The sequence below is a fragment of the Cibotium barometz genome, chromosome 16, assembly GCF_041138505.1.
Source record: "Cibotium barometz isolate CiBa-2024 chromosome 16, ASM4113850v1, whole genome shotgun sequence".
Taxonomy (NCBI): domain Eukaryota; kingdom Viridiplantae; phylum Streptophyta; class Polypodiopsida; order Cyatheales; family Cibotiaceae; genus Cibotium; species Cibotium barometz.
The window spans coordinates 4,749,251-4,872,024 of NC_141061.1; the positions used below are offsets into that span (position 1 = coordinate 4,749,251).

Here is a 122,774-nt window from a genome sequence, read left to right on the forward strand (position 1 = left end):
GCGCAGAGGCGGGGGGAGGGGGGGAGGAGGCTGGAGGGGGGGGTTTGGAGGACAGCCGCCAGTGAAAAAACACGCCCCCCCCATAAAAATTTTGTTTAGAAGCTTTACAATAAAATCTTAATTAAGCTTTTTTTAAGCTTTAAAAAATTAATATATTTGAAATAGATTTCTTTTTTCCTTTTCAAGAAATTTTCAAATGGAAAGAAGCTTGGAAAAGGGAAAAATATATTATTTCTCTGAAAATTTTATTCTTTCTTCTGGAAAGTTTTTTCCTTGAACCTTTTGGCTTTCCGCATTCTTGGGAAATCTTTTGACCTTTCGAATTCTGGAAAATCTTTTGGCCTTCCGAATTCTAGAAAATCTTTTGGCCTTCCGAATTCCAAAAAATCTTTTGACCTTTCGAATTCTGGAAACTTTTGACCTTTCATATTCCCATTTTTTTTATCTTTTCATTTTCCTGAAACTGTTGGCTTTCCGTATTCCGGGAAAACCATTGGAATTCCGAAAAAAAAATTTGATCGTTCGTATTCTAAATGCGTTCGAGGTAAATTAAAATTTTCAAAAAAAAATTCTAAAAATTAGTGAAAAATTAGACAAAGGATATTTAAATTTTTTGGAATATTTGGGATTGGTGATTGGCATGTGTTATGTCCATTCAGGCACTCGTGACCATTCAAATTCTTTTAAAAATCTATTTTTGGCCTAGAAAATTAAGAAATCCATTAAAATTTTTAAAATTTTCATTGGATTTGAGAATTGTTGGGCGAAATTGAAAATTTTGTGGATGATGGGATTCTCATGAGAAATTAAAAATATTCTAGAAATTATTTTTAGAGATCGTAAAAATTAGTTATTTTTAAATATCAATGGTATTTTGGTAAAATTATTTGCTAAACATTTTCTGGAAAATTATAAGTTTGGAGTGCCATAAGATGGGTTTTGGTGGTTTTCAAAATTAACATATTTTGAGGCCCTAGAAAATTAGGAAAATTAGGAAAAAATCATGGTAATTCTTTTTCTCGAGAATTCTTATTTTCGAGGGATATTTGGTATTATAGTACGTTTTTTATGTACTCACTCTAAACAAATGTGGGTTATTCACATATTATTAATGCGACATGCCTTGTGTTAATACTTTACTCATTTGGATTAATTCTAGACGATGTTTTCATGATTTTTAGCTAATATCTAGCCACGAAATGCTAATTGAAGCATTATGTGCAGTTGTTTCTAGTGAATTAATTTGCTAGAACTTTTGGTCAAGAGGGGTCAAGAGAAAGGTGAAGAAAAGTTTAATCCAAATTCATAGAGAACTCATTTACCATGGCTCATATTGACTTCTCGATCAATGACAATGTCGATGACATGAGTGATCATCCCAACTCTAGAAGGGAAGATCTTAAGTTCCATGAAGAAGAAGAGGAGGCGGTAGCAAAGAGCGAATTTTTGGAGGTGACACAACGTCTTGAGGCTACAATAACAAAGTGCCATGATGAGATGGAATCACTTAAGGTGCAGATTCTAACTCTGCAGAAAGCTCTTCTAGCCACCTCATCTACAGCTACCAAAGTAGTTGCTCCGTCTTTTGCACCAAAGGTGTATGGAGGAGAGAAGAAGGAGAAGACACAAGAATGTGTGGATGCTTGGCTTAACAAGTGGAATACACACTTTGCTTTTCACGCTTTCAATGATATGCATAAACTGCAAATGGCACAGGGTTTATTAAAGGGGAAAGCTTTGACTTGGTGGAAGGATCTAAAAGAAGATTCTATTCCCACTACTTGGCTAGGATTTGAAGTTGCATTCAAGAAGGAATTTGTCCAACCAGAGGATGAATTCAAAGTCAAGTTGGTTAAAAATAGCACGACTAATCAGTCATCTTTTGATAACTATGTGCAAAAGTTTAGGCAGTTGGATGCTAAAGCCAAGTCTAATGATCATACTTTGTGTGGCATTTTCATCAATGGTTTATCTCGTGATTATCAATACGAGGTGAAGAAGTGCAAAGTTAAAACAGCTGAGGACGCTATTTAGGCTGCTTAGGTTTTTCATAAGACAATGGTTGGCGCCAATTCATCAAAACCAGCATCAAGTGAAAAGAAACCCACGTTCACTTATTCAAACATTGGACAAAAAAGGAAATTGGTTTTCACACCAAAACCAAAAAATGGTGACAATGCCAGCAAAAAACCAAAGTTTGTGAGTAAGGAAAAACTCACATGCTTTAAGTGTAAAGAGAAAGAGCATACAAAGAAATTTTGTCCTTCGAATGAAGCTACAACAACTTCAGCGCCTGGTCAAAAGGCAGCACCAAAAAAGTTTATTCCAAAGAAATCTGTACACATTATAGAACTTCAAGGTAAATTCTCTGAAGTCAATGTTTCGCATCTTGAAGGAACTCAATGTTCAGATTGTACTTTCAGTAAAGACGTTTATGGTCCAAACAAATTATTTCGTGTTTATGGATCAGTGAAAGGACATCAGGTTCATATTTTGTTTGATCTTGGTAGTACTCACAATTTTATTGACAATATTGTGGTACAGAAGATGAAGCTGGAAACCATGCAGAATGATCACATGTACAAGGTCAGGATGGCTGGAGGACAAGTCCAATTTTGGGACAAGAAGGTGTCAAAACTACCATTAGAAATCCAATTGTACTCAGATAGCCTTGATTTCCATGTCATGAGCTTGGGTCATGTGGATATAATTTTGATGTCTTTCCATCACAATGGAAGCCTTGTAATTCTTAAATGAAACATTATTGTACCCAAGGAAACTTTTATCCAATGAGCTAGAATTGATGGAAGATATTTTTAACTATGAACTTTTCTAGTTGGCCAGTGTCTTCATGTATTCATTTTGATGCAAACACTGTTTCTTTAGATGTTTGGGAAAGTTAAGTGTTAAGTTTCATTAAAAGTGAATTTCAGGATGTATTTCCTGATGAATTGCCTCATGGATTACCTCCTAAACGAGAGGTGGACCATAAAATAGAGCTAGTACCACGGGCAGAACCTATTAGTATTCCTCCGTAGTATCGGCTTAGCCAATCTGAGGAGGATGAGGTAGCCAAACAACTAGCTGAACATTTGAGGATGGGTCAAATTAGACCAAGTAAGTCTCCTTGGGGTGCACCAGTTCTCTTGTGGTTAAGAAAAAGGATCAAGGTACCTGGAGGATGTGTATTGATGATAAACGTCTTAACAAGGTTACAATTAAAAATAAATTCCATTACCTAGATCAGATGATCTTATTGATAGGTTGCATGGAGCTAAGTATTTTCCAAAGCTTGACTTGCGAACCAGTTATCATCAGATCCATATAGCAAAGGAAGATGTTCCTAAAACTGCTTTTAGGACAAGATTTGGCCATTATGAATTTTTAGTGTTACCTTTTGATCTCACTAATGCACTAGCAACTTTCCTACAGATGATGAATGATATATTTCGAGATCTATTAGGAAAATGTGTGGTAGTTTTCTTAGATGATATTTTGATATACAGCAAAACTTTGGATGAGAATGAGAGTCATCTTAAAGAGGTTCTAGGAAGGCTCAGGAAGAAAAAACTATATTGTAAATTATCTAAGTGTGATTTCTTAAAAAGGAATTGTTATACTTAGGACATAAGATCTCTCAGGATGTCTTGAGTATAGATTTGGATCGGATCCAAGAGGTTTTGAAATGACCAGTTCCGCGTACGATCAAACAGCTAAGATCTTTCTTAAAGACATCCAATCATCTCAAAGACTTTGAGAATGAGGATTACTATAAATCCGCATCTTGAAGAAGGTATAATGGTACCAATGCCAATTAACAACAAGTCCTTTACCATTGAGGCTAATTACATGTTCTAGCACTTACATAAGTAAATAGCTAAATTTTGAGATAATAATGTGGGGGCATGAATGTATGATATATCTTCAAATTAATGATAATTTGGTGAGCTTGTGGTGGTGTATAGGAAGGAGGATGCTGATTTGGTCATCACATGTAAGTAAGGTGGTCTAACAAAGCATTTTTTTAAATGCCAAACTTCTTACATGTTTGTGTATCTAATTATGTATATGTATATTCATATTAGATGTACCTAATTGAATGTTGCTTTAATTTGAGACTCATCTCAGTTCTAGAAGCAGGTCATCATATAATATTTAAAGATTCCTCCCTCTATCTCAGACACACACATGTGTGCGTGCACACATTCACTATTATTAGCTTACTTCCTCAATTTATTTATCTTACTCACACACAAACACACACACATATACATTTAGATATTCTCTCTCTCAGTAATATGCATTAACAGGGAATACACAAACTTATACCAGAGTCTTTTGAAAGCTTTCATTAGGAAGCAAGACATGTTGGCTATTGTTCATGACCCCAATTACAAGGGATTTCATGATGTTTTGAGGAAAGAAATCATTAAGGACATTGAGCGGATTTTGATTGAAAATGATATTCAAAGTGCTTGTGATGAAGCAAGTATACGTCGCAAGAGCTATGAGTCCATCCATGCCATCACAAAGGAGGCTCTTCACAAGTGAGGGATTAAGATCCACTTTCTTCCACCTCCGTACAAAGTTGCATTGGCAAAGAAGACAAACAATGCACATGTAAGATCACTTTTCAATGACTATTTCCATGTAGAGGGAGCAAAAGTATTGAAGGACAAATCAAAGGGTGCTATCAAAGTAGATTACGATGCCTTCAACAACATTTTTGTGGATTTAAAGAGACTTCAGCAAAAAGCAATAATCAGATTTTATAAAGTCTCTCATGAAGGTGAGTATGATTTAAACTCTCTTATTCATGGTGAAAAATCAAATAACATGTATATCTAATCATGTGTTGCTTCATGATTCTAGAGTCTATGGAAGTGGTCTCTTTCATATTGAGACTAGATAAGTGCCAAATTGTCAAAGGGTGTAGATTGGAAAGAATAGGACTTATACTCATGAATAAGGCAATGGCACATGCAAAGGACAAGGTGCCTTCTTTCAGTCTGAAAAAGATAAGGTGCCTTCTTATAGTGTTCAATCTGAAAAAGACAATTGGTTGGTTAGGAGCTTTTGAGGTGCCAAAGGAGAACCATGAAATGCTAGATTAGATGCGTCAAAGATGTCCTTGGATTGTTGAAGTCATCAAGCAACAAATAAATGGTGAACAACTTGAAGTTCTAGGTGTGGGTACCTTTGTAGTGGATTGGCATTTAGGAGGAGATTTGAAAACAATCAAATGTATGCTTGGTTGTGACACAAGTGCTACCTCTTTACTTCCTTGCCCTCTATGTATGAAGAAATCAAAGTAAAAGTGCAATAAGGAAGATGAGTTGTGATGTATTGATGGAGTCATGTCATGCAACTTGGAAGCACTGCCATACAGGGATGCCAAGGATCCTACATGGAATCCCATTATTTCATTCCCATGTGAAAAAATTCACTTCTGCATATTACATGTGCCATGATGAGAATATTTTAATAAGTTGCACAAATTTCACATTGACTTTGCATTTACTATGAAACCAGCCACTCGATCCATGGAAGCCATTTCCAAAGTGGAGGATCTACTCAACTCTCTTCTAGGGGTGCATGGAGGCCACGCCAAAATAGTGAAAGATGCAAAGATGTCTGGAGATAATCACATTGTGGTACAACAAGTATCAATGAGTGGAGCAAAGTCTAGGTGACTTTTTCATAACATGTTAGGGAAAAACTCCAAAGAAAGATGGGAGTTGTGGAAAGAGTTATGCAAGTGTACTACTGACTATGACAAGGATGCAAGTCTTCGTAATAATAAACATACAAAGGTTTGGGCTTGTTTTCACAAGATGGTGTCAATCATGCTGTTAAGTACTACCAGCACTGAACAACGAGCATATTCAAGACAACAATCATCGAGTTTACTCAACTCGTCAAATTGACATTTGGGGGGAAACATCAATCACCCATTAAATGGTACATTTTTTTTATTATCAAGTTGTTACAATCTATATATATATATTTATAATCACTCATGCAATTGCTTATTTCCAGCACATTATCAAGTTGTTACAATCTATATATATATTTATAATCACTCATGCAATTGCTTGTTTCTAGCATATTGTTTATGCTCATGATCATATTACTTAGAAAAGTATGGTTCCCTCAACATGTGGAGTACCCAAGGGATGGAGAAGTCACATTATAGGGCAAAGGGAATCTATTTCAAGAACACTCGTCACTCACGGTGGAGGGGTGACACGAACAAATTACCCTCATTGAAATGTTTGATTGGTTTTTTTTATGCACATTAAGTAGAAGCTTATTGAAGGAGAAATCAAAGGCATCTCAAATTGCAAAAGCAATCCAACTCCACATGAAGGAGACCAATAAGGCTAAATGGAACCAAAGCAGTGGGCCAACACACCATGTTGCATGGCATGCTACAATGGTTAGAAAGGGTGAATTTTGGGCGAGACAACTATGGCCTCATTTTTGTCATTTCACTTTCACTCTCCTGACTTTTTCACCCATGGCTTGAACTAAGAATATTGCAGGTAGAATACCTCCTCGTCTTGTCAATGCTGCTACTGGTACTAGAAAGCATCCTCGCAATCTCGATAGCATAGAATCGTCAACAACTAACAGCGACATATCAGGAGTGGGATCAGGGTCCTCCACCATGGGAAGGACAAAATATTCCACCTCCACGAGGGCAACATGCTAGGAAGAGCCTCCCTACCAATATGGATCCCCTTCCAACACGAGAGGAATTTCAACAACAAGCAGGAAAAGGACAAGAAGGCTCTACAAGTGAGGGGAGTGTGCCTTGTGTTTTATATTTACAAGCACCTCCACCTTAGTAGGTGTAGTAGAACCTCCACCACAACCTCGTCGTGTGGCCTCCCCAAGGGACCTAACTGGAAGAAGGCTCCTCGTCCTCCAAGGCCTCAGAACCCAAATGTGCCTGCACGTGCACCAAAGAGGAGGAGGAAATATGGAGTCAAGGCGCTAGAAGAGTTATGCAGATTTCAAAAATATATGGACCTTCTTATTCCCAAGGCACTTTTCACACATCTTGTAAGAGAAATGCTATATAGGTGACTCTCAAGACTATCGTGTGCAAAGCCTTGCCTTGGGAGCTTCACAAGAAGCTGAAGCTTTTTTAATGACCTTTTTTGAGGATGTAAACCTTTGTGCTATCCACACCAAGAGGGTTACTATAATGACGAAGGATCTTAAATTAGCTAGACTTTTGCATCGTCTCAAGACTTTTAATCAGCAGTGGTGCTATGTAAGATTTTATCTTTATCAACAGTAAAAAGCTCAAGTTTTTTTTCTTATCTCATTTTAAGCTTGTATAATCATGGATTTTTGTTTTGGGACACATTTTGAAATATATAAGTTTGAAATATATTTTATTAATGTACCATGTGCAAAATTGAACTAGACTGCACCAATTTTCTCATAACAAGTTATAAAAAACATAAGTGTAATTTTTTGTAAATTATTTTAGAGAGTTTAGAGATTTACAAAATTGTTATTCAATTGAATTGTAAAATTGAATTCTGAATTTGTCACAAAATTTTTTAGAAAAACAAGTAATTTTTTTCAAAGAATCTGAAACCATTTTTTTTAAGTCTCTATAGGCCTTTCAACTAGCTTGGCTAGGTAGCCCTAGGTCACCCCATGCTGGCCTAGGGCCTTCTGGGTCCATCCAGCCCCCCGAGGCCTAGGGGAGGGCTTGGAAGGCCTAGATAGACTTGAAAAAAATGTTTCAGATTGTTTAATTTTTTTGGAATTGATTCCAAAAATAATTGTAAAAAATTAGTAAATTAGTACAAACTCAACTACAAAATTGAGCTCACTCCATTTAACTTCTGCAAATTTATAATCAATTGCATAGTTAAAAATTCACTTCATGTAAAATTCAACTACAAAAATTAAAATTGGCCCTGGCATAGACTTCAAAAAACAAGTTTTTTTTTATTACCAAAAAAGGGGGATTACATGAGAGGCATTACAATTTACATCCCATTTTTTTCCAGTCTTTTGATTGCTTCTTTTAAGGCCTTGCGCCTTCTCTTGTGCCTAACATGATGGAATCTACAATACACTCGGCATCTCTCTCTCCTACACCTTTGGCAATGGCTGTTGACAAGGACCTTAGGACCGTAGCCTCCCGGTTGCAAAAACGCCCGACTTGCTGATGAGGATAATTTTCTCCACATTCTTGGAGACGCTAGACAAGCACAACATGTTAGATAAGGCCTTGGAGACGCTAGACAAGCACAACACTTTAGATATGTCCTTGAGAGCAAAAAGTTAGAATCCTCCCATAGGGCTAAAAGCATTGTGGACAACCACAATCTCTTTAGTTGGAATATGGCCCATGTAATGGGCCAATGTTGAATTAGTTCCAAAGGGATCCCTTGTGCCACCCTTACGATGTGCCCAAGCATCCAACTCCATGACATGCTGCATACAAACCACATTTTAGTAATCAATCATGCCATGAATAGGAGTAAAAAACTAGGGATTATTAACTTACCGAGTGTAATTCATCAGATGCTATCACATCTGGCTACTCAATGTTAATTAAGGACTTGTGCTCCTCCAATTGTTGAGGAGGCAAATGCACCAAGCTAGCTTGTACTTCTTTAAATTCCTCCTCGGGCACCTAACCCTACTCAGCCTTTTGTATTTGCCCTTGAACAAATTGGACACTCTCTAATACCATACCATCAATTGGTACAAGTTGCTTCATCATGTATTGAGAGGTTTTGTTTATCAAGTGAACAATCTAGCCCAATGGCAAGGAGAGACAAGCACTCATGTTGCTTTACTTTAAACATTTTTTCTAAGTCCTTCAAGAAGAGAAACTCCTCCCATCTACCACTACAGAGCTAAGCGTACTTAGTGCTAACTTGAGCATATCTGGTGCTACCCCTATCTCATCTGCCAGGTGCATACACAGCCGCCATTCCTCCCTCCGTTGATGACCCTTCTCCACTGGCTCATGAGGTTGTACCTTCAACTTTTTCTACCTCTTCGTGTTCTCCAAGAAGAACCAAGGCCAAATCTTGTTTTGCCACGTGATCAAGGAGCTCGAGCTTTGGATCTACCTCCTTGCCCTTAATAAATCGGCTAGGGCAACATTACCGACCTCAACCTCATCATCAGACTCTTGTTCATTCAACATGAGAATGAATGTTGAGATCCATGACAAAAAGTTACTGCCGATAATTCCCTCACTAAGGGAAGCCATTTCCTGAGTGGAGAACACCTTGAAGTGCCCATCTTCTTGCACGGCTTGTTGGTACCTACCAATATCTTAGGATAGTTTACATCGATTTTGTTGATGTAGCATAGAAGCTTGCAAGGGACCTAGAGAGTGTTACTATCAGGGATGATCACAGCAAAGGGATTCACGTATGTTTCCATAAACTCCAAGGTCTCCTTGTAGTCCTGTTTGGCAAGGAGGATAGTTGCTTCGAAGTCAATGGTGCGAGAGAAAATGTGAAATAGCTCTTACTGTTGGCCAGCCCACTCAGTCCTCTCTAGGAATGCAAGAAAGTTCTCATACGCCATGGAATGATCCATTAGGATCACAATGAGAGTGCAAGCCAAGCTGTAGGGAATGTATGCTAGCAAAGTGTGCATGAGTGCTAGTGATACAAATGACAAAAATGATGGAGGTTTCTTATTTATAGAAAAAATTAGGCTTTAGAATCAAAAATTTCACACCGACCGCCCAAATACTTTATTAAGCGTAGTCATTTTAATTCCAATACTTAATCCAAGTAATATATTTAATCAAATGTATCCAAATAATAATTTTGTACAAACTTATCCAAATTGAACTTATTTCGATCATTCAAGCTTGATCCAAATAGTCCATGCCATTCATTACTACATATTGACCAACAAGGGAAAAGTTGGATTACAAAACGAAAAAATTACAATGACATTACCCAATTACACTCCTAATTACAATTCCATACCCCCGTCCCTCCAAGAATCACAAACCATGAAAGACTTCTCCATACGTCTCCCAATCTACACAAACACATGAAAATATATCATCAAAACATGGATGGTTAAGAAAAATCAACTCAAAAATTAATGAGGAAAATGCTAATATCTTTCAACGTTCTATCTTGAAGCTTGCATCTTGTACTTCCTCAAATCCCATGATTAGTAGGTGTTCTCGAATGTCTGCTAAGCTCCATTGTTTGCTATACTCACTCATTTCATGCTGTGATTAATTTGCTCTGATCTCTCATACATTTGGTCCTTTCGTCCTTTTGCCCTCATAGTGGATACCATTGTGGTCATGTGATGGTGTTGATTCACCCATAGAACTACCGGTCAAACTACCCCTTGAGGGGTGCACTACTAAAACCCTATGTATCACGTGCGTTCAAGAGATATTAAAAAAATCCCTTACCTATGAATTTTTCATGAATAAAATGATCCCTCTTCTTAATTGACTTATAGGTTTTTTTCCAAATTTGATTTAAAAAACCCTGTCTATAAATGTATTTTTATAAATTTACCTTAAAATTTTGAATTTAAACCCCCTTCATTTGAATTCACGTGTTATACTTACATATTTTTAGGTGAATCCCCTGCTGAGAACTACCCAATGGAACCATTGACATTGTCAACACTATGTATGATGAAATCCAGTACAAGAGCTCAGTGTGAGGCTCTAAAGGAGCAGAGAGGGCTATTGTCCCATGATAATGAAGAGGGTGGAGAAGGCCACAATCCAAGACATATGGTAGGATGTTGTCCCGAAGAAATGAGCAGAGAGGGCTGACGTCCCAATGTCGAGGTAGAGGAGCAGAGAGGGCTGTTGTCCTAGTGAGTGATGAATGAGGGGCAGAGAGGGGCATGATCCTGAGGTAGTAGATGCTGAAGTAAACCTGTTGGAAAGCTCTACTGTATTAGAGAGGGCTGCTATCCTATGTGCTATGGAAAATGTTGATATCCTGTAGGCGAAAAGCTACTACAGATCAGCACTTGAGAAATGATGATGTACTATAGACACGATACTATAGAATAGCTTCGTAGTAACGCTAAGGTGCTGTAGACAATGGCTATTGCAGGACTGAGGTTATAGGAAGAAACTCAAATTGAAGAGAATGCTCAACCTATAGATGTGAAAACACCAACAGCATGCAAAATGGTAAAGATGCGCTGCCTCCTGAAGAAGCATCGGGCTACAGTAAGTCTCGGATGTGTGTTCTAGTTAAAGTTAGTAGTGTTGAGTTTCTTATATATGTTGTAGGGCTACTGGTTGGTCGAGTTAAGTTGTCGGCCAGTAGAAAGATAAATAAAATGCCAAAATGCCCTTTTGGGCTAGATAAAATGGCCGGTTAAGGCATGTTTTCATACACCACCTCTCAGGCCAAATTGAGTAAGAGACGGATTATCATCATTTGAGCAATAGGTGCAAAGGTCTCGTCGAATTCAATGCCTTCTTTTTGGCTAAAACCTTGCACCACAAGCCGGGCTTTGTAGTTGTTGTCCAAGGTACCATCGGCTTTAAATTTGGTGCGAAAGATCCATTTGGTTCCAGTGACCTTCTTATGACGAGGGCGATCCACAAGGGACCACGTGCCATTACAATACATTTTTTTCAAGTTCTTGTTTCATAGCCTATATACAAGCTGGTTGTTGGGATAGCATCTTTCCATTATGATTGCTCATCATGTGCCACATAGTCTACGGAGAAAAGAGAGGCAAATGAGGCACAAGGAGTGAGCCTGGTGGACCAATTAGGACCATCCAAAGGGGTATCATGGGGAAGTATGCTAGAATCACACATGGCTTGTTGGTACCAGCAGGGTAAAGGGTCCCTGGGGGTGGCTATTGGGAGGAGGAAGGCTCTTCAAGAGGCAAAGTAATAGGTGACTGATTGGGTTCATGTGGCACAGTCGGAGATTGTTGTTCGGATGGTATGGGCAATGGAAGGCGAAGTAAATCCCACTCATTAAAGACAATGTCTCATGAACGAAGACTTTGTTCAATCTTGGATCAAAATTTTTGTAAGCCTTTGATTCAGAAGAGTAGCCCACAAAAATGAGCAACTCACTCCTTGGCTCAAGCTTGCCCCCCCTCGTGTCATTTAGAGTGTGTGTACACACAACACCCAAAGACACGAAAAATGGGAAACAATCGGTTTTGCACCTGGCGAGGGTACTCCTCCATAAGGTGGAATATAAGGTTGGGCATTTGGCATAGGTGGAATATCTGGCTGAGGGGCACAAATCCTTGAGTGGGCACATAAGCATGAAAAGCAATAGTGCCAGAGATGGGTTGGTAAACAACCTAATACTCCAGGATGCAGGGTGGCACCACAGTGCCAGAAGGCATAGCACTGATATATACCTGTGTTGCATAAAACCCATACACAGGACCCAATGGGGGTGCAACCAGTAATGGTTGCATGCCAACACTAGTAAGAAAAGACATGGGTTGGGTTGGAGGGTTTTGTGCTTGAGGTTGAGCAATATTCCAAAACACATTCGGAGCAGGGACAGAAGGTGAACAAGAAGAGAAAACAATGTTTCCTCCTTGAACACCAGAAATTTGGGAGTGAGTTATACTCCTAGACCCTCCTCTATTTGGGTTCACATAATTCCAGGGATCGAGGGTAGTTGATGGTACCATACATTGAACCTGTGCTACAGAAGAAGACACCCAGGTAGAATTAGGAACATAAGTATTCAAAGGCACATACGAACCTGACGCGGTCACCGACAGGGTTGATGATGGTGGATCTCCGAATGACCAAGGAGGAACTTGTCCTTCCTAAGAAAAATTCCCATACCGAAGTCTAGGCTGTCAGCTAGATTGAGTAGTAGGACTCTCCAAATGAGACTGGATACCTAGGTCCAGTACTGGCACACTGGTTGTAGGCATGTATCCTTCTCTAGAAGTGAAGTCTGATAAGCTCAAAGAAGAAAGATGAGATGCCAAGGTTTTAGAGGGTGAGTAGGTGTAAATGGGTTGGTTATCTCCCAATAAAAGAACTCGAAGGGGGCTCTCCAGTGAATAAGAAGTCCCATCCTCTGTGTGATCTATATATGAATAAGGAGAATCAACATCTGGTAAGAAAGGCTGGTCCTCTAGAATCATGGGTAAATGATCCATGACATGTGCTCTCAAGGTCTTCAATCCTTTTGCTCACGATACCTCTGATACCATGTGAGGGCAAAAGGACAAAAGGACCAAATGTATGAGAGATGAGAGAAAATCAACACACCATGAAATGAGTGAGTATATATATGATGAAATCTAATACAAGATCTTAGTGTGAGGCTCTGAAGGAGAAGAGAGGGTTGTTGTCCCATAATAATGCAGAGAGGAAGGAGAAGGCCACAATCCAAGGTAGATGGTAGGCTGTTGTCCCAAAGAAATGAGTATATGTGTTAAGAAGAGTTTCCAAAGAGGATTTTATTTAACTCAATAACTTAAGAGATTTGAATTTAAAAAAAAATTGTAGCTATAAGATCTCTTTTCTGACTCATGGCATTTTGTCTCTTGAGCTACAAATTGACTAGGATCCTACCTGATATCTCCTCTCATGGCATAGCACATATCTTTCTCAAATACCACATACTAGACACATCAAGCTCAATGGGATGCAAGGCCTCCTATCCATACACTAGTTGGAATGCAGTATACCCTGTAAATTAACTAGGCTTAGCATCCTACCTGTTATCTCCTCTCCTCCTGGTATAGCACACTCCTCTCCTCCTGGTATAGCACATATCTTTCTCAAATACCACATACTAAACACATCAAGCTCAATGGGATGCAAGGCCTCCTATCCATACACTATTTGGAATGCAGTATACCCTATAACCTGTTTGTAAGTACACTTGTAGGCCCAAAGTGCACCATCCAATGCCTTATCCCAATGCTTAGGATTTCCCTTAACAAGTTTAGTGATAAGCTTGTATACAATACCATTAACTTTCTCCACTAGCCCATTGCTTTGAGGATAATAGCGAGTCACATGATGCCTAATATTGAGGGTTTTTAATGCCCCATCCAACTCTTCCCCAACAAATCCAAGACAATTGTCATATACAATCTCCAAAGGAGCACCAAACCTTCAACAAATATAAGTGTAGATAAACTTGTGGACAGCCTTACATGTGATCCTTGTATTAGACATAGCTTCAGCCCATTGTCATGTAATCCACTCCAAGCAGTATATATACTTTTCCATTTTGAGTCCTAGGTAATAACCCTATAGCATCTCTTCCCCATTTCTCAAAGTTCCCATAGCTGTAATAGGTTGTCTTGGTCCATATATAAGTCTTCTATCTCCTGCAACCTGATAAGCATGACAATATTTACACCAATGCTACACATCAACATGCATACTAGGCCAAATATATCCAATTTGTAGAATTTTCTTCATTGTGAGATTATGAGAAAAATGAGCACCACATACAACATCATGCACACCCTTGATAATCTTGGGAATTTCAGCATTGTTGGGCACTCTTCTCTCAGGATCAAATCTGAACTCTGTTTATACAAAATGTCTCCCAAAACCAAACATAGGACAGGGTTTTCTTTGCCAACCTGTATCTTTCCATTTTTGAGCAACCAACTGGATATTCACTAGATTGCACTTACACAACAATGTTCTGAAGCTTTTCCATGCCTTGATACCTAGGCTCTTGAAGAGGCACTTTGGACAGAACACATATATCTCTAGTACCAGCCTGCTCCATTGATTGCTTGGCTAATGCATCAAACTCTTAATTTTCAGCTCTTGGAATATGCGCCAACTGAACTTCTTCAAATGAGTTAAACAAGGTTTTTACTCTCTTGACAAGTTGTTTCAAATTGTCATACTTACATGACCAAATGCCCAATACTTGCTTCACCAATAATAATGCATCCCCTTTGACAATTAGCCCTAAATTAGCCTCTAAATTCCCTATTTTTGCACTCTTCTAGGGCTAAAATCATAATTGTATACTCAGCACTATTATTGCTACTCGCATCCTTCAACACTACTTGTTTCTTGCATGCTAATACACCTCTTGGATCATACAGAAGATAACCTCCACCCGCCATTTGTGTCCCTCTCCTGTAGGCTCCATCAAGGAACAAAGTATATGCATTTTCCAAAGCCTCAAGGGGTTTCCAAGATGAAATCTATTGGGATCTTTTTTAGATTTGATAAGTCTTTTCTCTGAAGTTTTATAGGTTAACATATCAGCAAGAGATGCCGTAGTACTATCTAGGTATACTCATAGCCTTGTAATTCCAAGAACCACTTGGCAATTTTAGCACTTGATTGCATATGTTGATGAATCAAAGTGAATATTGGTTCCACAGTGATGATAACAAAGGGCCTTAAAAGCAAATAAGACTTGAATTTTCTAATGGCAAAAATCAGAGCCAAGTATATTTGTTCAACTTGGGTGTAGTTCTTTCCTCCTTCCGTCATAACTCTAGAAGCAAAGTAGATAGACCTCAACATATATGACATTTTTCCTTTTACAACCCCTGAGTCCAATCTAATGGCATAATAGTGGGCAACTAAGACAACACATGCTTGCATTCTTTAAAAGTATCCTCAACCTCCTCATTCCAGTGAAATTCAACCATGTGACTAAGTCTTTGCAAAGGATGCAATAACTCAGCAAACTTATGAATGAAGAAATCAACTATTTTCCCATGGTGGTTAGTGATGGCAAATCCAACAACACTCTTACTTTGGATGGATCCACACTGATACCTTCCTTTGACAACTTGTGACCCAACAAAATAACCTCCTTTTTCAGCTATGTAACATTTGTCTGGATTCAGTTGTCCCTTAAGTTCTTCTAGCCTCCTGCGTCCTTCTTCCACCTTTGAACAACGAAGCAAAGTTGAGCTACAAATGCAAAATTCATCAAAAAAAACTCGTATATTGTTACCAAAGAAGGGCTAAAACACCATGTTAGCATATTTTTGAAAGGTTGGCGGCACAACACTGGTAAGCCCAAAACGCATAACTTTGTATGCAAAGCACCCCCATGGAGTGATAAATGTAGTCTTCAGCTAGTCCTTTGGAGCTATGCTAATTTGGAAATAACCTGAGTGGCCATCACATATGGTATACCTTTCATAACCTACAACCTCATTTATAATCTCATCTTGGAATGGCAAAGGGTAGTGATCCCTTTTGGTAGCTACATTCAGAGGCTTGTAGTATACACAAATTCTCCACTTTCCATTCTTTCTGGGAACCATCACCACTAGAGATACCCACTCACTCTCTTCTACTTGTTGGTATATGAAACCTACTTCCAATAGTCTGGTCACCTGCTTTCATAAAACATCTTGTTGAATCACACCAAGTCTCCTATGTTTCTATGCTACTGGCTTCACATTGGGCTTCAATTCTATGTGATGCTGGACAATTTTCACTCCCCTAATCTGTGTATATTTAGTAATGAACAAATTTAAAAATTGAGACAGCATTTCCACATTTTGATCCCTTTCATTGATTTAAATCCTTAGCAATCATCTTATCCAGCAAGGCTTTGTACTCCTCATTTCTGTCCATGCTGAAAATCCAGGGCAACCTGTTTTGCTAAAAACAAACTCACTCCCATGACCTCCAAATCTGTTTCTTCTTCACTTTCAACATACCACTCACTCTCCCCCTATGACCCTGATTCATAGTCATACTTTTCTTTTGTCTCATCTAAATCATCCAACTCACTATACTACACTTGATCCTTCAAATCATACACAACCCTATGCTCTGTCAAAATTATGAGGACAAGAGGAAATGTGACACAACAACCAACACATCTAATTGAATGAACAAGTTAAAACTAAATCAGCACTGTTTATATTTCTGGAAACAGATGAGATACAAGAGTGATAAATTTTGACTCTACTCTGTGGATGAGCTAATCCCAAAAACCCTAATCCTAGTATCGACAATTCATATAGTGTAGTGAGTGTCAGCTCAGGCTACACTCAGCAGGTGGCTTCAGCTCACCATCTTGTTCACTTAAGTTCACTGTATTCACTTTACCATTAGGAGCTGCATACACTTCACCATTAGAAATTGCATACAAAATAGGCTTTTATAATAATGATCTAGGATGAGAAATTCGCTCACTGATAGTAGACGTGTTGTGCTTCATCTCTGCTCTGCCGATGTAATCAAGTAGGTGTGACCAAAATTTTACAGCTAAATCGTAGTTAGGTCAGCTATGCAAAATTATCATTGAGATGATGGTGATGGCGACCTGCAGTTCCTCCTTTGATGTAGGGATCAATTTCTACCAAATAGGCGATGCATTTGCAAAGCTTAGGAAACTTTAGAATGGTGTGAATCTTGAATCTTTTATAACACCCTCCCTCAAGATCAACATCTCTGAACCTTTATTTAGACAGGTGACTATAGATTGATTCAGTGAGCTGATTCAGTTAGCTGTCTCAGATAGCTGATTCAGTCAGCTGATTCAATCAATTGATTCAAAAAATTGACTCTAAAAGACTCCATCCATAGATAGGAAGATGACTCTAGTAGAAAGCAGCTTATTTAGTCAGCTGATTCAATTAGCGGATTCAGTCAGCTAACTTAGACCTGCAAAATGAAAATTTTTAAAATCTAAAACATGTTTATTTTGTGGAAGACTATTGAGCCTTCCCTTTCTCCAAGCATGGAGCAACTGTGGACCCTTCCCTTACTCTTAAAACACCTTCCTTTAAGGGAAGCTCCATCATGCCAAAGCATGCTCTATGCTTGAAAAAGAGCTCTTTGCCTAGGGCTTTAGTGAAGATGTCTGCAAAATTCTCTTTGGTATCGCAATGTTGCAACACTATGTCTCCAAACTGTACCTTTTCCTTGATGAAATGTTCTCTAACTTCAATATGCTTAGTCCTTTGATGCATGACTGGATTCTTAGCTAAGGCTTCAATTGATATGTTATCAAAAAGAATAGGAGTAGGCCCATCAGCTCCATAAATACCAAGTTCTTACAAGCATCTTTTTAGCCAAATAGCTTCACAACTTAAGGTGGTTAAAGCCTTGTATATTCAGCCTCTATAGAGGAAAGGCTGACTGTATTTTACTTCTTAGAACACCATGAAATGGCTACTGCAACAAGAAAGAATGCATTTCCACTGATGCTTCTTCTATCCATCAGCAGACAGGCTACATAGTCAGCATTCATTGAAGCCATGCAGACTTAGTGTGTCACCTACATATAAGATACCCCAATGTTGAGTGCCTTTCAAGTATTTGAGCACTCTTTTGGTTGCAGTCCAATGAAACAGCTTGAGGTTCTACATAAATTGAGCAAGAGTATTGACTGCAAAATAGAGGTCAAACCTAGTGATAGTTAAGTAGATGAGAGAACCAATGAGTTGCCTATATAAGAAGTATCAAAAGGATGACTTGTTTCATCCTTTGTCAGCTTCAGAGTGGATTCCATTAGTGTAGACACTAGCTTGCAGGTCTCCATAGCAAACTTCTATTCTGTAGATACTTTTGCTGAGAAATAAAGATACCACCTAATGTGGTTCTAGCGACTTCAATCCCAAGGATATGGTGTAGGTATCCAAGATCTTTCATTTTAAACTTGACTGAGAGGTTGGATTTGATAGTTGTAAACATGGCTTCATGGCTTCTTGTCAAAATCAGATTATCAACATACAGAAGAACAAGAACAATGTCCTTCCCTTTCACCACGTAGTAGAGGTATAATCTGCATTACTCTTCTGGAAACCTTGAGCTTTAAGATTCTCATCAATTCTTCCATACTAGGCTCTTGGAGCTTATTTCATACTATACATGCTCCTCTGCAGCTTGAAAACAAGATGCTCTGTTCTTGGCATAACCTGCAGGCTGCTGCATGTAGACTTCTTCCTCAAGTTGGCCATTGAGGAAGGCATTGTTGACATCCATTTGTGAATCTTGAATCTTTTAACATGCTCATCCTTTTTCAAGACAAGATGACCTTTAAACCAATCTTGTATAGCTCCCACTACACGCAACCAAGGTCTACCTAGAGTAAGTGCATAGCCATCCCCCACCCCCCTTGATGGGGTCATAACATAGAAATTCATTTTCCTTTTAATTCCACACACATCCACTTCTACTTGCCTGATCACACCTAAACACTTAGCCTTGTTGTTGTTCACCATCTTTGCCTTGTTGTAGGGAATCTCATGGATCTTCAACCCTACTTCTACTTGCCTGATCACACCTAAACACATAGCCTTGTTGTTGTTCACCATCTTTGCCTTGATGTAGGGAATCTCATGGATCTTCAAACCTACTTAAACATAAGAATCTCAAACATAAATGTGCCCCTCCATCCACTAAAGTATTGGGTACAATCTTGCCTTTAACGGCATAATCTACAATAGGAGCCACATCTTCATCCACAGGAGCAACATTTACCTCAACCATAGGTTGAGGATTTGACTTATGAGACCTGACACTTACACACCTGGAAAATTCCTTCCTTAAGGCTAGCACCATTGCAAGTAGTTGAGGCAAGGAGATATAAGGCTAGCACCATTGCGAGTAGTTAAGGCAAGGAGATATTAGGCTTAAATTGTTGGAGATCCTGCTTGAAATTATATGGTTCTTCTCCCAATGGAAGACTCCTGAAATTAATTTTCCTTCTCCTCCTTGCTATTGGTCTCCCTTCACTTTGTTTGCTTTTCCTCCTAGCACCCTATGATGGTCCAGCTTCATCCATCAGCTCTTTCCCTTTTTTCCTAGTCCTTTTATGGTGCTTGTGGAACAACCTGTGGATAAGTAGGGAAGGCTTGGCCATGCTCCATTCTAGGCCAAGGGAAATTGTACATACCATGCCCTAGGTCCCCACAATTCCAACACTGCAAATTAGGGATCCTTCCTCTACCTCTTTCCATATCTGCTACTCCTCTACCCCTACCTACTCCCCCTACTTCTCTGTGCCCTTCCTCTCTCACTCTTCTTCCCTGAGCCAAGTTAGTGGAAATATTTTGCATATTCTCATTCAACCTATCAACCACCTCTGGAGTAATTACTTGAATTACTTGGGGATGACCTCCTTGCATAACTTGCTCTTCCTTGCCCTCTATCTCTAGTTCTCCCCTTTTTGTTGCTGATGATCCTTCATCCTCCAATGCCCCTTGCATGTACTTCTTTAGTGTCTACTATTGCAAGAACATTATTGGATGTACATCTAAGTGAGATCACATATAGTAGCTCTACCAATATCACCTACATTATTAAGAAGAAGATCTTGGTATTCTAAAAACATGCATCAATGGTTTGGTCTTAAAGATTGTAAGCCCTTGCTACACTATTAGAGAAAGGTGCTAGGCTATAGTCCATTTGATGCATCACCTTATTAGGCTATTAGGTGCCTCATCTATCTAGGTAATTTTTGCTTTCACCTTGATGATTTATGTATTTCATGGCTCAATAAGCAACAGTCAAAAGTGGTCACTTCAAGATATGAAGCTGAGTACAAGGTAGCTTTTACAGCAGCTTTGGAGTGTGTATGGCTTAGACACTTTTTGGTGGATCTTGGTGTTGGATAGCGATCCCCCACCTCTATCTTTACTAATATCCAAAGTTCATTAGATGCTCACACAAAGAACATTGAGTTGCATTATCATTATGTCAAGGAGAAGCTCACTGGTGCTGGAGAATAAGCTTGGTTTATGTCTCTACACATGACAATGTGGCAGATATTTCCACAAGAGAAGTTTGAAGCTTTTTGTAAATCTTTGGGCTTATTTACATTTAGGGATTGATCAGCCACATGACTCTATACATGTTTACATCTATTAGCCATTTATATGGTAGTGGTGTGTGGATGTAGGCTAATAAGGGGCACTTTTTTCCTCTTTAGGAGTCCCCCCCCCCCCCCGCGAGCATATGTACACACTCTTATGAGTGTGTGTAAGTGACCTTATCATGTCACTTCACTTGTACTTCACTCATTCTCATCAATCTACTTTGAGTATTGCCCTTTTATCTTTCTCTCCTAATTTCTTGTTGCATCTATGTGTGTGTTACTACCTTCATTTCCACTTTAACACTCTTTGTTTTGGACTATATGCATGTAGATTATATGCTTTCAGTTAGTGAAGCTATTAAAGCACAAATTATGTTAATCATTGAGAAATAAGATTGAATGTGATTTTCAAGTATAAATAATCTTAAAATCACTTTTTAAAAGTTTCTCTATGATTTAAGTTCCTTTTTAATAGCAATGCTAATAGCAATATTCTAGAGATATATCGCTTTCTACATACAACCTTCAAATTTTCATACTCCTTTTAGTTTATATACACATGAGAGGGTTATATAGAATGCATGCATGCATAAAATATTTACGGTTTATTAGCATTTAGAGAGAGGCGTGTTAATGATCTTTTCAATTTATGTTTATACTTAAAAAAGATAATAATTATTTATCTAAAAAATGTATATATTACGTATTTCATATTGCACTTTGAAAGCTTGTGATATGAGTCTCTAAGAAATGGGTGGTTTTTTGCATCCATTTCTCTCTTCTCACAATATTTTTATTTAGTACGTCCAATTTATTCATGTATGATTATTGTGAAAACAAGTCACTCATGCCATAAATATAAAATGTTAGGCAATGTGGCAATTCTAAACATTACTAGAGAAATAACTCAAGTATTTTACATTTTTATGAGGAAAAGTGGGACATTTTTGTGCATTAATGTAATAGTTCTCAATGATTTGACTTGAGAAGAAGACTAGGAGTGTTTATGTATAGAATGTTGATGAAGGTTCTCTCTCTCTCTCTCTCTCTCTCTCTCTCTTTGTGTGTGCGTGCGCGTAAAAGAAAGGTGGTCTACATAATAACCAAAAAAAAGGACACTAAAAAATGAGATGCTAAAAACCCATTTCTTAAGTACATTGCTCAATTGGCTCTTCAAAAAGTTTAAGGTTGTGTAAATGTGGCCTTTTCTTTACCTTTATAAATTTGAGATGTCCACAATCATGGTCCATGATGCATTTGATGTTACAATTTATAAGAGAGGTTGAAGAGTCTTCCACTTTATGATGAAGATAAGAAGGAACCAACATAAAAGTTATATTTTAACTTACAAGGGGGCCCCATTTGAAGATCTACCATGTATAATGTGGCCACTTTTTGACAAAATAATGTGCATGCGTACATAACTACCAAAAGTAGTGACAAAAATATATTAAGAATGAATAAGACCACTAAAAACTTTGACATGATGGAAAAAGACTTAAAAGAATTTCAACTTAACCATATGTTTAGCTATTGTAGGCTTTGTGAGTCTAAATGTAGAAGTTCTAAGAACCATGTAATTTTGGTAGGTAAGGATGATATGATGGCACCAAAAGCATACAATCAAGCCAGCATGAGCCACATGGGCGCCAACTTGTATTGTGTGGTTTAACATAGTCGTAGTGTGATGTATGACTTATATGGAGTATGAGGCCTTTTTATGGTTTATGAGTATATAGAATTATGTCACACATACCTTTAAACTCATTCTTGATAAACTTAATGGAGCTTGTCGTTTCTTGCTTTTGTTGGACTGATTTTTCTTACCATTACTAGTAGAAGCTATATTTCTAGCCTTTATGCCGAGCTATATCGATAGGTGCTTCTTGTTGTGAAGTGTCAAACATTGTTCACCCTATTGCTAGTAGAAGCTATATTCCTAGCCTTTATGCCGAGCTATATCGATAGGCAATTCTTGTTGTGAAGTGTCAAACATTGTTCACCCTATTGGTAAGTGTCAGACATTGTTCATCCTATTGGTAATAGTGGCATAGTTGCTTTCAGGCAAAGCTGTTCATACCACGTAAAAGTTGATGCGTTTGCTAGAATGAGGAGCACAGCTTATCTTCTCATGGAAGTTAAGGTTGTTTGACACATTATGGTCACCTAGGTGCCTACCACCATCACAGTGTCAGGGTGGCTGCCCATGCTTTCTTTCACCATCCTTGTGGGGTTGAGAAATGGTTTGTTTTATACAATTCCATGCCTCCTTATTTGTGGGTGGAGATTTGCAAAAGAGGGCTCTCTTTGTGTGATTGCTGACGTGGGAAAGTTTGGAGGGGGGGCACTTTGCACACGTGCGGAATTCTGGTCTAAGGGCTACCACAAAGTACGTGTGGGGGGGCCTTTGGGCACGTGAAAGGGGATGGGGGCTTTTGAAAAGTGGGAGCAAAACTTTATAAAGGCACTTTAAGGGAAAAGGACACACAAAAGAGGCCAAAATTTCAGTGGGAAACAAAGAAGCCCGCCACCAAGAAGAAGAAGAAAAGAGCAAACATTCAGGGTGGGGAGGGGGGGATGACGGGTGGCTAGCAGTGATTGGCTAGCCAATAGTAGACGACACGTGGCAGGCAATGGGGGGATCAAATACCAACTGAAGATTCTATGCAAATAGTGGGCAAAGACCCGATTGTTAAATTAAACAAATAGAAATTGTCCCCCCCTATCCTTCCTCCCCCTTGGCTTTCTTTCTATTTCTATTCATCTCCTTCTTGCTTGTAGTTCTTCTTGTTCATGCTCTAATTCCTCTTCATGCTTCAATAACAACAGAGTTTTCTTCAATCTCTCCATTGCCATTGATGTCATCTCTTCACAACCTTCTTCTCCCATTCAATGTCATTACTATTGCCCCTCCATTGCATTTCCCCATTAAGCCTTCATCTCCACCTCAATGCATATCATCTGGTTTTCTCCATCCCGCCCTAGTTTTGCTTGTTTATGAAGCTTCACAGTCTTTGATTGGTTTGTCTTCCTCTTATTGAAGGTCTGCTGTTGAAATTTTTTATCTTGTAAAGTCTCAAAACTCTTGTAATGGATCTTTCATCAAGCTCCTTAAAAAGGCGAGCTGATGGTGGACCAGACCCTGCAATCATGCTTTTTGGCAAGAGAATTCAAGGCCCATCCACAGCCGATGCAGCTGAGATTAAGGTAGGTTACCTGCAATGATGTTCAATATTGAGACCCTAATAATATTCTAATGATGAGAAGTCTAATTACTGCGCTCTGTGCTAGAAATGGTGCGTTAAGGATGTGTGCTTGGGTTCAACCTTACTTTCGCTTAACTGCTTGGTTTACTGCTAATTTATTGTCACTAATGGACACTTGTTTAATTGTTTCTTAATTTCATCATAATTTGCTTAATGGGTGACTTGATTTCACCCTGATTGTTTTTATGAATGCTCAATTGTTCATCTGATCTGTTATTAGGAGTTCTAAAATTTCACTGCTATGAAGCTGGCTCTTGACATTAGTCGGTTGCTCTTAAGTTCTTCAAATTAGGGGTTCTTGATGTTCACTACGTAATCCGAGTCACTAATCGGGATAGTGATTTCAAGCCAATTTTGCAAGTGATTTATGGGCTAATTATCTTATTATGAACTGGTTTTTCTTAATACGGGCTAATTTCTCCAAATGGGCTTTTGATTTCACTCTCATTATGTCTTAATCTGCTTTTGTAGGAAGAGTTATCACCTCGAGGGGTGGATGAGGGAGGGGTCTCATTTGTAACCAGCTCTGATGAAGAAGAGGACCTCAGCAACAATCAAAATGCGGGAACAAATGAAGACGAAATCAAGCCAGGCAGAGAGGCAGAAGCACTGGGTTCACAAACAGGTGAGCGGAAAGCAGAGGCAGCAGAGAAGCTGGTGCGGTGCCCACGCTGCAGTAGCGCAGACACAAAGTTCTGCTATTTCAACAATTACAACGTGAATCAGCCTCGCCATTTCTGCAAGCACTGCCAGCGCTACTGGACAGCAGGGGGCACCCTCAGAAATGTCCCTGTGGGCGCCGGAAAGCGGAAATGCAAACACTCTGTCAGGCAAGCTTTCCCATCACTAGCACACGACCACAGCACCAACCTCCGGTCCTTTCTGCGCAGTGTTAACACCAACCTTGACCTCGTTGCAGAAGCCCGACCATCTCCGCAGAGTGGGTTCTCTACAGAAATTAAGGATCCTCTTCCTAGCTGCCTGCAATTAGAGCCTGCTGAATTGGGTATCCTTAATCCGAATCCGCAAAGTGGGTTCTCTGGTTTCGACGAAATTATGGCGGATCCGCACAGGGGGTTCTCTGGATTAGGCGAAATCAATCCCAATTCGCCAAGTGAGTTCTCTAGATTAGGCGAAATTAACGCTAATCTGCAAAGTACTTTTGGATTAGGTAAAATGAATGTCGATCTTCAAAGTGGGTTCCCTGGATTGGGCGAAATCAACCCCAATGTGCAAAGTGGGTTTCCTGTTTTAGGTGGAATTAAGGCCAATCTGCAAAGTGGATTAGGCAAAATTATGGCTAATCAGCAAAGTGGCTTCTCTAGTTCAGGCCAAAATAAGGCAAATCTGGAAAGTGGATTAGTCCAGAGTAAGGCAAATCTGCACATTGGGCGCCCTGAATCAAACGCACTCAAGCCAAATTCACGCGGTGGAGGCAATGGATCAAGCGAAATGAAGGACTATTTGCAAGGGCCGAGTGAAATTAAACCAGGCGGTTGCTCTGGCTTAAGTGAAATCAAGGCTCATTTGACAGGTGAGGGAAATGGAATAAGCAAAGACAAGTGTTTCCACAGCGATGAGCCACACCTCTCTCTATGCAATTCCTCAGCAATCGCCCCTGTGAATAACACAGAGGGGGGTTTCAACACGGAGGGAGGGAGCGGTCATGAAGCGTATGAGAGCTGGTGCAGTGGGCACGTTTTGCCTGTTTTGGGGGGGCTATGGCCTTGTTTCTACAACATGTATTGGGCTACTGGGAAGCCACAACAAGCGTTAATGGCGTGGCCGCATGGTGCACCTGTGCTGACCCCTCAAGGGTGGGGTTTGTCATGTGTTGGAGCCATGGCGCCGCCCATCTCCGCCACCGCCACCGCCACTATGGCTACTGCTGCTGCCCCTCCTCCTCCTCCTCCTCCTCCTCCTCCTCCTCTGTTGGGAAAAAATGTAGATGTCACTACCCCTCACCGCCCAACATGAGAGCAATATTGAAGAGCTTGATGGTACTCTTTGCAACTCCAAGAGCTCAAAAGTTGAGCCTTCCAAGAGCAAGAGCTCCTCCAACTTGACAATCTAACATGGATGAAGAAACCACCCACACCTTTGCATACCCCCCCATGTATATGTATTATATGGAGTTGTAAATATAGCTTTCCCAAATCACAATTAGATTAGAGGCCTTTCCTCATGCTTGCCTTGGCTTCTAGTTATACATCATGGAGAGAGTACCAAAGACTCGTAAAATACAACTTTGGCAAATCAAGATCACAGGTTTTCCTCATGTTTTGCCATGGCTTGTAGTATACCTACTCATACATTTTGTAGTTCTAAAGACAAAATACAACTTTTGCAAATCATAATGCGATTAGAGGTTTTCCTCATGTTTTTGCAATGGCTTGCAACATACCTACTCATACACTCTGGAGTTCTTGCAACAACAATATGTATGGCTTTATAGTACATACATAGGATTTCTTGGGTTTCTTGAGACACTAGGCTAAATTTTTCACTACTAAGATCTTGAATGTAACTCACTTTACTCAATATCCCTTAATAGTTTGTATTAGGCGTAATCAAAAATGAAACTAAGTGTAGAAATGAAAATCCTCAAAGTATGCCTCTATCAATCAATCACATTAACGAGACAAGGCAATATATTACACAACAATAATTCATGTATCCTTGCCTTTTTGTTGGCGTGCCTTTGTGTCTTCCTTTGAAGCACTATATTCTACATCAATTCATGGAATGTGAGCCTAACCGAACATGACATGAGCCTAGCCTGAAACCCAACATAATCCAAGTGGTAATTGTGCCTACTATTGCACTGGGAAGTTAACACCTCCTCTTGAAGACTTGTAAGGTCTCACCTACCCATGTCTCGAAAAGATTTTCACGTCAAAAATTATGTACTTACACCAATTTTTAAGAAAAATTCTTAGCATACTTATTGCTAATCATAATTGCACCAACCTTGTCAAGGGCACGAGGCCACTTGGAAGTGAGCCTAGCTCACAAGGCTTGCATGAACTCAACCAGATGTATCATGAGCCTACCTAGACATGATGTGCGCCTACATAAACGTAATGAAACAACCCCTTCCCATATGGATTGTACACGTCAATGTGACCTCTATAATATTCTCAATGAATGAAGGTTGATTTATTTGGCTATGGCCGGTTTATTGGATATGTCCTAGGGTAATAGTGGATGCAGTAGATTTTCATTGCCATTGAGGACTCTATCAGGCATTGAGTAATGTCTATTTGATATTGAGTCTGACTTCTCTTGTGATTTTCTAAGAACCCCTTCCAAAATTAGGATAGATCAACTTGTCTTTGTTCCTCCAACAAATTGAACTCATTTAGTTTATCATGAGGAAATGATCCCTTACGCTTAACTCCTCTAGGCATTGTTTTGGCCAAGGATTTCAAACTACCTGGCAATAGTTGTAGACAATCCCACAAGTAAAGCCTCTGGATTTTAGGCTTGTTACTTTTGTAGATTTTTATTTGGTACATGTGATGTTCCCTAATAATAGGTTTCACTATCCAATTATCATTCGTTATACTGAATGCTTCAATATAGCAAGATGCCACAAATCGGGAAACATTGTGGGAATAAATGTTTTTTGTGCCATTTAACTTGGCAAAGTACATTAACCCTTTGATGAAATTGTTTAACATGAGAGTGCTTCTTTCCTAGAAGGTCTTAGAATAGTACAAGCTTCCAATGAAGTAGATCACAGTATCATATTTTACTCCCATATATAGTATCTTCTACTTGAGCTTGTATGTTTATACATAATGATGTATGTGGTCCCATGAGGACACTATATCTCTACTTTGTGGCTTTTATTAATGACTACTCCAAGTACACCTCGGTGTATCTGTTGAAGGAAAAGTGAGAGTTGGCACCCTTTGTATAGATCGCCAAGGGGGTGGGGAGGGGGGGGAGGGAGGGAGGGAGAGGGAGGGAGTATATATCAAAGGAGTTTCATGTATATATGGCTAAAAGAGACATAAAACATCGATGTAGAGTACCTTATACACCTCAGCAAAATGGTGTTGGGGTTGAGAGAGGAAGAACAAATCTCTCATGGAGATGGCATGTTGCATGGTTAAAGGCTAGGATTTGCCTTCGTTAGAGGTAGTTATTTGTGCTACTTATGTGCTAAGCAGATGCCCCACCAAGGCCTTGCAGACAATTACCCCTTATGGAGATGGCATGTTGCATGGTTAAAGGCTAGGATTTGCCTCATGTTTTTTGGTTAGAGATAGTTATGTGCTAAACAGATGCCCACCAATTACCCCTTATAAAGCTAGAATGGCATGAAGCCCTATGTGGCTCATTTGTATGTTTTCGGTTGTCTTTCTTATACTCTTGTGCCTGAGCACAACAATGCAATTAGCTAGACAATAAGGTAATAAAACGTATTTTTGTGGGATATAGTTCATAATGCAAAGGGTATTAGACTTTACTATCTGGCCACAAAGTGGATTTTAGAGATGTCTTTGTTGAGAAGTTCATCCCATGCTTTTACATTTAAAAAATAGCAAAATGTATGCTCACAAAAGATCTTTGATATACTCCTATCTTTGTACAATGTCGAGAGCAGCCATATGTGGAACAAATCAATGTTCAAAAAGGTTTTGCAAATCAAACCATAATGGCTAAAAATCAGCTCAAGTATCATCCTACATATCAACCTATTGATGATGAGGCAATTATGAATGAGGAAAGGGTAACCATACAGGCGTCTAAGTGCTAAGGGTATTGCAAAATGGCTAGTGCATGCATTGCGGGGGGGAAAGCAAATTAGCTACTCCTTTACCTAGCAGGGCACATGCAGGTTCTCATTGCATCTTATTCTTTTGTGGATCATGCTCTCATTGCCAATAAATTCAATAAAGAGAAACATGTTTCCTTTAAGGAAACATAGGAAAATGATCATTGGGATGTAGGCCATGCAAGATGAGTACAACTCAATCCTCAAAAATGACACTTGGTATCTAACATATTTGACTTAGGATAAAAATGCCATTGGTATACAAAGTGGTTTTATAAGCTTAAGCATAAAGTTGTGTTAGCCTAGTTAGCCTAGAAGTCACTGGTGTGAACAACAGCCTTACACATAGGCACATTTTACCCTATGCTGGCAACGGTCTTTTCCTCGTGGGTGGTGAATACACTCTTTTATGTTAGCCACATTAGCCCTAGGGATAGTGCTTCTATTAGTACTCTTGTATTCCACTCATTTCTTATCGTTATCATCGAGTACTTTCCAACATTGAGCTTGATCTCTCTCGCTCTCTGAGCTTGTATGTCACTATGTGTGAGTGTGTACAACGTCTTCTCCCTCATCCAACATTGGTATTAGAGCTAAGGTTTACAGCCTCAATTTCAATGTCTTAGTTTTGGTGCGCGCACTTGACTGTCAGCAGTTGCCATCGACATTTGTGCCTCCTCCTGCCTCGATTTCCTACCATTGGCCTTGTCATTCTCCTCCTTGACATGGTTTCCTATTGGCTTTTCAAAGCTAATTCTAGAGCTTGGTTGCAAAGCCATTAGCTCCTTGCCATTAGTCTCTTAAGTGGTGAAACTTTGTGTACATTGCTGGTGTTTTACATCTACGCTGCCATACATCCATTCATCTTCGCCCCACCACAAGCCTGGGTAAGCTCTTGCACTTCTCACTTTACATAAATCTAGGGTTTCTACCTACTCTATACATTGGTCAACTTTTTCGCTACCGTACATTATGGCCAACCATTAACATTAGCACTACACTCAACACAACCTTTCGACATTGGATTTCGATTTTCGATATTCGCCAAGTTTTTCTATTTCAGCTGCTGCTGTTGATGTTGTTGTCCGAGTATTAGCATGTTTCTATTTCCGCTGTTGCTGCTGTTGATGTTGTTGTCTGAGTATTAGCATTTCTTTTGGCATTGGACTTCTGTGTCGTCGATTATGCTTGGTTAGCCATTAAGCTGCATCCATCAGCTTGGCCTGGTCTCAGCAAATTAGCCTTTGTCTTTTCTCAGTCATCACAGCACTTACACATTCAGTATTCCACTTTAGCCTCCTCAATTGTACTCAATTATTGATCAACCATTTAGTTGCTTCCGTCGATTTTACCCCGTCACAGCAACTAAACCTTCGACTTTGAGCTCACACCATCCAAATTCCTCATCCCCATCAATTGTATCAATTGGCTTTGCCCAGTCAACTGTTTAGCATTTGCCTTTCCCCATTCAACCATTCTACTTCAGGCATTCTGCACTAAAGCATTTGACTTCAACATTTAGCTATTCAACCATTTTGGCTTCAGCTTTGAGCATTCCGTGCTAGGCTTCATTCAGCCATTCGGCCATTTGGCTTCAGGCTCTTCACTTATAGCCCTCAACTTCAACCTTCAACATTCGATGCTCGGCTTTCCGCTTTCAACATTCGGCTAGGCTTTTCGCAGTCAACTTTCAACACTTGGCTTCTACATTCAACTTTCAGCCCCATCAATGTTCAGCATTTGATTGTGGCCTCTATGTCAATAGCTTAGAAATCAGCTTCTTTCAGTGCTCAACGTTCAACATTCAGCTTTCAGTCATCACCAGCATTTTACAGCTTCTGCACACCAATAGACATCTTTCAGTCCTTCAGCTATTCAGCATTCAACTCTTGGCAGGGTTTATCCATCAGTAGCACCTTTTTGCTTGGGCACCCTGCTTTTTGCATTCGTATTTTAGATGTCAGCCTTCGTCATTTGGTATTTGACTTTCAACTTCCGTCAGTTGATTCAGCTAGTCAATTCATCGGCATTTGGCTTTCAGCTTCCATTTGTTGATTTAGTCAACCAATTCAGTGTCCATCCACCGTCACACGATTCAAAATATGTATGTTAGCTGCATCACCTTCCGACCTTTTAATATGCTGATGACATGTCAGCTTTGGATCTGTTGACACGTCAACTTTGAAAATGCTAATGACACGTCAGCTTCTAACATGCTAACCTATTGATGCCACGTCAGCTTCCAACCTACTGACTTGCTGATGCTATGTTAGCTTCTGACTTGCTAACTCCATGTCAGTACATTTTGACCTCAAGATTCCGCAACCGATGCTGCCTCTACAACTTCCCACCTACAGATTACTGATTTGGTTATGTGTTTCTCATCTTGGTCACCCTAACTTTACCTCTCTTATGCAGTTACAACGTCAGCTTATGGTCTAGGAGTTGCCACCTATATAGCTCCCACACAAGCTCCTGACATTGCAGACCAATTATATAGGGGGGAATACTTGTCACATGTAGGATTATTAGTTGTTGGTTCATCTGATGCAGAATTTCATAATGCTACTATGCCTGACGTTGATCCTGGAGATGATCCGTACTCTGAATCTGGATTGTCATTTGGTGCTATGCCTGACATTGATCTTGGTGATGCTCTGTCCTCAACTGATTATGCTTTATAGTAGTTGTTGTACACAAAATTATCTCTATGCCTTTTGCATTTGAGGGGGGACACATGATGTGTATTGTTGGTCTCCTACGATCACTTATGCACTTGACCTCTCAGTTGTGCTCTATCTTGGAGACATACCTATTTACAGTGATGTTTACTTTTGCTGAGATGTGTTACCTATGGTGAACCAGCTCCTTGTTTGAGTTGCCTCACCTTTGCAGCTCATTGACATGGATGCTAATGGAGGTAGACTATTGCATTATTTTATTTGGTTTCCTTGTCACTATGCATTATTCTGGGTTTCTTTACATCAATTTGTGTGGGATTATGCATCCTTTTTGCGTTGCCATGCTGAGAGGTTGCTTTATACTCTCATGGTCTGGTTGGATATATGCCTTCTTATCCCCACTTGTCAGATTTATTCTATGAACCCACTCCATTGTTGATTCCACCTTGTTGGCTTGTCCATTGACACACGTTATTTTCAAATGTATTGGCATTCAGCAGACATTAACATCTTATCTCTTGCTATTGTTCATAGTGCTCACATTATATGTTTCTTACTGACTCAACTAAGCTTGTTTTGGCTCTGAATCAATCCTCTACTGCTACTTCCATTCAATTAGATGTATTAGCCCAACTTTCCCATATTTCTCTAAATGCCATGGGGGGGGGAGGGGAGGGGGGGAGGGAGGGAGGGAGAGGGAGGGAGTATATATCAAAGGAGTTTCATGTATATATGGCTAAAAGAGACATAAAACATCGATGTAGAGTACCTTATACACCTTAGGAAAATGGTGTTGGGGTTGAGAGAGGAAGAACAAATCTCTCATGGAGATGGCATGTTGCATGGTTAAAGGCTAGGATTTGCCTTGGTTAGAGGTAGTTATTTGTGCTACTTATGTGCTAAACAGATGCCCCACCAAGGCCTTGCAGACAATTACCCCTTATGGAGATGGCATGTTGCATGGTTAAAGGCTAGGATTTGCCTCATGTTTTTTGGTTAGAGATAGTTATGTGCTAAACAAATGCCCACCAATTACCCCTTATAAAGCTAGAATGGCATGAAGCCCTATGTGGCTCATTTGTATGTTTTCGGTTGTCTTTCTTATACTCTTGTGCCTGAGCACAACAATGGGGGGATTTTTTTGCATGATTTTTTTGCCAAGATTTTTGGAGCAATGAACAAGGAGTCCGAGCTTTGCAAAGGACCATGAAGTTACTATGAGCTTTGTAAAGGACCAAGAACTTACTTGCATATAAATAACAAGCTTTGAAAGATCAACAATATAAATTTCAGTCTTTTAAAGATCTAGTCCATAAAAATATTAATTACAAAGTCTTTTGATCCACATCATACTTATTGATATAATTACATATATATATATACCTATCTAAATTCATGCACCGCATACATATACACATACAAAATATACATATACATACATACATGCAAGAGCTACCTACATACTAACATATATACATACATACATACATACATACTTTCTTACTTACTTAAATATAAAAAACAATCCTTTAAAGATAAAAAATGTATATATCGATCTTTAAAGTTCCAAACCATGAAAATCTCGATTACAAAGTCTTTTGATCCACATCATACTTATTGATATAATTATATATATACATATATCTACCTAAATTCATACACCTCGTACATATACATATACATACATACATACAAGAGCTACCTACACATAGCACTAACATATATACATACATTACATACATACTTTCTTACTTACTTAAATATATAACACAGTCTTTTAAAGATCAAAAATGTATATTGTTGAAATATACAAGTGAATAGGGTTTGTGCAGGAACAAGCCCTTGGTTAAAGGCTGTAAAAGAGAATCTGTAAATGTGAGAGAACCTGTGAAAAGCTGAGAAGAATCTACTGGGAGAGAATAAAGGGTAGCATGAGAAGATTTAGGAAGTGTGGAGATATTCTGGGAGATATTCTGGGAAAAGTGAAGAGGTGGAGAGAATGAAGCAAAAGAGGTGGAGATATTCTGGGAGAGGTGGAGTGAATCAAGGAGAAATCAATGAGATTTGATGCTTGGATGTAAACTCTATAAATTGAGGCATTGGCCTAATGAGAATTTGCTGGTTTTTGATTATCCATGCCTACATTAAGCTATTTGTTAATTACTCACTAATCATATCTTAATTATTTACTAATCACTTTATTAATGATATTGATTCTAGCATTTTATCCACCATAGCTCATCACATTGCTTTAATTTCAACATGGTATCAGAGCCATGCCTAGAATCCATCATGTTTATGAGCCCATTATCTAATTAATTAGGATAAGTAGATAATTAGAAATTAATCAAATTTTTAGTTATTTTTCAACTCACATCTATACCCGCAGCTGGTGGAGGAGCTCCCTCTCCTTGCACACATCAAATTAGCCCAAACCCTTCTAGCCCAACATAGCTATCTCATTGCTACTCAAGCTCATCAAATCAGCGCAGCAAACCGCCGACGGGTTCAGGAGAAATCGCGTTTTTCCAAGGCACCTTTTTCTGAGTGAAAAATGAGATCTTCTCTTCCACACATCAAATGGGTCTAATTCCTCTTAGCCCCGGGGGTTTTCGCATGCTCTACAAGCTGGTGAAGACAGAATTCAATTTGATCAAGTCTACAATGAGATCCAAGCTCTTCATCAAATCTGCAACAAGTGACTTTGGTAAAACAGAGATTAAGCATTCAATGTTTGGTCAAATCTTGTGTTTCTTGGCTTAATCCTCTACTAGACTCATTGCTATTGATGGCTTTGAAAGCATTTGAGCTCATTTGAAGTGTAAGGCCCCAGAATTGGACTCCCCACATACTCTGTTTTTTGCACACAAAATAGTGGATTAATTTATTAATCAATAATTAATCAATGCTAATCACTATATTTGGTGCAATTGAGGGTTAAAATTAACCATTAGGTATCTAATATATAGATCCCTATAACTTCAGATTGCAATTCGGAGTTGGTTTGATACTCCAATCATTCCGTACAAATTGGTTACCCTTGATTTAATGTAATTTCTGGTGATTTTATGCTGATAAATTTGTTGTAATCATCTCTTAAACACCAGATTGAGTTGTAAAAGGATAGACACTGCCCTTGAATCTTGAAATTGGATCAAGAGGTAAGACCCCCTTCACATCATCATGAGTACAATACAAGAAATAGCCAAATTTAATGGGGAGCAGTTTTACACATGGCAGACAAAAACCATGTATTTGCTCATGAGGAAAAATCTGTGGGGGCTAGTTGAGGGAAGAGATGAATGCCTAGAAGTGAGAGGGGAAAATGAGTGGAAGATCAGGAATGAAAAAGCATTGGGACTTATTGCACTCAGTTTAAATGATGAAATCATTCATCACATCACAGGGATACAATGGGCAAAAGATGCATGGGATGAACTCAATAAATTATTTGGCACACAAGCTAAAAATTCAAAGATAAATCTGTTAATGCAATTCTACAAATTGGATATGAAGGAAAGTGAACCTTTAATCACACGCTTGAATAGATATAAAAGCATTAAGCAACAGCTGGCAACTATTGGCAAAAAGGTAGAAGATGATGAGGCACTAGCAGTGCTTCTGAAGAGTGTGGACAAAGGTGAATATGAAAACATTGTAGCAACACTAAAGAATGTACCTGAATTGAAGCTACACGAAAAAAAGCCTAGCCAGCATAGGGTAAAATGTGCCTGTGTGTAAGGCTGTTCACACCAGTGACTTCTAGGCTAACTAGGCTAACACAACTTTATGCTTAAGCTTATAAAACCACTTTGTATACCAATGGCATTTTTATCCTAAGTCAAATATGTTAGATACCAAGTGTCATTTTTGAGGATTGAGTTGTAATCTTGCATGGCCTGCATGGCCATGCAAGATTGAGTTGTAATCTTGATTGAGTTGTAATCTTGCATGGCCTGCATCCAAATGATCATTTTCCTATGTTTCCTTAAAGGAAACATGTTTCTCTTTATTGAATTTATTGGCAATGAGAGCAGGATCCACAAAAGAATAAGATGCAATGAGAACCTACATGTGCCGTGCGAGGTAAAGGAGTAGCTAATGCTTTCCCCCCGCAATGCATGCACTAGCCATTTTGCAATACCCTTAGCACTTAGACGCCTGTATGGTCACCCTTTCCTCATTCATAATTGCCTCATCATCAATAGGTTGATATGTAGGATGATACTTGAGCTGATTTTTAGCCATTATGGTTTGATTTGCAAAACCTTTTTGAACATTGATTTGTTCCACATATGGCTGCTCTCGACATAAAACTCCTTTGATATATACTGCCTCCCTCTCCCTCCCTCCCTCCCCCCCCCATGGCATTTAGAACAATATGGGAAAGTTGGGCTACTATATCTAATTGAATGGAAGTAGCAGTAGAGGATTGATTCAGAGCCAAAACAAGCTTAGCTGAGTCCGCAAGAAAAACATATAATGTGAGCACTATGAACAATAGCAAGATATAAGATGTCAATGTCTGCTAAATGCCAATACATTTGAAAATAACGTGTGTCAATGGACAAGCCAAAAAGGTGGAATCAACAATAGAGTGGGTTAATAGAATAAATCTGACAAGTGGGGACAAGAAGGCATATATCCAACTAGACCATGAGAGTATAAAGCAACCTCTCAGCATGGCAACGCAAAAAGGATGCATAATCCCACACAAATTGATGTAAAGAAACCCTGAATAATGCATAGTGACAAGGAAACCAAGTAAAATAATGCAATAGTCTGACTCCATTAGCATCCATGTCAATGAGCTGCAAAGTGAGGCAACTCAAACAAGGAGCTGGTTCACCATAGGTAATACATCTCAGCAAAAGTAAACATCACTGTAAATAGGTATGTCTCCAAGACAGAGCACAACTAAGAGGTCAAGTGCATAAGTGATCGTAGGAGACCAATAATACACATCATGTGTCCCCCCTCAAATGCAAAAGGCATAGAGATAATTTTGTGTACAACAACTACTATAAAGCATAATCAGTTGAGGACAGAGCATCACCAAGATCAATGTCAAGCATAGCACCAAATGAGCTAAGATATAGATTTTGAATCATGTGACGAGGATGGATGGACACTGAATTGGTTGACTAAATCAACTAATGGAATCTGAAAGCCAAATGTCGATGAATTGACTAGCTGAATCAACTGACGGAAGTTGAAGGTCAAATGCCAAATGACGAAGGCTAACATCTGAAATCCAAATGCCGAAAGGCGAGAGATTTGTTCTTCCTCTCTCAACCCTAACACCATTTGGTGAGGTGTATAAGGTACTCTACATTGATGTTTTATGTCTCTTTTAGCCATATATAAATGAAACTCCTTTGATATATACTCTCTCCCTCTCCCTCCCTCCCTCTCCCTCCCTCCCTCCCCCCCATGGCATTTAGAGCACTATGGGAAAGTTGGGCTATTACATCTAATTGAATGAAAGTAGCAGTAGAGGATTGATTCAGAGCCAAAACAAGCTTAGCTGAGTCAGTAAGAAACATATAATGTGAGCATTGTGAACAATAGCAAGAGATAAGATGTCAATGTCTGCTAAATGCCAATACATTTGAAAATAACGTGTGTCAATGGATAATACAACAAGGTGGAATCAATAATGGAGTGGGTTAATAGAATAAATCTGACAACTGGGGACAAGAAGGCATATATCCAACCAGACCATGAGAGTATAAAGCAACCTCTCAGCATGGCAACGCAAAAAGGATGCATAATCCCACACAAATTGATGTAAAGAAACCCTGAATAATGCATAGTGACAAGGAAACCAAGTAAAATAATGTAATAGTCTGACTCCATTAGCATCCATGTCAATGAGCTGCAAAGTGAGGCAACTCAAACAAGGAGCTGGTTCACCATAGGTAATACATCTCAGCAAAAGTAAACATCACTGTAAATAGGTATGTCTCCAAGACAGAGCACAACTGAGAGGTCAACTGCATAAGTGATCGTAGTAGGAGACCAACAATACACATCATGTGTCCCCCCTCAAATGCAAAAGGCATAGAGATAATTTTGTGTACAACAACTACTATAAAGCATAATCAGTTGAGGACAGGGCATCACCAAGATCAATGTCAGGCATAGTACCAAATGACAATCCTAATTCAGAGTACAGATCATCTCCAGGATCAACGCCAGGCATAGTAGCATTATGCAATTCTACATCAGATGAACCAACAACTAACAATCCTACATGTGACAAGTATTCCCCCTGTATAATCGGTCCGCAATGTCAGGAGCTTGTGTGGGAGCTATATAGGTGGCAACCCCTGGACCATAAGCTGACGTTGTAATTGCATAAGAGAGGTAAAGTTAGGGTGACCAAGATGAGAAACACATAACCAAATCAGTAATCTGTAGGTGGGAAGTTGTAGAGGAGGCAGAATCGATTGCAGAATCTTGAGGTCAAAATGTACTGACATGGAGTTAGCAAGTCAGAAGCTAACATAGCATCAGCAAGTCAGCAGGTTGGAAGCTGACGTGGCATCAATAGGTTAGCATGTTAGAAGCTGACGTGTCATTAGCATTTTCAAAGTTGACGTGTCAACAGATCCAAAGCTGACATGTCATCAGCATATTCGAAGGACGGAAGGTGATGCAGCTAACATACAAATTTTGAATCGTGTGACGAGGATGGATGGACACAGAATTGGTTGACTAAATCAACTAATGGAAGCTGAAAGCCAAATGACGATGAATTGACTAGCTGAATCAACTGACGGAAGTTGAAAGTCAAATGCCAAATGACGAAGGCTGACATCTGAAATCCGAATACTAAAAGCAGGGTGCCCAAGCAGAAAGGTGCTGTTGATGGATAAACCCTGCCAAGAGTTAAATGCTGAATAGGTGAAGGACTGAAAGCTATCTATTGGTGAGAAGCTGCAATCAAATGTAGAATGCTGGTGGCTGAAAGCTGAATGTTGAATGTTGAGCACTGAAAAAAGCTGATTTCTAAGCTATTGACGTAGAGGACACAATCAAATGCTGAACATTGATGGGGCTGAAAGTTGAATGTAGAAGCCAAGTGTTGAAAGTTGACTGCGAAAAGCCTAGCTGAATGTTGAAAGCGGAAAGCCGAGCATCGAATGTTGAAGGTTGAAGCTGAGGGCTATAAGTGAAAAGCCTGAAGCCAAATGCATTGGCCTTGTCATTCTCCTCCTTGACATGGTCACCTATTGGCTTTTCAAAGCTGATTCTAGAGCTTGGTTGCAAAGCCATTAGCTCCTTGCCATTAGTTTCTTAAGTGGTGAAACTTGGTGTACATTGCTGGTGTTTTACATCTACGCTGCCATACATCCATTCATCTTTGCCACCATAAGCCTGGGTAAGCTCTTGCACTTCTCACTTTACATAAATCTAGGGTTTCTACCTACTCGATACATTGGCCATCTTTTTCGCTACCGTACATTATGGCCAACCATTAACATTAGCACTACACTCAGCACAAGCTTTCGGCATTGGATTTCGACATTCGCCAAGCTTTTCTATTTCTGCTACTCTTGATGTTGTTGTCTGAGTATTAGCATTTCTTTTGGCATTGGACTTCTGTGTCGTCGATTATGCTTGGTTGGTCATTAAGCTGCATCTGTCAGCTTGGCCTAGTCTCACCAAATTAGCCTTTGTCTTTTCTCAGTCATCATAGCACTTACACATTCAGTAGTCCACTTTAGCCTCCTCAATTGTACTCAATTATTGATCAATAATTGTACTCAATTATTGATCAACCATTCATTTGCTTCCGTCGATTTTACCCCGTCACTCACAGCAAATAAACCTTCGACTTTAAGCTCACAGCATCCAAATTCCTCGTCCCCATCAGTTGTATCAATTGGCTTTGCCCAGTCAACTATTTAGCATTTGCCTTTCCTCATTCAACCATTCTACTTCAGGCATTCTGCATTAAAGCATTTGACTTCAACATTTAGCTATTCAACCATTTTGGCTTCAACTTTGAGCATTCCTGCTTGGCTTCATTCAGCCATTCGGCCATTTGGCTTTAGGGTTTCTCACTTATAGCCCTCAGCTTCAACCTTCAACATTCGATGCTCGGCTTTCCGCTTTCAACATTCGGCTAGGCTTTTCGCAGTCAACTTTCAACACTTGGCTTCCACATTCAACTTTCAGCCCCATCAATGTTCAGCATTTGATTGTGGCCTCTACGTCAATAGCTTAGCAATCAGCTTCTTTCAGTGCTCAACGTTCAACATTCAGCTTTCAGCCCCACGAGCATTCTACATTTGATTGCAGCTTCTGCACCAATAGACAGCTTTCAGTCCTTCAGCTATTCCGCATTCAACTCTTGGCAGGGTTTATCCATCAGCAGCACCTTTCTGCTTTGGGCACCCTGCTTTCAGCATTCAGATTTCAGATGTCAGCCTTCGTCATTTGGCATTTGACTTTCGATTTCCGTCAGTTGATTCGGCTAGTCAATTCATCGGCATTTGGCTTGCAGCTTCCATTAGTTGATTTAGTCAACCAATTCAGTGTCCATCCACCGTCACACGATTCAAAATCTGTATGTTACCTGCATCACCTTCCGACCTTCGAATATGCTGATGACATGTCAGCTTTGGATCTGTTGACATGTCAACTTTAAAAATGCTAATGACACGTCAGCTTCTAACATGCTAACCTATTGATGCCACGTCAGCTTCCAACCTGCTGACTTGCTGATGCTATGTTAGCTTCTGACTTGCTAACTTCATGTCAGTACATTTTGACCTCAAGATTCTGCAACCGCTTCTGCCTCTACAACTTCCCACCTATAGATTACTGATTTGGTTATGTGTTTCTCATCTTGGTCACCCTAACTTTACCTCTCTTATGCAGTTACAACGTCAGCTTATGGTCCAGGATTTGCCACCTATATAGCTCCCACACAAGCTCCTGACATTGCGGACCGATTATACAGGGGGGAATACTTGTCACATGTAGGATTGTTAGTTGTTGGTTCATATGATGCAGAATTGCATAATGCTACTATGCTTGACGTTGATCCTGGAGATGATCCGTACTTTGAGTCTGGATTGTCATTTGGTGCTATGCCTGACATTGATCTTGGTGATGCTCTGTCCTCAACAACTGATTATGCTTTATAGTAGTTGTTGTACACAAAATTATCTCTATGCCTTTTGCATTTGAGGGGGGACACATGATGTGTATTGTTGGTCTCCTACGATCACTTATGCACTCGACCTCTCAGTTGTGCTCTTTCTTGGAGACATACCTATTTACAATGATGTTTACTTTTGCTAAGATGTATTACCTATGGTGAACCAGCTCGTTGTTTGAGTTGCCTCACTTTGCAGCTCATTGACATGGATGCTAATGGAGTCAGACTATTGCATTATTTTACTTGGTTTCCTTGTCACTGCATTATTCAGGGTTTCTTTACATCAATTTGTGTGGGATTATGCATCCTTTTTGCGTTGCCATGCTGAGAGGTTGCTTTATACTCTCATGGTCTGGTTGGATATATGCCTTCTTGTCCCCACTTGTCAGATTTATTCTATTAACCCACTCCATTGTTGATTCCACCTTGTTGGCTTGTCCATTGACACACGTTATTTTCAGATGTATTGGCATTCAGCAGACATTGACATCTTATCTCTTGCTATTGTTCACACAGTGCTCACATTATATGTTTCTTGCTGACTCAGCTAAGCTTGTTTTGGCTTGCAATCAATCCTATGCTGCTACTTCCATTCAATTAGATGTAGTAGCCCAACTTTCCCATATTGCTCTAAATGCCTGGGGGGGGAGGGGGAGGGAGGGAGGGGAGGGAGGGGAGGGGAGGGAGGGAGGGAGGGAGGGAGAGGCAGGGAGTATATATCAAAGGAGTTTCATGTAGAGACATAAAACATCAATGTAGAGTACCTTATACGCCTCAGTAAAATGGTGTTGGGGTTTTTTCCCCATGTGAACACACTCGTGTGTTAGCCACATCAGCCCTAGGGCTAGGGCTTCTATTAGTACTCTTTATTCCACTCATTTCTATCATCAAGTATTTTCCAACAACGAGCTTCATCTCTCTCACTCTCTGAGGTTGTCTATCATTGTGTGTGCATGTGTGTCTGTGTCTGTGTGAGTGTGCAGAGCATCTTCTCCCTCATCCAACAAGATGATGGTAAGGTTGATCACTATAAGGCAAGGCTTTTTTCAAAGGGTTATGCTCAAGAGAAGGGCATAGATTATGATGAGACCTTTGCACCCACACATGTACATCAATTTTTATCACTAGGCGTGCCTTCTTGAATGGTGACTTACTTGAGGAGGTTTATGTATCTCAAGCTCATGCTTTTGTTGAGAAGGGGCAGGAACCTAAAGTATGCAGGTTAAGAAAAGCTTTATAAGGCCTTAAGCAAGTTTTGAGATCAAGGTATGAGAAGATAAATGCATACTTAGTTGTAAATGGTTTTTGCAACAGCCGAATTGAGAGTACTCTCTATGTAAATAGGAGTAAAGATTTCTTTTTTATCATCGTTTTATATGTTGATGACATGCTACTCACAGGCTCTAACGAGGAGAATATTTTAGCCTTCAAGACTGAATTACATGTCATCTCAAATCTATCATTTGAGATGACAGATTTGGACTCGGTGTATTATTATTTGGGCGTATAATTTATGCGGCATGATGGTATTATGATATTGCAGTCAAAGTACAAAAAGGCTACTTACACGGTTTGGTCTTGAATAATGTAAGCTTGTTGCTATGCCAATAGAGACAGGTGCTAGGCTTAGTGTCTAAGATGCAGGTGAACCATTTGATACATCAGTGTGTCATCTACCTATTTAATACAAGGTCAAATATTTAGCTTAGGGTCTCCCAGTTGTTGTGCAGGTTTATGCACAGTCTCGAAAGTAAGAATTGGTAAGCTACCAAAAGAGTCTTCATATACTTATGTGGCACTTAGTCCCTTGGCTTATTCTATGCTAAGAGGGGGTGATGTTCAAATGTATGCTTTCAGTGATTCTGATTACGCTGGGTGTTATGGCATGCGATTGTCGACTAGTGGCTTGGTGATTCATGTATATCGTGGCTCAACAAGAAGTAGCCGACATTGGGCACTTCGAGGTGTGAAGCTGAGTACATGGTAGCTTTTACAGCAGCAATTGTGGGAGTGTGTATAGATCAAACGCGCATTTTGGCAGATCTTGGTGTCGCACAACAGTCCCCCACCTCCATCTACACTAGGAGCCAGAGTGTATTAGCCATTGTGAGGAACCCAGTGTTTCATGCTTGCACAAAAAGGACATTGAGGTACATTATTATTATGCCAAAGAGAGTCTAATTACAGGAGAGATTAGCATGGCTTATATCTCTACACATGACAATGAGGCTCATTAGGCCAGGGAGAGGCTCATTGCAAGAGAGATTGGCATGGCTTATGTCTCTACACATGACAATGTGGCAAATATATTCACGACGAAGGCTCTCTCACAAGAGAACTTCAAAGCTTTTCTAAATCTTTGGGCCTATTTCCATTTGGGGATTGATCAGCCACATGATCCTTGTACATGTTCACATCATCACTTAAGGGCTTTGTTGCTATTTATATGTGATGTGTGGACGTAGGCTAATAATGTATTGGGGTACTTTTTCCCTCCTTCTGAGGTTTTTTTCCCCGAACATATGTACGCACTCATAAGAGTGTGTGTAAGTGGCCCTATCATGTCACTTTACTTGTACTTCACTCATACTCATCAATCTACTTTGAGTGTTATGCTTTTATATATCTTTACTTGCTTGTTGATGCATCTATGTGTTGTTGTATCTATGTGTGTGTTACTATATTAGTCTCCACTCCAACATAGTGATGGTGATATTCATGAGGTGAAGATGCTCTGCAAGAGAAAATTCAAAATAAAGGATTTGTTTGAGCTCCGCGATACTTCTTGGATATAGAGGTAATGAGATCACATGATGGGGGTTTAGCTATTATAGTGGCGCTATGCTTTGGACATGAGTCCAGGTATTGGATGACAGGTTATAAGCCAATATAGATCACATGATAGGGTTTAGCTATTATAGAGGCACTATGCTTTGGACATGCTATGTCCAAGTGTCGATGACAGGTTTTAAACCAATATCAATGCCATTGGAGTAGCACACAAAAGTGGCTATAGATACCAATGATCTTTGGGAGGACCCTAATATGTACAAGCCCATTGAAGGGAGTTTCTTTACATGATGGTGAGTCAGTTTATGTAGGCCCCAAGGAAGCCACACTTAGATGTGGCTAGGAGGATACTTAGGTATATAAAGTCCACAGTACATTGTGGACTTTTCTATGAGGCTAGAGTACAGATACATGTGCATAGGATACTTAGGTCCATAAAGTCCATCGTACATTAATGAACTTATTTGTTGAGGCTAGGATATAGGTAAACGTACAGGGATACACATAGAAATTGAGTTGGTAGTGTCTCAAATAGGTGATCTACTAGCGACTTTATGTTGTCTTTGGGGAGTGTGGTTACTAGTTGGAGCAATATGCTTTGTCGAGTACAAAGGCTGCTAAGTACAAGAGTACTACTATGGTGACATGTGAGGTAGCTTGGTTGTAGAAGCTACTTGCATATATGGGTGAGCCCATGGATATGGCAATTGTTCTCATTTAATGTGACAATATGAGTAACATACAGTTGGCTAACTAGTAACCCAGTGTATTATTCTAGGAAGAAGCATTACCATTTTGTGAGAGATTAGAACCGGGACAAGGTTCTAATAAGTGAGGGGACAAGGTTCTAATAGGTAATGTCGATTTGGTTTATATCAGCACGAAGGTATTGGGTACTATAAAGAAGGTTCTATTACAAGGAAGAAGGTTCTAGAAGGTGATGTGCATTTGGTTTATGTCGGCACAGAGGATCAGGTGCTTGATATCTTCACGAAGGCATTGATGAGTACTATAGGTAAGCTTTGCAAGTTTAGACACTTACTGAACTTATAATTGGGGAAGCTTATTGTTCGGGGGCTGCTTCCAAGCGCTGAGCCTTAAAAGGAGCTTCTTTTTCAGCGACGACTGCAGGCTAGGGCTCCCCCAGCAATGACAAGCCATTGTTGACCAACCAAAAACTGGATGAGTGCAATTAGGTAAAAACAGATCTTGAACCTGGTTTTGGAGCGAGATAGGAGCTACGACTGACGACTTCGCCTGCGAGCTCCGCCTCTGCCCCCCCCCGCTACTTCTCGCCGTCGCGCCCCCCTCTCCCCCCCGCCAGTCCCCCGCTTTCTCCTCCGTCCTCTCTCCCACCTCCTTCATTGCGCCCTTCCTCGCCATCTCTCCCCCGCCTTCTGCCTCGCATCCTCCCCCGCCATCGCTCCCCCGCCTCCTTCCTCGTTTCCTCCCCCGCCTTCTTTCCCCCCCGTCTTCTCCTCCTCCGCCTCCTTCCACGCTGCCTCCCCCGCCATTCCCCCCCCGCTTGCTTCCTTCCCCCGCCTCTCTACCCCCCTCGCCTCCTTCTCCTCCGCCTCTCTTCTCTCCCCCGCCACCTCTCCCCCCTCCGCCTTCTCCCTCTCCTCCCCTTCCGTCTCGCCCCTCCCCCCACCGCTAGCTCCCCCCCGCCTCAGCTCCCCCCTCCCCCCCCGCCCCGCCCCCGCTATCCTGTAGCCCTCCGCCTCTCCTTTTCCTCGCAGGGCTGTGTCCCTCCCGTTGGTGACCCCGGTTTTTGGCCTTTTCCCTCTGGAGGACTCCATGGAAGCCGCTCCGACTACCCCTGCCGATTTCGGTCTCCGTCTAGAGTTCACAGCTGAAGATCTTCAGTTGTTTGTTTCCACAGTATCCGCTCTTGAGGCCTCCTCCTTGGTCTGCAAGATAGTGGGTAGCCGTCCGATGCGGAGAGAGCTTCGCGACCTTCTGCAAGGCAGCCTTGTTGGCGTGCCCGCCAAGATCGTCAGCGTAGATTTTTTGGGACGTGGCTACTACCAGGTGGATTTCGAGTCCCCCCAGGCAGCTCAGATGGTGCTGGCTCGGAGCCCCATTGCCCTCCGCTCATCCCGGGCGTTCTTGGCGCGATGGACTCATGGTTTCGACCCCGCTTCTGACCCGCTAGCAGGCGCGACAGGTTTCCCCGTCACTATCTGCTTTCCTGGACTCCGTAGGGAGTACTTGCCCCTCTTGTCATCCATTGGCAAGGCGTTCGGGCAGGTGGTGGAGACGCCTCAGACAGCGGCTTCAGTGATTGCTCGGGCAGCAGGACTCCCGGCCATTCGTGTTGTGGTTCCGTCTCACCGGAGTCCTTCCCGAAGACGATCCTCCTCCCTTGTCTTTCTGGAGGACATCTGATACAGCGCGTGGAGTATTCGGGCCTCCCCGGCCAGTGTTACACATGTCGGGAGATGGGCCATCTCGCACGCGCCTGTCCCCGCAAGGGGGTTCATCCTTCACGCTATGCCGCCTCTGGACCCCCTGCAGGAGACCCGAGGGGTGGCCATCCACCTCAGAGACCGGACATCCCTGGCTCGCCACAGCAGGCGCCATCATCTGACGAGCAGGCCCCGGCGGAGGATGCCGCGCAGACCCAGGAGGCTGGCGGATAGCAGGAGGTTCGCCGGCGGAAACGCCCGGCCCGCAGGGACCGTCGCAGACGCCAGCAGGCAGCACAGGCTGGCGGACAGGCGACTCCGGCTGGCGTACAGGCACCTACCCGCACTTATGCTCCAGTCAGGGATAGGCGGCCAGCAGGTCCCACCCCGATGGATGAGGATTCAGACTCAGTGCCCGTTGAGGCCGCTGGTGGAGCCTCCCACGTGGAGACCCCGCTCCCGCCTCCCCCCGCGGGGGGGCCCGCCCCCTCCTTGGAGCAGATTCCTGAGGATCCCGGGCCGCACTCTGCGACCCCCGGCTCCCCTTCCCCTCACCCGGAGAGCACTCCTTCCACCCCCCCCCTCTCCCCCCCCAGCCCCCCCCTCCCGCCTCCCCCGGCGGCCCTCCCTGACACCTATCCTCTGGCAGATGCCTCTCCATCCTCTCCTCGCTCTCCCCCCTCCTCGCCGCGAGCCCCCATCCCTCCCTCGGCCTCTCCAGGATACTTCGCCAGACCACCCACTGCCCCGGGGCAGCGCAGCGGGGTAGGCCAGAGTTCAGTCCAGCGGCTGTTCCACCGCCACTCCGGGCCGGTGGAGATGGTGATCCTAGCTTCGCCCGCCACAGAGTTCTCTCTAGCCTCCCCTGGGGGACCCCCGCGAGTGATGGGGCTACCAGTGGATTATGGTTTTTTCAGGTGCCTCCAGCTGGATGCTGGCCCGTTCGAGACACTGGTCGCGCCCTTGCGAGTTTGCGTGGTGTGCCATCCCTCTCGTTCTCCTTCAGTGGTGAGCAGCATGGTGGCCTTCTCCTTTCCTCTCAGTGTTGCCCCAGACACAGCATGGGATTGCAACTCTGTAGAGGAAGTTCTGCGTGATCAGATACTGGAGTTTTCTCACCACTTCAGTGACGTGGGGCTCACGGACCTATTGCAGACCTGATTACACTCAGCCCGCATGAGCTTGTTTGGTATAGGAGATTGGCGGGCGGATCCGGTCCACACCTCAGTGGAGGCGGTGCTACTGATTCTCCTCCATGCCGCCCCGAGGGTGCAGCCTACCTTTAGATACATATATGCAGAGGATTGGTCTCACGCCTATGCCCTGGACAGGGCGAAGGCGGAGTGGGGCTGGACACAGAGACAAGTCACCCTCTTTTTGGAGAGACTCCGCACCCGGACAGACAGTGACTATTCTCCCTCCAAGCCGGCGCCCAAGACTCACAGAGTGGAGGGCAGATCATCCGGGCCGGCTGAGAGGGGTGAGCCAGTGGCGGCTGCTTCACTTGCCATAGCTCATCCATGAGGATCCTCTCATGGAACATCCAGGGTCTCGGTGGACATCGCTGCTACATTGGTCGGGGCAGACTTCGCCAAGAGATCCAGAGGGCTCTCGTTGGAGGACCCATAGATATCCTTTTCATCCAGGAGCACCACCTTTCTGCCGGGCGTACCCGCACCTGCGGGAAGATCTTGCCAGGCAGGAGTCACACTTTTTGGTCACCGGCATATGGCTCCCAGGGGAACAAGGGAGGAGTATGCATCTCAGTCAGCGAGCAGCTTCTATCCGAGGTTGTGGACTCTAGCACTCTGGTCCAGGGTCGAGCACAGTGGATCATCCTTCGGGTTGGGGAAGACCGCAATGGCTTCCTCAACTTCTACGCCCCTAATGGGGCGACCGGGAGAGCCGAGTTCTGGAGCACCATTAGGCAGTCCCTCCCCTTGGCAGACCACTGGTGCCTAGGAGGGGATTGCAACATGCTGGAGGATGCAGAGGACAAGATGAGGGGCAGCCAGGAGACCATTCATGGGCCGGAGCTCGCTGCCTGGGAGGAACTAGTGCTGCAGGTGAGGCCAGGATCCGTGGACTCTCCCGAAGTTTGGCAGGTTGCAGGCGAGTCTATCTTTCTCGCGCTCGGATAGACGGGCCACAGGAGTTAACCTTTCCCGCATCGACAGGTTTTACATTGATGAGTGGGCTTGTGATAGAGGTGGCACTATGGGCATACTTGCAGGCTCCTCGTTTTCAGACCACTTTCCAGTGCTTCTCCAGATCGAGGACCCTACGAGAGGAGAGCGGGGCCAGAGCGTCCGGATTCCAGATTGTCTCGTAGAGGAGCCCGAGATTGCGATCAGAGTTGAGCAGGTCTAGCAGGAGCTGCAGTTCAGGAGAGGATCGGCAGCCAGCGATCTTGCCAGTGGCTTGCAGGAGATCAGTCGGATGCTCAGACAGGCTGCCTTGGACCGTCTGGAGGCCTTCAGAGAGCAGGAGAGGAGCCTACGGAGGAGTCTAGCGTCCCTCCAGAGACTCCAGAATAGGGATCCTACGAGCCCTTGGATCTCAGAGCAGATGGAGTCAGCTCGCACTGAGATCAGATCCATCGAGGAGAGGAGGGTGGAGTTCCGATTCCATGCTCGGGCTTCTTTTTGGACACATGCTGGAGACAGAGTGACTCGAGATTTCTTTGAGGCGACAGGGCCTCGCTTCAGACGAGAGGGTCTCAGGCGTCTTCGGCAGGCTGATGGCCAGGTTGTGGTGGATCCCCCCAGGGTTCGGGCGATAGCCACAGATTTTTACAGGGATCTTCTCTCTGCTGAGCCAGCAGATGACAGGGTGAGAGAGGCTCGGGAGGCAGTCTGGAGCTTCACGAGACCGGTTGTGCCGGCCCATTTGCAGCACTCCCTTCTCTCCCCCTTCTCGGATACGGAACTGGAGGAGGCTCTTCAGGCATTACCTCGGGGCAAATGCCCAAGAGAGGACGGTCTCTCAGTGGCTTTCTTCCAGAGGTACTGGGGCCTCTTACATAGGGGCTTCAGATTGGCATTCCAGGAGATTATGGAGTCGGGAGTCATGCCGGACAGCATGGCAGAGGGGTTGATTCACTTGATCCCCAAAGGAGGAGATAGACTGGAGATTAGACAGTGGAGACCGATCACCTTGCTAGGCACAGCCTACAAGGTCCTAGCTAAGGCGATCAGCAGGCGGCTTCAGCCTCACCTTCCGGACATCATCCACTCCACGCAGACAGGCTTCATCCAGGATAGGAGCATTCTGGATAACATTTTCTCTTTCTGGGAGGCTACGGCTTTGGCTAGATTTCGGCAGGAGGATCTGGCAGTGCTCCTTCTCGACTTCGAGAAGGCATATGATCGGGTGGACTGGGCCTTCTTGGAAGGCACTATGGAGAGGATGGGCTTCCCCCCTCAGTGGATCCGTGGGGTCTCTGCACTCTACACATCGACTCATAGCCAGCTGCTGATACAGGGCGTGCGCGGAGAGAGGTTCCAGCTCTCGCGCTCGGTGCGGCAGGGGTGCCCCTTGGCGCCCTTTCTTTTTCTTTTTGTGGCGGAGGCCATGAGCACTTTTTTGACGGCACAGGATACGGGTTTGCCGGGCCTCCAGCTTCCCATCCGCACCTCGGAGAAGCTCCTAGACTCGGAGTTTGCGGATGACACTGCTGTCTATCTTCAGGGAGGTGAGGAGAACCTCCGCCGCTTCGCCTCCGCCATGGATAGGTTTTGCAGAGCTTCGGACGCTTTGATCAACTGGCACAAGTCGTGTGGGTTGTGGGTCAGTTCTATGCCCCCCCCGACTTGGAGGCCAGTTGATGGTTTTCAGTGGCTGCCCCCCGGCACTACAGTGCGTTATTTGGGATGCTATGTGGGCATTGACATATCTCCGGAGTAGCAGATAGCCCCCCTTCTTCTGAGCATTCGGAAGAAGCTTCTGTATTGGAGTACCGCTCGTTTATCTCTGGCTGGCCGAGTAGTTATGGCCAACCAGGTTCTGCTTGCTATCATGTGGTACATCACTTCTTGCTGGGCCTTCTCTCGGGCATGCATTGGCCAGGTGCAGAGGCTCATCAGGAACTTTCTTTGGTCCGGTGGCGACGGGCGGCCCGCCAGGGCCAAGGTGGCATGGGCTGTGATCACTCAGCCGAGGGAGAGAGGCGGCCTGGGCATTGTTGATCCTATTTGCCAAAGCCGAGCTTTGCTTGGCAAGTTGGTAGTTCGTGGCCTCCTGCCAGGCGCTGAGCCGTGGAAGGAGTTTCTTGTTTCCAGGATGCTCAGCCGCACTCCTTCTCTTAGCGGCCCCTGGACCCCAGCATCAGGTGGATCTTTACAGAGCAGCGATCCAGAGGAGTGGGCCTTGGCTTCGAGGAGTGCTTTGCAGCTAGCCTTCTGAGGGCCTGGGCGCATCTGAGGCCCTCACTCTTCCAGACTCCCCCGGGCACCGATGAGGAGCGCCTGAGGCAGCCATTGATCTGGAACCCCTTGATTCGACTTCCCAGTGGCCATATGGTTGGATCGCGGTCTCACGTGTCGTGGGGCCCGTTGAGCTCCGGCCCAGCCCAGTCCCTAGACGACTGGATATGTTTTCAGCAGCTGCCTCTAGAGGCTCAGGAGAGGAGACTCAGTGGGATGAGGGGCAGAGAGTTGATGAGACAGGACATTGAGGCAGCCATCCCCCGGGAGTGGCGGACCCCAGTACAGGACCCTCCACCTCCACAAAGGATGGGTGTCTTTACTCGGCATGAGATCCTTCTAGCGGTCTGCGGCACAGCGGAGAGAGTCGCCCCACTCACTTTCGAGGTGGGAGAGGGTGGCCAGCTTCAGAGGACACGACTAGATTTGGATGGGCTCCAGGGTTGTATTATTCAGAGGGTGCGGGTGGTCGGCTTTCATCAGAGACAGTGGCATGTAGACCCCTCACCGGCCTCGATAGGGGAGGACTGTTCTTGGAGATTATGGGCTTGGGACAGCAGGCCTCTTATTCGCCTTCAGTGGGATCCAGGTGAGAGGTTTTGGCGAGATCCCTACTCGGCCCCTACCAGCCCAAGCATCCCCTTTTTTCAGTATACAGCGAAGCTGGGGCGACGGATTCAGAGGCACAGGATAGCGAGCACCCCGGCGGCGGCCGAGCATTGGCGGCAACAGGGGCTCTCCCCTGCCTTTCTTAGGGACTTCTGGCAGCGCCTTTGGGCCAGCTTCCGGCCCCGGAAGGTGACGCTTTTTCTCTGGCTCACAGCGCATAGAGGACTGGCTGTGGGGCCTTGGCTAGCTTTTGGCAGACACCCAGCGTCCTGCCCTCTGTGCGGCCATGCACAGGAATCGCAGCGACACTGCTTATGGGATTGCCCACAGGCACAGCAGGTCTGGCAGCGCGCTCTCAGGATGGTTTTTGCAGGCTCACCAGGTGAGATGCTGGTGACGTGGGGTGCGGTGGCTTGGGCCACGGACAGCGGCCCGGCCCTTGGATATGAGGACGTCCCTGGCAGTGCGACCATCCAAGTCTCTGACAGGGCGATGGCGGTGGTTCCGACGCCAGACTTCTCTTCGGCGGCCCCTCAGGAGGGGGTCGGGCACAGATGGGAGGTGATCAACAGCATGACGGCTTGGCACATATGGAGAGCCCGATGCAGGGAGGCCATTGACCGCCAGGCGACTCCACCGGCGGAGGTCATACAGGCCCTCTGGGTGGACATCATTCACACCTTGAGAGGACACTGGGGGAAACTCCAGGGCGACTCGGATCGCATGCGAGGGCGCCGCAAGGCTTTCCTCCGCACTTGGCAGCCTGGCCCTTTCCTCACCGCGAGGGGCGAGGATGTCACTTGGCACTATAGGCCTCCAGTTTGGCTTTTCTCACCTCCCACATGTACTACTAGGTAGCCCCCCCCAGAGAGCGGCCAGCCCCACGGGGGTGGAGCTCAGGTGTTCACTGTGTTTTTCTATCCCTCCTTGCGAGGTGAGCTTTGTAGCCTTATGGCGTTTTCTCATTAACTAATAGAAGGATCGTTTTTCCGGGGAAAAGAAAAAGTTTAGACACTTACTTCGAGTGCAATGTATAGAGTTGAGCTCGAGGGGGAGTGTTGAGATATCAAGCTCAACTAGTGCCGACATAGATAGCACCTCTGCACTTATGCCACTAGCATAGTTGGTGACATTATGTTTGATATACCACCAAAGTGGTTAACAAGCTGTATGATAGCTACTTTGGTTACTAGAGTTATGGCAAGGCGTTTATATTCACAACTATTTTCTTTCCAGAAATACAAGAATGGTTTCACTCACTCCCAAAACTAGCTGCACGGTTTCTTGACGAGGGGGGGTTTTCATTAATTATGGGTGCAATCCGTTAGGGACTATATATTTATTTCTTCACAACATTTGCGAACATTGTTTCAATAATTATACCAACTATGCTTAACTGTAAATTAACTATCTATTACTTGAAAAGGTGACCATTCCCTCCTGAAAAACACATTACGACAACATTGTTGCAAGTGTGCTGCGCACCAAGCTCTTGCATGTTCTCCCTCCTTGGTTAGCAAAAGTTTTGACTCTTGTACAGTCCACTCTAATCTGAGGCGGGGTGAGGGCGAGGGCGAGGGCGAGGGCGAGGGCGAGGGTCAAACCAGAATTACCAATGAGACCAAGAACATACAATCAGACCATCAAGATCTGAAACAGGGGAGTAATACAGAAAAGGGAACAGCACTAACAGAAAAAGTCCTTCTGGTCAGTTTGTGAGACTACACGGTCAAGAGATGCATCACTTAAAGACTCAGGGTGAGAGAGAGAGAGAGAGAGAGTACATCCTTAACCATGAGCATGATGCATTCTTAAAGGATTGCTCAGACGTGCACTTTTAAAGAACACAATGAGGCAAAGAGAAGATCAAGTCTGTTACTTTCAGAAATCATCCTCCCACATTTACTGAGTCACGACCCAATTCTTTGGGGCAAAAATAGAAGGTTTCCAGCAAACCTCCAAGAGACTGAAATACAAACAAGGGGGACATCACAGATTTTAAACTGTAGCTGCTCCTATCAGGAAAAGGAGGCTTCTAGTCCACTTCACTTCAAGTGTTAATCGCAATCATGTGTTGATGCATAACCAAACAACAATCTTAATAAATAGTCTTGCATATGTACACAGAGAACATGATAGCAGAAAAGCTACGTGTTCCCTGCATATTTGAACAGCCCCCTGGCTTGGACATACAAACGGGGGCTCAAAAGAATGGATCGTGGATGTTGTACACGCACCTCCCTCCTAACTTTCAAGAAGGGCATTTGCTTTACACTAAGACCGCAATTTCTTGCCTAGGCTCAATAGAACCTGGATGAGAATTCCTTCAATTAGCCTTCTTATTTGACAGCCAAGTTCAGTATAAGTTACTCAAACCATTTTGTGCCGCTGTGACCTTCCTACCTGCAGGCCCAATGCCTGCAAATTGGGTTCTGGGTTGCATAACACCTTCAGACAGCATAGGCTCTCTTTTGCCATCGTTTTCAGGTGTTCCTGTTGTAATCCTCCTTGTGTAAGAATACATGGGAACTCCATTATGAGAAGTGTGCACAACACCATTTCTGGCCTGCCGTCGCGGATCATAACCGTCCTTCAATGCACCGTTATTCAAAGGCAAACCAGGACCTACTACTTTGCCTGGCTTTGCAGGTATACCTAAACAAGCAAATGAAAAGACAATCAGAAAATCAGACAATACCAAGACAACCAAAGTAAAGAAAAGAGAATAGGCATATAAAAAAGAAAAAAATTGATGACAAAATATAGTGTATACCAGAAAATCCGAGATTGCCCAAAATTCATCAAAACACCAAAGAAAAATTGGTGGAAAAAAATACAGTTGCAAATTTTTCATCTGCGTGACTTCACCTGTAAGAGCCCTTTCATTGACTTGTAAAGGAGATCTATAGGTACTCACGGGTACAGTCCTGTCAGACATCTTCTCTGTACCTCTTACATAGTTGACAGTGTCCTCCCATACATCCAATATATGGTCTTTTGCCGGTACCGATGCTAGTTTCTCTTGTGATTTGGACGATGCATTGGAGTGATAGAGACAAGGCCTGCAAGAGTAAAGAGTATTTAATCTCTCTCTCTCTCTCTCTTTCTCTCTCTCTCTCTCTCTCTCTACATAAATACACGTCTATATATGGGTATGTGAATACACACACATATATATATACCCCTACGTAGGGACCAATAGAGGGAATGCATAAAACATGGCCTATGGGACCAATAGAGGGAATGCATATGCTTTAGAAAGGCAATGCATATGCTTTAGAAACTGCAATGGTTATCCTTGGAATAAGGCAGTGGGTCTCGAGGAACAAGTTCGTGATGCACATACTGAATCTACACAATAGCTGCCATCATCATTTGAAATGTGTATACATGAATTCCTTTGGGGATTATGTTCTTGGATGGAGGTTGAAATGATTCAAAAGACATTTATCACAAATTTCTTTAAAAGTCAAAACAACTAACTCCCTACTCACTTAATCTCCTTAAAATAGGGCTTGGAATACAAAGGCTGGTTGAGTACATAATCAAGCTCCACCATGCGCCCTGAGATGTGTACATACGAGCTGTTTGATGAGTTACTTCAGCCATCATGTTCCGAAGTCTCTAGCACTAGTTCTATGATCTATCATGTAGTGTGGCATTCTACTACCTCTTTCTCACTTTCTCAAAGGGAACTTTTGTGTAATGGGCTTATCTGTTAGAGTATTGTTTACACTTGGATCCATTTTGTCTTTCCCATATGGTATTGCCAGTGGAGAAATGCTTTATTGACAGCAGGCATTTCCAGGGATAACTAAAGAAATGTAGGGCATCCCATCCAGCAAATCCAAGCTTATCTCCTTTCTTGGACTCCATAAGCTTCATAGAAGAAGGATGAAGATATTCAAGCAGATCCTCTTCTTCCAACATAGGCATCTTCTGCTTGCCCCTATTGCCAGACACAGCGTCATCCACCTTTGCCATTGTCCACTGCATCCAGAGGGCATCCTCATATTTGCCCCAACCATAGGGCTCTTTGCATGGCATTCACTGTGTGGATCTCACAGGCAGGGTCCAAACGAATACGGGCCGCCTCATAAGGATGAAGATAAACAGGAACCTCAAAATTTATATAGAACCTTGTGCATTTTGTACCGCATACGGTATGCATGCAGTGCGCAAAGTACTGTATGCATCACGAGGTTGAGTACAAGTACACAGCTACGATGTCGAGTGGCTGATCTACAGTTGGTTAATGTGGCACTACATTGTCCTGTGGTCACTAACAATGGTCACTTTTGGGGCCATGGTGTTGTGGACAGCCCATGGGCACCCAGACCAAAAAGGGGAATGTGCACAGTGGGTGCACGTCTAAAAGAGAAATGGGAGTCGGGACCTTGGAAAAGTGTCCCATTCCCAGCCAAACTTAGCCCACCAAAGACTATTTATAGGACTATTTGGGGCTGTCTTGGAGCTTCTTCCAGCCATAGCCAAGAGATCTTGAGCAATTTCTACCTCAGCCCCAAGCAAGAGTTGTACTCTCAGCCAACGAGCAGCCTGGGGAGGAAAACACTCATGCGCAAGGCAGCCAGAAGGCGCCAGCAGCATCAAGCATGGACGTACATCCATAGGCAACCTGTAGGCCCCTAAACACAGCTCATACACGGCAACTAGGTGATGCTCAATGGAAAGAGATGAATCCCTTTCCATTGCGCTGACCAATTTTGGTTTTTATCACAAGGGTTATTTGTGTGGTTGGTTTACAGGCTCCAGGGAGCACAGCCCCAGTACCAGAGTGGCTCCCATCCCTCAAAGGGTGGTGTTTATAGGCTCCGGGGAGCACAGCCCAAGTACTGGAGTGGTTGGTTTAGTAGCCTTCCAGGAAGCCCCCGAAAGAGCATCCCACACCTCTAGTAGATGGTCTTATTGCGTTCGGAATGGAGCGCTCCCACTAAGAGTAACCAAGAAGAGCAAACTGAGGAGCCAGTGTGTCCCGTATCTCTACAAGCCTCTACCCCGAGTGTTCCCCCTTCCATGGATACCTACATTGCTATGATGTAATCTATGGTACAGTCCACACTTCAATCCCTACTTCCAGTATGGCAACCCAACCCCATCACTGATCAAGATCCAGAGGCGATACGGCACAAACATTGTTCATTCATGGCATTTCCTATTTTGCTGTTGTTCAATGATCTGACCAAGAAAGGGTCATGCTCGCCACCGCTATGCACCTCCAGAAAGATACAAGCATAGGGTGTTATGACTGGCTAGGCCATCACACCGATCCAATGATTGGTGTGGTGGCATGTGAGTGAGCTAGGTTTGTGGAGGACCTCACGACTCGGTTCTTGCCACCGCAATACTTTGCACATCTTGGAGATGAGTTTTGGGGCCTACCGCAAGCGTCCAACCTGTCCTTGCGTATGCAAATCAGGTCACCCAGTGGTATGTCCGGTGTCTTCATCCAAAGACCTTGGCAGATGATGTTCAACTAGTGCGCAACTGCCCCCTGGAGATGAAGTATAACCATGGTAAGCCCAAGCAAGACCAGCCTTCCAACCCCAAGTCTACTTCCAGCGGAAGCAACAAGCAACACGGGCAAGGTAGCAAACCCCACAGGCAACGCTCCTCCCATACCTCCACCCAACCCTCTGGCACCAGTGGTGCCAAAACTTCAAGGACTCAGCCATAGTTGACCCTGGATCAGAGAGCCAATCAGGGCACTCTAGGAGGGAGATTGTCCCCTAGGGAGGTCGATAGGAACAGCAGTGCTTCTTCTATCATACCATGGGGCATCCCAAGCATCAATATCCTAATCGGCAGCCTATTCCCACGAGTACGCCTGCCTCTACGGCTTTAGTGGTCATCACAATCCTCTGGCTCAGTCTTTCCCAACAGCCCCATTTGTGGGAATTATCAAAGCTAAGCAAGAAGAGGTTTCCGACATATGGCATGCAATTCCAAAGGATATGAACCTCTAAATGGCCGCCTACCCTATGGCTTTAGTGATTATTCAAGATCCTCCAACTCAACCTTCCCCACCAGCCCCATTTCTAGGAAATCATTAATCGAGAGCTCAAAGCTAAGCAGGAGGGGGTTTGTAAAGTCCCCCTTGACCTGGCCCTGGACCTACTTGACAAGAAACCACGGAGGAGCCAGCCTCAAGGCTTACCTCCCAGCCAGAGTCATCAAGACTCTCCCCCGAGTTGGAGGCCATAGCTACATCCTTGGAGAAGCTCCCCCACAGTAAGACCTGGCATCCCATACCACCAGGCCACACCCTACACGTGTCGTCACGGCGGTGAACATTCCCGATGGGCCATGCTTAACGATGTCAAACCAAATGATCGTAATAACTTATGAGCCTAGGTTCCACTTATATAGGCCACTTGGCTTTATAATTATGCCTCCACTTATAAGTCTCTTCCCACGTTGGGGACATCTCCCCACTAGGCACCCCACGTCTGACCCCTAGCCTCACCCCGCGCCAGTGTGCACCTGTCTAGGAAGAAACATATTGTCTCGTGCACGCCTATGCCATGGCTAATCCTCATCATGAACAGCCTTAATCCATGATTAATCCATCGGCTAGGATCATCTTCATCAGTATCAACAGTAGCATCATCAACATCATTACCATCATCCTCAGCATCAGCCATAGCAGCACGTCATCATCAGCAGCAGCACATCACAATCATCAGCCACAACATCACCATCATCATCATCATCATCATCATCATCACCACCATGAAAGGGGATGTGAAACTCGCCGCAGTTGCATAACAAACTATTCATTGTGCTAATCTCACTTAGCCAACTTTAATCACTGCTGAATTTTGAAGCAAACTGCTCAGAATTTTCAGCAATCATTGAGAGAGAGAGAGAGAGAGAGAGAAGAATGGAAGAGAGAAAGCCAACATAACAAATACCCAGAATGGCCGGGCTCCTTCACAGGAATATAGATTATTCCTCCAGGATTTTTACAAAGTGTATTGGCTGATTAAATTCAGCATGGTATCACCATCAAACAAGATTGAAAACAAATGATTTGGAATCTCCTAATTTGTACGTGATGGCTTAACATACATGCCACGAGTTGGAAAAACTCACCCGTCTGTGTGCCACCCCAATGGCCTTCCAATGGGTCACACAATCGGTTGTCTTCTCGTGTTTTGGACGCACACAAGAGTGTAGTCCTTTGAAGAAGAAATCAGCTAGCTTTTCTTCAACACTTTTTCACATACACTTGGGGAGCACCTCCGCTACGAAGTGATGATCTTCTCTTTGCAAAAGAATCTCCACACTTGTTGATAGAGTAGCTTTAGCCTCCTTGTCTTCTTGCTCTCAAGCTCTAAGTGTTGTTTCTCTCTCACACAAAAATGATTATGAACCAATACATCATTAAGCTCTCAGACGTGAAGGTCAGTTAAAGTAGGAGGTCAAAGTCAGTAGAAGTCCAAGGAGGAAGGATGACAAATCAAGTTAAGCAGGAGGGGAAGTCACGTACACGCCCGTGCCATGGCCAATCCTCAATGTGAACAGCCTTAATCCTTGATTAATCCATCAATTAGGACAGCATTTAGGTCATCTTCATTAGTATCAGCAGTAGCATCATCAACATCATTACCATCATCCTTAGCATCAGCATCAGCCATAGGTGCACATCATCATCAGCAGCACATCATCATCATCATCAGCCACAGCATCACCATCATCATCACCATGAAAGGGGATGGGACCCTGTCAGCTGCCAGGAGACTGCTGTCAGCAGCCAGCAGAAGGTCCTATACAGACGGCAGCCAAGCTCTAGAAGGAAAGGCACAGTGTGTGGGCAGCATGGCAGTAAGCACAGTTTTCAAGGAGATTTTTCCTATTTATTTCAAGTTCACAGCAGGACAACAGCCTTATGGACCGGCCGACTGGCTCCCTTTCTCACATATATAAGCACAAGGCATAATTCAGCATTCAACCAAGTTCATTCAGTCATTTCATCATTGTAGCAAGTCTAGCTATCAGTAGAAATTATGTAAGGGACAGAGGTCGGGCCCAAGCATGTACAGACAACCATGTCACCTTTTTGTACCATATTAAATTACTATAAGTAAATATGTCATCAAGGAATACCACGACAAACTTTCCCACATATGGACGAAGTAAATCATTCATCATCTACTACAAAATAGCTGGAAGACGAGGAGTTACCCTCTATACGGAAGGAATGGGAGGCACAAACACATTTATGGGATCGTGTTAATGCCCGCGTATGTTCTTTCATCTTCCTAAATTGCACACCACAGGTGATCAATCACATAAAGCATATGACGCTAGCCAGGGGGATTTGGCAACATCTGGCTTCTCTATACAACAGGGTATCACCCATGAAGAGGAACTCCTTGGAAGTTCATGTCAAATCCCCAACGGATCTCCTCCTCGAACGCTCCCCGTTTGAGACTCGAAACCTGCAAACAAACCAAACAAACAAGAAGGGGGTGCAGGCCTGACTCACCACCCAACCATGACAGCCGTGGGCAAGCCCACAATCTTGGCTGTCCCCACCGAGCCACGAGCTGAGCTAACTAGGTTGACGTACCGACCAATCTCCACCTCGCGACATGCCATACCGCCACGAAGCTACCCTCGCGGGCCTCAAGATTGCTGCCGGCCTCGGCTGCGTAAAGCAGGTGCACGTCTGCACTAGATCTAGGCTCTAGACCATAGAGCTCTCACAAATCACGCGAGACTCTATATGACTAATGACTAACCTTGGCCACCCTTTTATAGGCTCTTGGCCGGTCATCGGACGTCCACACTTGGGTGCCCGCCCGTCCATACTTGGATGCCCGCCCGTTAGTCTATCCCTAACTAAGCTCGCCAATCAGCCTGCCTAGCTCCAAGCTTCCCCAAACCTCGAAGCTAGTCTTGCGTGCGTGTAGCACACGGTAGATACACACTATACACATGACATGAAGGAGCTAAAGAAGCTCAGCTGAAACAGTTAGGGTTTCATGTGGGAGACACACACAGAGAAGAAGAGAGAGAGAGAGAGAGAGAGAGAGAGATGTGGGGATAAGTCAACTCACAAAGTATGTGTGTGTGACTCCCCTATCACACATGTATATTTGCTCTAGTGCACATAGTGCACTTAGTACCATTAATGTACTAAGTGTACTATGTACTATAAAACTTATGGGCTTGTACACACTAAGGGTGGGCATAATGCCTTTACCCCAACAACCTCCCACTTAAAGGCAATGTGCCCTTAAGTGAAGGAAAAGAAAAAATCAGCATGTACATGATAATATACAAGGCCATATCAAGGCTGAAACTGGCCTCATCCAATGCCCATCAAGTGTCTGCAATGAGCAAACCGCTCTGGAGGCAAACTCTTTGTCAACAGATCAGCCGGGTTGTCATCCGTATGAATCTTGACAAGCTGAATCAGCTTGTCCTCTATCACCTCTCTGATGAAGTGATACTTCACATCCACATGCTTCGTCTTTGCATAAAAGACAGGGTTCTTTGCCAACTGGATGGCACTCTGACTGTCACAATGCAACAATGGAATATCCCCTGTATAACCCAAATCAACCACTAACCGAGATAGCCATAATGCCTCCTTGCAAGCCTCTGTGGCTGCAATATACTCGGCCTCTGTAGTAGATAAGGCAATGCACTTCTGCATCCTGGATATCCATGACACAGCACCTCCTGTGAATGTAAACACATAACCGGTAGTAGACTTCCGGTTATCTGGATGACTGGCATAATCCGAATCCGTGTAACCATGCACTAATGCATCCTGTTTGCCAAAGCAGATGCACATATCCTGTGTGCCCTTCAGGTATCTCATGACACCTTTCACTGCTTCCCAATGCTTCTTGCCAGGGTTGGCCATGTATCTAATAACCACTCCCACTGCAAATGCAATGTCCGGCCTGGTAGCAACCATGGCATACATGAGACTGCCACAAGCTGAAGCATACGGAATCTTGGCCATATCAGCCCTGTCACTATCCGACTGTGGGCTGTCCATAGCACTGAGTTTCACATATGGACGCAAAGGAGTACTAGTCTTCTTCCCCCCCTCCATATTGAACCTCTGCAAAACTTTGCCAATGTATTCCTTCTGAGACAAATACAACACATGCTCATTTCTGTCCCGAAGTATCCGCATATCCAAAATGTGATTTGCATCACCCAAATCCTTCATATCAAAGGTCTGATGCAGCCTCTTCTTCAAGGCATCCATCTCTTTACGAGATTTCCCGGCAATCAACATATCATCAACATACAAGATGAGGATCAATAGACTGCCATCCAAAGCTTTCTTGGTGTATAAGCAGTGATCTATGTCACTCCTCCTGAAATCTTGGGATTTCATGAATGTATCAAATTTATGATACCATTCCCTTGGTGCCTGTTGTTGGGTGTTGGACTCACACACTCACACACACAAACCTGCACATTAGGGTTAGGTGCAGGGTAGAGAAGCTCACACACAGAAATGAGAGAGAGAGAGAGAGAGCCAAAAGTGTGGTATCCACAAAATGCAAGTCAACCCTTGCATGTGTGCCACATCCATATAATATACTACAAAATATTATATGTGTCCTTTCACACTTGATGTCCAAGGGGAAAAACCACATGGGAAAAAGTGCCCTTGGTTAAGCCCTGTTCACACATAGCACTACTATAAGTGAGCATATGCCTACAAATCCCCCCTGTAGTGGAAGTGTGAACCTGTACAAGGGTAGCAGATCACTCTCTGTATGAGAGTAAGCCCAAAGCTTTGCGGAAAGCTTCAAACTTTTCTCGAGGTAAAGCCTTTGTGAATAGATCTGCAACATTATCCTGTGTAGGGCAATAAGATAAACTGATCTCCCCTGCATGTAGCCTCTCTCTGACATAGTGATAATGAATCTCTATGTGCTTGGTACGTGCATGAAATACTGGATTTCGTGCCACGGCCATAGCACTCTGGCTATCAGTGAGAATGGTGGTGGGTGTCTGCTGACACTCACGAAGATCAGCCAATAGTCTCCTCAACCATACACAATCTACTGTAGCTGTAAAGACTGCCATGTACTCAGCTTCACAAGTAGATGTAGCAACAGTGGGTTGCTTTTTACTCAACCAAGATATGCATGAGCTGCCAAGAAAAAAACAATTCCCACTGGTGGATTGCCTGGTATCGTAATCACCAGCCCAATCTGAATCACTGTATGCATAAAGCTGCAAGCTGCCCCCCTGGGATAGAACAAACCAAGATCCAGGGTACCCTTAAGATAACGAAAAATGCGTTTGACTGCTTGCCAATGCTTTGTGCCTGGGCTGTGCATGAATTTGCTCAACAAAGACACCCCAAAAGATATGTCTGGCCTCGTGTTACACAAGTAAATGAGGCATCCCACTGCCTGGCTATAAAGGCCGGCCTCAAAAGGCTCTCCAATATCATGCATAGTAAGCCTTACACCTGGTTCTACCGAAGTAGAAATGGGCTTACATTCATCCATGTGAAACCTTTTTAGCAAACTTTTTATGTACTTAGTTTGCTGCATAACAATGCCATCATCTGTATGCATAAACTGTATGCCGAGATAGTAGTGTAAAGGCCCCAAATCTGACATATCAAATTCAGCTTTCAAATCAGCTTTGAAATCTGAAATTTGTGCTTTGCTTGTACCTGTAATGAGCATGTCATCTACATACAAGATGACTATGAGAATATCGGCATTGGTTTTCTTCACATATAATGTGCTTTCAGCTGGACTATTCTCATAACCTTGGCTGGTTAGATGAGCATGTATCTTATTATACGAAGCTCTTGGAGCTTGCTTTAACCCATACAATGCTTTGTGCAACCTGCATACTTTATGTTCCTCACCAGGAACTACAAAACCAATGGGCTGATTTACATATACTTCCTCCTGTAAATCCCCATTTAAGAATGCAGTTTTGATATCCAACTGATGCACTTTCCATCCTTTATGGGCAGCCAATGCAATCACTGATCTTATTGTGGTCATTCTCGAAGTAGGAGCAAAAGTCTCTTCATAATCTATTCCCTTTTTCTGGGAGTAGCCTTTAGCCACAAGTCTTGCTTTGTACCTGTCAATAGTACCATCAGACTTTCTTTTGACTTTGTACACCCACTTTGTGCCAATTACATGCTTGCCTTTAGGCAATTCCACAAGATCCCATGTATTATTCTTCATGATAGAAGAAATTTCAGCTTGCATAGCTTGCAACCAATGCTCATTCTCATGTGCTTCTTCATAAGAAGAAGGCTCTTCTGAATCAAAGAGACCACCCATTGCGAATGCAGACTCCCCAAGATGTACATTCAAGGCATGGCTGGAACTAGCCCTTGTTCTACCTGTGAGTGGAGCTGCAAGTTTGCTTTCTTGCAAAGTTTTCAGCAACCATCTTGGCACTGACTTGGCTGTGTCTATGGCTGTTTGCTCTTCCCTGACAAGATCTTCCACTTCTTCCACAGAAGGGGGCTGAATGGCTGGCTGTTCCACATGTTCTACATGTGGATTTTCTTGTGTAGGGGCTGGCTGATCTGAATCCCCCCTAATTGCAATGGGTAAAAGTCCATCAAACATGTCCTGTATGCCTGTATCATTGCTTTTATACAAGCTGATTATGTTCTGTTCTGAATTTTCAGCAAATACCACATCTCTACTCACAAAAATCCTTCGTGTAGTTGGATTATAAAGACGGTATCCTTTGCTTTCATTGCTGTAGCCCACAAAAATGCATCTAATTGCTTTGTCATCAAGCTTTGTTCGGAGTTGTTCTGGCACATGTGCATATGCCAAACACCCAAATGTACACATATAATCCACTGTTGGCTTTCGGCTATACCAAGCCTCAAATGGTGTTATGGTTTTCAAAGCTTTTGTTGGACACCTGTTTAACACATGAGTTGCACACATTATAGCTTCCATCCAAAATTTGTGAGACAACTTTTGTGCTTTCACCATGCATCGTGCCATCTCCATGAGAGATCTATTTTTCCTCTCAGCTACACCATTCTGCTGCGGTGTATAAGGCACAGTACATTGGTGTTTGATGCCCTTTTGAAGCATATAATCCTTGAATGCATTTGACATGTATTCTCCACCTCTATCTGAGCGGAGTGTTTGGACTTTACATGCACACATATTTTCAGCCATTGCTACAAAGTGTCGAAAGCATGTAAACACATCTTCTTTTGCTTTCAAAGGGTAAGCCCAAGCAAACCTGGAGTAGTCATCAATGAATGTGACGAAGTAAAGATGCCCCCCTATGGATGGTGTCCGCATTGGACCACATACATCACTATGTATGAGCTGTAATTTACTTTCAGCTCTAACAGCTCCATCTTTGGGGAATGGTTTCCGATGGATCTTTCCCAAAATACACCCCTCACATACATGTCTTGGCGGAGACTCAAGAGGCGGCATATTATCAACCATATGATGCTTCTGCAAAAGCATCAAACTCTGAAAATTTACATGCCCAAAACGAGCATGCCATAGCTCTGCATCATGCATAGCAGGAGTGTGGGCAGCCACTGTATTTGCATCATAAGTGCGCTTGTCATAGCTGTCCAGCTTATACAAGCCTTTGTATCGTGTTCCAGAAGTGACTATTTCATAACCCTTTGATGGGTCTTTTACCAAACACTTCCCATCTTCAAATTCAACCTTTAAACCTTGGTCGTTTATGGCTGAGACGGAGAGCAGATTTTTCTTTATCCCTGGAACATACAATACATTTTTCATACATATATTGACACCATTGGCTGCAATAAGTATGACATTACCAATTCCCTTTACTGGATATGTGGTATGATCTGCACATGATACAATGCGGCCATTTGAAGCATAAACCAAGTGCTGCAATAAGTATGACATTACCAATTCCCTTTACTGGATATGTGGTATGATCTGCACATGATACAGTGCGGCCATTTGAAGCATAAACCAAGTGCTGAAATACATCTTTGCATGAAGTGATGTGGCTCGAAGCACCACTATCAAAATACCATGATGCATTCTGTCTGTCAGATGCAATGCAAGACATATCAGTGTCCGAAGCACCTGGTGTGTCACTAGTGCATGTGACCAAAAAAGTGTACTCTTCCTGGATTACATTAGCTGATTGCTGTGCTTTGTCATCCGAAGAGTCTGCTACTGCATTGCCTGCTTCTTTCTTTTTCTCTTTTGCAATCCTTTTCCTACATTCACTGATGTAGTGTCCAGGCTTATGGCAGTAGTGACATTTGCCCTTCTTTTTGGGCTTGTTTGTATCCCCTCTGTCAGACTTTTCACCACTAGAAGAGGGCTGTCCATGACCAGCCTTGCTAGACTGTTGTCCCCCATGCTTAAAGCTCTTTGCTTTACCCTTATCCTTGGCTGTAAATGCCTTTTCTCCACCACGGTTGCTCGATATGTTTGCTCTTGTTTGCTCTTCCTGCAAGAGTAAACCCACGAGCTCTTCAAAAGTGACGGGATCACCACCTCCTCTCATTGAGAGGTTGAGAGAGGTGTGAAAACCCAAGTAGGAAGGCGGTAAAGAATGAAGAGTGTTGGTGACCATCTGTCTGTCTAGGATAACCTCATCAATGTTGAGCAATTGTTCCTGCAAATCTTTCACTTTGGTGAGATGATCTGCCATGGAGTCACCCTCATCCATAGAAAGAAGATCCAATTGCCTCTTCAAGTAGGCAACTCTTGCCTCATTGCGTACCTGATACATTGCTTCCAATGTGTCCCATGCAAGCTTCGATGTCTTGCATGAACGAATGTGCGGAATAATAGTCCTTTTCACTGAAAGGGCTATCAATGACATGGCCTGTGCATCTCTAGAGTCCCATCTTTTCTGCTCTTGTGTGGGAGCAGGATCTACATCAGGAGCTCTTTGAGCACCTCCCCTTTGAGGCGTGGCTGGCTGAATGGTATGTGGGCGTGTGTCATCACCACACACGATGCCCCAAAGCCCTTTGGCTACCAGCAAATTACGGATCATAAAACTCCAGAGGGAGTAGTTAGATCCATCCAGCTTGTCCTCCTGGGTGAGCACACCAAATACATCTGTAGCATTATGTGCCATGTCAACAAAATATATCTGCAAGCAAACCAAGCACCAATGTGCACTGCCAGGCAACCAAATGTCCTGTGCAAATGTATGCCTGCAAACCAAAGCAAGTGTAAACCTGCACCAAATTGTCCAATTACACTCAATGTGTATACATACGCCACAAATCGCAGCTGTAATGCCCAATTACATGCTCCAATCAGAAAATCCCCAATTTTTATGCACTCCAATCGCTTCAATGTGCATCTAATTGGCCAATTTTCACAAAAGCCCCAAATTTCTGCAAATGTAAGAGCTCCAATTTGCCAATTTTGACCTCAATTTTGAAAACCCCCAAATTTCTGCAAATAAGAGAGGTTCAATTTGCTGATTTTGACCTCAATTTCAAAAACCCCCAAATTTGCCTTAATCCTGTACCACCTGCAAGCTTACAAATCTTCCTGGCAAAATCTGCCTGCAAACCAAATGTTTATTGAAACAAAGGTACCTGGGCAGCAATGTTGCACAGCCGGGGAGACGTTGCAGGTGGAGATTCAAGGCTGCTACGTGTACCTGTCAGCAAGGTGGAGGTGGAACCGTGCAGGTGTCGAGGAGAGCTGAAGTGGTCGAGGTTTTGTAGAGCATGGGCGTTGAGCAGTCGAACAAGTGGGAGGTGTGCAGGTGTCGTGCGAGCAGAACGGCGGAAGCAGCACGGAGCTTAGGCGTCGGTAGAGCAGGCGCTGAAGGTGACGGCGCCCAGCTGGAGGTGTCGAGCGAGCAAACACCCGCCTGCAGCACGTGAAGGCTGGTGCGAACAGCAGAGGCGACTGGAGTCTTTACGCGCTAGGCGCTCGCGCCGGGCAGGAACAGCGACGCGAACAGCATACCGGCAGGCGAAGGCGGGCGGTCAAAGCAAGGCGAGCACTGGTGCGTGGAGCGAAGAGGCGACGACGTGGGCGGCGGTTCAAGACAGAGCACAGTCGGCCTGAACGGAGACGGGCAGGAGCGACGGAGTCGTCTGCCGGCGGCTGCTTCGACGGAGCGCAGGGCGACGACTGTGACGGAGACGGGACGTCCGGTGGTTGATCTGCAGGCGTCGACGGAACGGAGGGGCGACGGGCCTGTGCTGACCGTCGACTGACGGGACTACGGCGGCTATTGACGGCGGCTGTAGCGCTGACGGAGCTGGGCGGCGCTGGTGTGGGTCGCCGGCTTCAGGGCGGTGCCGCCCGCGAGGCTGGGCGGAGGTGGTGGGCTCCCCACTAGTGCCGCCCGAAACTGGTGGCCGGACGACTGAGCTCCGACGGACGGAAACACAGCGGCGACGGAATCCGACGGACGGAAAAACGCACGCGACGGAATTTTGCAGCCTGCGGACAAAATTTCACAGAAATTTTTCCAGCAGCAGTTTTCCAAGGCCAGCTCCCAGCTCCCTGCTCTGATACCAAATGTTGGGTGTTGGACTCACACACTCACACACACAAACCTGCACATTAGGGTTAGGTGCAGGGTAGAGAAGCTCACACACAGAAATGAGAGAGAGAGAGAGAGAGAGAGCCAAAAGTGTGGTATCCACAAAATGCAAGTCAACCCTTGCATGTGTGCCACATCCATATAATATAGAACTACAAAATATTATGTGTCCTTTCACACTTGATGTCCAAGGGGAAAAACCACATGGGAAAAAGTGCCCTTGGTTAAGCCCTGTTCACACATAGCACTACTATAAGTGAGCATATGCCTACACCTGTTTGAGCCCATAAAGACTCCTTTTCAGCTTGCATACAAGCTTCTCCTTTCCATTCACTGCATAACCCTCTGGCTGTTGCATATATATCTCCTCATGGAGATCACCGTGAAGAAAAGCAGTCTTCACATCCATCTGAATCAAATCCAGATCATCATGAGCAACCAAAGCTAATACAGCTCTAAGTGTGGTCATTTTGACCACTGGAGAGAAGATCTCATCAAAGTCCACACCATATTCCTGCTTGAAGCCCTTAGCCACTAACCTGGCTTTGTATCTTGGCTTTGCATCAGGTGCAACTTTGACTTGTAAACCCACTTGCATGGCAAAACCTTCTTGCCTGTAGGCAAATGCACCAACTCCCATGTTCCATTTTTGTGCAGAGAATCCATCTCTGACTTCATAGCACGCTCCCAAAGAGCCTTGTCTACCCTCTGTAAAGCCTCCTTATAACAAGAGGGCTCCCCACAGTCAGTGAGCATCAAGTAGTCAACCCCTGGAACAAACCTGTCAAGGGGTCTGGAGGGTCTTGTGGACCCCCGTACCCAATGATCATCATTTGCAGGTTGCTGTCCAGCCTGCATATCACCTATTGGTGGCTCCTGTTCCATGCCATAAGGTTGAAAGATCATGCCCGGTATCTCCTCTAACTATGGGATATCCATAGGGATATCTTTTGCCATCTCTGGCTGTCCATTTGGACCATTTTCAGCACCATTTAAGGGCTGGTTTTGTTGCTGTAATGGCTGATTTACAGCCCTTGGTTGTTGTCCATGATGTCCATCATCATCAAAGATGACTCTGCCAGGCTCCTGTTGCCTTGCAGGCTCCTTATACATGCATGTTTCATCAAAAATGACATCATTGCTGCGTATAATCTTTCTATTCACTGGATCCCAAAGTCTATACCCCATTTCACCTCTGTCACCATATCCTAGAAATATGCATTTGTGAGACTTAGGATCAAGTTTGGTGCGTATTTCCCTGCGTATGTGCACGTACGCAACGCAACCAAACACTCTCAAGTGCTTGTAGGACGGAGGCTTCCCTGTTCATACTTCCTCTGGCACTTTCCCACCAAGCCTCATGTTAGGTGACCTGTTTATAAGATGAACCGCTGTCATAACAGCTTCAACCCAAAAACCATGAGGTAACGCAGCATGTGACAACATAGAATGGACCTTCTCCTGAATGGTCCTGTTCATCCTCTCTGCTGTCCCGTTTTGTGGAGGATCATAAGGAGCAGAGAGCTCCCTCTCGATGCCTTTAGCATCACAAAAGTCCTGAAACTGTTTGGACATATACTCTCCACCATTGTCGGAACGCAAAGCCTTCAATGTTTTGCCAGTTTGATTCTCAACATGAGCAACAAACTTCTCAAACACTAAGAATGTATCACTCTTCAAACGAAGAGGATAAACCCACACCTTGCGTGTGGCATCATCAATAAAAGACAAAATATTTTGCCCCTCCCAAAGAAAGCTGAGGCATCTCACATACATCTGTATGCACAAGCTCTAACTGAGCATCTTTCTGTCCAAGAGCTTTCTTGTGGGGGCACTGGAGTTGCCTGCCATATATACAATGCTCACAAAACTGAAAACTTGAGAATTTAGAGAAGGCAAGTAACCAAAATGAGACAATTGCTCCATTCCTTTGACACTCATGTGTCCCAACCGGCTATGCCACATAGAGATTTCCGGCAGCTCGGTTGCATTTACATTAGCATGGTGACAAACACCAGCATGCATGAAGTAAAGAGTGTCCACCTTAGAGCCTCTGGCAACAACCAGTGAGCCCTTACTAATCTTCCACTTTCCACTACCAAATGTGGTAACATAACCAGTATCATCAAGCTGTCTAGTAGAAAGCAGGTTCTTCTTGATCTCAGGCACATGCCTGCCATCATGGAGCATAAGCTGTGAGCCATCTGAAAACACAAGCCTCACATCACCTCTGCCAAGAATCTGGCATGCATGGTTGTCACCCAAATAAACTACTCCTTCATTGCCAGCAGTATACCTGACAAACAAGTCTCTGCAACCTGTGACATGAAAGGAGGCACCTGAATCAATGATCCATGAGTGCATACCATGACCATCTCCTGCATGGAGTGAATGGGCATCAAGTGAAGACATGAATAGGACTTCATCCTCACTGTCACCTGCATGTGACACATTGACTTCTTCAATCTTGACTCCATTTTTGCCCTTTGGCTTTGCATCTTTGGCTTCATCTTTGTCTTTGTCTTTGCCTTTGCCCTTTTCCTTTTGATCATTCTTCCATTTGTAGCATTGCTTTTTGAAATGTCCCTTCTTGCCACAATAATGGCATTCCAAGTCCTTTTTGGAGCGGGACTTGCTCCTTCCCCGTTCTTGGCTTTTACCCCTTTGCTGGGATCTCCCACGTGCATTCATTGCATTGGACTTTCCAACAGAGTTGTTCTTCCTGTTCATCTCCTCTTGAAGGAGAGCACCCTCCACATCTGCATATGACAGCAAAGCATTTGAATTGCTAGTGGCTGTCCTGAATGTGTCCCAACTCTCTGGCAAAGTGCATAAGAGAAAGGTGGCTTTGAACTCATCGTCCATTGCCAACTTTTGATTGATGACCTGGCTGACAACACCATTAAACTCATTTAGATGGGCTGTCATAGACGCCCCTTCCTTCATTTGAAGACCTATGAGTTTCTTCAACCAATACACTTTGCTTGAGGCACTTTGCTGGGCATACAAGTCCTGCAATCTTTGCCACATTCCCCAAGCTGTCTTCTCTTCACGTATGCTGAAAAGTAAAGAGTCTGACACAGACAACATGATGGTGGATCTTGCCAGCTCATCCATATCTTCCCATTCTTCAGCAGTAAGAGAAGCGGGCATTACACCCCTTTCTTTGATGGGCTTGTACTGCTTCTTCTGGAGCAACACATTATAGCACTGGGTTTGCCAAATGTCATAATTATGTGAGCCTTCAAGCTTCTTGATGTGAAGCAATGAAGAGCTCTCACCTATGGTTGCCATAGCAATATGCAACCTTTGACACAGTCAATGCCTGACTCCCTGCAAGATGTGCAAACACTGCACCAAAGCACACAAAGTGCTCACAGTTGTTCTCCCAAAGTTTATCTCCCACTGCGGAAGCACGAATGCAACTCTCCTCCCACTGAATGTGATAAAATCACCAAAATCTGGTTGCTGCAGATTTATGACAGCACCTTAGATGTGCTCTGTTCCCCTTCCAAAATACTGTACAACAGTACTAAGTGCTCACCAATGATGTACCAAATCTGTACCGACAAGTACAGCAGCTGAAAAATGAGCCTTTTCCTCACTCAAATCAATGTACAGCCATGCCAAAACTTGTACAAAGTTGTACCAAATCTGTACCAGCAAGTACAGTAGCAATAAATGCTCTCCTGGCTGTCCAAATGAGTGAAAATCAGACCTTGACAGTCTCCACCATTGCATACAACAGTCCCGGACAGAAATTGGGCAAAAGCCCCTTGACTGCAAGTGGATTACTGAGGGTTCAAGGCATAAAAGTCTTCCCTGCTGCTTTGCCAAGCTCAACAAGCACAAAATCTTGAAAAGCCCCTTGATTCAAGATCAATTTTTGATCATGAATGGTACATTAATGCACATGAAGGCATCTAGAGTCTTCACAATGCTTCCCCCTGGCCACATATACATCCAATACATAAAAGCCCCTTGATTTACTGGCACATTGAGTGCTTGACAGGCATCAACACATTGCCCAAAGCATCAAATGCCAGTGCCTGCATGCAAATCAACCCAATTGGCACAAAAGCCCTTTGATTTGCACTCCAATTTCCTGCAATTTAGCCCCGAATGTGAGATTGCTCACATCATACAGCATGTATGAATGCCCAATGGCACAATTACATCAAAAGCCCCAAATGTTAACACCCAATTTCCTGCCAATTGACCCGGAATGTGACCAATGTCACCCAATGTTGCCAATTGTGCTCAAATCTGAGCCATAAGGACCTGTACCTGCTCAATTAATGATAATGGACATGCAAATCCCAAAATTGAAGCAAATACCTCTGAAATTTTTGATTTCTTGCGATTTGCAGACTGAATTTCTTGATTTCTGTTGCAGGAAGAGGGGCGTCGTATTTGCTGACTCGTGTGCTGATGTTGCTGCTGTGCAGGTACGGATGCTGCTGTGTGCTGTACGGCTGTTGAAGGGAGCTGCTGCTGGACTTGGTGCTGCGAGCTGAGAGCTGCTGCTGTGCAGGCACGGATGATGCTGTGTGCTATACGACTGTTGAAGGGAGCTGCTGCTGGACTTGGTGCTACGAGCTGAGAGCTGCTGCTGTGCAGGCTGGGAGCTGGCTGCGCTATGATGCTGCTGCTGCGCTGTGGTGCGCCTGGCTGAGCAGCAGCTGTTGGCTGCCTGGTTGGGCAGCAGCAGCTGAGCAGCCCACGCTGTGGTTGGGCACGCCTGGCTCAGCTGCGTGGTCTATTGGCTGCCTACGCTGGGCAGCCAGGGCAGTACGACCAGCAATAGACAGGGCTCTTCGACCAGCTAAGTAAGACCAGCAGGCGCACAATAGACAGTGCGACCAACAGCAGGGTGATCACGTGCAGATGGTACGGCCAGTAGGAAGCGACCAGTAGAGTGATCAACAGGGGACTGTGAGAAGAGGGAGGTGATCAAGCTCTGATACCAGTTGAAGGAGCTAAAGAAGCTCAGCTGAAACAGTTAGGGTTTCATGTGGGAGACAGACACACACAGAGAAGAAGGGAGAGAGAGAGAGAGAGAGAGAGAGAGAGAGAGAGAGGTGGGGATAAGTCAACTCACAAAGTATGAGTGTGTGACTCCCCTATCACACATGTATATTTGCTCTAGTGCACATGGTGCACTTAGTACTTTTAATGTACTAAATGTACTATGTACTATAAAACTTATAGGCTTGTACACACTATAAGGGTGGGCATAATGCCTTTACCCCAACATGACATACTCCCCTTCCTCTAAGAGCTCACTCCTGAGCTCACTAAAAAGCCATGGTAATCTCTCTGAAGAGTAGTCATTGTCTCCCATGTAGTGTCCTCCTCAACACGATCCTTCCACTTGATCTTGTATTCCGTGATAAGCGTATTACGCAATCTTCTTTCACGAAATCCAAGAATCCTTTCAGGTTCGTGTGGAACAAATATCATGTCCTCAACATCTATGATTTCTTGAGGAGTAACTAACTGGTCTGTTCCACCCAGTACTTCCTTAAGTCTACTGACATGAAATACAGGATGAACTTTCACATGAGAAGGCAAATCCAATTCAGATGCAACTGAACCAATCCTTCGTGTAATACAAAATGGTCCATAGTATCTAGGGCGGGAACAAGCCCCATCCCCTTTTAGGAATTTATTCAGGAACAATCTGTCTCACCAATTGGCCGACCATTTGGTCCATCTCCAGTTTTTGTGTCTCGTTCACTTGAGGCCAGGCCGGTGTCTCATGTGAAGAGGCCAGTATTTTACTGACACAAACTGGTGCCACCCGTGTGTTAGCAGGATGGTGTCATATGGACGGGAGCCAGATCAGTGCCACCCGTGTATGACCTGGACCCATGGGACTGTCACGCCATGGAAGAGCCAGTATTCGTGCCGTGTTTTGCCTATGGGACTGTCACACCATAGGGAGACTCGTGCCTGGAACTGTGTCTTACCTATGGGACTGTCACTCCATAGGAAGACCAGGTTTTTATGTTTTATGTCGTGCCAGTTTTGTGCCGACAGATATTTTGTACTTGTTTCATGAACGGGAGATATATCCATGTTACTATTTGCACATGCACACATATTTTGCATGTTTGAAAACTGTTTTCGCATGACATGTATTTGTGTGTTTGCCTGCTTGGCGTGTTACTTACTGAGCGGGGACGCCTGCCAGTGAGTCGTGAAGTCTGCTCTGTATTCTGACGAGTTTTGGTGCATGTGAACAGGTGGTAAGTATGTTGCACATGTTGTTTTTATTATTTTATCTCTAACCTCTTATTTTATAAGGTTAGGTGTTCACATTTATTTAAAAGTGGGCACCCCCTTTGGGCACCCACTTAGGGGCCAAGGTGGGGAGCCCCACTTTAAGTGAGTGTGGGGGTGGGCATGGGCACCTACCCAAACTCCCCACCCACATGCAAACGTGGGTATCACAAAGTTAAACTCCACTTTTATTTTATTAAAAAAGGGCTCCCTCCTTCAAGCGTAGAAATCATCATCGCCTCTATCTGGCGTTTATTCACCAACCAGCAACCATCTCTCCCTCTGGCGCATGCTCTTCATGAAGGCGACTGCTGCAGTGCCCTCTGCTGCTGGCTGCGCCTGCCTCTCTACAGGTGGCTGAGCATTGTTGCAGGCGGCTGTTTACTCCACGCTTCTCTCTCTTGCAGGCAGCTGTCACCTCCACAAGGCTGCACTGCTGTGGCAGCTCTCACAGGCGGCTACTGACAGGCTGCCCTATCTGCCCTTTCACATGCTCCTACAGGCGGCAGCTTATTGGCAGTAGGCGCTGCCTGTTTTCTCTTACAGGTAGTCGTGGGTCCTCTCCAGCAACCTGCGCTTGTTTCTCTAGCAAGCTACCCAAGTAACTGTGCACAGCAGACTGGTACCTCCTCTATATTCGGCGGTTTCTTTTCTCCCTCAGGCGACTTTGCTTGAGCTCCTCCACACTGCAGCCAGGCATCTCCTCCCTTGCAAGTGGATGCTTCTTCTCTCACAGCAGGCGGCTGTACCCTTTGTGGTGGTGCTTGTCTTGATGGTTCTACACGAGGCAACTGTTTCTTCAACAAGGGTGGCTTCATCTTCTACACAAACACCACAAGTATTGGTTTTCCTATCAACCATCTACAAGTAAGTGACTTTCAGATTTGAATAAAGTATTTTATGTTTAAATCTGATAAAGGATTCATTCCGCTCGGCCAACACCCGTTCGGTGCCGGGTTGTCCAAGCTATATTGGCGAACCTCGGTCCAAAGGTGCTGAGATCGGGAGAGCCAGGCGTTAGTACGAGAGCGCCTGTTTGTGCGTGGTCTCGGAACACCAGTGAGGCGCTCTCCGCGGAGTCCAGTGAAAGCACAGGACCGTAGAGATTGGACCACACTAGTGGTCATACTGCTTCAAGCTTCTACATCGAAATTCGACTTCGAGCCTATTTGTTTGATACTGTTTTCATATGTACATGGACATTATCTGGTTCTTGGAACCCATGAAGCATTGTATTTATTAAATACTCCCAATAAATATATCATATATTGAGGGGGGGGTCGGCCCGTTCCGGCCCCAGTGCTGGTGTCCATCTTTCCATTTCATTTCATTTAAATTTCAAGTTGTTTTAAAGTTGTCCATTTCAAATTTGTGGTTTTAAAGTTGTGCTATTAAGCGTGTGGGTGTCCAACGGAGTCTTTCCCACTTGACGGGATCGGTTTCACAATCCACGGGCACGCTGGCCAGGATCAATACAATCGATGAATACAAAACAAACAGATATGCCGATGCAAGATATCCAAGTCGATGTCGACGTCGAGGCACCAGATCTCTGATACAGAGCACACCACCAAGATGACCCACAAGTATCTCTCACCGGGCTAGTACCAAATCCAAGTCTAGATCCAAATCCAAGTCCAAATCCTAAGTCCAAATCCCAAGTCCAAGTTCCAAGTCCAAATCCCAAGTCCAAACTCCAAATCTCGAGTCTCAAAGATGGGCGAGGCGACGAGAGACGGTGGCTGAGCTGGGCAACGGTGGAGCTGGGTGGCGACTGGGCTGAGCTAAGTGGTCGAGCTGAGCTACGAGGCGGCGGCAGTGAGTGGCTGAAGATGAGGGTCTTCTTAGCTTCATGCCCAAAACAAGAGGACTCTAGCTTCTTTTATACTTGGGGAGGGCCTTGCTTTTTACCAAAAGCAATACTTTATGCTTTGCTTTTCTCTTTTTACTTTAGTATTTTAGTAATAATAAAATATTGCTCATCTTTTGCCAAAGTTCTTGATTTATGCTTTTCTAGCTTCAAGGCCTTGCTTTTTGGCCCTAGAACTGCTTTTTGGAAAAGCAGCCTTTAGCTTTTTTGTTTGGCTCAGTCTCCTCTTGCCAATGGTGCCCCTGGCTCGTAGTCAACCTAGTTTGACTTTTGCTTTTTCCTTTTTTTTTACCAAAACTAGTGCTTTTTCTTAATCAAACCCTATGGACCATGTTCCCATGTCTTCTTCCACCTGTCTAGTGTCCGGGCATGGGTTTTATCATGTGAAATAGAGCTAGAGCCTAGAGGGCCAACTGGTTACAAGGAGATCTTTGGATTTCTAAAGACCGACATCGGCCAGGTATTTCACGCCTTCGTCGAGCAAGAGTGTGAGGACGAGGGGTGTATGGCACTCTTTTGGCAAGGGATTTGAAGGCACAGAACAAAGACCCAACTCATGAAGGGACAAATGAGGTGAGAAAACCAGAGCCAAAGCCAGACACCCCTCACTTCAGAACACTGGACAGTCCTCAGCTAGAGTGCTAGGCAAATTGGACTATGAAGTTAGAGGCCGTTTGCATTGCCTATCAAGAGAAAGATTTGGCACTTCTCGTCAAGTGATAGAGTATAAGGACCAGGGGTGTATGGCAATCTTTTTGCATGAAATACAAAGACACAGAGACCAACTCAAGAGGGGACAAAGAAGGAGAGAGAATCAAAGCCAAATCCAAAAACTCCTCACTCAAGAACATTGGACACCCATGAGCTAGAGAGCTAGGCAACGAAGAGGAATTGAAGGAGAATCAGATCAGAGCACCCATAGGGAGACCCCAAAGACTGGGAGTTTCCAAAGTGACCTCCAGTCAGTTAGCTGCAGCTGGGGACCCCAAATGACACGCACAATGCATTGCCAAGAAGCTTGGCACAAAAGATCGCCCCTTAGGCGACATCACAGCAAGAGTCCTATTCCTCCTCAACGACAGCGGACCATTTTTCATCTTATGCAATCCATGAATTTGGATCCCCCTCACGTCCATCATCCAACTAGGTCTTTCAGACCTAGTTGGATGATGGACCGCTATTATGTGACCCCGTAAAACTTTTGCAGACTGCACACACACTGACCACCACTATCTACTAGGTAGACTTTTAATTTCTGCTTTTCATATGATGCTTTGTCAAAGTTCTCATGAATGCTCTGTGCATCCCCCACCACAGTACCTATGGTCTATTTCGGCCCCTCACAGGCGTTAATGAACCTTCTACTTTCAGTCTCTCTCACTCTTTCTCCAATGTTATCTCTTTCAAAACTAAAAAAGACATAAGAATAACTAAACGGAAGTATGCAGAGCACCCAAACCATGCATATGTTCACGATACCTTGGAAGTGATGTATGCTGTCTTTCCAAAGGTGCCGTTCCGCCACTGTCGAGATGAGAGAACAGTTTTTTGAACTGGTCCACAGCACTGTTATTATCCCAAAAAAAAAGAAGATCAAAATCCATTTATCACGTGCACCTGACATCAGCATACCTTTTTAGTGATCAAAGAGAGGACCAAAGCTAATAGCTTCAAACACCTTGGATATAAGAAGTTTGACTGGTCAGTTCCATTTAAATACTCTACCAGCTTCTGTGGATGATACTCAAGTATCTGGCGAAAAAAAAAAAGGGCACAACAGATGTGTACTAGTGAGCAGTTCATAAACAACCAACAAACACAAAGAATCAAATACAAAGTAGGCAAATGTGTGCAAAGGTCATCTAACTTTTGCACCACCATTACCTCTCTATAGATGAGCTCCCTGACGTCGTCTTTTGTCACCCTTCGCCTCTCAAACTCAAACTCAACCTTGGTTATAGGTTGGGCCGATGGCTCCCGCTCAACCTTGGCTAAACCCTTAAAATAAGGATCTGCCAAAGCCTACAAAACATGTTAAGTGATTAGATGGATCCACTCTCAATATTGGCTATATTCTTTAGCAGGGTTTGTCAAAAAACATGCAGATGCTCTCTATTGTTCTTCAAGTTTGCAGTTGAAGTTCATACCTCCTCTGCAGAGGGACGGTCTCTTGGATCAAAGGCAAGAAGCCTTTCAAGAAGCCGGAGGGCCAAAGGGTCTACATTCGGGAATTTTTTAAAAAATTTAACAGGAGCTTTTTTGGGCATGGTACTTAGGTACCTCCTTGCCTTCTCATTTCGTACCTGATAAAAATTAGGTTAATATAAATTACTATATAGACCCCAAGCTTAGAATAAATGCTCATAAAAGTCACTATCAACTCCAAACAGTTGCCAGCAGAACAATACATCTCAAGCAAGAATACAAACCCTCTCAATCACTTCTGGGTATGGAGTGCCAAGAAAGTCAGTGATCAATTCCAGCTGATGAACTACATTTTTGCCTGGAAAAAGAGGCTTCCCTGTTAAAATCTCTGCAAAGATGCATCCAATGCTCCATATATCAATGGCCGGAGTGTACTGCAATTTTCCAAGACAATCATCATTAGCCTCAAAAAGAAGGTATAACCAACCCCAACACTCCAAAGCAGCACAAACTGGACAGATCAAGCAAGCCAATGGCTCTTTAATTTGAAGGTGGAAGGTTGGAATACAAGTTGTAGAGCCTTAACATAAGAGAACTTTATAGACAAAGATCGTCGCTAGAAGCTGTTCTTGAAAAAGCATCACCCACAAGTGTGTTGCACAATGCAAAGTAAAGAAGAGACCTCAATGTGTCGATACTGGAGAGGCCTATAAAGCAAAGCAGCACCTTTGGAGGGTGTCAAGTACAATGGAAAGAATTTTCTTGGGGGTTCCCAAACTTGAAAACAAAATAACTTTCCATAGGGTCACGGGGGTGAGAACTAAACACTTACAATCCTACGGAAGAGCCATTTTGATATGCAAATGGACACACACACACACACACACACACACACACACACACACACAACAAATCCCTAGGACCATGTATGCTCCTACAAGAGGAGCAAACATGAAATCCCGCACAAACTCCGTGCCTTGGATGACCAACGTAGCACTATGGGCTTCAAATTTGATACTCGTACTCATTCCTGTGCTAAATCCCTCCACTTGTGTATATACCGAATTCCAAGAAAAAAAATGAACCTGTTGAGCAACTTGTTCCATAATCACATCCTTTGTTCTGCCCCTCTCAAACATGACAGTGACCTGTTGGCCACTTATGTTGCCAAAACTCTTGAGAACCTCATTGTGCTCATACTCTTGGTCCAAGGCGCCCTTCTTATTTTCAAGTTCTCAGCTAACAATGGCGGCCAACTGTGAACTAGGAGTTAAAAACTGGGGGCATCCTAGGGGGGTCTATGTTGGAGCCCAGCTCACCATGGAAGCCGTAGAGGCAGGGGTTGTGGCCTACACAAGGGGTTCCTTGGGACAAGCCTTCGAAATATGCCCTAATGTCTGAAAATACAAGAATTGCCCCTCTTTTTCGTACTGAGCCTACTCAACCTAGCTAAGCTTACCACCAGTCTTGCCTAACTTGGCTTTTTGGTTTGGAGTTAGTTTTGACACGTTGTTCGAGTTATTGGCGCTAGAGGCTCCCAAGCTCTGTCATGGGGGTGACCCCAATTGGGTCTGGCCCTTCCCTGGCATTAGATGCCTTGGGTTGTTGGGGCTATGTAGTCTTCGGCTTTCCACTATTGTGCTTCATTTCAGCACTTTGCGTGCAAGCACGAATACTTGTTCGAAGGTGGTGGGCTTGTTCCACACCAATAGTGGTGCTCCCGGATGCCGTATCTATAGACATTGACTATGTTTCACAATAACACACTGTGCCTCCCTCTGATTAGCCAAGACCACTAAGCAAGGCAGCCATGACCATACATCTGGCATAACTCAAGTGCATGATACAACATCTCAGCTCATACATACATGTACTGTCCAAACTCTCTCTCAACCCTTGTCAATTTGCCATACCCCTCCTCTCACAAGGGGCCAGATAGCTCATATCTGCAACAGACATCAAGCAGTAGAAAGAGAGATAGATGAACAAAAGCGAGCTTACCAAATTCAGCTCGTGAAACAGCACTGGAGGAAGCAACGGTACCAATCTGTACTTGTAGGCACTTATTTCCACAACCCTGCTTCACACATGTGTTTGTACTTGTCTGTACCCTCCTCCTTGTGTTCACTTCTATGCTGTCTTTGAAAGTACAGATCCGAAAAACAGCCCCGTACCCGTCTGTACTACCTCGGGATACGTGCCAAGAGTTGTACTTGCACACGCCGCCTGCAGCCAGCACCTGGACTCGCCTGAACCTGCGCAGTCAATCTGTCCAGAATCTGTCCTGCGCCGCCAGCAGCAGTACAGTGGTGTACCTGGACTGTCCGTACAGTGTACGGCAGTCGTACAGTGTTGTACCTGCTGTGTACTTGTCTACACAGCCTGTACAAAGCCTGTGCGCAGCCTGTCCAGCAGAGAAAAAGACCCGCAGCAGCTCCTGTACGTAATCTGTACCAAGAGAGAAAGAATACTTGCAGCAGATCTGGCCGTACAGTGCTGTACGGCTGGTTTGCACTCAGAAAAACAGCAGCAGCAGCACACACACAATCTGCAGTCAACTCTTCTCTTCAGCTTCTCCACGCATGAACACCCACGCATCAATCATCCACGACTCCTTTTTCCCAAAAGCTAGAGAGAGGGGGAGGAGAGAGAAGCACTCACTCCAAAAGTGGAGTGGCCTCCTCCCCATAAAAATCCTAGGGCCCCAAACTTAAAAAAGTCCAGTAATAGTCCAAGTTGTATACCACTGTGAACCATACATATCCACAAAATCTCATGTCACTAGTACACATATATCATAGAAGTCCCATAAACAGATATACTGTCAGCCTCAGTACCTTCGGGTGAGATAAAAACTGCACCAAGCGACCTCTAGATGTCATCTGAGCCTGTCTGAATCAAGGGAGTGGAGGTGCTACCCCCCTCTTGAGCATCAGGTAATGCTCCAGACCCATGCTCTGCTGAACCTGAATGAGCCACAATAAGAGTCGGCTCTAACTCAAAGGCATCGAGATGATAAAGCTGCAAAACCTGAGGTGAATCTGTTAAGTCACCTTCCTCCATCCACTTCGCATCCATCGGTGAATAGTTCTTGAACTTCACAAGATAGCGACGGGAAACTTTACCTCGTACCTTCCTTTCTTTATGTGCCAGTATTTGCTCTGGAATGAGAACCTCATCAAGTTCCTCAACTTCCGGCTGAGCCTCATCTGATACATCCTCAGGCACATCCCCACGGAAAGGTCTAAGGAGACTCACGTGAAAAGCATTGTGAATCCTCCAGTGATCTGGTAACGTCAAACGATAGGTTACCTCACCAATCTTTTCCAAAACCTGAAAAGGCCCATAATATCGCATGCTCAATTTAGGGAATAAGCGCTCTTTACCCTTCATCTTCTTGAGTCTAGCCTTTTCAAAGAGCAAAAGAACCCAATCACCCAATGCAAACTGTAAATCACGTCTGTTACGGTCTGCGGCTTTCTTTTGCTTCTGCTGAGTTTTCTGGAGTGCCAACTTAACCCTCCGATAAGCTTCATCCAAACTCTCCACATACTGATCAGCCTCAAAGATCTTATCCTTTGTATGCAAAATGGGTGGTACCTTCTTCCCTCCTTCCACAATCTCAAAAGGTGCCTTGCCTGTCGAGCTATGTACAGTGTTGTTATATGCAAACTCCACCAAAGGAAGATACTTTTCCCATTGTTGCTTGTGCTCTGACACATAACACTTGAGAAGATCTAACACTGTAGAGTTAGCCTCTTCTGACTGACCATCTGTCTGTGGATGAAATGACGATGAAAACTTGAGAGTTGTACCCATGTTGTCAAACAACCCTCTCCAAAACAAACTCGTCATCCGTGGATCACGGTCACTAATGATAGACGTAGGCAAGCCATGATACTTGAAGATGTTCGCGATGAACAACTTCACCATATGATCCACTTTGATCGTCTTACGCACGGGAATGAAATGAGCCTGCTTACTGAACCTGCATATGATAGTCCAGATGCCATCATTTCCCGTTTGTGTCCGTGGAAGATCAAATACAAAATCCATGGCAATGCTCTCCCAAGGTCTATCCGGAATAGGTAAAGGCTGTATGTTCGGAAACTAGCCAAAAGATGGTTCCTGTGGGATGGCACCACTATGACCCTGTGGAAGATTCTTAGAGCGAACCTTCTTCTTCTTTTTCTCGGGCTCTGTGCGAGATCTCATAAATTCAGCAAATCTCTCACTCTGTGTGAGCTGCATAAAAGTATCCATAACACTAGCCAAACGATCTTTGAACCGAGCATCATCATCCTCTTTACCCTGCACATCTTCTGGCAGTGTTACATCCTCATAAGGCTCAACATCTATAGCCTGTTCTCCTGCAAAAATATCCTCAGATACATCTCTCTCAGGAGAAGTCTCTTGCTCTTCTTCTTCATGATAGAAGTACTCATCCTCTGTATCAGACATGTTTGCTGAATTTTCAGCGATGGCTTTCTTCAAAGCAACCAAGAGCTCACCCCCTTCAGAAAGTTGATGATTGGTTCCGGGGACGGAACCTTGAAACCGGCCTCTGACAGAAACCAGAGTGCGGTAGACTAACAGTCACCCGTCCACTTGTAGTCTAGATAAGAAAACAAAACAGATTGGAGCTAGAGTGCCCAAATCTGAAAACAAGGCGACACCTGTTGGCCCCAAAGCTTGGCGCCCCATGCGGTATTTCTTTATTCAATTTCAAAAATATGAATGGCTGAGTACAACAAAAATCAGCCAAGAGATTACACCTGTATGTCCAATCTGACGGCCCACAATACTTCTTAGCACAGAGGATCTATGCACACAGATCTGTGTTTCACAATAACACACTGTGCCTCCCTCTGATCAGCCAAGACCACTAAGTAGGGCAACCATGACCATACATCTCGCATAACTCAAGTGCATGATACAACATCCCAGCTCATACATACATGAACTGTCCAAACTCTGTCTCAACCCTTGTCAATCTGCCATACCCCTCCTCTCACAAGGAGCCAGATAGCTCATATCTGCAACAGACATCAAGCAGTAGAAAGAGAGATAGATGAACAAAAGCGGAGCTTACCAAATTCAGCTCGTGAAACAGCACTGGAGGAAGCAACGGTACCAATCTGTACTTGGCAGGCACTTGTTTCCACAACCCTGCTTCACACATGTGTTTGTACTTGTCTGTACCCTCCTCCTTGTGTTCACTTCTATGCTGTCTTTGAAAGTACAGATCTGAAAAACAGCCCCGTACCCGTCTGTACTACCTCGGGATACGTGCCAAGAGTTGTACTTGCACACGCCGCTTGCAGCCAGCACCTGGACTCGCCTGAACCTGCGCAGTCAATCTGTCCAGAATCTGTCCTGCGCCGCCAGCAGCAGTACAGTGGTGTACCTGGACTGTCCGTACAGTGTACGGCAGTCGTACAGTGTTGTACCTGCTGTGTACTTGTCTGCACAGCCTGTACAAAGCCTGTGCGCAGCCTGTCCAGCAGAGAAAAAGACCCGCAGCAGCTCCTGTACGTAATCTGTACCAAGAGAGAAAGAATACTTGCAGCAGATCTGGCCGTACAGTGCTGTACGGCTGGTTTGCACTCAGAAAAACTCTAGTGCACACCCTAAACGCAGCTCTAAATGCAATCTAAGGTAAAACTCCAAACCCTTATACATCAATCTCATTAAAGGACTTTACCCACAAGCAAAAAGCTCATCTCAACGACCTAATGCACATGCAAAAATTGGCTGCGAAGGCAAAAACGCAAACCTTAATTGGTTGTTGGCACCTCCTACAAGCCCTAATCTGCCTAGGAGACACCTAGACACTCAAATGACCCCTCCTAAAAGCCTTAATCTGCCTAGGAGAAACCTAGATGTTCTGATAACCACACCGTGACCGTAGAACACTTGTGCCTACAAGCTAGGGTTTTCCACACACAGAGAGTGTCACCAACCTGGACATTTCCAGGTCTGAAAGGGGTCTGGTGGACTCCAGGATGTTTAAATATTTGGAAAGTACAAGCTTTGGGAATGGGGGATTATCCTAGAATACAAAGGACCACACTCCTAAAATTTAGGAGAGTTGCTATTTTTGGCCCGACTCCGATGGAAATTTTGTTCGCGTCATTACATCTCGAATTGAGCGGATACCAAGAGTTGGCAAAGTACCTATGATAGAATGTTTACCAGTTGGGATATTTTTAGAGATAAAGATTATGGAAGGACCCATCTCTTAGATTGGGACATGTGGCATGAAAGTGGACCAAAGTGAGACAAGTGGCCTGACACTTGTTAGAAAAAGGATCAAAGTGAGACAAGTGGCCTCAAACTTGTCACTTCAGCTATTGTGTGGCTCTCCACTTGTCATCGTAACCTTCTCTTGCCATTTTAGCTCATGGGAGGCCCAAATCTATAAATTGGAGCCCTCTCTCTTCATTAATAGAGGCTCTCTTGCTGCACACTAGCCTCTACCACCGTTGAAGGCTGCCCTAATGATGGCTACTCTTTTTCTCTCTCGCATGAAGGCTGCCCATGAAGAATACCGGCTGGTGGGGACTGTTTTGGAGGCTTCCATCGCGAAGAAATACTGAAGGCAAGGGTATTCAATCATTTATTATGATTTCTAGCCATTGTACTTGTTGTACCAGCATTTGTACTTGCTATACCTGCTGTACCAACCACCGTACCGGCTATACCAACCACCGTACCTGCTGTACCAGCTGAATGGAGAGTTGTACTTGCTGTACCAACTCTATTGCATGAAGACCCGTGGTTTTTGGGGAAGAATCGGTACCCACACGGAGGTATATGGATTATATTGTTGGCTCGGCATTTCTACAGCCTATGTTCCGGCTTGATAGCCTTGTGTTGGGCTGTGTTATGGCATTTGTATAGGGATAATCCGGCATCTCCCGTGGGGAGAGTAAGGCCCTCAAAGCTTGTACATGATATTATTCTCCTTGGGTAATAAAATACTCCAAGGGGGGGGTCGGCCCATTCCGGCCTCTATGCGGTGTCACACGTGCAAGCTCCATTTGCAGCATTTGTGGATGTTTTGTCCAGCTTTATGTTTTATGCAAAGTGATGATGGATATGTGTTAAGGCTGTGGCCATGTTTAAATGTTTTAATATGCATTGATGGTATCAACAAGTGTGTCAAAGGCCTTAGTCCCTCGGGCGAGTTTCATGAAATGATCTCAAGTGGGGACCACACTTACCATCATTGCTGTTAAGCATGGCCAGCCGCTTCATAGCTTATGAAGCAAGAGCATGAGCAGTAGACAGCTTGTTGATCTAAGGATTTATGAATTCACAGAATTTTATCGTGGAAGTGTGGAGTTGGCTTTATGTGTACACATTTAGCACTCTTTCCATATGGATATTTTGGATTATATTATCAAGCTTACAGGCAAGCTATACGGAGATATCTCTCAAGATATCTTAAGGATATGGTGACGAGATATTTCTTTTGGCTTCATGACCAACCTGGCAAAGAAAAGCTAAGTATACTTTGAGTTTGCAAAGTTAGTGCTTTTGCTATGAAGTGTTTTTGATGTACACTAACCCTTGTATAGCTATGCAAGAAGAAAAGTGTTGTTGTTTGCCTTGAGATGGTTTCAAGGAAACATTGTTTATGGCTCCCTTTAATGGGATGAATTCTTTTCATGGCTCCCTTTATTGGGATGGATTATATCTATGGGGATTTCTTTCTTGGACGAGATTTATATAGATATTGGGCTTCACAAGCAATTTCTATGGACGAATCTGTCCAAGTTTATAGAGAAGAAATCTTTGGATATCTCATGGATATAATGCTTTTATGGATAAAGTCCACCTCTACTCCAAGGTGTGTGCATTGTGGTTAGCACAGAGTATGTGGGCGGAGTACCTGTGAGGATTATGATACTCTTGTGCAGGGCGGATGTACCTGTGAAGAGGCTTCTGCAGGGCGGAAGTACCTGTGTGTAGGGCGGATATACCTACAGATTCTCTTGTTTGAAATGTATTCATTCATAATGTATTTGGAAAAAATCAGGTGCAGGCTGGTGGTGAATCCCCAGGCACCCGTAATCTTGTACTTTGGAGTATATTCTAGGGACATGCGGATGCGTGTCAGGCCTAGAAACATGCGGATGCATGTATGTATTATACCTGGGTATGTGTATGGATCATATGAGTGGATGCATATGAGTCCAAGGACATGGCAGTACATTTGTGGACTTTCGGGCGAATGTCACAAACCCCTATATTCTAGGGACATGCGGATGCGTGTCAGACCTAGAAACATGCGGATGCATGTATGTATTATACCTGGGCATGTGTATGGATCATATGAGTGAATGCATATGAGTCCAAGGACATGGCAGGACATTTGTGGACCTTCGGGCGGTGCCCGTGTGGATTCCGGCCATGCACACATGGTGTGTCATGATGGCAGGCGGAATATTTTCAAGTACAAGAATGATGATAGCTGGTTTATGGATTATTCTTTTTGGCTCCCTTTATTTGGGATGCATTGGACTTATGGAACTCATGGTTCACTTACCGTGTGTAGTGTTCTCTTGTCCTACGTGCTCTCTTGAAGATTGTTTCTACCATGTGTGGGTGGAACAATAGAGAGCAAATGGAAGGGAACATAGGCACTTCAAAGGGTAGTGACAAGCACAACATACCCTGTGTAGTGTTCTCTTGTCCTACGTGCTCTCTTGAAGATTGTTTCTACCATGTGTGGGTGGAACAATAGAGAGCAGATGGAAGGGAACATGGGCACTTGAGAGGGTAGTGTGAGTTGGTGGCCGAAATGCCTACAAACTATTGGTGCTATAAACTATGTGTAGCAGAAATGCTTATGGAACACCAGGTTATCTATGCCTGCGAGTGATTGTTTTATCTTGTTATTTGAGCCCACCTCTCATCCAAGGTGTGTGGTCAGAGTACGAACACGGGGTGCAAGTGGTAAAGTGGACATGACGGGACTTATGTCTATGCCAAGGGTCATGTGGACCGATGTCTTGTTGGCAAGAGACTTATTTTGTCTCACCCATTTACTTCGGACATGGATTATGATATCTGGACTTATGGGACTGTTTTGTCTCGCCCATTTACTTGGGACATGGATTATGATATCTGGACTTATGGGACTGTTTTGTCTCGCCCATTTACTTGGGACATGGATTATGACATCTGGACTTATGGGACTGTTTTGTCTCGCCCATTTACTTGGGACATGGATTATGATATCTCGATTTATGGGTTGTTTTTTTTTTGTCTCGCCCATTTATCTTGGGACATGATTTTGATATTGGTATTGTGGAGACTTATTTAGTCTCGCCCATTTCTTTGGGACATGGATTCTTCAGTTATAGTGGATTTTTGAGACTATCTCGTCTCGCCCAATCGATGGGACATGATTATATCTTAAATATATGGCTTGAAGCTTAAAGTTGCGGACAACTTTTAAGAAGTTGGGGAGGATGTCACCAGCCTGGACATTTCCAGGTCTGAAAGGGGTCTAGTGGACTCCAGGATGTTTAAATATTTGGAAAGTACAAGCTTTGGGAATGGGGGATTATCCTAGAATACAAAGGACCACACTCCTAAAATTTAGGAGAGTTGCTATTTTTGGCCCGACTCCGATGGAAATTTTGTTCGCGTCATTACATCTCGAATTGAGCGGATACCAAGAGTTGGCAAAGTACCTATGACAGAATGTTTACCAGTTGGGATATTTTTAGAGATAAAGATTATGGAAGGACCCATCTCTTAGATTGGGACATGTGGCATGAAAGTGGACCAAAGTGAGACAAGTGGCCTGACACTTGTTAGAAAAAGAATCAAAGTGAGACAAGTGGCCTCAAACTTGTCACTTCAGCTATTGTGTGGCTCTCCACTTGTCATCGTAACCTTCTCTTGCCATTTTAGCTCATGGGAGGCCCAAATCTATAAATTGGAGTGTCATGGCCCTGTGAAAATGGAGCAGGACAAGTGTGGGCATGGTGGTTGCAAAGTCAGAATATTTTATGATTCACATGGGGGGTGCCCGGACAGTGTTTAAGATGTGTGGACATCCCTAGGTGTGAAGGGGGGAACTAGAAACATTAAGTTTTAATGTTTATTGGAGTTTGCCCCTAGGCCTTAGTGGCCCTAGGAACTTATTAAAGTTGGGGCCCTAGGGATTAATTTGGGGAGGAGTTTTCTCTCTCTTCTCTCTCTCTCTTCCCTTTTTGGGAAATCGTGGAGTAAAAGAGGAGTTTCCTTCATGCGCATGAGGAGAAGCGTGGAAAAGCTCAAGAGGAGGAAGGCTGCTGTTTTGCTGTGTGCTGTTGCTGTTTTTCTGAGTGGAATCAACCGTACAGCACTGTACGGCCAGAACTGGGCAAACATTCTCTCTCTTTCTCCTCTGTTGCTGGCTGCGCACAGAAACTGCTGCTGGAAATTCTGCGCACAGGCCAGTACAGGCTGTACCAGCAAGTACACAGGCCGTACAGCCCTGTACGACAGCCGTACAGTGTACGGACAGGGCTGACGCATGCTTTTCTGAATTCTGTAGCTTCAGGCGGCGCTTGTCAGGTGGCTGGACAGACCTGAATACACAGGTTCAGGTTGGTACAGGAGTGGACAGCAGGCTGTTTTTGCAAGTACAACGCCTGGCACGTATCCCGAGGCGGTACAGACGGGTACTGTGCTGATTTTCAGATCTGTATTTTTCAAGGACAGCATAGGAGTGAGCATCAAGAGGAGGATACAGGCAAGTGCAAGCATAGATTGGTGCTGTTGCTTCCTCCAGTGTTGTTTCACGAGCTGAACTTGGTAAGCTCTGTTTCTGTTCATCTATCTCTCTTTCTACTGCTTGATGTCTGTTGCAGATATGTGTTATCTGGCCCCTTGTGAGAGGAGGGGTATGGCAGATTGACAAGGGTTGAGACAGAGACTGGACAGCACATGTATGTTTGAGCTGAGAAGATGTATCATGCACTTGAGTTATGCCAGATGTATGCCCATGGTTGGCCTGCTTAGTGATCTTGGCTGATCAGAGGGAGGCACAGTGTGTTGTTTGAAGACACAGATCTGTGTGCATAGATCCTCTGTGCTGAGAAGGATTTGTGGGCCATCAGATTGGACTTACAGGTGTAAACTCTTGGCTGATCTTTGTGTTGTACTCAGCCATTCATATTATTTTAATTGAATAAAGAAATACCGCAAGGGGCGCCAAGCTTTGGGGCCAACAAGTGTCGCTGTGTTTTCAGATTTGGGCACTCTAGCTCCAATCTGTGTTCTTTTCACATCTAGACTACAAGTGGACGGGTGATTGCTAATCTACCACACTCTGGTTTTCCGTGTGCGTGCGTGTGCGTGTGTGGTGTGTGTGTGTATGTGGAGTGTGTGTGTGTAAGAGCATATCTTGATACAGAGTTCTACACCCACTATTGGGCACTGATGACGTTAGTGGGGATGTCGTAGTATCTAGTCCATACTATGCATAATGGAGTTGATAGTTATATAGTCTTGTGGGTTGACTACCATGAGTATATAACATGCACGTTCCTAAAAGGTGAATTTGGGCATGTTCCTGGATTCATCTAGGTATATAAATAAAAATGCTTGATATAGTAAGCATGCTTTAATCTAGCAAGTAGTTTGGTTTGATGAGGAGTCTCTCTTGTTGAGAGCTTATTAAGAGGCCATGCAGCTGAGGACAACCCCTATGCAAGTAGGGGAGAATGTGACACATCTACAAGTATGCAGGGCACAACCAAACATCAAATAGCAGCCGACAAGTAGAGTTGGATATCACAAGGGACACTTTGGCTTTGCCACGTGGCAATGATGATGTGGTATTGATGACGTGGTAGTCAGTTGTAGGTGGCCGGCAACAGCATTGTTGGCTGACTAGGAGCATTGGTGCACATATGTACGTGGGTAGCCAAATCGTCATATTCATCTGCTTTCCTCAGCGTTGTACTTCACAGAGCGTTTTTTTGTAGGCGAAGTGCTAGCCATGAGTGAACTGGTCATAGCGTTGTGGTTTGACGTCTTCATTCTCAACCACATCTTGTATTTGAATTACAGTTGTATTACTTCTTTCTTCTACATAATACAAAGCAACAGTTTAGGACCTGTGTGTGTGTGTGCGCTGTGTGTGTGTTTTGACACTCTTCTCTCTCTCTCTCTCTCTCTCTCTCTCTCTCTCTCAAACTCGCCCGAGGGACTAAGGCCTTTGACACACTTGTTGATACCATCAATGCATATTAAAACATTTAAACATGGCCACAGCCTTAACACATATCCATCATCACTTTGCATAAAACATAAAGCTGGACAAAACATCCACAAATGCTGCAAATGGAGCTTGCACGTGTGACACCGCATAGAGGCCGGAATGGGCCGCCCCCCCCCCTTGGAGTATTTTATTACCCAAGGAGAATAATATCATGTACAAGCTTTGAGGGCCTTACTATCCCCACGGGAGATGCTGGATTATCCCTATACAAATGCCATAACACAGCCCAACACAAGGCTATCAAGCCGGAACATAGGCTGTAGAAATGCCGAGCCAACAATATAATCCATATACCTCTGTATGGGTACTGATTCTTCCCCAAAAACCACGGGTCTTCATGCAATAGAGTTGGTACAGCAAGTACAACTCTCCATTCAGCTGGTACAACAGGTACGGTGGCTGGTACAGCAAGTACGGTGGCTGGTACAACAGGTACGCTGGTTGGTACAACCGGTACGGTGGCTGGTACAGCAAGTATAGCAAGTACAAATGCTGGTACAACAAGTACAATGGCTAGAAATCATAATAAATGATTGAATACCCTTGCCTTCAGTATTTCTTCGCGATGGAAGCCTCCAAAACAGTCCCCACCAGCCGGTATTCTTCATGGGCAGCCTTCATGCGAGAGAGAAAAAGAGTAGCCATCATTAGGGCAGCCTTCAACGGTGGTAGAGGCTAGTGTGCAGCAAGAGAGCCTCCATTAATGAAGAGAGAGGGCTCCTGAAACCGGCCTCTGATAGAAAACCAGAGTGCGGTAGATTAGCAATCACCCGTCCACTTGTAGTCTAGATGTGAAAAGAACACAGATTGGAGCTAGAGTGCCCAAATCTGAAAACACAGCGACACCTGTTGGCCCCAAAGCTTGGCGCCCCTTGCGGTATTTCTTTATTCAATTAAAATAATATGAATGGCTGAGTACAACACAAAGATCAGCCAAGAGTTTACACCTGTAAGTCCAATCTGATGGCCCACAAATCCTTCTCAGCACAGAGGATCTATGCACACAGATCTGTGTCTTCAAACAACACACTGTGCCTCCCTCTGATCAGCCAAGATCACTAAGCAGGCCAACCATGGGCATACATCTGGCATAACTCAAGTGCATGATACATCTTCTCAGCTCAAACATACATGTGCTGTCCAGTCTCTGTCTCAACCCTTGTCAATCTGCCATACCCCTCCTCTCACAAGGGGCCAGATAACACATATCTGCAACAGACATCAAGCAGTAGAAAGAGAGATAGATGAACAGAAACAGAGCTTACCAAGTTCAGCTCGTGAAACAACACTGGAGGAAGCAACAGCACCAATCTATGCTTGCACTTGCCTGTATCCTCCTCTTGATGCTCACTCCTATGCTGTCCTTGAAAAATACAGATCTGAAAATCAGCACAGTACCCGTCTGTACCGCCTCGGGATACGTGCCAAGCGTTGTACTTGCAAAAACAGCCTGCTGTCCACTCCTGTACCAACCTGAACCTGTGTATTCAGGTCTGTCCAGCCACCTGACAAGCGCCGCCTGAAGCTACAGAATTCAGAAAAGCATGCGTCAGCCCTGTCCGTACACTGTACGGCTGTCGTACAGGGCTGTACGGCCTGTGTACTTGCTGGTACAGCCTGTACTGGCCTGTGCGCAGAATTTCCAGCAGCAGTTTCTGTGCGCAGCCAGCAACAGAGGAGAAAGAGAGAGAATGTTTGCCCAGTTCTGGCCGTACAGTGCTGTACGGCTGATTCCACTCAGAAAAACAGCAACAGCACACAGCAAAACAGCAGCCTTCCTCCTCTTGAGCTTTTCCACGCTTCTCGTCATGCGCATGAAGGAAACTCCTCTTTTACTCCACGATTCCCCAAAAAGGGAAGAGAGAGAGAGAAGAGAGAGAAAACTCCTCCCCAAATTAATCCCTAGGACCCCAACTTTAATAAGTTCCTAGGGCCACTAAGGCCTAGGGGCAAACTCCAATAAACATTAAAACTTAATGTTTCTAGTTCCCCCCTTCACACCTAGGGATGTCCACACATCTTAAACACTGTCCGGGCACCCCCCATGTGAATCATAAAATATTCTGACTCTGCAACCACCATGCCAACACTTGTCCTGCTCCATTTTCACAGGGCCATGACATACCCCCCTCTTGAAAGATGGCAAGCGTCCTCGATTGCATTCTGGTGATGCATCAAAATATCCAAAGTGAAATATACAATATGGCAAGATCAGCGTCCCAATCTCTCTGAGCCATACACATGTATCAACATTCACTGCAAACCAATGGCATAGTAATAGTCCAAGTTGTATACCACTGTGAACCATACATATCCACAAAAATACCATGTGACTAGTACACATATATCATAGAAGTCCCATAAACAGATGTACTGTCAGCCTCAGTACCTTCGGGTGAGAGAAAATCTGCACCAAGCGACCTCTAGATGTCATCTGAGCCTGTCTGAATCAAGGGAGTGGAGGTGCTACCCCCCTCTTGAGCATCAGGTAATGCTCCAGACCCATGCTCTGCTGAACCTGAATGAGCCACAATAAGAGTCGGCTCTAACTCAAAGGCATCGAGATAAAGCTGCAAAACCTGAGGTGAATCTGTTAAGTCACCTTCCTCCATCCACTTCGCATCCATCGGTGAATAGTTCTTGAACTTCACAAGATAGCGACGGGAAACTTTACCTCGTACCTTCCTTTCTTTATGTGCCAGTATCTGCTCTGGAATCAGAACCTCATCAAGTTCCTCAAGTTCCGGCTGAGCCTCATCTGATACATCCTCAGGCACATCCCCACGGAAAGGTCTAAGAAGACTCACGTGAAAAGCATTGTGAATCCTCCAGTGATCTGGTAACTTCAAACGATAGGTTACCTCACCAATCTTTTCCAAAACCTGAAAAGGCCCATATATCGCATGCTCAATTTAGGGAATAAGCGCTCTTTACCCTTCATCTTCTTGAGCCTAGCCTTTTCAAAGCGCAAAAGAACCCAATCACCCAATGCAAACTGTAAATCACGTCTGTTACGGTCTGCGGCTTTCTTTTGCTTCTGTTGAGTTTTCTGGAGGGCCAACTTAACTCTCCGATAAGCTTCATCCAAGCTCTCCACATACTGATCAGCCTCAAAGATCTTATCCTTTGTATGCAAAATGGGCGGTACCTTCTTCCCTCCTTCTACAATCTCAAAAGGCGCCTTGCCTGTCGAGCTATGTACAGTGTTGTTATATGCAAACTCCACCAAAGGAAGATACTTTTCCCATTGTTGCTTGTGCTCTGACACATAACACTTGAGAAGATCCAACACTGTAGAGTTAGCCTCTTCTGACTGACCATCTGTCTATGGATGAAATGACGATGAAAACTTGAGAGTTGTACCCATGTTGTCAAACAACCCTCTCCAAAACAAACTCGTCATCCGTGGATCACGGTCACTAATGATAGACGTAGGCAAGCCAGGATACTTGAAGATGTTCGCCATGAACAACTTCACCATATGATCCACTTTAATTGTCTTCCTCACGGGAATGAAATGAGCCTGCTTACTGAACCTGCATATGATAGTCCAGATGCCATCATTTCCCGTTTGTGTCCGTGGAAGATCAAATACAAAATCCATGGCAATGCTCTCCCAAGGTCTATCCGGAATAGGTAAAGGCTGTAATAACCCTGGTGTCTTCTGACGGTCAAACTTTACCTTCTGACATACGATGCATTGCCTCACAAAGGCATCAACATCTCTTCTCAAGGTTGGCCAATAAAAGAAAGTCTCCACTGCTTTGACCGTGGCGTCAATACCTCTATGACCTGCATACGGTGGAGCATGACTTTCAATCATAACCTTGAGTCGCAATGGCCTGGTAACACACAGTCTGCCATGCATCAATAAAAACCCATCTCTGAGAGTATAATGCTCATGCCGCTGACCCTCAGACATCTGATCATACAACCTCTCAAAATCCTCATCATGGGCATACTGCTCTTTCATTTCATCAAGCTCATGATGATAAGCAAGTGAAACTGCAGAGACCTGTGGCTTGCGTGACAAAGCATCTGCCACTACATTCTTTTTGCCTTCCACATGCACAATCTGGAAGTGAAACATTGACAAAAAGTTTGCCCAACGCATATGCTTCTCTGAAAGCTTAGTCTGCGTGAGGAAATAACGCAAGGTCTGATGATCTGTCTGCACAGTAAAATCAGCCCCAAGCAAGTAGTGTTTCCATGTAGAAAGAGCGTGAATTACAGCCAACATCTCTTTCTCATACACCTGTAAATGCTTCTCAGCATCTTGCAAAACTCTACTCTCATAGGCTATCACATGTCCCTCTTGCATGAGGACTGCACCAATGCTACTTCCACATGCATCACACTGGACAACAAAAGCCTTTCGGAGGTCCGGTAACACCAATACTGGGTCCGAAGTAAGCTTTTCTTTGAGCTTTTTAAATGCTGTAATTTCCCGATCAGCCCATCTAAACGGAGTTGCTTTCTTCGTCAAAGCATGAAGAGGCGAAGCAATTTCAGCAAAGTGCCGTATGTAACGCCTGTAATAGGAACATAATCCTAAAAAACTGCGTACATCATGCACGGTCCTCAAAGCTGGCCAATTAAGTATTGCTTCCACCTTTGCTGGATCCATACGGACTCCATGACCAGACACAATATGCCTCAAGAAATGTATATCCTGCAAGAAAAACTCACTCTTCTTGCCATTAACCACCAATCTATGGTTTCTGAGTTCTGCAAACACAATGGCCAAATGCCTTCTATGCTCTTCCTCAGTTCGTGAATGCACAATCATATCATCAAAGAATGTGCCCACAAACTCTCTATGAGGCCTGAAAATCCTGTCCATCATTCTGTTAAATGTGGCAGGCGCATTTGTCAAACCAAAGGGCATAACCAAGAACTCATACAACCCAAATGTGGTTCGGAATGCTGTCTTATGCACATCCTCGGGTCTAATGCGTATCTGATGATACCCGCTTTTCAAGTCAATACGACTAAAAACTGTGGAGCCCTGTAAGCGGTCCAATATGTCATCGATCCTCGGTATGGGGAATCGATTCTTGATGGTATTCTTATTCAGCACCCTGTAATCTATACACATGCGCCAAGAACCATCCTTCTTCTGCACTAAGAGCACAGGTGAGCAAAAGGGTGATGAGCTAGGCTGAATCAACCCCTTATTCAAAAGCTCCTGCACCTGACTCATAATCTCTTCCTGTTGGGCTGCACTAACACGGTACGGCGGCCTATTCGGTGGAGTACTACCAGGAATCAGATCTATGGCATGATCTTCTGGCCTCTCAGGAGGTAATTCTCCTGGCAATGACTCGGAAAAACAGTCTTGAAACCCACTTAAGAAATCAGCCCTGTCCTTATCTAACATTGACAAATTAGACTTAGACTCATCATCCTGTGCATCCTTTACATAAATCAAGTACGCGGAAAGATGCTTTTTTATTACTGATGAAATCGCCGAAGCGGATACAATAGGAACAGATTCCCCTTTGAGTTTTACATCCAATACATGCTCTTTCCCTCTATGAGTCAAAGTGATTTTCCTATTGTAAGTATCCACCACCGCATGTACCCTGTGGCACCATGGCATCCCCAACAAAACATCACAGCCATCCAAAGGCATGATGAAGAACTCCTCGCTGTCCACATAACCCTGCAAATGAAGCCGAAGCTTCCCAATGATAGGAGTAACGGGTTCTGCATACCCTGGACAAGCCATATTTGCCTCATGTAACGGCCCCATCTCCTCTGCGCGAATCCCTAATCGGCCAGCCAAATCTGGTGAAATGAAGTTGGCTCTAGCACCTGTGTCAAAGAAGATCAAAGCATTCTGATCTCTCACTTTGCCCCATGCCCTGCATAACTCTGTAGCTTCACCACCTAGCTGCTCCCCCACAAGATCAGGAACTAAGCCTGCAGAAGGCTTTTGTTTCTTTGGCTTGGGCTCTCCTTTATTGTCAGGGTCCTTTTTGGACGTTCTTTTGGGACAATTGAATGACATATGCCCCTCTTCAGTACAGTAAAAACACTTTTGAGCATCTCTCAAAGCCTGTCTTTCCTCAGAAGTCCTCTTGGGCATTGGCAACTTCTTATGCTTTGTCTCTGAAGACCCTTTAGCATCACGAGAAGCATGCCCAAATTTTTCAGCTTTCTTGCTCAATTTCTTACTGCCTTTAAACCCAGATGAACCACCTGTGAGTAACGCATTAGCTGTCATAGCATTTTCAATCATCTGTGACATGTTCGTTACTCTTGTCTTTATACAATAATCTCGTACCTCCTTGGGCAGCCCACAACAATACTTCTCCACCTGCTCAGATAATGGCACGGCACGATAAGAAGTCACTGGGAGTAAAGCTTCCCAAAACTTCTTGTTATAATCCTCCAAACTATCACACTTTGAAGCATCCAGCTTGTGCCATGCGGTCATAACATCCACCTCAAATGTAGATGTGAGCCATACGGAAGAGAAAACCTGTTTGAATTGAACCCATGTGGTGGGTGCTATGCCCTGCAAAAGAAGAGTAGACCACCACTGCAAAGCATTGCCCTTGAGAAAAGTGGCAGCTTTCCTCACCTTAGAGGACTCTGTGTAATTCCCACCAGAAAAAGCAGCATCAAACTGCTGTAAAAAGGTAAGTGCCTTCAATTTATCCTTGGCCCCACTGAAAGTGTCAAACTTCACTGCAGCTCCCCCTTCCTTGTAATCTTTCGCCTTTCCCATAGGCGTTAGATTATCATATGGAAGTAGTTTCGTGAGATTGCTGCCCCCAACATTCATACCCATCATTGGGTCAACATTTCCCATTCCCATGCCAGGCATACCATACATTCCAGCCATGTTTCCATACATTCCATTATGCATACCTGGCTGCATGCCACCAAACATATTGCCTTGCATCCCAGGTTGCATGCCTGCAAACATATTTCCAGCCATACCGGACTGCATACCACCATACATATTCCCCTGCATGCCAGGCTGAAAATTGGCTCCAAAAGGCCCATACATACCCATGCCTCCCTGAGGGTAACCCCCAGTCATCGATTGGAACACCGAACCACCACCAAAATAACCTGGATGCATGTTCTGCTCAGGAATAGGTGGCTGTCCTTAGAAGGAACTCTGTGGGTTAGCACCAAAAGCATGCTGCATGTTTGGAAACTGTCCAAGAGATGGATCCTGTGGAGTGGTACCACTATGACCTTGAGGAAGATTCTTCGAACAAACCTTCTTCTTCTTTTTCTGGGGCTCTGTGCGGGGCTGTGTGCGAGATCTCAAAAATTCAGCAAATCTCTCGCTCTGTGTGAGCTGCATAAAAGTATCCATAACACTAGCCAAGCGATCTTTGAACCGAGCATCATCATCCTCATTACCATGCACATCTTCTGGTTGTGTTACATCCTCAAAAGGCTCAACATCTGCAGCCTGTTCTCTTGCAAAAATATCCTCAGATACATCTCTTTCAGGAGAAGTCTCTTGCTCTTCTTCTTCATGATAGAAGTACTCTTCCTCTGTATCAGACATGATTGCTGAATTTTCAGCGATGGCTTTCTTCAAAGCAACCACGAGCTCACCCCCTTCAGAAAGTTGATGATTGGGTCCCGGCAACGGAACCTTGAAACCGTCCTCTGATAGAAAACCAGAGTGCGGTAGATTAGCAATCACCCGTCCACTTGTAGTCTAGATGTGAAAAGAACACAGATTGGAGCTAGAGTGCCCAAATCTGAAAACACAGCGACACCTGTTGGCCCCAAAGCTTGGCGCCCCTTGCGGTATTTCTTTATTCAATTAAAATAATATGAATGGCTGAGTACAACACAAAGATCAGCCAAGAGTTTACACCTGTAAGTCCAATCTGATGGCCCACAAATCCTTCTCAGCACAGAGGATCTATGCACACAGATCTGTGTCTTCAAACAACACACTGTGCCTCCCTCTGATCAGCCAAGATCACTAAGCAGGCCAACCATGGGCATACATCTGGCATAACTCAAGTGCATGATACATCTTCTCAGCTCAAACATACATGTGCTGTCCAGTCTCTGTCTCAACCCTTGTCAATCTGCCATACCCCTCCTCTCACAAGGGGCCAGATAACACATATCTGCAACAGACATCAAGCAGTAGAAAGAGAGATAGATGAACAGAAACAGAGCTTACCAAGTTCAGCTCATGAAACAACACTGGAGGAAGCAACAGCACCAATCTGTGCTTGCACTTGCCTGTATCCTCCTCCTGATGCTCACTCCTATGCTGTCCTTGAAAAATACAGATCTGAAAATCAGCACAGTACCCGTCTGTACCGCCTCGGGATACGTGCCAGGCGTTGTACTTGCAAAAACAGCCTGCTGTCCACTCCTGTACCAACCTGAACCTGTGTATTCAGGTCTGTCCAGCCACCTGACAAGCGCCGCCTGAAGCTACAGAATTCAGAAAAGCATGCGTCAGCCCTGTCCGTACACTGTACGGCTGTCGTACAGGGCTGTACGGCCTGTGTACTTGCTGGTACAGCCTGTACTGGCCTGTGCGCAGAATTTCCAGCAGCAGTTTCTGTGCGCAGCCAGCAACAGAGGAGAAAGAGAGAGAATGTTTGCCCAGTTCTGGCCGTACAGTGCTGTACGGCTGATTCCACTCAGAAAAACAGCAACAGCACACAGCAAAACAGCAGCCTTCCTCCTCTTGAGCTTTTCCACGCTTCTCCTCATGCGCATGAAGGAAACTCCTCTTTTACTCCACGATTCCCCAAAAAGGGAAGAGAGAGAGAGAGAAGAGAGAGAAAACTCCTCCCCAAATTAATCCCTAGGGCCCCAACTTTAATAAGTTCCTAGGGCCACTAAGGCAAACTTAATGTTTCTAGTTCCCCCCTTCACACCTAGGGATGTCCACACATCTTAAACACTGTCCGGGCACCCCCCATGTGAATCATAAAATATTCTGACTCTGCAACCACCATGCCCACACTTGTCCTGCTCCATTTTCACAGGTCCATGACACACGCACACGCACACGCACGCGCGCACGCACGCACGCACGCACATAAGAGCATATATTCACACAAAGGCCTTCGTACTGAGTTTCTGTCAAACCTCCGGAGATGCAAGGCAGACTCAGCCATAATGAAGCCTAGCACTAAGGGAAGTAGCAAATAGAAAGAATTAGTACAACAAATAAGTAGTTGATAGGGCAAATGCACCGCTAAAGATAGAAAGAGCATTTCTATTATTGTAGCCATTTATATGGTAGTGATAGGTGGGCGTAGGCTAATAATGGGCCGGGGTACTTTTTCCCTCTTTAGGAGGTTTTTTCCCCAAGATGTATATACACACTCTTATGATTGCGTGTAAGTGACCTTATCATATCACTTCACTTGTACTTCACTCACTCTCATCTATCTACCTTGAGTGTTGTGCTTCTAATATCTCTCCTTGCTTGCTACATCTATGTGTGTTGCTCCCTTGATCTCCGTCCAACAATTGATATTAGAGCTATTCTCAATGTAACATGCAGAAGCTTCGGGAGAGATCAGTAACTTCAATGCTCAGAAAATCAACACACTTATCGCGACAAAATTAACGCACGCAACTAAATGTAGATGTGCAGAAAATAGAGAGAGAGAGAGAGAGAGAGAGAGAGAGAGAGAGAGAGAGAGAGAGGAGGAGGAGGACACAGCATTGGGTCTCGAATACCCTCTGTAGGGCCCCCACCACGAATGGTGTATTTGCTTTTATTAGAATGATGCAAAATCTGAAAATAAAAGACTAACTGAACCTGTTTTGGCTGAGATAGATCCCTGGCCTTGACCTTCAAACCTTCACCCTTGCGTTAGCTTCTCCCTTGGCTGTCCTTGCCCTTGAGTTGCTGCAACACCTTGTGAATTATGAGATGAATGAACTGAATTTATGCTATGGGTATTTATACCCCTTTAGTGTGCTCATGCTGGTCGTCTGGTATAAATCCAGGCAGCTGATTTAAAAGCCTCACAACTGCATTAAAAATAGCATTTAATGCTATTAAATCCTACGCTTCACACCAATGGAAGGCTGGCCACCTATGCGCATGGCCTTTGGCTGCTGGGCAGCCTGTGTGGGCTGCCCCACACCTGGCCAACAGGCCTCTAAGGGCTAGATGCCCACTGGCCACCATCTGGGCAGTTAAGATGTATATCATCGCACAATGTACGCCTTTCTTGATTACTCGTTTAGCCTACAAGTGACTTATGAGCGAAAAGTTCAGAATTCTTGGCTCACACTTAATGGTCACTGGGGCGTTTGACACATTCCGAGTAATCTAGAAAGTGTGCTTATCCCACTTGACATCAGGAAGAAACTTGTGAATCCACTGAATGCCCAATATTATGTCTGCTCCTACAAGAGGGGCAACCATAAAATCGCGCACAAACTCTATGCCCTGAATAACTAATTTAGGGCCTAGAGCTTCATACTTGACGCTCGTTGTCATGCCTGTGCTAAAACCCTCAACTTGCTTGTCCACCGAAGTCCGGATGAAATGGGCACACCGAGCGGCCTGTTCCATGACCACGGCCGCTGTCGAACACGATAACAACTCTCTAGCCACCTATGTAGCCAAAGGTCTTGAGCAATTCGTTGCGCTCATACTCCTGGTCATGGGTGCCCTTCTGCTTATCTTCGAGCTCCCGGCTAATGATTGCTCCAACTGAAGCATTGGGATTTGAAGAACTAGGGGCAACCATTGGGGTCTGTGTGGGAGCTGGGCTCACCACACAGACCCAACCACGGAAGCTGTGGAGGCTGAGGTGGAGGTCTTTGGAGCGGTAGTTTTCTTAGGACACTCCCGACAAGTGTGTCCTTTTGTATGACACAAGAAACACCTGCCCTCCTTGTACTGAGCAATCTCCTCAGCACTCAACTTGCCACCAGTCTTGCCTGCCTCCACTTTTTGGTTTGGAGTAAGCTTGGACGCATTGGTCGAGTTCTTGGAGCAAGAGGCTTCCGTGTTGTCCTAGGGAAAACCCCGTCTGATTCTGGCCTTTTCCCCCCGAGGCGGTAGCCTTGGGAGTAGCCAGTTGGGAAGTCTTGGGCTTGCCACCATTGTGGTTCATTTCAGCACTCTGCGCAAGCAAGAGTGCGTCTTCGAAGGTGGTTGGCCTAAACATACGCACCTTTCACTGGATTTGTGTGTCAAGGCCATACAGAAATTGCCCTTTCTCGTCCATATCAGATAAGCCTAATTGCAAACATAAGTTCGAAATTCTATCGGCAAACTGAAGGACTGGTTGCACGTTCTGACGCGCTCCCCTGAACTCGTCTTCGAGTCGCTCAAGGTAATGGGGCGTAGAAACCATTGCTTAAGGTCGCGGACAAACTCGTCCCAAACATAAGCTGCCATACCTAATCTGGTGTGGACATGAGCCCACTGGGTCCACCAAGGAATGGCCTCACACTCCAAGTACCAACTGGCTAAGATTACTCTGTCAGTATCATCCTTTCTAACTGCGGCAAAGTAAGCTTCAAATTGATGCAACCATGAATAAAGAGTTGTGGGGTCGAGTTTACCATTATACTTACTGAAATTCATTTTCTCGGGAAAATGATTTGAGGAAGTCGTTGGTGTTAGTCTTGCGTCCAAAGCCGCAACGTATCGCTCGTGTTCCACGCGTCGCATGGCTTCGTCTTCGCGTTGTCGGATCTCCAATGCACGCATCTACAACTCAAGCAACGAACTCGACTGCTGTCGTGACCCTTCGAGAGGGTCCCTGTGTAGAGGATCTGGAATCTGGGATACGGAAGAAGAGGGAGGAGGAGACGAAAAACACAGAGCTCGAGAACGAGTGCACTCCTCCAGAGCCAATATCTACGCCTCCTGCTCTTTCAACTTGGTACGCTGGTTTGCGATTGCTCACATCATTTGTTGGAACATCTCTTTTACACTCATGCCTGATGCCCTAGCAATGCTACCTTGTGCACTTTGGTCCCAAGGTTCTTGGTCTCTCTTGTCATCGAAGTTCGCCATAGCAAGAAAATGCACCTCCTTTCCGGAGCGCAATCTAACCATCCACTATGTGTGCGGGAGACTTCCAGAGGCTAAAAACCAACTGTCCTTCGAGGGACAAGAGTCACTCCAAAAGGGGTGGTCCACCGGAGTCTGAAAACCAACCACACGAGCGAGAAAAAATTTATGGTTTCTTGTTGAATCTTTACACTTGAAGTAGGCTCTGATACCACTGTAACATGCAAAAGCTTCGGGGTAGATCAGTAACTTCAATGCTCAGAAAATCAGCACACTTGTCGCGATGAAATTAACACACACAACTGAATGTAGATGTGTGTAAAAATAGAGAGAGAGAGAGAGAGAGAGAGAGAGAGAGAGAGAGAGAGAGGGGGGAGAGGAGGACAGAGAATTGGGTCCCGAATACCCTCTGTAGGGCCCCCACCACGAATAGTGTATTTGCTTTTATTAGAATGACGCAAAATCTGAAAATAAAATACTGACTGAACCTGTTTTGGCTGAGATAGATCTCTGCCCTTGACCTTCAAACCTTCACCCTTGCGTTAGCTTCTCCCTTAGCTGTCCTGGCCCTTGAGTAGCTGCAGCACCTTGTGAATTATGAGATAAATGAACTGAATTTATGCTATGGGTATTTATACCCCTTCAGTGTGCTGGTCAGCTGGTATAAATCCAGGCGGCTGATTTAAAAGCCTCACGACTGCATTAAAAATAGCATTTAATGCTATTAAATCCTACGCTTCACACCAATGGAGGGCTGGCCACCTATGCGCATGGCCTTTGGCTGCTGGGCAGCCTGTGTGGGCTGCCCCACACCTGGCCAACAGGCCTCTAACAGCTGGATGCCCTGTCAGCTGCCTGTCCAAAGGCCCTAGGCCCTAGGGCTGGCCTACAGCCCTTCCAGCCCATCCCATGGGCACAGCCAAGGCCCCCCTGGCCCCTTGGGGGTGGTTCTATACTGCCCCCATGCCCACATAACTGTTCTTGGGGCAGCCCTTGAAAGTGTGCACAGAGCAAAAGCAAATAAGCACTAGAGTGTGCTGAGTAGAGAGTGCAAGAGAGAGAGAGATATGGAGCAACTACACTGAATATATTGAAGTGATACAGTCCCAAGCAAGAGACAAAAAGAGTCTCATAAGTGAGGGAGCAAAAGAAAGACTAGGCAAGATGGAAAAGTGAGAGGCCAGCCCACCTATTTATAGATAAGAAGGGCTGGCCGACTGGACATGCTAATACTGGCCGATTGGACTCTAGGCATATGCTCACTTATGGTAGTGCTATGTGTGAACAGGACTTAACCAAGGGCACTTTTTCCCATGTGGTTTTTCCCCTTGGACATCAAGTGTGAAAGGACAAACATATAGTATTTTGTACTTCTATATTATATGGATGTGGCACACATGCAAGAGTTGACTTGCATTTTGTGGATACCACACTTTTGGCTCTCTCTCTCTCTCTCTCTCTCTCATTTTCTGTGTGTGAGCTTCTCTACCCTGCACCTAACCCTAATGTGCAGGTTTGTGTGTGTGAGTGTGTGAGTCCAACACCCAACATTTGGTATCAGAGCTGGGAGCTGCCTGCGGATTTCTGAGAGCACACCGCCAATGCTGCTGACGAGGTTTGGATGAGAAAGAACTCAATAAACTGACCGCGAAACAAACGTCCAATCAGGAGTAGGTCAACCAAACCAAACAGCCGACGAGAACCCGATACTGTCCCTGATCAATCCCTGGAGAGGTATCAAGAAGAGAAAGCTTCTCACTAGTATCCATAGGAGAAGATACTGGTTTGCATCCAGTCATCTGAAATCTGTCAAGAATCTCCCTTGTGGTACTTCTGCTGAGAGAAAAAAATGCCCTTCGGGGTCTGCCAAATCTCAAAGCCAAGAAAATAATGCAAAAGGCCAAGATCCGTCATCTCGAACTGTCTCCAAAGCGTCCATGACTGAACGGATCCTCCCAGAATAAGAACCTGTAAAGATGAGGTCATCAACATAGACCACAATGATAGCAATCAACTCCCTCTCAAGGAGGATATAAAAGTTCGAATCTGCATGAGAACGACGCAAGCCGAGCTTCTGGAAGAACTCATCAATCCGTTGGTACCAAGCCCGCGGAGCCTACTTCAAACCATATAAAGCTTTCTTCAGCCGGTACACCTGATCTTGTTTGCCTAGAACAACAAATCCCGGCGGCGGCTGATCAACATAAACCTCCTGTGTAACCTCTCCATTCACAAAAGCCGACTTGACGTCCATCTGGAATACAGGCCATCTATGATGTCCTACAAGAGCAAGAACAGTGCGAATGGTAATCATCCGAGCCGTCGGAGCGAAGGTCTCATCGAAGTCGAGTCCAGGACGCTAAGCATAACCCTTGGCAACCAACCTCGCCTTGTGCTTGTCCAAGCTGCCATCAGCTCGAAACTTCAATTTGAAGATCCAGTGCACACCAATCACCTTATGCTAGGCACCAAAATCCAAGTGCCATTCCGTTCAATAGCATCCAGCTCTGCCTGCATAGCACGACACCAAGGCTCATAGGACCATGCATGATAGAGGACATAAGAGCATAGTTAACAAACATGTTGCCCTCATGAATTTGTTTCCCTGAAACTCTGGAAGATTGCCTGAGAGAACCAAGCGGAGGAGTAGAAGGAAGCTCACATAACCCAGAATCATAAACTGTCTAATAGTACCATCCATGCACAAATCTGCTCGAACTCGTTGGAGGAGGAGCAGAGTCACCATCATCTGATTGAGAATCCACAACTGGAGGTGTAACAGAAGCAGAGGGAGGAGGAGGAGGAAGAAGAAGCTCACCACCCCCTCTGAAGATGTAGGAGTCCCGTCGAGCACCACATCACGGCTAACAACTTTGCCGGCCTAAGGATCATAAAGACGATATGCCTTGGACACAGTGCTGTATTTGAGAAAAGTCATGCGTTGAGACTTCGAGTCCAACTTGGAGTGATGCTCCTTTGGCACATGAACATCGCCGAACAACCAAATATCCGGAAATGAACAACAGAGGGCTTCTCACCATGGAAAGCCTCATATGGAGTTTTATCTGGAAGAGCAATAGTAGGAGACCTGTTCTGAATGTAGACAGCAGTAGACGCCGCCTCATCTCAGAAACGTCGACGTAATGAAGAATGCTGAAGCATAGCACGGACCATCTCCATAATGGTCCTATTCTTCCTCTTTACAACTCAATTCTGTGATGGAGTATATGCTGTAGTAAGCTATCTCGGAATGCCATGAGTCCTGCAATATTGCTGAAACTCCTGGGATGTAAAACTCACCCCCTCTGTCGGTCCTGAGAGCCTTGACCGAGGAACCGGTCTCTTTTTCCACCTCAACTCTCCAATCACAAAAGTGCTGAAAAGCCTCATCCTTGACTTCAGAAAGAAGACACAAGTATATCTCGAGAAGTCGTCCACCATCACGAGCATGTACAACGCCTTACTCAAAGACGCGGTACTCATAGGACCACGTAAGTCTACATGAACAAGAGCAAGAGATGTCGAAGATCTATGTGTCGCCTCCTTCGGAAAGGCGGCTCAGTGTTACTTCCCTTGCAAACAAGAGGAACAAGCAGAAGATGGAACCTTGATGGTCAACCCATCCTTCGAAGCTCGCTATAGAAGCTAATAGCTCAAATGGCCAAACTGAGCATGCCAAAGAGCAGAAGACGAACCAGAAGAAAGCAAAGCGGTCAACTTGTACATACCACTATCTTGGACTCCCTGAGCCAAGAAGCTACCAATCTCCTTATCACGAATGGTAATCTCATAACGAGAGAAGATCAGCTCCGCACCCTGAGCTGTAAGAGCACTCACTGACAAAAGGTTAAATGCCAAATCTGGAATGTGCAAAACGTCAGAGAAGTACCTCTTGTCATCGGAAGTGCGGAAGATGGGGATGGTGCCATGTCCATGTACTGGCACAGAAGAAGAATCACCCAAAGTGATCTCGCCTGACCTAGCAATGAAGTCCTCGAACTAATCTCAATGGGGTGTCATGTGAGCAGTAGCACCGCTATCCACAATCCACGACCACGACTCAGAAGTCACGAGCAAGTATACGACGAGTACATGCTAATAGAAGAATACCATCATCCTTCTTGGTCTGAGACACCGCTGTAGAGGAAGAGTTCTTTGCTTCTTCATCCCTTCTTCTTGTGACATTGGGGCGATTTATGACCCTTCTTGCCACAATAATGACACTCAATGTCCTTGTTTTTAGAAGATTTGCTTTTATCTTTATCCTTGTCGTTATCCTTGGAGTTCTTGTCAGAACCCCCTTTCCCTTTCTTTTGTTGATTCTTCCCTTTATCTCGCGCAGCCAAAGCTCCATCAGAACCACCAGAGGTGTCAATCCACTCCTCAAAGCGAGACTCAATCTGCATAATGGAGGGGAGAACTTCCTCCCAAGTAACTGAAACAGGACAAGGAGAAGAAACAAGAGACTGAAAATAAGCATCAAACCTCTCTGGAAGCTTGGAGAGAAGCCGAATAGCCATATCTCAGTAGAGATATCCTTGCCACAAACAGAAAGCTCGTCCCGGAGATCTTTCATCTTCGAGATGAAAGCAGATAAAGATGTAAAGGCAAAAACCGATAAGTTTCATAAGCTGCTTTTCCAACGCCAAAATCCGACCCGGAGACTTAATCTCATAGAGATCTCCAAATGCCTTCCAAACTTCATGTGCAGCATCTGTTGTACGCACATGAGAGAGAACAGAATCCTGACAGTTCAACATCAGAAAGGAGAAAACACAACGATCATTCGCCAACCAAATATCAATCTGCGCCTAAGTCACACCACCGGAAGCAAGGGTGGGAGGGGTGGCATTGGCAGGTGTAACAAGCCAATCCCAGAGATCCACGCCACGCAAGGCTGATTTCACCTTCACCTTCCGCAAGGTATAGTTGGAACCATCCAACTTTGCAGACTCAGAGAACATATGAAGTGTAATCGGGGCAGCCATCAGAAAAGCTTGGGCTCAATCTCAGAAATATGTACAGTCTCGGAAGGAGTGTCCACCACAGGTACCAAGGTTGCCACCAAAGCCCGAACCACCACAATACCCCCTCTGCACAAAGGAATGTCCACTGGAGAGGAAAACGCAGCCAAAGAGGGGCTGCTGTCCTGAAAAAACAGGCCGCCTAGTTCCAAACTCCAAGTAGAAGAAAACGCCGATGAGAAATTACCTTCAGGCTGTAAGCAATGAAGCCAAAGTGAAGGGAAAGCAATCAGCAGAAGCTGTCCAGAAAACACAGCATCCAGAGGGCTGCAAATCTGAGAAAAACGCAGAGGTAAAGGGGCTGTAGATAGGGCTGAATCTGGGGCAGCAGAGAGAATCGCTGAACCGGGAGCGATGATACCATGAAAGAGTGCACAGAGCGGAAGCAAATAAGCACTAGAGTGTGCTGAGTAGAGAGTGCAAGAGAAAGAGAGATATGGAGCAACTATGCTGAATATACTGAAGTGATACAGTCCCAAGCAAGAGACAGAAAGAGTCTCATAAGTGAGGGAGCAAAAGAAAGACTAGGCAAGATGGAAAAGTGAGAGGCCAGCCCACCTATTTATAGGTAAGAAGGGCTGGCCGACTGGACATGCTAATACTGGCGACTGAGAAAATACATCCAGGCTGGGAAAAATCCCAGAAAAATACATAAAAAAGGGGTGGCCAGCCCACAATCAAGGGCCATGAAAAAGGGACCAAAAGGGACACCAAACATGGGCAGTTGCTGATGACATCTTGCTGGAGTTCTGTTCGACGGAGGACAGTACGGTGGACCTCTTCACGAAGTCGCTCTCTCAGGACTTGCTCAGGCGGCACCCCAGCTCCCAGTGGTTGGTTACACAACCAGGAGCTGAGAGGGGGTGTTAGAAGTCATCTCCTGTCTAGTTTTATACACCAGGGCCTTTGTTGTGGGTGTGCCCGCCCTTATGAGATGTTTTCACATTTTTCCCCACTCTCCGCATTTTTTCCCATTTTTCTGAGGCTTGGGAGGGCTGCCAGAGGGTGCCAAGAGCAGTACAGTGCTGGCCGACTGGGTGTTTATCAGTCGTGGGCACTCTTGCTGCTGGCCGACTGGTTTTGATCAGTCGTGGGCACCAGATTGCTGGCCGACTGCATTTATGCAGTCGTGGGACCTTTTTCTTCAGTCGTGGACACTTTAGTGCTGGCCGACTGCCCTCTAGGGAGGTATATATAGGCCCCCAGCCCCCATACCTCATTTGTATCATTTCTCGGGATCTTCTTGTGTATATAGAGCAGAGTTACACGCCTACATCTCTCTCTCTCTCTTGTGCTGTTTTTCTGCCTGCGTTTTTGCTCGTGTTCCCAGATTTGGTCATCATCTCCGCTGCGTATTCTGACAGTTTTGTAACATTTCATCTTCTGAGACCAAATTGAAGGGCCCGATATGTTCAATTTTTGGGGCTCTTTCAAAAATTGGCATGTCATGGAACCATTGATGCTTCCTAGATCAATGGGAGTCACCCCCATGGGTTACGAGGCGACAGTACCACCTTGCGGCACCCCAACAGCACTTGGCATCGACAAGCAGCACCATGCTTTGCCTTCCGCTCCACTCGACTTCTCCGAAGCACTGTCTACATCGTCCATGTGCTCCATCAAATATCTACATGTTGACACTCCAGAAGTTCCACATAAAGCACTGTCTACATCATCCATGTGCTCTGTCAAATATCTACATGTTGACACTCCAGAAGTTCCACATGAACTAGGCGACAGTACCGCCTTGCTGCACCGTCGCCTATTGATGCTTCCTACATCAATGGGAGACACCCCCATGGGGTTACGAGGCCACTGTACCGCCTTGCGACAGACACCTCCATGGGGTTACGAGACAACAGTACCGCCTTGCGACACACCCCCATGGGGTTACGAGGCAACAATACCGCCTTCCAACGGCACTCGACGTCGACAAGCAGCACCATGGTTTGCCTTCCGCTCCACTCAACTTCTCCAAAGCACTGTCTACATCATAGATGTGCTCCATCAAATATCTACATGTTGACACTCCAGAAGTTCCACATGAACTAGAAGATATGATTGATTTCAAGGAAAGGCAACTTAGGAATAAGGTGATCCCTCAGTATAAAATTAAGCGGAAAGATAGGGCAGAGGAGGACTCAACTTGGAAGATAGTTACTAGTATAGAGCATAGGTTCCCCTATTTTCTTTCTTAGACAAATTCTATTTCCAAAAGTGGAAACATCTAAGGAGGGGAAGTATATTATGTACCTAGAGCTAATCCTCGGATTGGCTCTCTGCCTAGACCAAAGTTTCTACTCTGGCCATGGACATGGCAGATCATAGATAGTCTTGCGGAGGGCCCCTGTGGGCACAGGTTGGTGGTATGGGATGTCAAGTTGACTGGCATGCATTTGTGGAGTGGAACCTTAGCCCCTAGCTCGGGCGTGGATCGAAGTATTGATCCTACGGTTGGGTGGTGAGCTTGCCTACACCCCTTCTGTTTGGTTTTCTCTAATTACGCCTGGGAGACCTTTTACAATGAATATGGTATATTCATGAAGTCACAAATGTGGATATGGTATATTCATGAAGATGAATGTTTGGTGGATCATGAACATGAATGTTTGATGGGTGAGCGTCGTTAACGTTTTTTTTTTTTTTCCGAGAAAAGATCCTTTCATTAGTTATATAAAAAACGCCCGTAGGGCTACAAAAAATCTCTCCTGCTCATAAGAGAAAAAGAGCAGGGAATACAACATGGCAGCCCGGGAGACTCTCCCTAGGTGCTGCAAAATACAAGCATCAGCACAATGGACTGAGAGGCTAAATCATACAATAGGGGGGGGGAAGAGCCAAACAGGTGGCCTGTAGTGCCAACGGGGGGATCCCGTGTGTAAGGTGTAGAAGGGGCCACAACGCCAAGTGGTGTGAAAGGCCTGGCGCCGCAAGATCGCCTCATCCGAGTCTCCCCGGATGCGGTCGTACTGTCCTCGCAGGGTGTGGATCAACTCCTGCCAAATCCCCCGTACAGTCTCTGCTGGTGGCTCCAATCTCCCCTCAAAGGCCGTGAAGCACCGGGCCCTCCAGGTGAACCAGATGGTGAGGCTGCTGAGGAGCTCCCATCGTAAATCCCTCTCCTGTGTCCAGCTGGCGGACGAGAAATCCGGTGCCGGAACCAGGCGAGGCTGGCCCCTAATAAATCTGATGGCCTGACTGCCCTGCTCCATCTCATAGCCCATCGCAGGCCCTGACGAGGTCGACCAAGCAGCGGCACCCCACGTAAACATACCCTCTGGAGAGAGGGGAGCCAAAATACGCAGCATCCGCAGCCAAATCTGCTGCGCCTGAGGGCAATCCCAAAGGCAATGTCTCTGTGTCTCCATAGGGTGGCCGCATCGGACGCAGGCCGCCGGAAGACCGCTGTAAACAAGCCAAGTGCCAACTGCTGAGCCCCTGTGGGCGACCAGCCACTGAAAAGTCGAGATCCTGCGGGCCTGTCGACTAGCCCAGAGCCGAGCCCAAAAATCCTCCAGGAACTCCTATGAGAGTCCCTGCAGACGCCAATGCCCCGCTGCCGCTGGAGAGACCGTCCTCCTCGCACTCGTACTCCCCGGGGTCCCACTGTAGCCGGGCCAAAGGGCGCGCTGCATATGCCCATATGCGCCAATCCGGGAGCACATCTGCAGGGTCGGGGTCAATATGCCACTTCCGAGAAGCGGCGGCCACTACCCGAATCCTCTGAAAGGTGCACTCTGCAACCAAAGGCGACTCCATCTCCACTCTCTGGAGTCTGCCCTCATCCTAAATCTCATAGTAGAGGCAACCGCCATCCTCAGTGCAAGCTCTGACTGCAATCAGGATCTCCAACTATGTAAAGGCTCCCATCCACCGTGGGGCCACTGGCTCAAGAGGCGTGAACCACTCCTCTGTGAGTGCCTCCTGGATATCATCCCTCATAATCAATCCCCCTCTGAAGTGACTCAGCCTCTCCACCTGGATCTCCTCTGGGAGACTGCAGAAGGTCTGCCAGTCTCCAAAACTACGAGCTGGGCCTGCCGCTAAAGGTCCCCAGGCTAGACGAGGCCGAGAACCCAGCATATGACCCTGCTCCATGCGAACCGCTGGGCTCCAGATGAGCGGCTGTCTGGCCCACTCCTCAACACAAGAAGGAGGTCGCTGAGAGAGCCCCGGTCTCAGAAGTTCCCAAGCTCTCAGGATACTCAAAGCAAATCTGTCCTCCCATCCTCTACTGAGGCCTGTCCTCCTCATCTCTATGAAGATCCAGCGAATCTCTGGTGCCGAAGTACCCCCTGTTGGGGGCGCCCGAGCCTGCAGCCGCTGCAAGAGGAGCTCTTTCCAAGGCTCGGCGCCTGGAAGCAACCCCCGAACAATAAGCTTCCCCAATAAGGCTCTACTCTGATCGACTGGATCTACAATGCCCAAACCTCCCTGAGCGAACGGAAGTGTAATAACTGCCCATGCAACCTTTGCCCGAGCTGGCTGACCGTCCCGCCCAGACCACAAAAAGTTCCTGATCAGCCTCTGTACCTGGCTGATGCAAGAGCTCGAGAAAATCCAGCAAGACGTAATGTACCACATGGTCGCTAACAGCACCTGATTTGCCCCTTCCGGCCAAGGATAGTCGAGCTGTACTCCAATACAAAAGCTTCTTCCGAATGCTCAGAAGAAGAGGGGCAATCTGCTGCTCAGGTGACAAATCTAGGCCAATCTAGCATCCCAAATACCGCACTGCTGTGCCTGGAGGAATCCATCTAAAACCGGGGTCCGGGCTCCATGCCGAAGTGGGAGCACTACTGATCCAAAAGGCCACTGTCTTGCGCCAATTGATCAATGCTCCAGAAGCTGCACTAAAACCTGGAGCGACTGCTCTGCCCGATGAAGATTGGCCTCTTGGCCATGCAAAAATAAGCCCGTGTCATCTGCAAACTCAGCATCAAGCAGGTCCTCCCCCCGGACTGGGAGCTGCAGTCCTCTCAAACCAACCTCCTCTGCCGTCAAATACATGCTCATAGCCTCCGCAAAGAAGAGAAAAAGAAAAGGAGCGAGGGGACACCCCTGACGGACTGATCTGGTCAGCTCAAAACTTGGCCCCTGTCCTCCTGCAATCAGCACCTGGCTGCGAGTTGTGGAATACAGAGCCGCCATCCCTCTGATCCATCCTGGCTCAAAGCCCAGGCGAAGCATAGTGCCCTCTAAGAAACCCCAATCAACTCTATCGTATGCCTTCTCAAAATCGAGAAGCATCACGACCAAGTCCTCGCCAAGAAATCTAGCTCGGGCCGTCGCCTCCCAGAAAGTAAAGATGTTGTCAAGGATACTGCGCTCCTTGACAAATCCTGTCTGAGTAGCATGAATCAACTCCCCCAAGAAGGGCTGGATCCTCAAACTCAAGGCCTTTGCTAAGACCTTGTAGACAGTATTGAGGATCGTAATAGGCCTCCAATGCCGAATATCATCTGATACTCCCTCCCCCTTGGGGATAAGATAGATCAAGCCCTCTGAAAAGCTCTGCAGCATCACCCCAGTGTCCAAAACATGCTGAAAGCCCTTCCGGAGGCCTGGCCCCAAAAGGTCCCAATAGCGCATAAAAAAGGCCGGCGTCAGTCCGTCCTCCCCTGGGCAACTATGTCGCGACAGGACCCTCAAGGCCTCGGCAAGCTCAATCTCTGACAGAGGCGCACCTAGAACTGTACGCATCCGGTCTGTGACCCTCCTCTGCACATGGGCCCACACAGTCTGTCTCCATACATCTCGATCCTCAGTGGCTGGCTCCGCTGAAAGCAGGTCTCTATAAAATGCAGTGGCAATGGCTCTAATCTCCCCAAGCTCAGTAGCTACCGATCCATCCGGTCTACCAAGCTGGCGGACTCCTGCTCGCGCATGACGGGGTCCAGTGATCTCAAAAAACTCTCCAGTCACTCTATCACCAAGCTGCGTCCACTGAGAGGCCTGACGACGATAGTAAAACTCGTGTCTCTGCTCCTCTACCTCTCTAACCTCCTGGCGTGCCTGGCGCAGCTGGGACGCCACCCACTCACATGCAGGCTGCTGCTCCTGAAGGCGCTGTAGCGAAGCAAGGCTGCGTCTCAGCCGATGCTCCCGCTCGCGAATCTCTCCCAGCCGTGTCAAAGCTGCAGCGTGAAGAAAGGAGCTAAGATCGGTGAGTCCTTGGGCACACTGGCCCGCTGCATCCTGGTCAGAGCACTGACTATCATGCCAGATCCTCTCAATGTCCTCAGCGAGACTGGGATCTGTAAGTATCCTCTCTGGGATCCTCAACTGCAAGCTGGGCTCCCGTGTCCCCTCCTCCAATGTCAATATAACTGGCGCATGATCTGAAAATGAGGTGCCAGCGAGAATGCCGACGGAGCCCCCTCGCTCCCCTAACCAGTCGCCCACATAAAAGCGATCAATCCGTGATAGATTAGTCCCTCCCTGCCAGCGATCCGACCGAGAGAAACTAAGCCCCATGCTGCCATGCATCAGTGATCCTCAGTGACATGCAAAACCGATCCCAAGCTGCAAGCTCCGTGCCGTGCACTGTAACATGACTGCCTCCCACCCTATCTGCCGGGTCCTCAAGCATGTTGAAGTCTCCCCCGACACACCAATGTGCGGCCTCTGGCAATGCATCCGTAACCTGGGTCCAGAACTCTGCTCTGGCACTAGCATGATTGGGCGCATAGACGTTGAGCACGCCCAATAGCTCATCATGCATCCTCAGAATGACATACTGTGCTCTACCAAGCACAATGATCCCTCGATCCACAATGGCCTGCCGCCATACATCTGCAATGACCATGCATACTCCTCCCTGTCCACCCAAAGGACCAAACCCTGCAGACCAAAAAGTGTCCCATCTACCAGGCATCACCGAACCGTATCTCCGGATCCTGCTCTCACCCAAGTGGTGCTCCTGCATCATCAAAATATCAATGCTGCCACCAACCAGGCATCTCTGAAGCTCCTGCCTCAAGCAACCACGATATCGTATAAAGTGTGCTCCGCCAAGGCCCTGTACATTCCATGAGATGATCCTCATGGATGTCCTGCTGAGGTGGATGCTGTCTCAGCCGTGCGGCGGGCCTTCGAAAGCGGCTTGGATGGAGAGTAGTCCCCATCCGAGCGGCTGCGAATCTGCCCACCCGGTGTACTGCAAGAATCCCGGATCAGGCGCCAGTGGCTATGGCCCATGGCGACTGCCTCCTGCTCTGACAGAGAAACCTCGTGTATACACACATATCCAGGGTCGCGTGCTAAGTCGGCCACTATGCGCACGACCAAATGCCGAATCCCTGAGGTATCCACACCCTCGGGATCCAAGAAAAAATGAGCCAACTCCCAAAGTCGGCCTATCACATCTGTCACCTCCAGATCGCTCATGTGATGAGAAAACTCAACACCCTGAGTCTTCAAAGTGCTGAGAGTGAGCTCTAGAGTCCACTCCCGGTCGCAAGGGCCACATAGAGGGAAAGAGAAGGCCACCGCTGAGTCTAGTGCCTCCTCTCCGCGGGCCGGACGTATCACTACATGAACTCGGATGGGTGCTGGCTCATGGGGGCCCTCTACTCCAAAAAGCCGTGTGAAAGTATAATCAAAAGCCTCCGAGCGCTGTCTAATGCCAAGGCGACTCAGCCGACTGCGGATAGATGAAATCCGTGAAGCCCTAATCGGCATAGGTCTCCTCTGTGATGCTCGAGCGAGATTCAGCGCTCTCCGGACTGCAGGTGAACGCCAGGGAACCGCCAGGGCCTCCCGGGAGGGAGAGGCGGGCGGAGGGGGAGGAGGGGGAGGCGAGGGGGATGGAGAGGGAGCCGCTGCCGAAACCGGAGCAGAGACGGGAGGAGGCGATGGTGGAATCGAGGCGGTGGGGGGGGGGGGGGGGTGGGGGGGGTGAAGGAGGGGGTGCTGGCATCTCCTGGTCCTCAGTCGTCGCCGCGGGGGTCTCCTCCTCGAGGGGAGAAAAGCTGTTCCTCACGGGAACCCAGTGAGGCTGAGACTGTGGCTGCTGCTGCAACGGTCTCTGGGCGTGCTGCTGTGGCTGTCTCCCTCGGCGGCGCCCCTGTCCAGGCTGCCACTCCGAGGTCTCTGTGGCCTGAGCAGGTGTCCCGGAGGCAGCCTGCCGAGCCGAATCTGTGGGCGGGCCATCAGTAGCCTGCTGCTGTGGTGAGGGTCGGGGTCTCCTGCGAGGGCAGGCCTTGGCCAGATGACCGACCTGCCTGCAAATGAAGCACTGATTCGGGAGCCCCGAAAACTCCACTCTCTGATCTATCCATCCCCCCCCTATCCTAGGTAGCTGAATGACCTTAGGAAGGGAGGAGATGTCAGACACCAACACTCTGACCGAAGGTAGCCCAGCTGCTCTGGCCACCACTGAAGCTGCTGAGGGGCCAGTCTCTAGTACTGAGCCCACCAATGCTCCGAGCCTGGAGAGGAGCGGAAGATACTCCCGACGGAGTCCAGGGAAGCAAACTGTAACATGGAAGAGGCGCTCTCCCTGCTCCGCCGCTGCTGGGTCAAATCCATGCTACCAAGGTCTGAAGAAAGCCCGAGCACCCCTGATGTCCAGGGGACTCATGGCAAGGACCTTGGCAACGCTCTGGGCGGCCTCGAACTCGATCTGATAATGTCCCCGGCCCAGGAGCTGTACATCCAGGATCTTGCCCACATCTGCAAGAAGGCGGGCCTGAAGAAGATCCCTGATCTCCCCTCTGCTGGGGCGAGTGCCAGATGGTGGAATGAGCCTGGAGGCGTTCCACCTCTGCGGTGAGGCTCGCTTCCTCTTCCGGCGAAAGAGAAAGCCTGATGGGGATGTCCTCGGGGGCGGGCGAGGGGGCTGCGGATGAGTCCCTCTAAGGCGAGGCGGGAGGAGTCTCCATCAGAGTCTGAAGCTCAGGCGAAGGCGAGGCAAAAGCGGAAATCCTGCAGGAAACGGGCTGCACACAGAGAGGCGGAAGACCGGAGGAAAAGGAAAAAACAAAACCCCCTGGGGGTGAAAAACAGCACGAAAGAGGAGGGAGGGGGCGAAAAGTCGAAGGAGAAGCCTTGGGGGGGGGGGGGGGGGCAGCAACGCGAAAGGGAGGGGGGGCGGGGCGCTGCTGAAGAGAGGTGGGCGCGAAAAAAAAAGGCGAAGAGGCTAGGAGGGGGGGGCGAGATGGCGAGGAGGGGGGGGACGCAGCAGCGAGGAAGGGGGGGCGCAAGAGGGCGAGTACGCAAGAAGAAGGGGGGGGCGCAATGGCAAGAAGAGGGGGGGGGGGCGCAGAAGCGATGGCAGGCGGGGGGAGGAAGGAAAGGGGCGAGCAGCGCGAGCGCAGGGGTGATGGCGGGAGCTTCAGCAATTTTGGCCGAACCAGCAGTATCATTTATGTCGACAATCGAGCGTCGTTAACGTTTGGTCAGTCAAAACCGTGAATTGCTATATTCACACCGGCAAATTTTACTTGGCTTGGCTCATGCTCAAGTTTTCTCAAAGACACAAGTTCACCATCGTGAGCATTGGGAGAAGAAGTGGGCAACACATTCATCCAGTTCCCATGGGTACATACGGCATACCGTTCTTGAAGATTCATACGGACGAACATACATTCTGATGGAATGGTTATAATATATTTGTTGATGGCCATCTTTTTGCCAATAAGGTTTAAAATTCAGCCTTATATGGTGATAATGTAAAGTTACAACAGTACCATGTAATAGGATTTACTTAATAATTTTAAACAACTATTCTCATAAAAAAAGGAGTGTGTAAAGAGAGAAGAAGTTGGAGCCATGGGCCAAGCCAAGCATGCTTTTGGCTAAACAACTCCACGTTGCCTCATATTTTTCACTCATGGCCAGTTCAGAGAGGTAGGCATGAGAGATGGGGTCATTTGTGCGACCACCACACTTTAGACACGCGTCATTGTTCATGTAAGAACAACCATTGCCTATTAAAGCCAGTAAAAAGTATGGTCATAGTCCAAAAGAAATTCCCCCTCTCCAAAACACTATTCAAACTATATATAAATCAGCTGGCAAATTTCATTAATAAATGGCGAGGGCTCTAGCTATACCAGGTTATTATTCCCCCTAAAAATCAAATGATTACAACACTGTAAGAAAATAGATCGAATACAAAATGGTGCAATAGAGCATGCTATGCATCCATCATAAATGTGCCTGTTTTTAATGTGTGTCATAGAAGCACTCCCTTCACATATATTGTTATTGCATCAGCTGCCAAGCATGAGGAGCATCTTAAGATGTGCACTAGAGCTGAGGCACATCCATAATCAGAGTTATGCAGATTTCCAACAACATACACAATAGGTTGGGTAGTTGCTGCATTTTGAATGAGTTTGGACAAGACTTTCATTGTTATCTCTGTTCTCTCTCAAACCTAAAATAAAAGTCTTACACTTCTGTCACATGCCGCACACCATATGAGGTAGCTTTTGAGACACTACTTATGTTATTGTCCAGCCGCACATAGGAACATGTGGATGTTGCCAACAGAATTACAAAGACATCCGCAAAGATTTTGATTTTAAATAAGCAACCAATAAGTGATGCACATGCCATTTACAAACACCACAAGGATCTACATAGAAGTACAAGGTGGGTGATTAAATAAGCAGTGGAGCTGCTGTTACCCATACTGTCAACCCTCCTACCTTCCCACAAACCCAAACCCCCTCCGCCCCCCCCCCCCCCCCCCCCCCCCAAAAAAAAAAAAAAAAAAAACAGGCCTGACCACATTATCAGTGAAAGGTGACACAGGAACCAAGAGTACAAGTGTGAAAATGTGGGAAAAGATCAAGAATGTAGAAGAAAGATTAGAGGTAAACAGTGTTGACTCCAACAATTATCCCTGAGCTGTATCACACAAGGCTTCATCCTCATGTTAATACATGAGGATCACACAAGGCTTGATCCTCATGTTAATACATGTACACTTTTACAACATAGTCATTTTCTAAAACCTACCAGTTGAAATGGCAAGAAAATGCAGAGAACTTACTTTAGAAAAGAAAGAGCCACAAAGCTCTGGAGCCCTGTACCACCTTGTTGCAACATAGTCCTGCATAGCATTTTGTTAGATCACCTCTGTCAATCAAATCTGGACCAAGAAGTTCTGCTAAATATAGCATAGAGTTTAAACAACCCTGTAAAGCTTGTCAAGCTATACCGTCCAAAATATTGCCATTGGAGTGTCTTGAAAGGCTACACGAGCCAAACCGAAATCGCATATCTTGAGCTTGCAGTCCGCATTAGCCAAAACATTCTTTGGTTTCAAGTCCCGATGAAACACATTTGCTGCAAAACCACTTGCCCGTCAAAATAATATCTAGAATCTCAGAAATAAAGAAATGAAATCTATTTTCTGAAGAAATGACCACCTTTAACACAAGATCTTTTAGGCATTCAATCAACCACAAGAACAAAATCTTGCACACCAGGAGCGCTCTTGACAATGCTTGGGCACCTTCACAAAGCCATTGGCAGGCAGAGGACCCTGGCCAGAACTTTTCTAATTGTTTGGACAAATGTGATCAGCATGCCAGTGTTTACGCAGCCTTGGCCTTTTTTGTGGTTCTAATCTGATATTGTGGGGTTGTATGGGCGTTCGCCATTATTTGGTTCTAACCCAGCAGCCTCAGGGTATTGACCAGGTCTTAACACATTGTGGTTGGCTCCCATGACCAGGTTTTGTTACAGCTTGATTGGCTCACCAACCTGAACCTAAAGCAGCCAGCACAAGCCACTTAACCAACGAGCTAAGACTGGTTATGCACGGCCTGGCTGCCCATCCCATGAGCAGGATTGGGAGGGATGGGCAACTTGGCTGTGGCATCCCCTTTACACACAGGGTTGCCCAACAAACAATGTGCAAGGCCCCTTGCAATGCACCCCAAACAGTCAGTGGAAAGGAACAACGGCATAGTATGGTTTTGCATTGAGTTGAAGCACATCAGGACACCATTTGCCCTCATTAGATGGTCAAAGCCCAGCCCGTCAAGGAAGATGCCCACCAACTATCAGCTCCATTTTAAAGAGCCAGCATTTCGCTTACCGCCAATTGTTTGGACAAGGGGTAGCACCCACACATTCTGTAACCTCATTCGTAATTGCCAAGAAGGGTGATGAGCACCCATTCAGAGTGCAACAGGCACAAGGTTTGCTATTGAAACAAAATTCGCGAGCATCTGAAAAAGCCCTGAAAGCAGATGGAAAACTGTGACTATAGCATGTTGAAGCCCACCTGTGTGGATGTATTTCAAGGCCCGTAAAAGCTGGTAAAGAAAGAACTGATAGTGCTCCGGGGTCAAGTCATCATTTGCCTTAATCACCTGATGCAGATCTGACTCCATAAGTTCAAATATAACATAGATATCCTTGAAATCACGTCCTGAGGGTGGAAGCATGATGTGCTTGATTTCCACTATGTCAGGATGCCGTAGAAGCCGGAGAAGTTTCACTTCTCGAAGGATTCTTGTGGCGTCTGAGACGTGTTCGAAGATGTCATTGATCCTCTTGATAGCTACTTTCTCACCAGTGTGTGTATCTAGGGCAGAGCAGACAATGCCATAGCTACCCTTGCCTATAATCTCCTGAATTTTGTAGCGATTAGCATCACCGTACTCTGTAAAAAACTCAGTTTCCACATTGCTCTGCAAAACAAATCCAATGTTACACTTACTGAGTCTCACAAACTTGCATACTTCAAATCACTAGGAGAGAGAGGAATCAAAACCAGGAGAACAATGAGAAGGTTGTCTCACCTTGCGGCGTTGATCAGCAGGTTGCATATTGTTTTTCTGCTTCTGCACTGAAACCCTAATTTTCAGGCAAGACTCCTTGCACCTAAGCCTTATATTTCAGGGTACTAATCTCAAAGAATTTCTCAGGGTAGCACGGCCCCTCTCCTGCTCAATTGGAAACCCTGATACCTCGAACAACCTCGAGTGAGAAGCTGTGTTTTGTGCCCAATCCCAAGCCAGAAAACCTTCAAGACTGTACAGATGGCGGGAAGGCGATCATCTTGATGCTGCCGGAGACGTGACAGAGAGCCATGGGTGAGGCCACATCTGTAGACCCTAACTGATTCGGAGCTGGAGCGAACGAGGTGTGATGCGCAGGAAAGGGAAGACGGTTAAAGCCATGGATTTATGGGCGCCATCGAGGGGTCAGGAAAAAATTAGGGTTGCAGAATAAGGAGGCTTGAAGGAGAGGCAGCGGTATGGTAAGCTAGGGTTGCAAATAAGGGAAGGGACAGCTGTGGAGATATGGCAAAATAGCGTTACAGATACATTGGAGTTACAAAAAGGAAAGAAATGCAAGGAGAGAACAGCAAATCTAGATCTGATGACGAGGTAGGTGGAATTAACTTAGCCATTGCAGTGTTGTTTGTTGTTGTTGTTGTTGTTGTTGTTGTTGTGTGTGCAGAGAGAGAGAGAGAGTTGTCTGGGGACAACCACACAGCTAGCTGTTGTGTGTTGTTGTGCGTGTAAAGAAGTGTTTGCACTGAGAGAGAGAGAGAGAGAGAGAGGGAGAGAGATTTCTGGGCACAGCCACGTACACAGAGCTAGCTGGGGGATCAATTGCAGCAGGTGAGAGTATTGATGCATACAGCAGGTGAGGGATGGACAGTCGGTTGAGAGAGAGAGAGAGAGAGAGAGAGTTGTGGGCGATACAGTTCGAGGCTCTCCGAAGAGACCACGTCACATGATCACACGCGTCTCACGCCTCTCGGAACCCCGGGTGCCGAATGAGACCGCCCAACAGTCGGTTGCGTTTGAGACCGAAGGATTGTGTGTCTATTCCACGAGCCATACATCAATATGGATGGAAGGCAACCTGGTCTACGCTACTGTGGCTTCCGCCTGTACCTCTCTCTCCAGCCACCATTACGGTTAACCCTACAGTGGCTTCCGCCTGCACCTCCTCATCACCCACGCTCTTGCTTCCCGTGCCTGACCTCCGCCCCTTCCGCTTCCCTTTCTAAGGTTCTACCTCGGCCGCCCAGCTTCGCTCCACCTTACCACCAAGATCCTACCGCCTCTACCTTCGTCCTCCTCCTTGTGTGCCCTAAAGTCCTCCTGCTCGGGATACTCCTTTGCATGTCTCACCAATCGCCCCCTCCTTAGCCCTGGCTCTTATTGAGCACGAGAAATCTATACAGCCATTCATTGCATACCGCACACCAGAGAGTCTCTCCTTGATCTTCCCTAGACAGTATTAAATTTATCCAACCTTATGCCAAAACGAGTACTTTACCTTGAAACTCTCTTTCTTTTGGGGTATTTATCTAATTATAACCAACTTATGAAACTCTCTTCTTTTTTGGGTATTTATCTAATTATAACCAACTTGTGAAACTCTCTTCTTTTTTGGGTATTTATCTAATTATAACCAACTGTGGTCCTACTAGTGTCGCGACGCGTCTATGGGTAGGAGCTAGACACACTATTAAAGAAGAACCCAATAAAATGATGACAATCTTAACACACCTGAACACGGCTTCAAAACAATCTTCGGACAACTGGATTATCTCTCCTTATACCCCTTGCCTCCATCTGGCAAAATAAATGCAAGATAAAAACATTAGCATTGAAGATATAATTATCATTGAAAAAAAGAAGGATAAGGAAAGAACCTTACAAAACTCATTTGGTGGATCAATATTTGAGGCGAACGGTGTTTGTATAGGCTCGTAAACTGCAAATCGAAAAATTATGTATTGTCCAATGCCTATGCACCAAAAATCTAACTTATAGGCTTTTCATAGTCCACAAACATTAAACGTACATGAAATTGATCCGCATTCTTAGATTATAAATTCCCAGGAGCCCAAAGCTCTTGTTTGTAAGTGTCTCGACCATACAAACCCAACAATAATCTGGGTTCTAAAAAATAAAGATATTCCCTGTTGCAAAAAGAATGTTTCAATAAAAAATATAAGTTAATCAAATAAAACACATAAGTTACATAAAAAGGAAGTTTCTATATATATATATATATATATATATATATATATATTCCCTGTTGCAAAAAGAATATTTCAATAAAAATATAAGTTAATCAAATAAAACACATAAGCTACATAAAAAGGAAGTTTCTATATATATATATACCGTAAAACACCAATGCTCTCTAATAGTTCAATAATTAGAGATGTTGTTACTTATCCTTCCCAAAATGGAGGATCTACAATTCAGCCATAAATATTAAATAGATCTTGAAAAACAATAATACTTGTATTATAGCAAACGTCCAAAAAAATTACCTTCAATATCTTGTCCATCACCATGAAAATGATCTCCTTGCCACATCCATCCTAAGCAATATACCCCAAATATCAAATATAACTCTCTCTCTCTCTATGTGTGTGTGTGTGTGTGTGTGTGTGTGTGTGTGTGTGTGTGTGTGCGCGCGCGCCCGCGCGCTCAATAGCTTGAGCCCTTGCAAGGGATAATATAATGGCATTGTATATAAAAGCAATCCAAAAGCAAACGAAGACTCTCGCTCTCTCACACACACACATAGTACAACCTTTTAAAATGTCTCTAAGCATGTGGCTTGCAATAACCACATTCTAATGTGTACATAAGATAGCATTACAGATGACCTCTCAACCAAAACACATTCAAACGTGCACACACTCACAAAGTTAATATGCGTGTGTCACAAAGTTAATATGTGTGTGTGTGTGTGTATTAA

The 122,774-nt window shown here is 45.0% G+C and overlaps 2 protein-coding genes across 5 annotated transcripts; one reads left to right on the forward strand and one right to left on the reverse strand.

Moving 5' to 3' along the window:
- The first annotated feature begins 23,500 nt into the window (after positions 1 to 23,500).
- On the forward strand, positions 23,501 to 26,431 carry LOC147630283 (cyclic dof factor 1-like). Of its 3 annotated transcripts, none has more exons than XM_086810129.1 (3): positions 23,501 to 23,981; positions 24,512 to 25,990; positions 26,063 to 26,431. In XM_086810129.1, exons 1-3 carry the CDS (start codon positions 23,865 to 23,867, stop codon positions 26,072 to 26,074), a joined length of 1,608 nt encoding a protein of 535 aa, XP_086666255.1. In that variant the 5' UTR covers positions 23,501 to 23,864; the 3' UTR covers positions 26,075 to 26,431. The 3 variants fall into 3 exon arrangements, with proteins under 3 accessions (XP_086666255.1, XP_086666256.1, XP_086666254.1); XM_086810130.1 differs by lacking the exon at positions 26,063 to 26,431 and having other exon boundaries at positions 24,512 to 24,870; positions 24,960 to 25,142; XM_086810128.1 differs by having other exon boundaries at positions 24,512 to 26,431.
- A 26,332-nt stretch (positions 26,432 to 52,763) lies between these two features.
- On the reverse strand, positions 52,764 to 121,379 carry LOC147630284 (mitogen-activated protein kinase 15-like). 2 transcript variants are annotated; one of them, XM_086810133.1, is made up of 12 exons: positions 119,837 to 121,379; positions 119,317 to 119,725; positions 118,243 to 118,370; positions 118,075 to 118,134; positions 78,040 to 78,189; positions 77,758 to 77,913; positions 77,495 to 77,632; positions 77,289 to 77,362; positions 77,090 to 77,176; positions 53,782 to 53,975; positions 53,317 to 53,568; positions 52,764 to 53,223 (listed from the first exon to the last, which is right to left on the reverse strand). In XM_086810133.1, the coding sequence occupies exons 1-12, from the start codon at positions 119,861 to 119,863 to the stop codon at positions 53,183 to 53,185; spliced, it is 1,716 nt and encodes a 571-aa protein (XP_086666259.1). In that variant the 5' UTR covers positions 119,864 to 121,379; the 3' UTR covers positions 52,764 to 53,182. The 2 variants fall into 2 exon arrangements, with proteins under 2 accessions (XP_086666259.1, XP_086666257.1); XM_086810131.1 differs by having other exon boundaries at positions 53,128 to 53,568.
- Positions 121,380 to 122,774: the final 1,395 nt, after the last annotated feature.

Coding starts and splice junctions, on each gene's coding strand:
- LOC147630283 (XM_086810128.1), top strand. CDS start 23,865: ATGGATCTTTCATCAAGCTCCTTAAAAAGGCGAGCTGATGGTGGACCA. Junction 23,982..24,511: donor CCGATGCAGCTGAGATTAAG/GTAGGTTACCTG, acceptor CTGCTTTTGTAG/GAAGAGTTATCACCTCGAGG.
- LOC147630284 (XM_086810131.1), bottom strand. CDS start 119,863: ATGCAACCTGCTGATCAACGCCGCAAG. Junction 77,363..77,494: donor GGGAGCTCATCTATAGAGAG/GTAATGGTGGTG, acceptor TTTTTTCGCCAG/ATACTTGAGTATCATCCACA. Junction 53,976..77,089: donor CAGCATACATCACTTCCAAG/GTATCGTGAACA, acceptor TTACTCTTGCAG/GCCTTGTCTCTATCACTCCA.